The sequence below is a fragment of the Neoarius graeffei genome, chromosome 18 (assembly GCF_027579695.1).
Source record: "Neoarius graeffei isolate fNeoGra1 chromosome 18, fNeoGra1.pri, whole genome shotgun sequence".
Lineage (NCBI taxonomy): Eukaryota > Metazoa > Chordata > Actinopteri > Siluriformes > Ariidae > Neoarius > Neoarius graeffei.
The window spans coordinates 63,065,366-63,209,544 of record NC_083586.1 but is presented as its reverse complement, the minus strand read 5'-3'; the positions used below and the strand labels follow the sequence as shown (position 1 = coordinate 63,209,544).

General features: G+C 42.7%; 1 protein-coding gene across 1 annotated transcript; it reads left to right on the top strand.

The window, feature by feature from the left end:
* Positions 1-23,353: 23,353 nt before the first annotated feature.
* LOC132866439 (complement C3-like) lies at positions 23,354-143,773 on the top strand. Its single transcript, XM_060899199.1, has 41 exons — positions 23,354-23,486; positions 24,477-24,672; positions 26,700-26,868; positions 30,137-30,213; positions 30,486-30,574; positions 30,751-30,833; positions 30,919-31,006; positions 31,997-32,099; positions 33,727-33,847; positions 35,468-35,583; positions 36,041-36,187; positions 38,123-38,320; positions 38,519-38,710; positions 65,866-66,027; positions 66,231-66,360; positions 77,377-77,448; positions 77,635-77,826; positions 79,370-79,487; positions 79,575-79,666; positions 79,810-79,949; positions 80,848-81,054; positions 86,360-86,423; positions 86,578-86,664; positions 89,157-89,360; positions 92,520-92,595; positions 92,683-92,842; positions 92,954-93,049; positions 93,159-93,309; positions 93,401-93,564; positions 96,650-96,808; positions 102,136-102,195; positions 118,297-118,387; positions 118,490-118,538; positions 118,656-118,746; positions 118,875-118,970; positions 119,056-119,161; positions 134,090-134,185; positions 139,636-139,716; positions 139,889-139,972; positions 143,184-143,322; positions 143,455-143,773. The coding sequence occupies exons 1-41, from the start codon at positions 23,416-23,418 to the stop codon at positions 143,594-143,596; spliced, it is 4,959 nt and encodes a 1,652-aa protein (XP_060755182.1). The 5' UTR covers positions 23,354-23,415; the 3' UTR covers positions 143,597-143,773.
* The last annotated feature ends 406 nt before the right edge of the window (positions 143,774-144,179 follow it).

Sequence of the window (144,179 nt, the reverse complement as noted above, 5' to 3'; positions counted from 1 at the left end):
ACACCATGAATCATTTCAAAAACGAAAACAATAAACGGCAAGTAGAATCAGCTGAACAACCTTAGTCGGCATTATTTAAATCCCCAAAGATTATCTTTGATGTGTGATTTTGTGTCCGACAGCAAAATCAGTCTGAGTGTCGTACAGTATACAGCTGGCTGAGGAAGTTCTCGAGTATCTTCTGCATTATAGCAGGTAACAGCATAAACCTGTTTATGCAGTCATACAATCATCAGAGCGTCACATTAAACACAGAAAAACAACTGTCACCTTTCATAACCATTATCAAAATCAATGTGTTGTAATAACTGTAAACTAATCATCATCAGTGCAATTGTTATATCAATGTTCATTATTCAAAAATAATCATTAATTATTATCTATAATCCATGAATAATTGTTTGTATTACTACTAATAATAATAATTAATTTTTTAATAATAATTAAATTAACTCAATTTTATAACATTTTAATAATCACTACTTATTAGCTATATTAATAGAGTTGCAATTATTATAATTCAGTATTATTAATTACTACTTAATTAATAAGCAGTGATTACCAAAATGTAATTTAATAAGTAGTTATTATTATCAACTACTAAATTATACTAATAAATTATAAGTAGTGATTATTAAAATGCTATAAAATTGAGTTATAAGATTAGTTAAAATTACTATTAAAAAAGTAGTAATTATTATTATTAGTAGTAGTAGTGATGCAAACAATTATTCATGGATTATAGATAATAATTTGTTTTTAATAGTGAACATTGATATAACAATTGAACTGATAATAATAATAATAATAATAATAATAATAATAACAACAAGTATTACTAGTAGTATTATTGTTTTAGTAGTAGTAGTAGTACAGTTATTTTATATCAATGTTCACTAAAAAAATTATTTTATCCATGAGTATTTGTTTGTATTCTACCAATTACTACTTTTTAATAATTATTTGTAATAATTTTTAATAAAAAATTTTTAACATTTAATAATCCCTAGTACTTATTAATCATTAATTCATAAGTAGTAATGATTAATAATCAATAATAATTACTATTACTACTAATTATCATTAGTGGTTGTTAATATTATTCTTATTATTATATTAAAAACACTGTAGTAGACAATAAGTAATAAAACTAAACATTTTGTATAAATTATTTATATTGTACTATATTTAGAATTATTGTATTTTCTGGAGTTCTTTTTAACTGAGTTTTGAAATAAAGGTTGTTTATATATTTATATTAAACTTAGTACAATAAACAATGTTAATTATGTAAAAAAATTATGCTACTCATTATTAGTAGTAGTATTATGTCCTATAAGTCCCATTTTCCACCTGACTCTTGTGCGCATGCGCAAACCCCCCTGCGTTTCACTCTGGAGTGCTTGACGTCTAACACACGCGCGCCTCGTGTCCGTGAAAAACCAGTTTCCCAGTCCGCCGTGTCCCCAGCGCTGCGGTACCGTCTTTACACACATTTGTGCGATCCAGCGCTTTTTATTGCAAACGATTCTTCTCCTTATTTTGGGGGTATCTGTCATCCCCCAACCACTTGTCGTTAAACAGACATCTTCCCATAATTATCAACACTTTCTAGCGCCCATGTAAGCTACCTGCGTATCTCTCACTCTTCACAACCACCGCACCACACCACACTGCCTCCAGTAGCCTCCTAACGTTAGTTCTTGATCTACGGATTGCACAGAACGCACAGAACCAATGCTGCCCCCAAAAGGTACGCTGGTCACTTTGAAAATTACGGTTAAAAAAATACCCCAAACCGGATGGAGACATTTCACTCGTTCGGTCCAATATTAAATTTAATGCCTCCCTTTCGAAAATTGTAGTCATTCCAAACTATTTAAGACGTTTTTAGGCCTTGAAAACTGAAAGTTGTATTTAAGACTTTTTAAGGACCCGCGAGAACCCTATAGAAATATTTAATTTTTTTTTTTTTAAATAGTATAGTAGGTGGTACAGCGTGTGCACTTGCTTCTTATTTTTACCTGCAGCAGCCGCTGCCAATTTTTTTCTTTTTTTGGTCCGGAAAGTGCCCCCTTACATAATTATATTACAGGCATTTAGCAGACGCTGTTATCCAGAGTGATGTACAACAAGCACACAGCACCTGGGGAGTGGTTGGGGGGTTAGGTGCCTTGCTCAAGGGAACTTCAGCCATGGATTTTTATTCTGCCGGTCCAAGGAGTCGAGCCAGCAATGCTTTGGGCCCCAGGCTGCTTCTCGAACCTTTAACCCATGGCTGCCCATAATACAGCACTTTCTTCACTGACATGCGTTTAATATTGTGCTGGAAAACTAATGTTTAGACTCAATGTAGGTCATAATTTAAAAAATAAATAAATAAAAGGGGTGCTAATACTTTTGCATTCAGGAGTATTGTACATCAGAACAGATTTTGAAATCATTTATAAAAATCGGTGAATAAAAAGGTGTTACACTGGACAGGGTACAAGTCATCCTGATAACTGACTTGTGATCAAAAATGATTTTTGCATGACATTATATATATGATCATAACTAATGAAGTCACATGACCTAAAGCAGCTAAAAATCAGTGTGTAAATGAATAACTGGGTGACTAATATTCTACAGGATCATGGAACACATTTTAACGTGCTGCTGAATTCCAGAGGCAATTCTAGTCTGTTGTGGCCCCAAGCAAAAATTTCCAGGGGGCCCTTCTGACCAGTGTTCATCAACAACATGTTATAAATAATCTGACGCGAACGAAAAATGTATGAAACCAAAGGTTTTTTAATTCCAAATGTGAAAATACAATGATAAAGAACAATAAAAACAATAAAAAACAAAATAAATAAGCCCTCGGGCCCCGACTCTCGGGAGGCCCCTGGGCCAGGGGCCCCAAGCAGTTGCCTGCCTTGCCTGTTCACAAGCTGCGCGTCTGCTGAATTCATAAATATAAAATTAATAGGCTAATTTATTTAATTTATTACCAGACTGTTTGCTTTACCTAGAAAGTGAATAGTCGGTAATAGAGAGTTGAAAACCTCCCAATCTGGCAACACGTGATTATGGTTTAGAACTATGCTGAATGTCCTGTTTGGTGGCGAGTTGCGTCACTTTTAAAGCAAATAAAAACAGCTGTTTTTTTCCATTACAACAAGAGACACAATCTATTAGAGCAAAAAGACAATTAAAAAAAAAAAGAAAAACCCTATACAGGAGTTATTCCAGTTATTCAGCCTCCTGTCTCCCAAACACACCTCAGTCGCAGTGAGGAGAAAAACCCTCTTATTACTGAGTGAAATAAACCGGTTCGATTCGGTCTCACCTGGACAGTCGCTCCGCTCTTCCTCCTCTCCTGAGGTCCTGACAGAAAATAAATCCCAGAATTATTTCTCTTTAAATAAACCATCCGACCCGACTTGCCACGAAACATTCAGCTTAAAAAGTCGTTTTTCTTTCCTTCACTAAAGCCACCAGTGAACTTCCCTTTCAGTCACTTCTTACCTGTTCCTCATGCAAATGAGCTGCAGCATCCACCTGTCTCACAGTCACGTGCTTCAAAGAGCGCGTGCACAAGACACACCCCATCTTACCTTTTTCTTTACTTAATCACTCCATCCTGCAGATTGAACTGACTCTACGGTGGCCCTGAAGGCCAAATCACAACCACAAATCGCAAAGCAGAAAACACAATGGGCTTTAGCCATGGCCTCATGGTTAGAGAAGCAGCTTTGGGACTAAAAGGTTGCTGGTTTGATTCCCTGAACCAGTCAGAATGTCTGAAGTGCCCTTGAGCAAGGCACATAACCCCCAACTGGATAAGAGTGTCTGCTAAATACCTGTAATGTAAATATGTAAATGAACTTCTACCAGAAACAGTAGGAATGTTCTATCAACAAATATTGTTGCTGATTGGACAAAAGTCCTGTCTGTCTTTTTCACTGGAAGGAAATACGCCATACGTGCCATTTGGTCCCAGGCCTCATAAAGCAACCAGGATGCAGGAAGAAGGAATCCTGACGATGTTAACTTCTTGAAGCCCCTTAACACAACCACTTCGGCAGTTTGTGTTCTGCAACCTTCTTCCCACGACACATCTCTATATCGAAGACAGGCCTATGACTTCCATGCATCCATCCATTATCTGTAGCTGCTTATCCTGTCCTACAGGGTCGCAGGCAAGCTGGAGCCTATCCCAGCTGACTATGAGCGAGAGGCGGGGTACACCCTGGACAAGTCACCAGGTTATGGCAGGGCTGACACAGAGACAAACAACCATTCACACTGGCCTATGACTTCTTTGTGAGTATTCCTTCTTCTTGCGTCCTGGTTCCATTACTGTTTGCGAGGCCTGGGACCAAATGGCACATTTCCTTCTGGTGAAAAAGATGGACAGTGCATTCGTACAATCAGATCCTTGTCGATAACACAGTCCTACTGCTGTATTTCCGGTAGACATTAGTGTCATTGCGTTTTCAGTTTTGCTGTGTTGTTTTGTAATTAGGGCCTGAGCACTGGAGATGCACAGCCTGTGGTGTCTACCAGAGGGTGTTGCACCAAGGTGCAAGGCCCTACTGTTTTCCTCCATCCATCCATTTTGGCATATCACTACAGTGATGTGGCCACTCTGACAGCTTCAGCCATCAAAGTCTCCAGGGAACATTACAGTACTGGTTTCCTATTGCCTTCTACTGAATGATTATAGAGGTTTTCTCCTCTCAAGGATTCACACTCACAAAAACAGACAATTTGGAGAAACCAATTATCCTAACCTGCGTGTCTTTGGACTGTGGAGGAAACCCATGCAGACACAGGGAGAGCATGCAAACTCCACACAGAAAGGCCCTCGCCGGCTGCTGGGCTCAAACCCAGAACCTCCTTGCTGTGAGGGAACAGTGCTAACCACTACACCACCATGTCGACATTGTTGTCCTAAGGATACTTATTATTCCTATTATCTCTAGCTGCTTTATCCTGTTCTACAGGGTCGCAGGTAAGCTGGAGCCTATCCCAGCTGACTACAGGCAAAAGGTAGGGTACATCCTGGACAAGTCGCCAGGTCATCACAGAGCTGACACATAGACACAGACAACCATTCACACTCACATTCACACCTACGGTCAATTTAGAGTCACCAGTTAACCTAACCTGCATGTCTTTGGACTGTGGGGGAAACCGGAGCACCCGGAGGAAACCCACGTGGACATGGGGAGAACATGCAAACTCCGCACAGAAAGGCCCTCACCGACTGCTGGGCTCAAACCCAGAACCTTCTTGCTGTGAGGCAACAGTGCTAACCACTACACCACCATGCCGACATTGTTGTCCTAAGGATACTTATTATTCGTATTCTTACAGTTTTTTTCTTCAAAACTTGGCCATTTTTGAGGTGGTTCCCATGGGCGAAACCTCATGAAATTTGGTACACACATCAGTCCTGGCCACTGCGACTGAAAGATACCGGCTTGGCCCCAGGTGTGTCCGGGGGACTCCATAGCACCTCCACATGCATTCAGACTTTTGCCCGGTATATAGTTTCACCTATCTGTGTCAAATTGGTGGCTCTAAATTGACCGTAGGTGTGAATGGTTGTTTGTCTCTGTGTGTCAGCCATGTGATGACCTGGCGCCTTGTCCAGGGTGTACCCTGCCTCTTACCCATAGTCAGCTGTGATAGACTCCAGCTTGCCTGCAACCCTGCAGAGGATAAGCGGCTATAGATAATGGATGGACCTCAGGCTTGTCTAACTTATGTCTTATTCAGCACTCTGTATTATAATAAAGTCAGGATTACTGTAATCGGTAAAGATGGCATGACTGTTTCCTGTCTGTATAGTATCTATGATTTATGAACTTTTTCCACATTTTTATGACTTTCTTTACATTAAACTTGCTTTTGAAGGTTTTCTACATGGTGTCCAAAAAGTTTCCACGCATTGGGGAAATTAACACTTTTGATCAAAATGTAACTTTAATTACAAAACCTCCTTTACATGATTGCCATTTCCTGGTAAACGTGTACTCTTCCACTTACGATGAACTTGTGTTAACACAGCTGGAGTTATGTGTAATTCAAATCTTCTTCTTTATTTGGCTGCTCCCACTGGGGGTCACCACAGCAGATCATCTGTTTGCATCTTCCTCTATCACACCAACCACCTGCATGTCCTCCTTCACCACATCCATAAACCTCCTCTTTGGTCTTCCTCTTGCCTGGCAGCTCCATCTTCAGAATCCTTTTCCCAATATACTCAGCATCTCTCCTCTGCACGTGTCCAAACCATCTCAATTTCATCTCTTTTGCTTTGTCTCCAAACCGTCCAACCTGGGCTGTCCCTCTAATATACTTGATCCTAATCCTGTCCATCTTCAACAGTCTCAATGCAAATCTTCGTATCTTTAACTCTCCTGCGTCCAGCTTTACCTACTATCTTTTCATCAGTGCCACAGTCGCCAACCTGTATATGTCTGGTCTCACTATCATCTTGTCCATCTTGTACACCTTCCCTTTCACTCTTGCTGGTATCCTTCTGTTACAAATTACTCCTGACTCTCTTCTCCACCCACTCTTCCACCATGCCTGCACTCTTTTCTTCACTTCTCTTCTGCACTCCCTGTTACTTTGAACGGTTGCTCCCAAGTATTTAAACTCATCCACATTTGCCACCTTGACTCCTTGTCCCTTCACCATTCCACCATCATCCCTCTCCTTCACACACATGTATTCCGTCTTGGTGCTACTCCTACTGACTTTCATTCCTCTTCTCGACAGTGAGTACTTCCACCTCTCCAGGCTCTCCTCAGCCAAGTCACTTGTGAACATCATAGTCCTGACTCCTGATCTTGTCCGTCGACCAGTCCATCACCATTGCAAACAAGAAAGGGCTCAGATCCGATCCTTAATGTGATCCCACCTCCACCTTAAACCTGTCCATCACTGCTACCGCACACCTCACCACTGTCACACTGCCTTCATACCTATCCTATACTACTCTTACATACATCTCTGCCACTCCTGACTTCCTCACACAATACCACATGTCCAGTCTCAGCACCCTGTCTTACACTTTCTCTAAGTCCAGAAATACACAATGCAACTCTCACTGACCTTCTCCATCAACATTCTCAAAGCAAACAGTGCATCTGTAGTGCTTTTTCCTGGCATGAAGCCATACTGCTGTTCTCTTGGGCTGAGGTGCACTTGAGCAAGGCGCCTAACCCCCAACTGTTCCCCGGTTGCTGTAGCATGGCTGCCCACTACTCTGGGTATGTGTATGTGCTCATTGCTCACGTGTGTGTGTGTGTGTGTGTGTGTGTGTGTGTGTGTGTGTGTGTGTGCACTACTTCAGATGGGTTAAATGCAGAGATTAATTTAATTGTGCTCAAGTGTACGTGTGATATATAAAGTTATTCTTCTTCTTCTTCTTTAGGTCAAAACTTGAACATGAATTCACTCAGGTTCCTCATCTAGATTTTAAGCATAAGAACCATACTCTCATATGGAATGACTTTTTTTTAAAAAAAACTTCTGATGTTTACTTTTATTAATTTGGCAGCTTGTGTGTCTAAAGCTGAAAACAGCACGAATTGAAATCTGAGCAGTTCAGGGTTAAAGTCTGACTCAGTCATAGCTTCTGTGGTAGTGCTGGGAACTGAACTGAACTTTCTGAGTCTCTGAAACATACACACACACACACACACACACAAATGCTTCTACTAAGAAAAGACTGCAGAAGCATGTGAGTGAATGTGACCGGTCTGACTCTGCGTTGTGTCTTTGTGAAATATTCATTGATGACTCAGACAACGACAGCCGATTGACTGCGGTTTATTCTGTCATGAATAACAAAAAAATCCATTATGGCAGCTCTGGCTGGTCTCATGTGCTTCTCTCCAGAGAGCTTCAGGCAGACTCACTACTGTACAAACTGCATTCATATAATAATGCATTCTTACAGTATATTACATTTCAGTAGAAAACGGTCACATCTTGTGCGACATTCAGTACATGAATTACCACCAGCTTAACACTTCAGGAATGATTAGTGACATGAAATGGTAACATGAAATGGAAAAAATGCATGAAAACCAAATAGTATTACAGTAGAATAAACAGCAAGGCAACATACCTGTCATGAATAACAAAAAAATCCATTATGGCAGCTCTGGCTGGTCTCATGTGCCTAATTTTAAAAATTAAATGAGTAACAGCATAACCATGCCATGTTGGCTACATGTACATTCAACTCACACCACATACATATTGCAATGTAGCTAGCCACTATAGTAAAAGCAAAAACTTAATTTTCACAACCAACATGCTTTAATGATGGAACACGTTTCTGGATATTGATGCAAATTAACCGTCAATACAAAGTTCACAAGTGAGTCATTGAAATATTAGAATGCTCTGCCAATATTGGTAGCAGTTCCTGCTAATAAGCTTCGAACTGAGAAATTTATTTCCGTTCGGATCGGATCAATTTAAGTTAGCCATGGCATACCCCCAAAGATTTTGAATATAACGTGCATAATGGGAAAAATCCCCTGCAAACTGCTGTAGGTATCATGCCGCCATCTTGTGTCAGAACTACAATTCCCAGTCCACTTCCGTGTGACCTACGTCACGCGTGGGCGGGCTCATCTACGTCATCATACAAGGAAACATAAAACAATGGGACAACGCTTCCATTTTTGTCTCTCACGTCTGGCTTCCGATGAATCTGGACGTATAAAGAGGCGCTCTCCACCCGAAAGACGTCTTCTTTCTTGCAAGATCCATCACTCAGCGCGATTTTCTTTCTTACCCTTGGCGAAGGTAAACTCTAGAGTCGCGCGATCTTTAAACTCAACCTGAGTTACAACCGGTTTACTTGCATTAGAAGTGACGTCACGACTGCAGCCCAGGCAGTCAGAAGTTAAGAAGCGACTGAATCCTTTTTAACTCAAAAGCGCTGTGCATCTTATTCTGATCAGAGACTTTTCCTCACGAACGCTGAGGTTCGGACCAAGAATCCTCTGCTTTCCACGGGAACCACCCAAGTGCTCCGCTGGACCCGAAAGTTTTCTGCGCCTCCATCACGAGCGGCTCACGTGCTCCCACGGCGAGTCCCGAGACTACACCGGCGAATAGTTCTTCATATCTTGCTAAAGGCAGGATTAAGTAAGATTTTGGCATTTGGGCATAATTAGGATAGTCTTAGGAATTTGCTTTTATTTGAAATAGTGTGAATTTAAACCCAGGTTTATCTGTTACACTGTTAGACACGCAGCGTGTTGATTTATTTTGGTTCTATGTTCTCTCAATTGTTTAATAGATAGGCTGCGCATGCTTCTCTCTCTTTTATTCTTACTAACATTATAATTTCATTATTATACATCTTGATCTCAAGATTTCAGTGGATTCAGTATGGTTATGAGCTAGTGGGTTAGCTACAGCTTCCCTTTAGCAAACTCACACTAGCAACACAAGGCTAAACACAGAGCTAATCCTTTGTTCTGTTTAGATAACATTCTTTTGTTTAGCTACCAACAAGCTAGGCCTCCACCACGTGTAGTTAGCTACATGAGGCTAAACACATGGTTAAGTCCTACACACACACCTCACTGCTTGTATATATTGATTTATTATTTTTATCTTTTTATCTTTGTATAATAAATTCATTTATTAAACAAACTGTGTTTATTTGTGAACAACAATATCTGAAGTCCCCAATCTTCTCAAAGAATTCAAAAAGGGTGCAAATGTTATATAATATGGTAAGTGATCTTAATAATTTGGAAATGTACCATAATTTAGCTGTTTGGTAATTTATTATTAAGCACCAGGATTAATGGTATGATTCACTAAATGATTCACTAAATGATTCACTGAACGATTCACTAAATGATTCACTGAACGATTCACTAAATGATTCACTGAACGATTCACTAAATGATTCACTGAATGAGACTGATTCTATGGTATGATTCACTTCAAGTGAGTCAAAGTAAATGATTCAATGGGATTGATTCATTTTAATTATTAACCTTCAAAATTTAATGAGACTGATTTAACGAGATTGATCACTTAATTTCAATAATTAACTGATTGCACCCACACTGCTAAGCAGACATATGATACCGAAATAAAGTTAAACGCTATCAAACAAATGTCTTTAGCCCCGTGAGTAACTATGCAGGCTAACTATATTGTATTGAGGTAACTACGAACTAACATTCGCTAGCAACATTCCGGCTAACATTAGTTTGCTGTATTTTACAAAGTGCATGAAAATAAAAACAAGAGCGAGCACAATGGCACTTCGCCAGCTACACAATACCGCTACCTTGCAAATTTTAGTGTTATAAATGCTTATATGAATTTTTTGTAACTATTAATTACAAGAACCCTGGCAGCTACTTACTTCTCTCCAGAGAGCTTCAGGCAGACTGAAGAGAATCCCGCGCGACGTGCTTGGATGACCTCATCCAAGTGTGCGAGGAGTGTTTTTTTTCCTTTCTTTTTTTTAAATGAATGAACAAACTCCAAAAATAGTTCACATTTGATTATAAAATATGCAAAAATAAATAAAATAGAGGTAGGCAGGGAATAATAAAGGATTTCTGGTGAAATTCACAGTGTTAATTATACACCTGTTACATTCACCCCTTCTGAATTTCACCAAAATCATTCTGCACTAAAGTTTCACTTCATCACCAAAGGTGTTCAAAGACACTTCACTTCAGCCCATCTGGACCACCTTACCCAAACTTATGAGTTCAGTTAAAAAACTATCCGTTAAACAGATTAAAAGGTATTAGGAAGGTTGATCAGGTCCTCTAACCCTTCTAGAACATAGAGGTGAAGCCTACACCCCATTACACTCGGTCCCTGGCACTTATGCATGACAGTGTCTCAAAATTGCAAAACAAAAATCAAAAACATACAGTGACCTTAAAGCATTCTATGCTACAGATTGAGCCTTGTACAGCGGTAATGAACCCCATTTAATTTGTCTCTGTACCATGTTTTCAATGAGTCTGATTACTGACTTGATCACTCTTCCTGCTCTTGTGACTACGCTACCTTGAACCTTATGGTCCCGTCGGGTCAAGTCTGACTGTGGTTGGTCAGGTTGGTGTCCAGAGGTGTGAGGTATGTCATGGTCAATGAAAGGAGCAGTCTGTGTTCCGTCAGAATCAACAGTAGGACTGACTGGAATATAATTGTCACCTTGTAAACCTGGTAAGTCAGGGGCAATGTGCACATTGTCCATCCTGTCTACAACATCATAGTTAGTGTTTGTGTCATCTGTTAACTGTGAAGCAAGCTCCTGCACCAAAGCATCTTCATCAACAGAGGGGACTGAGTCAGATAGTATCCATAAAGATGTCCTGGCTTGAGAAGACTCCTTTTCCAGGCTACTAAGACCATCCATCTCATCACAGACAGTAAGTTCACTAGCATCAGATGAGCTGTACAAGGACTGATTCTACAGTGAATCACGGACAGGGAGGAAACTCACATCCAACAGTAGATTCCTGTGTATGACTTTACACTGGCCCGAGGCATCACTGATCTTGTAGATATGAGTTTTAGGGTTCCTCTCAACAACAGTATGAACCATTGGGTCCCACTTGTCAGCCAATTTTTTTGCCCCGTTCTCCCTTGTTGGCAAGCAACACTCGATCCCCAATGTGTAGAGAGACACCTTTGAGTCTCATTATATTGATGGGCTTGGCGTTCTTGCTCTTTTGTGGAACGCTGCTGAGCGATTCTAGCAGCTTCAGACAGGTATGACAGAAGAGTCTTGGAGTAACTGCTGAAGTCAGCTACGACAGGGTCATGCAGGACAGACTTGAACACAATGTCTACTGGAAGCCTAGGGACCCGGCCAAACATCAGATGGAATGGCGCGTAACCAGTGGTCTCGTGAACAGTTGCATTGTAGGCAAAAGTCAACATCTGGATCTGCTGTGGCCATTCCTGCTTGGCTCTAAGAGGGAGAGCTCATAGCATATTGCCAAGGGTGTGGTTGAACCGTTCCGTGCCACCATTGCCCATGGGGTGGTAGGCGGTGGTATGGGACTTGGTAATACCAGACAACTGCAGCAGCTCAGACACTAATTCACTCTCAAAGCTGGCACCCTGGTCTAAGTGAATTCGCTCAGGAAAACCATAGACACAGAAAACACAGTCCCACAGCTTCCTGGCAACCTGCTTGGCAGTTTGGTTTCGACACCGGAAGGCATAAGCCATTTTTGTGAAGTGGTCAGTTGCTACAAGCACATCAACAGAGCTCTTGTTCTTGTCTTCTGCTGACCAGAAGTCAATGCAAATGAGTTCCATAGGAGCAGAGGTCTTTATGCTTTCCAGAGGGGCTTGTGCTGCAGGTGCAGGGGTCTTGGCAAGTACACACCTCTCACAACACCTTACGTACTCCCTCACATCTCTCTCCATTTTAGGCCAGAAGAAGTGCTGTCTCGCGAGGTGGAGAGTTCTGACTTGATCTTGGTGCCCTGCCAGATCATGGACTCCTTCCAATGCCTTTTCCCTCAAACTTGCTGGCAGCACTAACTGAAGCCTCTTCATTCTGCTCACAGGGTCCCTAGTCTCTCGATACAGGATACCATCCTGGACCTTGAGTCTATCCCAGTACTTAAGCATGAGCAACGTTCTGGCATCCATTCCACATTTCTCTCGCCTGGAAGGGTGTCTTTTGCGAGCAAGGAAAGGCAAGACACTGGAGACGACAGGGTCCCGTAGTTGGTGATCTTCCAACTCATGTAATGTAAGTGAAGGTAAGGTATCTTGACCAGCAGATTCCAGCTGCTGAACATGGTGTACAAGGTGAGTGGCTCTAATCCCAGCAGCAGTCTCCCAGTCGCTGTGATGCAGAAGAGAAGCCCTGACTTCTGATGAGCTGCAAGAACCTGCTGTGGCTACGGCAGACTCAGGATGCTGGACCACCTGCAGATGTTGAAGTCCTAGTTTAAAGGCATCTTGCACTCTGTTAGCTTCTGTACCATCTGCTTCAAGCATTAAACCACTGTAGGGTTCCTGAATTATACGCCTGCTAACAGAAGAGGTAAAGGGGTCACGGCTGAGCGCCTCTGCCACAACGTTCCTTGGACCTGGAATGTATTTCAAATCAAAATTATAGGATGATAGCTTGGCCACCCATCTTTGTTCATAGGCATCAAGCTTGGGCTTGGTGAGTATATGGATGAGTGGATTGTTATCCGTCCACACTGTGAAGTCATGTCCTTTTAGCCAGTGACTGAATTTCTCTGTGACACTCCTTTTCAAGGCCATGAACTCAAGACAGTGGGTGGGATATCTCTGCTGTGACTTGCTGAGTGTTTTACTTGCAAAAGCAATGGGCCATGCTTTATCTTCCCCAGCAGGAAGCTGTGATAACACCACCCCTAATCCATCTAGGGATGCATCCACAGACAGAATGAATGGTCTTGAAAAGTCAGGGTGAGCCAGCACAGGTGAGAAGTTCATGCTTGAGCCTATGGAAGGCTTCCTCACATGCAGGGCTCCAATCTGCAGCAGTCAGCTTCCGGAACATGCCAGCCCCTCTCTTAGCCTGCTCCTTCCTCTTCATGCCTGCCATCAAAGCGAAGAGAGGTTTAGCAATTGCTAAGCATCCAGGGATGAAGCTCTGATAGAAGAAGACCATTCCCAAGAAGGACTTGAGCTTCTGAACAGAGGGGGTGTAACCGTTCATTTCCATCAGGGCTTCTCTTGGCATGTTAGAAATTACATCCACCTTAGTTGGATCCACAGAAACACCACTCTGGTCAATGACATGACCAAGGAACTTGACTGACTTCCGCAGAAGATGACATTTTCTTGGGCTCAGCTTGAGATGACTGTCTCTCACCCTCTGGAAGACCACACGGAGCCTGCCAAGTGCTTCCTCTTCAGTAGAAGCGAAGACAAGGAGGTCGTCCAAATAACAAAGCAGACTGTTGAAGTTGAGGTCACCGAAGATGCTTAACATCATCCTCATTAAGGAGACTGGACTGTTGCAGAGCCCTTGGGGCATCCTATTATACTCATATAAGCCAGCAGGTGTTGTGAAGGCAGTGTACTTTTTGTCTTCTTCGCACATGGGGATGTTATAAAACCCAGAGATTAGGTCCATTGTGCTGAAGAAGGCATTGCCTCTGAGGGCTGCAAGACGGTCTGCTTGATGAGGGAGTGGATGAGCATCCTTCAGAGTCCAAGCATTCAGCCATCTGAAGTCTGTACAAATCCTCAGTCCGCCATCCTTCTTCCAGACCATAACTAGAGGAGATGCATACTCACTGACAGACTTGCGAATTATCCCTTTTTCCTCCATCTCTGTGAGTACCCACTGGGGCTGTTGGTAGTGGGCCGGGGGCACTCTCCTGTATGGCATGTGGAACGGGCGGTCATCTGTCAGGCGAATACGGTGTACAACCCCTTCCGCTTTGCCACAATCAAGGGAGTCTATGGAGAAAATGTCCTCATACTCTTCAGCAAGCTTGGCAAGCTGTCTCTTAGAGCAAGGGCTGGCATTGCATGAGTCAATGTCAAGGTCACTCAAACCCAAGCTGGATAGCCTGACTTTGAGGTCAGCATCCTCAACCATTGGTCTGACTGCTTCCTGTTCTGCTGATTTCCTGTCCTCCATCATACAGAAGCCTTGTTGGATGTTAAGATCTTCCACTGCAAGACAGGGTGATACATCGGCAACCTTGGTGTTGCGCCTGAGGGTAATTGGATGTGATGAGAGATTAGTCATCTTCATGGGCACCCACCAATCTCCCCACATGGGTGTGATGACTCATCTAATGAGGATGTCTCTTGGTCTGGATTTAGAGGTACACAGTTCTACAATAACTGTGCTGCCTGGAGACACTGGTACATTGCTGGGTAGCCGACCCCACACTAAGTGTTCCTGCCATGGAAGTAATGTAATGGCACTGGGCAGCTTCACAGTCCCGACCCTTTCTGGAACTTTGTCTCCCCTCCACCTGGTGGTGCATGACATCATATCCAAGAAATGCTCATGATCAAGAAGTGGCTGCCTGCACCCAACTGACACAAGCTTACAGTAATCATCATTACATTTCATTTCTCACATTAGGTGTTTGAGTACATTTGAGCCTATGATGAGCTCATCACGTTGGCCAGGTACTACTAGAACAGAAACAAGGCATTTCATTCCATAGATAGTCAGTGTCAAGTCATATATACATTTGGGAACAGTCTGCTTCCCTCCATAGCCCACTAACATGATTTGTTCCGCAGGTTGAAGTACTCCCACTAGAGCTCCAGATTCTGTTAGTATATGTGGCAGATCACAGAATCCAGGGACACATGTCGGCCCGGGGGCATTTTGAGTTATTGACAGATTCAGAAAGTACAGTTTCTAAGCTTTCCAATGATGCCTTCCATGTGGAGATCTGACAATATTTGAAGAATGTGTGGCCTTTTGAAAGTGTATACTTCTTAAAACAGAAAAGGGAGAAAATTGCCCTCAAAGTTTTCCATCTCAGCTACTCTGGGTGTAGGGCGGGCACATAATGGTGCTCATCTGCATGACATTAAGGAAAGCCCTACCCCCTATGAGCTAGCACGATACTACTTTCATGTAAACAAAGATCACCACGTCAATTTTCCTTCCATGCAAAGTATGCCCAACACAATTATGAAGTACAAAAATAAGTCCTAAAGTATACTTTAACGTTTTGTGGTTGAAAAATTACTCACACCGTAAGAAAGAAAGATAGCACGATAATGACACAACTAACACAACACTAGTTTCATGTAAAGCCTCGTTCACAACCGGCCATACAGTACGCGCTCCTACGGCCGGTCTACATGCAAAAAACGCAAGAAACACACGGAGAGCGCATGAAATGCACGAGAGCGTGCGTGTGAAAAGCACGAGGGCGCGCGTGTGATGTGCTGATTTTCGAGCCACAGACCGGCCGCAGAGGTTCTTTGTCATGTCAAACAAACTCTACAGGCGCTTACGTATTTTTCAGGTTGCAAGACAAACTTACGGCCAACGCGCGTCTTTCTCCGTGAAAAAAAAAAACCGCAGCGATTTGGGAAACGCCAAAAATCACATGGCCAAAAAATCGTACGTCCGGTTGTGACTTAGGCTTAACCAAACCACAACACTCTCCGTTACATGCAAAAATAACCACACAGCCTTAGATTAATAAACTTACCCCATCAGAAAGAGAAACGGCGCCTTGCACACACCAATGCCTCCGATGGAATGTAATCCTAGAACGGTCCGTGTATCATCCGATCATTCAAGTATTCCATTCAATCTGGAAAACGAGGTTGCGTTTTTTTTTGCTAGAAATGGTAATCTCCGATGTAAATACCGTGTGTCTGTTTGCTTTGCGGTGTTTGCTCCTCTGCGCTCTGTTTAGTAACTTATTCCATAGTGAAATCACACGCCTGTATGCAGGTTAAGTAGCCATGCGCTCAGCTCGGATCATACAGCTGATTCGCGGAAAAAAAAAAGACTTAAATCTTCATGTGAATGGCCCATATGGTAATTTACCCACACCCCCCAGCAGGCTACAGTCCTGACAAAAACGAGACAATTTGCAACAAAAAATGTATGCTTTTCAAACAAAACAATCTATTATCTGAAATACTGATTGCATTCTTCAAGATCTCAACTTGCATATGATGGAAAAAAACAAAAATCACAAATTTAAAAAAAATGCTTCTTTTGCGATTATCTCGGATTCGTTTCGGCCGACATGTGTCCCTGGATTCGGTGAGGGGTCACATATGCTCCGCCTCTTCATTCAAAGTGCAAGTCATGGATCCTGAATCTATCATGCCCTTCAGTTCAACCCTGTCATTTATCGTAACCTGGGTGTAGAACAACTCACTGAAAGCTGGCACCTCTACTGATCCTTGAACCACAACTTGGTATTCTTCTGGCATGGCTAAACAGGTGTTAACGTATAGAAGCTCAAGATTTGACTCATCTACATTGAGGGTTCCTTGTCCACCACCTACACTGTCCCTCTCTGAGAGTGGGTGTCCTAGTTTACCAAGGGCTGAGCACGACTAGCGTCAGTCTGTCCCGTTTGTCTCAGTCCTTGTCTATTACAGTCCCTCTTCCAATGGCCAGGAGCGAAACATAAGAAACACAGATACTCCCTCCTACAGTGTACGAGTGTGGAATGGTTGGAATCACCACAGACCTTGCAGTTTCCCTTCTGGAAATGCCCTGGATCAGGCTGTCATGGTGGCACTGGTACAGGAGCTGCAACCTGTACATTATGATGTGTCATCACGCGATCCAGGAGACTGATCAGAGCATGCATTCCATTCACATCAATGGTAGGAGTGGAGCCCAGAACCGGTTGGCAAGGAACTGGCTCAACGCTAGCCTGAGTAGCTGAAAGAGATGTTAGTGATTGTGTGAGCTGAGTGTTGGGCACATGTGCTGAACAAGGAGACATTGGCACCGACACTGGCTTTGATGCGTCTGTTGTACCTGACATGACTGACTGGTTGTGGCTGACTGCCTGTCTTTGTAGGGCTTGAGGACCTGCCTGGGTGCATGCCCTGAGTTCACGCTGGAAGCTGTCAATGCGCTCTTGAACCTCACTCGGTGTCCATTCATCAGGTGCCTTAAAACTGAGCCTGTTGGAGAGGGTAGGCTCTGGACAATACTTGATGAACATCATCGACACTTCACACCCAGGATCCTCCACACTGCGTCCCTGCCTCTTCAGACACTCATCCGCTATGTCAATGGCATTGTTCAGCCTAATCCAGTACTCCATTGCTCCCTCACACTGTATTGGCTTGGTGTTATAAAAGTCAGCCATCGGCATAGAGGAGTAAGTCAATTCACCGAAATGCTGCTTCAGAATATCAAAGATCAATTCTGGAGTCTGGATGTGGTCAATCGAGGGGTTGTTACATAGCATGACCTTTACTACATCCTTCGCCTTTCCTGTTAGCCTAGCTAATATCTCCTGTGACTGCTGGCTCTTCTCTATATCTCTTTTCATGAGATACCTCCCCACTATTTCCACCCACTCACGAACTGAGCATTTATCACTGTTGTCACCCCTGAAAACTGGAGGCTCTTTAACATCTGACTGCATGATAAGTTTCATCCCAGACAAGTTCAATTCAGATCTCTGTTCAGACTCACTGGCCTTTGTTGACCCAGATAAACTGCCAGCTGTGTTACCCTGTAGCTGAGCTGCAATAGACTGACCAATCTGATCAGCTAACTCTGAGATGAGAGAGCGCAATTCAACATTAGATGTTGTCTGTGGGACTTGCAATTCTGCACGAGGTATTGTGTGTGGGGTTTGCAATTCACAAGGAGGGACCTCAATACGAGTGGAACAACACCTGGGAGTTCTCAATTCACCCACTTGAGGTGTCTGACCCTCGTCATTGAAAAGCCATCCCCTTCCAAAACCCACCCTGAGAGAACTATCCCTGAGAGAAACTCCAGTTTCCCCTGAATTAGCTGCTGGTTCCATTACCAGATATACACCAAAGAATATATACAACAATGGGAAATCACAAATATATACAATTACACACTGTGGTATTTTCAATAGATTCAAAATTGATTAGCTTGGTGAATTGTTCATGTATCAGATGTCCCACAGTGTCAAAAGTGACCAACTTGGAATGAAGGTTGGTATGATGAGTTCCCCGCGGTGATCGAGCTGGCCTCAATGCTTGTGGAACTCCGAAGGTCACGGCACCAATGTGACCGGTCTGACTCTGCAGTGCGTCTTTGTGAAATATTCATTGATGACTCAGACAACTACGGCCAATTGACTGCGGTTTATTCTGTCATGAATAACAAAAAAATCCGTTATGGCAGGTCTGGCTGGTCTCATGTGCTTCTCTCCAGAGAGCTTCAGGCAGACTCACTACTGTACAAACTGCATTCATATAATAATGCATTCTTACAGTATATTACATTTCAGTAGAAAACGGTCACATCTTGTGCGACATTCAGTACATGAATTACCACCAGCTTAACATTTCAGGAATGATTGGTGACATGAAATGGTAATATGAAATGGAAAAAATGCACAAAAACCAAATAGTATTACAGTAGAATAAACAGCAAGGCAACATACCTGTCATGAATAACAAAAAAATCCATTATGGCAGCTCTGGCTGGTCTCATGTGCCTAATTTTAAAAATTAAATGAGTAACAGCATAACCATGCCATGTTGGCTACATGTACATTCAACTCACACCACATACATATTGCAATGTAGCTAGCCACTATAGTAAAAGCAAAAACTTAATTTTCACAACCAACATGCTTTAATGACGGAACACGTTTCTGGATATTGACCCAAATTAACCGTCAATACAAAGTTCACAAGTGAGTCGTTGAAATATTAGAATGCTCTGCCGATATTGGTAGCAGTTCCTGCTAATAAGCTTCAAACCGAGAAATTTCTTTCCGTTCGGATCGGATCAATTTAAGTTAGCCATGGCATACCCCCAAAGATTTTGAACATAACGTGCATAATGGGAAAAATCCCCTGCAAATTGCTAAGCGGACATATGATACCGAAATAAAGTTAAACGCTATCAAACAAATGTCTTTAGCCCCGTGAGTAACTATGCAGGCTAACTATATTGTATTGAGGTAACTACGAACTAACATTCGCTAGCAACATTCCGGCTAACATTAGTTTGCTGTATTTTACAAAGTACATGAAAATAAAAACAAGAGCGAGCACAATGGCACTTCGCCAGCTACACAATACCGCTACCTTGCAAATTTTAGGGTTATAAATGCTTATATGAATTTTTTGTAACTATTAATTACAAGAACCCTGGCAGCTACTTACTTCTCTCCAGAGAGCTTCAGGCAGACTGAAGAGAATCCCACGCGACGTGCTTGGAGTGTTTTTTTTTTCCTTTCTTTTTTTAAATGAATGAACAAACTCCAAAAATAGTTCACATTTCCTTATAAAACATGCAAAAATAAATAAAATAGAGGCAGGCAGGGAATAATAAAGGATTTCTGGTGAAATTCACAGTGTTAATTATACACCTGTTACACGAACTTGAAATTGAGCAGCATGCTAAAATCAGTGTGGAAATCTTCATCTTCAACACAGTTTCAAATAAATTTGAAAAAAATGGGAGTTTTCACATGTTGACCCCAACACAATCAAGAACACACCTGTAGTGGGGAGTTCCAAATGATCAAAGGTTCAATTGACACAACAGACTGCCTGAAATTTGGCTGATTTACAGTAACTTTGCTTGAAGAACCCTTCACACGCCTCAGGGTTGAGTAGCCAGAACAGGAAGTTCCATCAGGCCCAGGAACAGGTTGGTATTCTTCCCTAATAGAACATCCAGCAAGAGTTATTATACTGAGCAAAGAGCATATGAGGTTCCTGTAAATGTGTTGGTTGAGGAGAGTGGGCTGGTCTGTATCACAGTCTGATCAAACAGATGTCAAAAACATACAATAAATAAATAAACAAACAAACAAACAAACAAACACTGTTAGTCAAAATGACGTTAACACTTAAATGGTAGAAACCATTTATTAACAGAACATACATCATAAGTGCAAGATGATTTACAGGACAGTCTCTCTCTCTCTCTCTCTCTCTCTCTCTCTCATAGTGGGGCAAAAAAGTATTTAGTCAGTCACCAATTGTGCAAGTTCTCCCACTTAAAAAGATGAGAGAGGCCTGTAATTTTCATCATAGGTATACCTCAACTATGAGAGACTGAGAAAAAAAATCCAGAAAATCACATTGTCTGATTTTTAAAGAATTTATTTGCAAATTATGGTGGAAAATAAGTATTTGGTCAATAACAAAAGTTCATCTCAATACTTTGTTATATACCCTTTGTTGGCAATGACAGAGGTCAAACGTTTTCTGTAAGTCTTCACAAGGTTTTCACACACTGTTGCTGGTATTTTGGCCCATTCCTCCATGCAGATCTCCTCTAGAGCAGTGATGTTTTGGGGCTGTCGCTGGGCAACATGGACTTTCAACTCCCTCCAAAGATTTTCTATGGGGTTGAGATCTGAAGACTGGCTAGGTCACTCCAGGACCTTGAAATGCTTCTTACGAAGCCACTCCTTCGTTGCCCGGGCAGTGTGTTTGGGATCATTGTCATGCTGAAAGACCCAGCCACGTTTCATCTTCAATGCCCTTGCTGATGGAAGGAGGTTTTCACTCAAAATCTCATGATACATGGCCCCATTCATTCTTTCCTTTACACGGATCAGTCGTCCTGGTCCCTTTGCAGAAAAACAGCCCCAAAGCATGATGTTTCCACCCCCATGCTTCACAGTAGGTATGGTGTTCTTTGGATGCAACTCAGCATTCTTTCTCCTCCAAACACGACAAGTTGAGTTTTACCAAAAAGTTCTATTTTGGTTTCATCTGACCATATGACATTCTCCCAATCCTCTTCTGGATCATCCAAATGCTCTCTAGCAAACTTCAGACGGGCCTGGACATGTACTGACTTAAGCAGGGGGACACATCTGGCACTGCAGGATTTGAGTCCCTGGCGGCGTAGTGTGTTACTGATGGTAGCCTTTGTTACTTTGGTCCCAGCTCTCTGCAGGTCATTCACTAGGTCCCCCCGTGTGGTTCTGGGATTTTTGCTCACTGTTCTTGTGATCATTTTGACCCCACGGGGTGAGATCTTGCGTGGGGCCCCAGATCGAGGGAGATTATTAGTGGTCTTGTATGTCTTCCATTTTCTAATAATTGCTCCCACAGTTGATTTCTTCACACCAAGCTGCTTACCTATTGCAGATTCAGTCTTCCCAGCCTGGTGCAGGTCTACAATTTTGTTTCTGGTGTCCTTTGACAGCTCTTTGGTCTTGGCCATAGTGGAGTTTGGAGAGTGACTGTTTGAGGTTGTGGACAGGTGTCTTTTATACTGATGAGTTCAAACAGGTGCCATTAATACAGGTAATGAGTGGAGGACAGAGGAGCCTCTTAAAGAAGAAGTTTCAGGTCTGTGAGAGCCAGAAATCTTGCTTGTTTGTAGGTGACCAAAGACTTATTTTACCGAGGAATTTACCAATTAATTCATTAAAAATCCTACAATGTGATTTCCTGGATTCTTTCCCCCCATTCTGTCTCTCATAGTTGAAGTGTACCTATGATGAAAATTGCAGGCCTCTCTCATCTTTTTAAGTTGGAGAACTTGCACAATTGGTGGCTGACTAAATACTTTTTTGCCCCACTGTGTATATATATACACAGTGCGGAGTTTGCATGTTCTCCCCGTGTCCGCGTGGGTTTCCTCTGGGTGCTCCGGTTTCCCCCACAGTCCAAAGACATGCAGGTTAGGTTAACTGGTGACTCTAAATTGACCGTAGGTGTGAATGTGAGTGTGAATGGTTGTCTGTGTCTATGTGTCAGCCCTGTGATGACCTGGCAACTTGTCCAGGGTGTACCCTGCCTTTCGCCCGTAGTCAGCTGGGATAGGCTCCAGCTTGCCTGCGACCCTGTAGAACAGGATAAAGCGGCTATAAATAATGAGATGATATATATATATATATATATATATATATATATATATATATGCACACAAATACTTATAGAAAAGACAACTTTTATATCCAGTGCTGTGAAAAAGTATCCCCCCCCCCTCCCCAATTTTTTCCATTTTTGTTTATTTGTCTCAGTTAAATGCTTTCGGTCATCCAACTAAGTCTAATATAAGATAAAAATGCAAGTAAACACAAAATGCAGCTTTTAAATAGCTTAGAGACAAATATTTATAGAAAAGACAATTTTTATATTTTAATAAATGTTTTACACACAGAAAAATATATTTATTATTAAAAAATCTTTGGTATATATTTTATAGATGGAAAAAAATTCTATAAATTTAATGCTTTTTGATTGAGTAAAATTACAACAAGAAATATAGATTTTTCATTTTATTGAAATGTATCAAATAAACATGAAGGAAATAAATCCTGTGAGCTGTCAGTTAAAGAAATAAGAAACAGAATTAGATTTGGGGGAAATGTTTAGATTTTTGTAACACTTTTCTTAAAATGTATAAATGTTATCTGTGTGTGTGTGTGTGTGTGTGTGTGTGTGTGTGTGTGTTGAAACTGCATATTGCTGCACAAAATAATATAGAGCACAAGCAGTGAGGAGAACATCAGGATTGGACTCAACTCTGAAGGGTTTTTTGTGTGTTTGTGTGTTTTTTTCCCCAGTTCTGCTGAAGCACCGTTGCACCCCACTCCACCCCCCCCGTGTCAGTGTTTCATCATCACAGTGAATAAGTGGAGTGGGAGAGGTTGTTTTGGAGTTGGTGTGTGTGAGGTTGGTGTCTATAAAAGCTGTGGTCCTGCTCGCAAAGATATTTTTCCTCAGACTGAACCAGGACCTGCAGGCAGGATGCATGTGGACCTGGTGTGGCTGACGGCTGCACTTCTGTCTTTTCCTCTGCTCACACTATGTAGCCCACTGTGAGTACACACACGTTATCTATCTATCTATCTATCTATCTATCTATCTATCTATCTATCTATCTATCTATCTATCTATCTATCTATCTATCTATCTATCTATCACAAAACTTAATTAATGTTCTTATTAATGGAAGCTTTTTTTCACATAGTGCATGTAATTTTATTTTTTCACACATGATCACAATGTTACCATGATGTCATGTGTCTTGACTTGAGCTCAGGCCATAACATGAGGAAATGTACTTTTCACACACATTTAAACAAATCTGATTTGATTTTAATGGCTATAAGTTCAGTGTAAAACGTGAGTTATATGAGTTATAGTTATAACAGGGCAAAAAGCTTGTTTTCTAAGTGCTGTAGATTTGGTAGGCAATTTTCCCCCATATTCTCTCCACAGGTTATTCACCTGCCAATTCCAACCCCCTCCCCCACCCTTGCTAACTTTCCACCCTGGTAGGCAACAGCGACGAAACGGGGAGGGTTGAACTGCTGCTTATGCTGCGTCATACACTTGGTGGAAATCGCTATCCGCCCTTTTCTGTGTACACGAGCTGATAGTGCTGCTGTGATTGACATGCGAGAGAATAGGCCCCTCCCACTCATGCACTCATGCAGAGCTCATGGGCAATTTTGCTCTTTTGACTTGTAGGGTTGTGTCATCATCAGAATTCAAACTCACAGCCACCTGATGAAATGGTGAACATTTTTCTGTTGCCCCACTCAGGAATCAGATTTTGTTGGTTTTAAGAAAGTTGAAAGTGAATTAACTGAAAGGTTGATGTGAAAGAAATGTAGCTGTGTATAAAATGTCTTTTATCTTTATTTGACATTCCTTTTCCTAAAGGAAAATCTCTGTGTCTCGAACATGGAATCACACTAAATGCGACATTTTATTATATGTATACAGTACAGTTAGTAAAAGTTAAATACTGTAGATTACAAAGAAAAAAAAACATGGAAAGCATTTTCCTCTTGTCTTAACAGCAACATCTTGGTGGCCCCGAACCTGCTGCGGGTGGGCACACCTGAGAGGGTGTTAGTGGAGGCACAGGATTACACTGGAAATAACATCCCAGTGAAGATCAGCGTGAAGAACTTCCCACAAAAAAATACAGAACTGACAACTGAATCTGTCGTCCTCACCGCTGACAACAGCTACCAAGCTACTGTAAACATAAAGGTGGGTTGTCCGAGATTGCAAGACAAAACGAAAAGGATCCATAAAAGTTGGGATATTTTTCAAAATGCAATAAAACAAAAAAATATGTGATTTGTTAATTCAAATGAACTTTTATTTAACTGACAAAAGTATAAAGAAAATATTTGCAATAGTTTTACTGACGGCGGCACGGTGGTGTAGTGGTTAGCGCTGTCGCCTCACAGCAAGAAGGTCCTGGGTTCGAGCCCCGGGGCCGGCGAGGGCCTTTCTGTGCGGAGTTTGCATGTTCTCCCCGTGTCTGCGTGGGTTTCCTCCGGGTGCTCCGGTTTCCCCCACAGTCCAAAGACATGCAGGTTAGGTTAACTGGTGACTCTAAATTGACCGTAGGTGTGGATGTGAGTGTGAATGGTTGTCTGTGTCTATGTGTCAGCCCTGTGATGACCTGGCGACTTGTCCAGGGTGTACCCCGCCTTTCGCCCGTAGTCAGCTGGGATAGGCTCCAGCTTGCCTGCGACCCTGTAGAAGGATAAAGTGGCTAGAGATAATGAGATGAGATGAGTTTTACTGACCAACTTAATTGTATTTTGAAAATATAAACAGTTAGAATTTGATTCCTGCAACACACTCAAAAAAAGTTGGGACAGAGGTATTATGACCGTTGTATTACATCACCTTTGCTTTTAATCATATGGGATCTGAGGAGACTAATTGTTGTAGTTTTGCTATTGGAATTTTTGTCCATTCTTTGCTTGATACAAGACTTGAGCAGCTCAACAGTCCATGGCCTCCGTTGTCTGATTCTCCTCTTCATGATGTGCCATACATTCTCAATAGGACACAGATCTGGACTGGCAGCAGGCCAATCAAGCACATGCACTCTATGTCTATGAAGCCATGCTGTAGTATTCTGTGCAGAATGAGGTGTGGCATTGTCCTGCTGAAATAAGCATGGGCTTCTTGGGAAGAGATGTCGCCTTGATGAATATGTCTCCGCATCAATGGTACCTTCACACACATGCACCTCCCCCTTGCCGTGGGCACTGATCCCCCCCCCAATACCATCACAGATGCTGCTTTTATACCTTTCTCTGATAACAAACTGGATGGTTGTGTTCACCTTTGGCACTGAGAACTCGATGTCTGGTTTTCCCAAAAACAAGCTGAAATGTGACTCATCTGACCACAGCACACATTTCCACTGTCTTTCAGTCCATCTGAGATGAGTTTTGGCCCAGAGAAATCAGTGGAGTTTCTTATAGAATTGATGAATGGCTTCCTCCTTGTGTAATACAGTTTCAGGTTGTGTTTCTGGATGCAGCAGTGGACTGTGTTAGTAACAACAGTTTTCTGAAGTCCTCCCGAGCCCATGTGGCTATATTTGTCACATTAGCATGATGGTTTCTCAGGCAGTGCCGCCTAAGGGCTCAAAGGTCACGCCCATTCAACAGTGGTTTCTGACCTCACCCTTTATACACTGTGATGTCTCAGAAATCCCTGAATCTTTTCACAATATTATGCACTATAAATTTTGAAAGATCTAAGATCTTCCAGTGAGAAATGTTCTTTTTGAATTGACAACCAATTCTCTCATGAATTTTGGCACAAAGCAGTGAGCCACGCCGATCCTTACTTACAGAGACTGAGCCTTTGGTGCTGCTCCTTTGAAACTCAATCGTGTGACCAATTAACCTGCTGATTGTGGAATCTTCCAGAATGGTGTTACCTGAATATCTTGTAAACTTTTCAATCTTATTTTGTCTCTGTCCCAACTTTGAGTGTGTTGCAGGAATCAAATTCTAACTTCATTTATATTTACAAAATACAATTAAAGTTGGTCAGTAAAACGATTGAAAATCTTTTCTTTGTACTTTTGTCAGTTAAATAAAGCTTCACATGAATGAACAAATCACAGATTTTCGTTTTTATTGCATTTTGGAAAATATCCCAACTTTTCTAGAAATGGGGTTAGTGTATACATATATACTGTCTATCTTTTCACTCTAATAATGAGATTTGTGATTTCTGTCATGAATTTTGCTGTGGTCTAGATTCCTGACAATAAGAACTTCTTTAATGACGACCCACTGGAGAAGCAGTATGTGTACCTGCAGGCTCAGTTTCCTTCGAGCCTGCTCGAGAAAGTGGTCCTCCTCTCCTTCCAGTCTGGCTACATATTCGTTCAGACAGACAAGAGCATCTACACACCTGCAACACCAGGTAAAGCAGTCTGGACTCAGCTCACTGATGTACGACCAAATGGAGTGTCATGTGGCCAAATGCTGGAGTTTTGATGCAAAAGGGCACCAACATTAAACACAAGTTCCACTGAGATAGATAGATAGATAGATAGATAGATAGATAGATAGATAGATAGATAGATAGATAGATAGATAGATAGATAGACTTACTCTATCCACATTCACTCGATATGAGTGATTGCATGCTCTGATTGGCAACTCTACTACTGTAGGATATAAGCTCGTATACCATGAGTAGAGAAAAACAAAATGGCGTCGGGTGTGTTGCTGAACCAACCAAGGACGAAATAAAAACTCTCCTTGAAAACAAAACCCCAAAAAATACAAAAAAAGCAACAAAATATGGAATGAAAGTACAACCCCGATTCCAAAAAAGTTGGGACAAAATACAAATTGTAAATAAAAACGGAATGCAATGATGTGGAAGTTTCAAAAGTCCATATTTTATTCAGAATAGAACATAGATGACATATCAAATGTTTAAACTGAGAAAATGTATCATTTAAAGAGAAAAATTAGGTGATTTTAAATTTCATGACAACAACACATCTCAAAAAAGTTGGGACAAGGCCATGTTTACCACTGTGAGACATCCCCTTTTCTCTTTACAACAGTCTGTAAACGTCTGGGGACTGAGGAGACAAGTTGCTCAAGTTTAGGGATAGGAATGTTAACCCATTCTTGTCTAATGTAGGATTCTAGCTGCTCAACTGTCTTAGGTCATTTTTGTCGTATCTTCCGTTTGATGATGCGCCAAATGTTTTCTATGGGTGAAAGATCTGGACTGCAGGCTGGCCAGTTCAGTACCCGGACCCTTCTTCTACACAGCCATGGTGCTGTAATTGATGCAGTATGTGGTTTGGCATTGTCATGTTGGAAAATGCAAGGTCTTCCCTGAAAGAGACATCGTCTGGATGGGAGCATATGTTGCTCTAGAACCTGGACATACCTTTCAGCATTGATGGTGTCTTTCCAGATGTGTAAGCTGCCCATGCCACACGCACTAATGCAACCCCATACCATCAGAGATGCAGGCTTCTGAACTGAGCGCTGATAACAACTTGGGTCATCCTTCTTCTCTTTAGTCCGAATGACACGGCGTCCCTGATTTCCATAAAGAACTTCAAATTTTGATTTGTCTGACCACAGAACAGTTTTCCACTTTGCCACAGTCCATTTAAAATGAGCCTTGGCCCAGAGAAGACGTCTGCGCTTCTGGATCGTGTTTAGATACGGCTTCTTCTTTGAACTATAGAGTTTTAGCTGGCAACGGCGGATGGCACAGTGAATTGTGTTCACAGATAATGTTCTCTGGAAATATTCCTGAGCCCATTTTGTGATTTCCAATACAGAAGCATGCCTGTATGTGATGCAGTGCCGTCTCAGGCCCCGAAGATCACAGGTACCCAGTATGGTTTTCCGGCCTTGACCCTTACGCACAAAGATTCTTCCAGATTCTCTGAATCTTTTGATGATATTATTTGATGATATGTTCAAACTCTTTGCAATTTTACACTGTCGAACTCCTTTCTGATATTGCTCCACTATCCGGAGCAGAATTAGGGGGATTGGTGATCCTCTTCCCATCTTTACTTCTGAGAGCCGCTGCCACTCCAAGATGCTCTTTTTATACCCAGTCATGTTAATGACCTATTGCCAATTGACCTAATGAGTTGCAATTTGGTCCTCCAGCTGTTCCTTTTTTGTACCTTTAACGTTTCCAGCCTCTTATTGCCCCTGTCCCAACTTTTGTGAGATGTGTTGCTGTCATGAAATTTCAAATGAGCCAATATTTGGCATTAAATTTCAAAATGTCTCACTTTCGACATTTGATATGTTGTCTATGTTCTATGGTGAATACAATATCAGTTTTTGAGATTTGTAAATTATTGCATTCCGTTTTTATTTACAATTTGTACTTTGTCCCAACTTTTTTGGAATCAGGGTTGTATTTGATGGTAAGAATTTACCTTTTAAAAAAAAATTCCAAGAATTATTATCGCATTTTTCACAAATTGCTCCTGTCATTTCGCCGGTTTGTTTACATTCTAAGCGGAAATTATCTCATCTCATCTCATTATCTCTAGCCGCTTTATCCTTCTACAGGGTCGCAGGCAAGCTGGAGCCTATCCCAGCTGACTACGGGCGAAAGGCGGGGTTCACCCTGGACAAGTCGCCAGGTCATCACAGGGCTGACACATAGACACAGACAACCATTCACACTCACATTCACACCTACGGTCAATTTAGAGTCACCAGTTAACCTAACCTGCATGTCTTTGGACTGTGGGGGAAACCGGAGCACCCGGAGGAAACCCACGCGGACACGGGGAGAACATGCAAACTCCACACAGAAAGGCCCTCGCCAGCCCCGGGGCTCGAACCCAGGACCTTCTTGCTGTGAGGCGACAGCGCTAACCACTACACCACCGTGCCGCCCTATGCGGAAATTATTTTGTATAAAATTTTTCTCATCTCATCTCATTATCTCTAGCCGCTTTATCCTGTTCTACAGGGTCGCAGGCAAGCTGGAGCCTATCCCAGCTGACTACGGGCGAAAGGCGGGGTACACCCTGGACAAGTCGCCAGGTCATCACAGGACTCACAGACACAGACAACCATTCACACTCACATTCACACCTACAGTCAATTTAGAGTCACCAGTTAACCTAACCTGCATGTCTTTGGACTGTGGGGGAAACCGGAGCACCCGGAGGAAACCCACGCGGACACGGGGTGAACATGCAAACTCCACACAGAGAGGCCCTCGCCGGCCACGGGGCTCGAACCCGGACCTTCTTGCTGTGAGGCGACAGCGCTAACCACTACACCACCGTGCCGCCCCTATAAAATTTTTATTTATCGAATTTGCAAAAAATAAAAATGCTCTGTTTCTCAAAATCCAGAGAATGTGGAGAGAATAAAACAGTTATTCCACTCAATCTCTATGCTACGCACCTTATCGGCTATCAGCTCATGTACGGTACGACTCAATTTTGTGGAATAACAGTTAAATATTTAAAAATACATTATTTATTTATTTATTTATTAGTTTGAAAGAAATAGATTAATTCTTTCTTTCATTTTCTTCTTTATTCATTCATTTATCATTCTCAAAATGATTTTTTTTCATGGTAGAAATCATGTTCAGTGTGCATGCCCTAATTGATATAAATTCATTAAAAGTGTACCGTAGTTAAAGCAAATGGATTGTCTTTTTGTCGCAGTTCGTTACAGAATCTTCTCGCTGACTCCGAATCTGCAGCCCGTTGAACAGACCGGAGGAATCTATGTCGAAATCATAGTAAGTGATCAAACAACACCTCGGTTTGGATTCCTTCCACTCGACAGTTTGGAACTGTGATTTATTTTTTATTTATTTAATCGTGAGCTAGAATACTCTAACTTGTGATTTTCTGGTCCATCCATCTTATCCATCCATTCTGTCTTTCCTGAAAGATATCTGAATGATAAAGAGAGATTCTGTTTCAGATCCTGTTGGCATGTTGTGACTGATTTTAAATGTCCACTTCTCCTGAACCACAAATAATGGTTTCTTCTTTTTTTTCTCCCAAGAATCCTCAAGGAATCACAATTAACAGGGACACGGTCTTCCCCAAGCTGGGGACCATAACCGGGTCATACAACATCCCTGAAGTGGCCAAGTGAGTCACTGCTTTAATGTTTCTGATACGAAGAGTTTGGAAACAGTCATTACACACCGAAACATCTGGGCACTAATTACACTTCATTATACTCACAGAGAGGATTAATGTGATGCCTTAGATTTAATATGAAACTCTCTCTCTCTCTCTCTCTCTCTCTCTCTCTCTTTTTAAAGATCTGGGATATGGTCTTTAGTAACGTGGTTTAAAAACACCCCACAGAAGAACTTCACTGCTCAATTTGAAGTTAAAAAATATGGTACAGTTTATATAATTAATACTGAAAACCCCACCCTCCTTCTGTTATTTCTACGTCTGTTAAAATGTTGTTTTTCACTTTGCAGTGCTGCCGAGCTTTGAGGTCACATTAAAACCCTCCAAAGCCTTTTTCTATGTGGATGATGAGAACCTAAAAGTGGATATAACTGCCAAGTGAGTCGAACATGTCAGTGACAGTGAGTGAAAATAGCGTTACAAGTACAGTTGTAGTGAGGGGCAAAAATAAATAATGAATGTTGCAAATGTTATTTAACAATTATTCTCTGAAAGTGAAGTGAATACTGGTGAAGAATAACCAAGATGGAGTTTGTTTTAGTATCATTAAAAAAAAATAATTGAAAACCAAATAATTTATTTCAAACCTCAAAATTTTCACGTAAATGTAATAACTTTGTGGCTCAGACTTGTGTCACTTCTCTACTCCGAGTCACATAAAATCCTTTGTTTTGAAATCGATAAAATAAATCCCAACTCCACCTTACCTTTGAATAGTTTTAGACCAAACTTCGGGGCATCTTTAGTGCTTTTAGGAACAGCATTTTCTTTCGTCATCTGTAATTCTTCACTGATGGTGACGAAGCGATCGGCCGCCATTTTGCCGAGTCGCTCGAGGTGATTATCGAGAAATAGTCCGAATTTCTTGACCAATTAGACCACACGATTTTCTATACTAAACTAATATACTGAGAATCGGAATGGTGTGATGAAACAGGGTTAAAGTTACAGAAGTTGATTATTTTCCGATAACAAAGAGACTCCTCTGTCCTGAAGACTTTTTGTATCAGAAAACTCTTACAAAGCTCTGACACTGGAGACTCTTTCAATTAATTGGAAATGAATACAGTATTTAGACATCTAGACCACCTAAGTCCCTATGACTCATCTGTTACCATAGAAACAATTAGAATAAGCACAATAATATGAACCCGCCACACGACTCTCAGAGCTGCCGTCCGAGAAAACTAATCAATATTTGTTTTTAATTCCAGTTATACAGTTTCTATTTGTGCTTGTGTCTGTCCTGTGGCATGAGCAAATGCCAGAACAACTTCACGTACATTTTATTGTAAATAAATAATCATGGTGCATGTTTTTCATGTGGCCTGTTGTGTGTATGATCTAACGTTTGTGAATTGTATGAAGGTACCTGTTTGGGAACGATGTGGTTGGAGTTGCGTTTGTCGTGTTCGGTGTTAAAAGCGATGACTCGAAGACCGTGCTGCCTGCCTCTTTACAAAGACAACAGGTCAGATCTACGGCTTTCTGACGTTTCACATTATCACACTGCTGCGGGAAAAAAATCTCATTCATTCACTTGGTTCTGTATTGTAAAATTGATTTCTTGGATTCAGATTTAAATACAAATTTGGGACTAGGACCATTTATTTATTTATTTATTATTCAAGAATTTTTGGTTCCAAAACACGATATATCCAATTCCATTGTTTTGAGAAAAATCACTTTTTCTGATTATGGGAAGTGATAAAAGGAAAACTACTGTATCCTGTTTTAAAAATTACTGACCAACTCCTTAATGATAATAAACTTCAAAAATGAAATCCAGAACTAATTAACAGCTTTTAACTGAATCAAGTAATTATTTTTTCATCAAGTCGCTACATATCCACGCCACAGCACTTTTCCCCAAAATGCTACATATCCCTTTCTATTTAAAGTGCATTTAACCATGTTCTTTCATGACAGATAATTTTATTTGATAGATTTTTATTTCTTTTAGATTATTTTAACAAAATTATTCATAATTCAGCGTGAAATTGTCCAATAAATGCAAGAAGTGACGAAGCGATTTCCTACTTCATGGGCGTACACACACACACGCACTTTTTTTTTTTACAACTCATAATCAAATGTGAAGGTGACCATTATGCCCTCCAGAAACAGTAATGGACAGTGGGATCGAAACCCCTGATGTCAGCATGGTGTCTGAATTATGGCTCTGACAGTTCCTCTGCTTCAGTTACATCACTAAAGTTCATAATTAATTGGACTTAACTTGAGTTGTCCATGGGACTTTGTTTAATCTCAATTCAGCATTGTTGTTGTTTTGTTTTGTGTCCTACCCACAAAATGTTCTCATGAATTTACTTCGTTCCATTTTCCAAAATATCAACAAAATAACAGCCTCATTTACACCATTGTGACTTGGTCTGATCTGATCCTATACGCTTCATATCACCAACATTTATTCTATCCTCATTCACTGGATATGAGCAATTGCGCACTCTGATTGGCTACTCTACTACTAGGATATCAGCTCATATACTGTGAGTAGAGAAAAACAAAATGGCGGCGCGTGTTGCTGAACCAACCGAGGACGAAATAAAAACTCTACTTGAAAACAAAACCCAAAAAAATACAAAAAAAGCAACAAAATCTGGAATAAAATGTATTTGATGGTAAGAATGTATTTTTTTAAATTATTTTTCAAGAATTATCACTTTTTTATAAATTGCTCCCATCATTTCACCAGTTTGTTTACATTCGAAACGGAAATTATTTTGTCAGACGTTTTGTATAACAGTTTTTATTTATCGAATTTACAAAAAATAAAAATGTTCCGTTTCTCAAAAGCCAGTGAATGTGGGGAGAATAAAACAGTTATTCCACTCACTCAGTGCTACGCACCTCGTCACCTATTAGCTCGTGTACAACTCGATTTCATGGAATAACTGTTAAATATACACACCTGGATTTGTGTCTGTTTAGAAAACACTATCTGTTCAGAATAATTTATTCATATTCGGTTCCAAGTATCAATTGTTATTTGTCTTGCACAAAATAGTGATGATTGTGCATTACTACTACTACTACTGCTGCTGCTACTAATGTGTAGCATTTTATCTTGCATGTAGATCATTAATGGAGAGGGACAGGCGGAGCTCACAAGAGCGATGATCCAGAACACTTTCCCAAACATTAATGAACTGATTGGACGCTCTTTATATGTTGCAGTCAGTGTTTTAACTGAGACTGGTAAGAGTCCAGCAGTTTTGTATATACAGTATACGTATAGACCTGTGTAAAAGTGTTAGGCACATGTAAAGAAATGCTGTCGAGCAAAAATGGCTTAAAAATAATGAAATTAAATGTTTCAACATTAGAAAATACCATAAACAGTAAGCAGTAAGCCATAATAAATGAACCAAAGACAATATTTGGTGTGACCCTTATCAAAAAGAAGTATACTTCAGGTTCATTTTATTAAGTATACGTGAAAGTATATTTTCTTAAGTATACTTTTGTGTACTAAGTATACTGATATTAATGTACTTACAGTATACTTGTAAGTAAACTAATCTAATACTTCTTGGGACTAAATTGGCCCACTTTTAGTTTATAAAAAGTATACATTAAGTCTAAGAGAAGTAAACTCTGAGTATACAACTAGTATTTTTATTTTGTACTGCAAGTATACCACAAGTAAACTTATATACTAATAGTTTGCTAGTTCTATACTTTATAGTTACAATGAAGTTATAAAGGTATGAATTCAAAGAACAACAACAGATACTCAGGATTAAGAACATATTCATTTTCTTTAAAAATCAAAATTTAAAGCAACAGTGTATTAAATGCCAAAGTATAAAAACACGGCAATGACAACTGAAATTGACATCCAAGCTCTAAAGAAAAAGAAATAAATAAAAAAATAATAATTATCCCACTCAGGAGAAATTAAAAAAAAAAAAAACTTATGTGGAACCACAAACCTAAGAGTCAACAATGCTGAAGCACAACTACAGGGCAAGTACACTTAAACATCTCTCATCTCATCCCTAGCCGCTTTATCCTGTTCTACAGGGTCGCAGGCGAGCTGGATCCTATCCCAGCTGACTACGGGCGAAAGGCGGGGTACACCCTGGACAAGTCGCCAGGTCATCACAGGGCTGACACATAGACACAGACAACCATTCACACTCACATTCACACCTACGGTCAATTTAGAGTCACCGGTTAACCTAACCTGCATGTCTTTGGACTGTGGGGGAAACCGGAGCACCCGGAGGAAACCCACGCGGACACGGGGAGAACATGCAAACTCCGCACAGAAAGGCCCTCGCCAGCCATGGGGCTCGAACCCAGGACCTTCTTGCTGTGAGGCAACAGCGCTAACCACTACACCACCGTGCAGCCCACACTTAAACATAAGGCAAAAATAGTTTAATACTTTATTAAACTTTTGTTAAGTATACCTTGATCAAAACTTTAAGTATAAGCTTAATATACTTAGACTTTTCTATATACTTTTCAGTAGAAGCCAAGTATACTTATGTATAACTTTATTAAGTATATCTCTGATAAGTAAATAAAAAGTAAACTACAGCTCAGATATATTACAAACCTTTTTTCTGTAACGTGTAATTTTGGGCTGGGAAAAAAAAAACAAGAACGTTTGGAACTCTAAAATGTTTTGTAATGTTGTGACTCGATAATGTCGAAGTCATAAAACAGAAATCGATAAAGTTTGGATGGAAAAAAACAGGGGGGCTAAGACTTTTGCACAGTACTGTATGTGTATGTTTGTGTGGTTGTTGATCTATATCAAACCATCTGCCTCCTTTCAGCTGTCGTTTATCTTGAACAATGTTTCAGGGAGTGAGATGGTTGAAGCAGAGAGGGGGGGCATTCAAATTGTGAAATCACCCTACACTATCCAGTTCAAGAAAACCCCGAAATTCTTCCACCCTGTTATGCCTTTCGAGGTCACGGTATGAAATGTAATATGTCTGTCCTCACAACATACACATGATAATTAAAATTTTGTCCAAAGCCATTTAACCATGCTCTGTTCGACATAACATCCTTACAATCTTACACCTAAGAAATTATTCACTGGAGCACTGGATAATTCATGTAAATAATTATTTATAGAGATAAATAAATTATCATTTATCTATTATTAAATTATTACTTATTTATTTGAAGTAATAAAGTAAATAAATTGTTAATTAAATACATTTAACTAAAATTATTAAATATATTTAATTATTCTAATTATTTATTTATGTTATTTATTGCATTGGTGTGTTGCTCATATTAAATGTGATAAAAGTCCATGACCAATATAAAAATTCAGTACTTTTGAGTCATGTGCAGCATTTTAAGCTCAATAAAATAAAATAAAAATTGGATTACACAATGCATGTCTGATCTGGATTTGAAAAGGTTTATGTGACCAATCCGGACCAGTCACCTGCTGAAAATGTGGATGTGGTGGTCAAGCCCGGTGACGTGAAGGGTCGAACCAGCAGTAACGGTTTGGCCAAGGTCACAGTAAACATCCTAGGAGGAGGCAACACTCTAAAAATCACTGTAAGTCATGTCACGTCAAAGAGGGTTTAAAAGCATATTTGTTTTTTGACAAATTAACATTTCGTGGCTGCTTATCAACTTGTGTTTATGCTATAAATACAACTGCAATTCCAAAAAACTTGGGACGCTCTGTAAAACATCAATAAAAACAGAATGCAAAGATTTGCAAGTCATGGAAACCTGATATTTCATTGAAAATAGTACAAAGACAACATATCAGATGTTGAATCTGAGAAATATTTTTTAATTATATGCTCATTTTGAATTTGATGTCAGCAACACATTTCAGAAAAGTTGGGACAGGGGCAACAAAAGACTGAAAAAGTTGGGTACTGCTGAAAAAAAAATCCTAATTTGGTTAGTTGTCAACAGGTCAGTAAGATGATTGGGTATAAAAAGAGCATCCCAGAGAGGCGGAGTCTCTCGAACATAAAGATGGGGAGGGGTTCAGCGCTGTGTGAAAGAATCTGTGGGCAAACAGTGCAACAATTTAAGAATAACTCAACATTCTCAATGTAAAATTGCAAAGAATTTGTGGATCACATCATCTATGGTCCATAATATCATTAAAAGATTCAGAGAATCTGGAGAAATCTCTGTATGCAAGAGACCAGGCTGAAAACTGACATTGGATGCCTGTGATCTTCAGGCCCTCAGGAGACACTGCATTAAAAGCAGACACGTGTCTGTAGTGGAAATCACTGTATGGGCTCAGGAACACTTCAGAAAACCATCGTCTGTGAAAACACTTCATTACTGCATCCACAAATGCAAGTTAAAACCAGATATAAACAATATCCAGAAACACCGCCCCTTTCTCTGGGCCCGAGCTCTTTTATGATGGACTGAGGTGAAGTGGAAAACTGTCCCAAGGTCTGACGAATCAAAAGTAGAAATTCTTTTTAGAAATCATGGACACCACATCCTCCAGGCTAAAGAGGAGAGGAACCATCCAGCTTGTTATCAGTGCACAGTTCAAACACCAGCATCTGTGATGGTATGAGGGAGCATTAGTGCACATAACATGGGCAGCTTGTACATCTGGGAAGGCAACATTAATGCTCAATGATATACACATGTTTCAGAGCAACATGCTGCCATCCAGACAAAATCTTTTTCAAGAAAAGCCTTCCTTATTTCAGCAAGACAACGCCAAACCACTTTCTGCACATATTAAACCTGTATGGCTCTATAGTAAAAGAGTCCAGGTGCTAAACTGGCCTGCTGCAGTCCAGACCTTTCTCCCATTTAAAACATTTGGCACATTATGAAACATAAAAGCAGACTCTGAACTATTGAGCAACTGAATTTTATATCAGGCAAGAATGGGACAACATTTCTCTTTCAGAACTACAGCAATTGGTCTCCTCAGTTCCCAAACGTTTACAGTGTGGTGTTAAAAATAGAGGTGATGCAACACAGTAGTAAACATGCCCCTGTTCCAACTTTTCTGAAACGTGTTGACATCAAATTCAAAATGAGCATATATTTTTAAAAAAACAATAAAATTTCTCAGTTTCAACATTTGATATGTTGCCTTTGTACTATTTTCAATGCAATATAGGGTTTCCACGATTTGCAAATTATCACATTCTGTTATTATTTATGTTGTAAACAGTGTCCCAATGTTTTTGGAATTGGGGCTGTAAAATTAATTACACAGGAATATGAATTATAAGGAAACGTACTACTTATATCATGTCCCGACTTTTTAAAAAAAAAATCACAGACCAAGCTGGTTGAGTTGGTAAACTGTTTATTTTCCAGCTTTCACGTGAATTTACAAAACTGATTGATACATGTTTGCCTGACTGTAGTGTTATTTGTTGTGAGTTTTTGGAATTTGGTAACTGGATCAAGATGAATTTTCAAAAGCAGTGAAGCACACTGGAAATTTAAAAGCTTTTAACTAAAATGGTTTTGCTGTATAACCAGGCAAGAACCGAAGCCCCAGGCATATTACCTGAAAGACAAGCGGAGAACACGATGACTGCCCAAGCTTACACCTCCAAAGGAGGCTCCGGCAATTATATAAATATTGGCATAGCAAATGCAGAATTGGCAATCAGTGATCCATTGAAGATCAACCTACATTTCAAAACTACTGTCGAAAATCAAGACATCACTCTTGTGGTTGGTATCTCACACATACACACTGGGTTTAAATATCTTGTTGATATTGTGACATAGTTCTACTGACTTGTGTGTTACAGTAAAAATAATGCTAACCCAAAAACCTAACTTGAATTTTAATAGCTAAAGAAACACACTGGGGTTTTTTGAATTTTTTTTTTTTTTAAATAAATGCTCTGGGGCTTGTTTTTGTGTCAGACCCTTAGTAAAGGACAGATTGTAGAAGTGGAGAGGTTTAAGAGACAAGGCCAGTCGCTGATGACTCTGTCTAAAATCGTCAAAAAAGAGCTGGTTCCCTCATTTCGAGTGGTGGCATATTTCAATGTAGGATCCACGGAGCTTGTGTCAGACTCAATCTGGGTTGACGTGAAGGACACATGCATGGGAAAGGTAGGCAATCTGCTTCCTTTTCACAGTAAGTTAAAATGTTGTACTCAAGAGTATTATCTTTTTGAAGGTTCAGAAATAAACCAGTATTTTAAAGAGTCAACAGATGGCACGCACACACGCATAAAATATGCACTGTAAGGCCAAAGATTTTCCCTTCATTGGACCCAACCGATCCAAACCTGTTCCAGCATGAAACAAGCATTGCCAGGCAAAACAAACCTCGCCTGGCGGCACTTATTTTATACCTATATGTTGATAATGGTAATATTCCTCAATCATTAGTTGTCAGGTTATAATCCTATGAAAATCCATGACCTTGAGTTTGACATTTTAAAGTCATTCAAGGTCAAAGATCATGGTGCCAAATGAAAGCCCATATGGCACTTCCTATAAGTTGATAATGGTAAATATCTGTCGACTGTACCATCAACCATTTCAAGTTACAGCCCTCTGAAAATGTGTGACCTTGAATTTGACCTTTCAAGGTCAAAGATCATGGTGCTAAATGAAAGCCCATATGGGAGTTCCTATATGCTCATAATAGTAAACATCTGTCTATCGGAAACCATTTTTGAGTTATAATGGAAAACGTTATTTTGACCGAAAGGTCGACCTTTCCAGTGACCTTCACCTTGACCCGATTACCCCCAAAATTTAATCAGGTAATCTATGAACTATTGCCCACCTACCCTGAAAATGTGAGGTCAATTGGTGCAACTGTCTAGAGCTAGATTGTTAAGAGACAGACACACAAACAAACAGACAAAAAAACCTTTACTGATTACAATACCTCGCCCTGCTTACATTTTTATTTAAAATGTCCTGGTGTTTCAAAGAGTTCATGATGCCATGCACCCTAACAAGGTTCCCGGGGCCTTTGGAAGAGAAACAGGCCCACAGCATCACTGATCCTCCCCCATACTTCACAGTGGGCATGAGGTGCTTTTCCGCATACTCATCTTTTGAAGAAGAAAGAAGAAACCTTTATTTTTCACATGCACACTTCAAGCACAGTGAAATTCATCCTCTGCATTTAACCCAGATGAAGCAGTGAACACACACACACACACACACACACACCCAAAGCAGTGGGCAGCCACACTAGAGCGCCCGGGGAGCAGTCAGGGGTTAGGTACCTTGCTCAAGGGCACCTCAGCCCAAGGCCGCCCCACGTTAACCTAACTGCATGTCTTTGGACTGTGGGGGAAACCGGAGCACCCAGAGGAAACCCACACAGACACAGGGAGAACATGCAAACTCCACACAGAAAGGCCCTCGCCGGCTGCTGGGTTCGAACCCGGAACTCCAGACGTTTACATTTATGCTTGTAAGTGAGAAAAGGCTTTTTCTGCGTATGCCTCCCAAACAGCTTGTTGGCATGTACAGTAGATAGCACCTGATGGTTGTTATGGAGACTGTGTGACCCCAAGATGCTACTCTTTGATGCAATTCTCTAACAGTGAGCTTTGGAGAACTTTTTACTTCTCTTACCATCCTCCTCACTGTGTGTGGTGGTAAGATAAACTTGCATCCTCATCCAGGCTTGTTTGCCACTGTTCCAGTTATTTTAAACTTCTTGATTCCTCTGACTGTAGATATGGGCAGGTGTAGGTGAGTGGCTATTTTCTTGTAACCATTGCCTGACTTACCATATGAAGGTCGACACATATCTGCCTTACTTGAATGGTGTGTTCTCTTGTCTTTCCCATGTTGAAGAGTGGATAAGAGCAAAGGTGGAAAGAGTACTAAAATATTATACTCAAGTACAAGTACTGTTACTCTGATGAAATTTTACTTAAGTACAAGTAAAGTTACCAGACAAAAAATCTACTCAAGTAAAAGTAAAAAGTAGATCATTTAAAATGTACTTTGAGTAAAAGTAAAACGTTACTTTTAACAATGGGTGTTTTCTGCCTCCATTGTGTTGTGCAAAAATGAAAAAGAAGAGGAAACAAGGATATATGTACATCTCAACCCAGATGTTTTATTTAAAGGAAGTGTATCAAATTGAATGCTTAGGATAATGCTGCATTAAAACTGAGACAAACAAAAAAGGTCAATACACACAGTCATGTCGTTTACAGTACATCGCCCTGACCACACACAAAGCATTGTACACGAAATATGAAAGTGAAATGTTGCACCGAAATCTCGTAGCTTGCCTGTGTGCACTGTGTGTTATTGAACAATTCAATTCAAACATTATTTGTTTTGCTTAGTATTCCTTTCTGGCCTGTTGGATGTAGAATGGTAGGAGGACTGATCACGTCAGGTTGGCGAGCTAACTTGCTTGCATGATTAGCCAACTGAATAACAGACTAGTTACCATTATGCTACAGTACCAACAGGTTGCTACTTCAACATTAGCAATGCCATCCACTATTTTTGGAATATAACCAGCCTATTGTCGGTTTTACTATGGAAAGGAAACATTATGATCAGGGTCGCAGATACGTTTTTTGAACTGGGGGGGACAAAAAACTGGGGGGGACAAAGCTGCCAGCAAACCAACCCCAACCCCGATATGCCTGTCAAACTTGTTGTGGGTAATCATAGCAACCAAGCTCGAGCTCGCAACCTGTGCAGTCTGCGCAGCTCAACCAACCGAATATCAGTCTTTGTTTTGTTTTATGTGAGTTGTTGCAACTATGTATACACTGCTGTGCACCTCAATAAACCAAATGGTAATTAATCTTTTGATTTTTCCGTGAGGTTTGCCTTATGCAAAGAAAGACAGCATAGCCATTTTTTCCTCCCTATAAGTGGGGGGGGGACCGAATGAGGTGAATTTAAATCTGGGTGGGACGAATCCCACCCGTCCCACCCTCTATCTGAGCCCGTGATTATGATGCCAATGACAATACTTACCTCAACATGCTCGCGCAGATTAGACGTCGAATTTTTGTATGCCGCAATGGTTGTCTTCTTGGGCACACACAATCTGCATTGCATAATGAAACTGTCACCCCTTTTCTCTACGAAGCTGAAGTGATCACGTATGTAGGGCCAGGGGTGCACTTCATTACTGAAAGAAATTGCGTTTTCTGCAGGGTCGTCCACCACAGGTTCCTCGGTCTCCTCCATGTCCGCAGGGGCACTTTATCAACACCCGTGGCCCAGGGGCTAGGCCCCTCATAGGCTACCTGTCAACCCTACCCTTACCATTGGCCAGGAAAACACTCTTATTTTATTTGCAATACGTGTCAAGCATTTACAGTGTAAGCGCGTAATTAGCCTAGAAGCCTACGATAGGTTACGTTTGGCTCAGCGTAGCTGCGCAAGGCCCACGCTCACATCGCTCAACACATCCGACCACAGAGGGAGAGAAGAACGCGCGCATTATCATTACAGAGCCGGTTCTGATTATTACCACGGACAGGACAGTGATACTGCGTAACTTTCACGCAGGGGCGTGGCCAGAGATAACCCCACAAGCGCGCGTGCGCTAATGTAGACCTATATGTTGTAAACATAAAACACACACACCTACAGACAAGTCCTTTTAAAAAATAAAATACATAAAAATAGCTCGGCGGCATGAAAACAAACATTCACTGCAAGACAAGGTGCCCTAGAATCGCCATTAGTTTTTAATATCTATATGGACTTTGTTGTCAGGATTGCACAGCATGAGATATCAAAACTGTACCCAGATACAGGCTTCAAGTTCAGATATTGCACTCCAAATGAGGTATCCACAAGAGAAATGCATACGAAAGCATGAGCATCAGGAGAGGGTTGCATAACAGAGATTCTATACGCAGATGATCAGGCCATACTCACTGGATCCATCGAGGAGCTTCAGAATATTCTTCAGTTGTATGATAAGACCTACACCCGCTTTGGTTTACAAATATCATATCATATGTTAAAACAGAAACAATGGCTTTTAACGTCAATGAGGATATCAAATGTAAACCAAGTATCATTTCCCTTGGCGGCACTAATATTAAAAACGTCCGCACCTTTAAATATCTTGGTTATAATGTCAGCAACTGTGATGAATCCTCACACTTCCTGCATGCTAGGATAAGTGCTGCATTCATGAAATGGAATGAACTGAAACACGTTCTAACCGACCACCGAATACTACTAAAAACCCGTATAAAGTTCCTAGTGGTATGCGTTCGATCTCGTCTCCTGTACAGCACACAGGCATGGCAAATATCATCCAGTGAAATTCACAAAATTGAGGTAGTGTGGCACGGCTTCCTAAGGAAAATGATTAAAGGTGGATATAAACAAAAGAATGCCCCTGACCAAAAGAACACTACAAATGAAGATATAGACTGGAGCTACAAGATGTCCAATGCTGACCTCCGGAAACTGACAGGAACCCAGGATATAAAACTATCCTGCTACGTACAACAACTAAAATATATTGCTCACGTTTGCCGGATGGCCAATAACCAAGTGCAAAAGCAGCTCCTGTTTGACAAAAATGGTTACAAATGGACGAAATGGGAAAATCTGCTGGGCATAGAGACCCAACAGATAAGACGTATGATGATGGACAAATCAAACTTTGAGCAACTGCTGCAACTGCTGCAGCAGAAGCACCCCTAGAGAGTTTAACTTTTGACAGGGGAACATGATGATGATGATGAAGGTACTTGGCTCGGCGGCCACATGAAACGTAAACACCATGGACAGCGGCCAAACTCATAACTCTACAGACCGAAATACATGAAACCAAGTCCTACTAGGGTCTATTTTACTGATCTATGTTCAAGCATCATGCAAGTCTTCCTTCTCCTTGAATAAGACCGTGCATTCAACTGCCTTTTTGACATGACTGCATCGAAATACCACTTGCAACAATATTTCACGCACTCCATCAAGAAAAAAGTTAAACATGATGAACACGGGCATACTGTTTTGAGCATATGATTTTTTAAAAAGAAACTAGCTACATCAAAGTCCTTCAATAAACCCATCCTTTAGCGCAAATGAGCTTAACCTAGTTCAACGCATGATGCTAGCAGTAGCTGCATAAGGCAAAATCATGTGGGCCTTTCGTCAACAACAAGCCACGGTGGGCAAACATTAATACTCAAGTGTCCTTACCTTAAAACGCTGTCTTGACCACAGAACTTCAAGTATTTCACTTAAATCCACACGGGTTAACAACACACCCAACACAGCTAGCGAGAAATGTGGATCTGCGCTAGCTTTGTATTGCTATTCCCCTCAGTATGCTTACTCTGTCTGCTGCCCGAACTGTGAAAATTATAGCCTACAATCTTTTCATCAATTTCTTCAGTAGATGCCGTTTTAGACATTTTATTATCCCCATCGAAATATGCTATTATACTAACAGGATTATAACTCAAATCACACGACACGTATTCAAATCACAACTGATTTATTTTACTGTTGGACAGATCATAGCATATCTAGCCTAGCTGCACATAGCCTAGCTGCTGGTAGCATACCTGTCAACCCTCCCGTTTTTCCCGGGGAAATCCCTTATTTTGACTTATTTCCCGCTGTCTTCCCATTTTTTTATTTTCCCGAAAATATCCCGTATTTTCACATTATATAAAAGTCCCGTATTTTCACAATATAAAAAAGTCGGTAGGTCCAGAATTCATGACGCGCCTCTGACAGGAGTTTACAGCAGGAAGTCGGGCCATGAATTCATGTCCCCGCCCTCTCAGGCATCAGTAATTACATAACTACGTCCGGAGGCGAGGCTGAACAAGTGATTAGGTCCAGTGTTGCCAGATTGGGCGGTTTCCCACCCAAGTTGGGCGGTTTCAAGTGCATTTTGGCGGGTTTTGAACATATTTTGGGCTGGAAAACATCAGCAGTATCTGGCAACACTGATTAGGTCTGAGGTGAAGATGGCGATGCTAATAGCTAAAAAAACATTAGCCTCTCTTTCTTTGATGATTTCAACAAGTGCGTGGCTGGAATGTTCCCAGACTCTTCCATCACAAAGAAATTTTCCACGGGGAAAACGAAAGCCTCCCAAATAATCAAAGGTAAGCTACACATGTTTACATTAAGTATGTCCTGGCTAAGACCTCATAAATAGCCTAGTGTAAACTAATTGGTGTATTAACTGTTTTATCCACTCATTGTCTATTTTATTTTCTATCTGAAACTTACCCATTTTAAATCACTCATGGTTTAATATCTTATATTACTCTTTATCTCTTTATTACTCTATCTATCTATCTATCTATCTATCTATCTATCTATCTATCTATCTATCTATCTATCTATCTATCTATCTAGTGTTCCGAAGCCATGACTATGGTAAAACCATAATAAATTGCAATGGAATTGAATTTATTGACTGGTTATATAATGACCTTTTTTATTTTAACATAAGATACGTATTTTAGCCCTTAATTTGGGAAATAACTGGTACCACTGAAAGCAAATAAAAATAAATGTATAGTTTATTCACAAATGCACTCTATAAACCATAAGCATATTGAGTTTGGGTCTTGGCTATCACCAACATGCACCAGAGTACAGGAAATCACAAATACTAGATAGAAAATTGCCCTCCATTCAACTACACACCCACTTTTGGTGAAGGGTATGACTTTCCGAAATTTTCCCTTATTTTCAGTTAAAAATCTGGGAAATATCCCTTTTTTTCAAACCTCAAAGTTGACAGGTATGGCTGGTAGGCTGATAACTGATAAGTAGCTGATATTCTGAACAGATTGGTGATCCTTACCTTAAAAAAGTCTGTGACTTTAGGCAACGATTCTATCATTACCTGCATCTCTCTCTTTTTTCCTTTTATGCGCCCCGCTAACATGTGAACGCTTCATCTTTCAAAGCCTCTAAGCCCATGTTTACATTAGACCGTATCAGTGGATCATCAGATTAACGTTTTTAAAACGATTAGTGTGCTCACAGCAACACCAATACACGGATACGCTTGGCTCCGCAGGCATCCTACGCTCCAAATCACTCCGCCGTGAACAGCGAGTGCCCTCTGGAGGGTGCGCACTCCGGCCCTGCGCAGCTCACAGAGCACGCGAGTGAAGTGCACAAGCTGTGATTCGGGACTGAGCCGCTGTGTGTGTGATCCCAGCGCATATCACTTACCACTTGCAAGTGGAAGGATGGCAAGCCGAAAGACAATCATAACTACACAATGGGCAGTATTTGCATCAGTATTTGCAGTATTTTCATACTTTTATACTCTTTAATGAAAGGTGATACAAGGCGGAAGTCCGCGCCGTTTTTCAGCAGTCGTGTCACATGACCAACGCCAGCGAATCAGGAAGGTGGATGTCACAGTGACGTTGTCCAATGACGACGCCAGCTAGAGCTCAGCACAGCGTATCCGCGTATCTCAATGTTTACACAGCACCGGAGCTGACACGATCTAGATTGAATACGTGGACCCCGGCGGATTCCCGTTTCCCGGCGTTTCCAGGCGGTTTAATGTAAACGGACAGTGCATCCGCGAAGAAAACGAGACAGATACGGTCTAATGTAAACTTGGCCTAAATGTGTGTCTCTGTAGTCTGCAGTCTTTGGCATGCTTTCGTGCATGACGTTACATTTTGTTACATTTTATTCTGGTACAGTTGTGGGTGTTCGTTTCGCGAACCACATCCACCATGTCTCTTACAGCAGGCTACTGTGCGCTCATTTATTTCTAACCTTATTTCTATCCGTACATTAATGTAGGCCCACGATTCCGACAGTTTATTATTTTATTAATATTACAAGGCCCCTGATTGGCTGTGGCCCAGGGGCGTGAGCCCCCCCCCAAAGCGCCGGTGCATGTCCGCCATCGTCTGTGTGAGACTCGCGCGCGCGACAACTGTCCTTCTCATGATTCATTTCCAGAACGCATTTCCCCTTCTCCGTTTTAGCCTTTTTTATTTTTTATTAAATTTTTTTTTTACTCAGTAACGGTTGTGATGTAAAATGTACCGAAGTACACTACTTAAAAGAAAACATACTTAAGTAAAAGTAAAAGTACACTCTTTAAAAATTACTTGAAAAAGTATAAGTACACAAAAAAGCTACTCAAGTACAGTAAGAGAAATAGGCCTCTGTGTCACATCATAGTTATACCCCAGGGAAACAGGATGTGATGAATTACTAATTAAAGGTTCCTAGATACTCTGATCAACTTTATAAACTACAGTAGAAATGATAGAAATGCTTCAGTTATATTTATTTTCTAGGAATTGTTATGGGTGCCAATAATTCTGGAACATGTGTGTAGGTGCATTTGGTAATTATGAAGTGATCTCATTAAATCAGTCTCATTAAATTTGAAGGTTAATAATCAAATTGAATCAATCCCATTGAATCGTTTAATTTGACTCATTTGAATTGAATCATACCATAGAATCAGTCTCATTGAATCGTTTGAAGTGAATCATTCAGGTGAATCATTTAGTGAATCGTTCAATGAATCATTTAGTGAATCCTTTAGTGAATCATTTAGTGAATCATACCATTAATCCTGGTGCTTAATAATAAATTACCAAACAGCTAAATTATGGTATATTTCCAAATTATTACGATCACTTACCATATTGCATAACTTACATGCACCTTTTTGAATTCTTTGATTGGGGACTTCAGATATTTATTGGAACACAAATAAAACACAGTTTGTTCAATAAATGAAATTATTATAACAAAGATAAAAAAAAATGAATAATAGCAGATTAAATATATACAGGGAGGTATATATATATGTATGTGTGTGTGTGTGTGTGTGAGAGAGAGAGAGAGAGAGAGAGAGAGAGACCTTGTGTGAGTGTGCCTTACAAGAGGGTTAGCTTTGTGTTGCTAAGTAGACAAAGGAATGCTATCATGTGCTTTGTGTGTGCCACGTGTCTGGGTAGGCCTGGGTTAGCCTCGTGTAGCTAACTACACGTGGTGAAGGCCTTGAGAGAATACAATTAGCCCTAGAGGCTAATGGAACAAAAGAATTAGCTTTGGACACTAATGAGCCAAAAGAAATTAACCATAGGCTAATTTCACTCACTTATAACAGTACTGAATCCACTGAAACCTTGATAAGGTCAAAATGTGTGTTAAGGAAATTAAAGTGTTAGTCAGAGAGGAGCATGCACAGTCTATCTATTAAACAATTGAGAGAACATAGAACCAAAATAAATCAATTCAACACGCTAAGTGTTTATAGTGTGCACAATTAAACAGTTTGAGTTTAAATTCACACTTTCAATAAAGCAAATTCCTAAGACTATCTTAATTATGCCCAAAATATATTTTACTCAATATCTTGCCTCTAGCAAGGTTCTGAGAAGATGTTCGCTGTTGTAGAGCTTCGCTGTTCATGAAGCATGTGAGTCGATTCCGTGAGTCGATTCTGTAGACAGAGAACTTCTCTTGATCCGACGCATCATGGCTCGTGATGAGAAGAAAAGTCTCTGATTAAAATTAATGTGCACAGCGCTTCAATCAGGAGGAATTCTGGTCGCTCCTAATTACAAATTAAAACTGCGTTTGGATGGCAGTCGTGACGTCACTTCTAATACGAATGAACCGGCTGTAACTCAGGTTGAGTTTAAAGATTGCGCGACTCTGGAGTTTACCTTGGCCAAGGGTAAGAAAGAAATCGCACTAAATCGTGGATCTTGCAAGAAAGGAAGAAAAAAGAAAAGACGTCTTTATCTGGTTTGCCCGAAAAGAGCAATCTCTCTGTGTCCAGACTCCTTGGAGTCCAGGCGGAAAGAGAAAGAGCTAGGAGTGTCCTTGTGGTTCATGCCCTCCTGGGGGATGCCGTAGATGATCCCGCCCCGGTGTGATGCAGGTCAACGCGGAAGTGGGCAGATGGGAAATGTAGTTTCTAAGTGGAATGTACCTACAGTCCCCCTTTTGGTCTCAGGGGTATGATGGAGTCATAGCACTGAGAGCACAGTACCATACAGTCCACGTGTCCTTAGTCTTTGAGGTAGCCTTGCTCTGCACAGTCCATGGTGTCCTGTGAAAACTGTGTAAACTCATGAGTTCCAGTAAGACAGTTGGAGGCAGAGGCATTTTGGGCATGTACTCACTATGGGCATTTTGGGCATATAATCACTCTAGCTAACTAGATCAAAATCACATCTCAAAAAAAAATTAAACAGTAAACATGAAACATGTAGTTTTTAATTTCTTATGCATAAAAAAACAAGAAAAGAGAAGAAATGAAGGAAGGAAAGAAGTATTAGTGTTTGGGTTGGCAAACCTAATCTTCTAGAATGGTGTAATAGCAGTGGGTGGTCTGGCCAGAAAGCATGCGCTACTGCTGCTAAAGCTGTCATGGACGCAGACCATCTATCCAGCTTGGCATGTAGTGTTATGTATGGGTTGCCTGGGCAGACCCAGTGGATGTCTTTAGTGGAGGTGCACATCTCTAAGTCTTGTGGATTCACAAAAATGAATGCACTGCCAAGACTATATGCCAGGTGTATTTGCGATGAATACACACTAGTAATAATAGCGGATTTTAGTATTTTATCTACCATGTTATACCGAAGGGTTATTACTTTATTGGGTTGGTAAGCCTGACTGGGAATGTTAGTGTACGCTTATGGGTGAGTGATGCATACAAGCTAGGTGGACAGGATGGGCCTAGCTATCGTCCACCCCCTTTTGGAGTGAGGACTGTTCAAAAGGTTTGATTCGATTATTATGGACCCATAGATATGAGAGCGTTTGATTAGGCCTGGATGTCCTAATGCGATACGCGACGGGGAACGGTTTTTCCACGATCGAAAGGTCTCGACCAGGGTGGTAGGAACTTCTCTGAGATTCGGGCGTAGTAGGCTTTGTGTCCTTCTACTCTCGAATCGAGATTCTTTTGGGCACCTGTAAAGGTTGACTGTAGGTGGTGTCGTAGGTCGGCGACATGCTGATGTGCGGTGTATGCAATTGCGATGCTCATGGCCTCTGGTTTGTATAGAAGATGCGGGGGAAGAACCATCTCTCGCCCAGTCATCATCCCAGAGGGTGTGACTTCAGTGGCGCAATGAGGGGTGGACCGAATGGCCCTTAGCACCAAGGGAAGTTTCACATCCCAAATTTTACCATGGTTTGTGACATACTCTCGCAGCATGCTCACAATGGTTTGAATGGCTCGTTCAGCCTGACCAGAGAATTGAGGGTGGTACGCGATATGGAATTTCGCCTCGACGCCTAACATGTTCCACAGCACAGCCATTACACCAGCAGTGAAATGGGTGCCTGTGTCTGAGTCAATGGATAGAGGGAGGTTTTTCAAAGAATTGTGGCCACTAAGGGGAATCGGGATGTCGGGTGTTTCAACAACGGACTCGGTATGCAAAGACATGAACTGAAGTTCATCGGAAATTTGATCTCGCGTGGCGCTTGGTTGATTGGTGTTCACACTAATCTCGTCGCAACGGGTTTGTGCATGTTTTGTGGGATCCAATGACTGTGGGATTTTGATTTGTGTGAAGCTGACTAAGTTTAGGTTGCAGGGCTTGGTTGGGATTGGGTCGCCTTGTGAGAGCCGTGTCTGAGAGATGGTGGTGAAGACTTTAGTGCATGTGAGAGGCGCGTTTTGTGGGTTTGCCTTCACCACCAGGGGGGCCCTACATCCTGACCCTCGCCTGCTGTTTCAGAGGGATCTCCTTCCCCCTTTTACGAGATATACCCGTGATTCCTGGCCTAGTCATGCCAGCGAATAGCTTGTCATTTTTCTTGGGCTCTTTTATCTTATCTGTTGAGGGGTCTGACCTCTTTTGTAACAGTTCTTCAGTCTCAGCCAACTGGGCTTTCAAAGAGTCCAGCTCTGAGTGGATCTTACCAGGTTGGTCTGAGTCACTGTGTTGGTCGTCTCTACCCTTACGTTTAGAGCTACGGTCGGAACGCTCCTGCCGTTTCTGGCCAGAGCGGGGATGACGGTCTTGCTGCCAACTGCCTTGTTCCCTACGACCCTTTTCATGTGATGGATGGTTGCCATAGTCACTGTGGACTTGCCTTCGGTCCCTCCTGGCCTTACCTTGCCGATTTCTCCACTCACCCTTGTGATGGCTCGGCAAAGGGTGGTTCGGACCGGGATTTCTCCAGGGGGGTCCCCCTTTTGGAGCTTGGCCTCCTTCTAAGGCTAGCGGGGGCTCGTCTGCATCCTGGAGCCTAAGGACTAAGGACTCTGGGTTCATCATTGTTTCCGTTTGCGGTTTTGACAATGGTCTCCCAGGTCATTTGGGCTAGTCGCCTAATTTCCCTCATCAAATTGTGACCTCGTCAACACGTCAGTGTGACTTGAGTCCACACACTTGGGTGAAGGTTATGTAAGAAGAGAGATTTGAAGCCTCTATCTTCTTCCAAGCCTGGTGTGCTACTACCCTGGAAATAGGCAGTACGTAGCCATCTATAATATTCATGAGGCGCCTCAGACTGTTTTTGTTTGATTTGTATAGTACACAATGTCGCGGAGGTTTCATCCATGTATGGCGCATATTCTTCCCTCATGTAATTGCGAAGTTTCGAGTAACTATTGCGAACGTTTGGTGGTAGTGTCTCTAAAAAGGCACAGACGCTGCTACTGGAGGTCTTCCAGATCAGTTTGAGTTTTTCTCGCGTTGTGGCTTTCGGTAGGTCTATCAGGCATCGGTCAATTTCTCGTAAATAATCATTTACATTAGTTCTTTTATTATTGGGATCGAATTGCTCGATATCTTGGGCAAGTAGGTCAATTTGCCGTATACGGAGGGCTTGGTGCACGTCCTTGTGCGACCTTCTTGACTCTTCTGAGCACTCACTATCTAAGCTACTCTGGTGTTGTTCCCGTTTCGCACTAGATTCATAGCCTGATTCATCCGAAGATTGATCAGGGATACTGTAGCACACTGACCTGGGTGTGCTATGGTCCTGGGCTCGGGATGAGCACAGTACGGCTCCACCCTGGCTAAACGACGAAGTTGTATAGCAAGTTGGAGTTTGTCGGGGTGTCTGGTTCTCGACCAGATCATCTACGGTGTCCGGTTCGGACGCCTCTTCCCGCTCTGAACTTTGGCACATTATTGGGGGTCTTTCACGCCCCTCGCGCTCTTCCTGGGGGGTCTGCTCCTCGGCAGCCCTCTTGGAAGCCATTTCGGCTTTCTCTAGCCGTTCGGCGCAATCATCAATGGAGGTCTTCAAGAGCTCACGCTCCCTATGTAAATTATTATTATCGGCTGCCAGCATGGCGTTGCTGGTGGTCAGCCTTTCAACCTCTCCGCGGAGGCGTCTGATTTCTGAATCAGTATCTCGGAAATATGACAGGAATAGCTTACCGAGTGCCGCTTGGACACTAAAAGTTGTTCTTTTTGGATCTCTCATATGTTCATTCGAGTTATCTATGTTGTTTTGGCATTCACTCTTACTCGTGTTCCTAATGTTTGCCTTTTCGGAGGCAGAGCAGTGAATGAGGTCTGCGATGAACTCAAAGAGAGACACGTCTTGAGCATTGTCTTCAAATTTTGAGACACGAGGGGATGCCATTTTACTTAGGCTGGATACTAGATAAGTAATTAATCAATGAGTTAATTATTAATTAATTGTTATTAACATTAACTATGTAATAATTAATTAAGATTTGTTTGTAAATGCTCTCTTATCCTAAGTTGAATAGGTTATGAGTATTGGTGATTTGGTTATCACTCTACTGTTAACCGTTTAACACACCTGGGGATATACCTCAGCAGTTGCTGAATCAACTGGTAGTTTATTTGTTGTTGCAACAATATTCAAGAAGTCAACAAACCAATCGCCTCACACGGGGCACCAATTTTCACTGTAGGTGCATTTGGTAATTATGAAGTGATCTCATTAAATCAGTCTCATTAAATTTGAAGGTTAATAATCAAATTGAATCAATCCCATTGAATCGTTTAATTTGACTCATTTGAATTGAATCATACCATAGAATCAGTCTCATTGAATTGTTTGAAGTGAATCATTCAGGTGAATCATTTAGTGAATCATTTAATGAATCATTTAGTGAATTGTTCAATGAATCATTTAGTGAATCATACCATTAATCCTGGTGCTTAATAATAAATTACCAAACAGCTAAATTATGGTATATTTCCAAATTATTACAATCACTTACCATATTACATAACTTATATGCACCTTTTTGAATTCTTTGAGAGATTGGGGACTTCAGATATTTATTGGAACACAAATAAAACAGAGTTTGTTCAATAAATGAATTTATTATAACAAAGATAAAAAAAATGAATAATAGCAGATTAAATATATACAGGGAGGTGTGTGTGTATATATATATATATATATATATATATATATATATATATATATATATATATATGTATATGTATGTATGTGTGTGTGTGTGTGTGAGAGAGAGAGAGAGACCTTGTGTGGGTGTGCCTTACAAGAGGGTTAGCTTTGTGTTGCTAATGCCGCTTTTCCACTACAAATGCGGCTGAGTCGGGCTGAGCCGTGCCGTGCTGAGTCGGGCTGAGCGGGGCTGTTGGAGTTGCATTTCGACTACAACCGCGCTGAACCGTGCTGGCTGGAAGTGGGTGGACACATTGGGTGGAGTTAGCGAAAGTGGGTGGACGTCAGGTGATGTCATTAAGCGGCGCAAACAGTGACATCAGTGATCTTTTAAGTGGTAGTCTCACGACCCGGATAGTAAACAATAAACATGGAGGACATGGAGTTGTTAGTGTTGCTGGTCTTGGTGCTGTGGCTTGTTGTCACCGACAACGCGGACAGATACTGGCAAGAGCGTATAGATGAGGCGAGGCGCATAAGGCTTCAGAAATTCTCGAAATTCGTAATTCTTCTCTTTCCGGGTTTGCGGTGTTTACAGATCCCAGCGCGCTCGCGGGGCGTGTGTGGGCATGTGAGGACACTCCTCCTCACCAATCAGTGCACAGGGGAGTGTCTGCTCATGCCCCCAGCCTCACTCGGCTCGCTTTGGCTCGCTTCAGCCCCACTCCAAAACGGTGTGAGTTTTAGGGGCTAAGCAGGGCTGAAACGAGCTGAGTCGTGCTGGTTTTTGGTAGTCGAAACGCGAGCCGTGTCGGGCTGAAGTGAGCTGAAGCGAGCTGAAGTGAGCTGAAAAAGGGTAGTGGAAAAGGGCCATAAGTAGACAAAGGAATGCTATCATGTGCTTTGTGTGTGCCACGTGTCTGGGTAGGCCTGGGTTAGCCTCGTGTAGCTAACTACACATGATGAAGGCCTTGAGACAATACAATTAGCCCTAGAGGCTAATGGAACAAAAGAATTAGCTTTGGACACTAATGAGCCAAAAGAAATTAACCATAGGCTAATTTCACTCACTTATAACAGTATTGAATCCACTGAAACCTTGATAAGGTCAAAATGTGTGTTAAGGAAATTAAAGTGTTAGTCAGAGAGGAGCATGCACAGCCTATCTATTAAACAATTGAGAGAACATAGAACCAAAATAAATCAATTCAACACGCTAAGTGTTTATAGTGTGCACAATTAAACAGTTTGAGTTTAAATTCACACTTTCAATAAAGCAAATTCCTAAGACTATCTTAATTATGCCCAAAATATATTTTACTCAATATCTTGCCTCTAGCAAGGTTCTGAGAAGATGTTCGCCGTTGTAGAGCTTCACTGTTCATGAAGCATGTGAGTCGATTCCGTGAGTCGATTCCATGGACAGAGAACTTCTCTTGATCCGACACGTCGTGGCTCATGATGAGAAGAAAAGTCTCTGATTAAAATTAATGTGCACAGCACTTCAATCAGGAGGAATTCTGGTCGCTCCTAATTACAAATTAAAACTGCGTTTGGGCGGCAGTCATGACATCACTTCTAATACGAATGAACCGGATGTAACTCAGGTTGAGTTTAAAGATCGCACGACTCTGGAGTTTACCTTGGCCAAGGGTAAGAAAGAAATTGCGCTAAATCGTGGATCTTGCAAGAAAGGAAGAAAAAAGAAAAGACGTCTTTATCTGGTTTGCCCGAAAAGAGCAATCTCTCTGTGTCCAGACTCCTTGGAGTCCAGGCAGAAAGAGAAAGAGCTAGGAGTGTCCTTGTGGTTCATGCCCTCCTGGGGGATGACGTAGATGATCCCGCCCCGGCGTGACGCAGGTCAACGCGAAAGTGGGCTGATGGGAAATGTAGTTTCCTAGTGGAATGTACCTACAGGTGATTTTATGAAAAATAATTATTCCTTAGTCAGGGATTTTTAATTTTTTTTAATTCACTTGATTTAAGGGTTACATTTTTCTACAATTTTCAGTGTGAGATTATGCTTCTGCAATAAAAATTGAATTTATTTTAAGGCTTTTACCACATCTTAACCGGGGTGCCAATAATTGTGGAGGGCACTGTGTATATATATATCGTCTTGTCTTCTTCCGCTTATCCGGGGCCGAGTCGTGGAGGCAGCAGTCTGAGCATGGAAGCCCAAACTTCCCTTTCCCCAGACTCCTTGGCCAGCTCCTCAGGAAGAACACCGAGGCGTTCCCAGGCCAGCCGAGAGACATAGTCCCTCCAGCATGTCCTGGGTCTTCCCCGGGGCCTCCTCCTGGGGGGACATGCCTGGAACACCTCCCCAGGGAGGCGTCTAGGAGGCATCCGAAAGAGATGCCCGAACCACCTCAGCTGATTCCTCTCAATGTGAAGGAGCAGCGGCTCTACTCCAAGCTCCTACAAAGTGACTGTGCTTCTCACCCTAAGGGAGCGCCCATCCACCCTGCAAAGGAAACTCATTTCAGCCGCTTGTATCCACGATCTTGTACTTTCAGTCATTACCCAAAGTTCATGACCATAGGTGAGAGTCGGAACGTAGATCAACCGGTAAATCGAGAGCTTCGCCTTTTGGCTCAGCTCCTTCTTCACCATGACAGACCCGTAAAGCGACTGCATCACCCCAGAGGCCGCACCGATCCGCCTGTTGATCTCACACTCTATCCTTCCCTTACTCATGAAGAAGATCTCGAGATATTTAAACTCCTCCACTTGAGGCAGGACTTCTCCACCAACCTGGAGAGGGCAAGCCACCCTTTTCCGGTCGAGAACCATGGCCTCGGACTTGGAGGTGCTGATTCTCATCCCAGCCGCTTCACACTCGACTGCAAACCGCCCCAGTGCATGCTGAAAGGCCTGGTTTGAAGAAGCCAACAGGACAACATCATCTGCAAAAAGCAGAGATGAAATCCTGTGGTTCCCAAACAGGATTCCTTCCGGCCCCTGGCTGCACCTAGAAATTCTGTCCATAAAGATTATGAACAGAACCGGTGACAAAGGGCAGCCCTGCTGGAGTCCAATATGCACTGGGAACAGGTCTGACTTACTGCCAGCAATGTGAACCAGACTCCTGCTCCGTTCGTACAGGGACCGGACAGCCCTTAGCAAAGAGCCCCGAACCCCATACTCCCGAAGCACCCCCCACAGAATACCACGAGGGACATGGTCAAATGCCTTCTCCAAATCCACAAAGCACATGTGGACTGGTTGGGCAAACTCCCATGAACCCTCGAGCACCCTATGAAGGGTATAGAGCTGGTCCAGTGTTCCGCGACCAGGACGAAAACCGCATTGTTCTTCCTGGATCCAAGGTTCGACTATTGGCCGAATTCTCCTGTCCAGTACCCTAGAGTAAACCTTCCCTGGGAGGCTGAGAAGTGTGATTCCCCTATAATTGGAGCACACTCTCCCGGTCCCCTTTCTTAAAAAGAGGGACCACCACCCCAGTCTGCCACTCCAGAGGCACTGTCCCCGACCGCCACGCGATGTTGCAGAGGCATGTCAGCCAAGACAGCCCCACAACATCCAAAGACTTGAGATACTCGGGGCGGATCTCATCCACCCCCGGTGCCTTGCCACCGAGGAGCTTGCTAACCACCTCAGTGACTTCGGCTTGGGTAATGGATGAGTCCACCTCTGAGTCATCAGCCTCCGCTTCCTCAGTGGAAGACGTAACAGTGGGATTGAGGAGATCCTCGAAGTATTCCTTCCACCACCTGACAATTTCCCCAGTCAAGGTCAACAGCTCCCCACACGTACTGTAAACAGTGTTGGCAGAGCATTGCTTCCCCCTCCTGAGGCACTGGACGGTTTGCCAGAATTTCTTCGAGGCCGACTAATAGTCCTCCTCCATGGCCTCACCAAACTCCTCCCAGTTCCGAGTTTTTGCTTCCGCAACTGCCCGAGCTGTGGCACGCCTGGCCTGCCGATACCCATCAGCTGCCTCAGGAGTCCCGGAGGCCAACATGGCTCAATAGGACTCCTTCTTCAGCTTGACGGCATCCCTTACTTCCGGTGTCCACCACCGGGTTTGGGGATTGCCGCCATGACAGGCACCGGAGATCTTGCAGCCACAGCTCCGAACAGCCGCGTCAACAATGGAGGCAAAGAACATGGTCCACTCAGACTCAATGTCCCCCACTTCCCTTGGAAGCTGGGAGAAGCTCTCCCGGAGGTGGGAGTTAAAGACCTCCCCGACAGAGTGCTCGGCCAGACGTTCCCAGCAGACCCTCACCATACATTTGGGCCTACCAAGTCTGTCCGGCTTCCTCCTCTGCCAGTGGATCCAACTCACCACCAGGTCGTGATCAGTTGACAGCTCAGCCCCTCTCTTCACCTGAGTGTCCAAGACATAGGGCCAGAAATCCAATGAAACGACAACAAAGTCGATCATCGACCTCTGACCTAAAGTGTCCTGTTGCCACATGCACTTATGGACACCCCTATGCTCGAACATGGTGTTCGTTATGGACAAACCATGACTAGCACAGAAGTCCAATAACAAAACACCACTCGGGTTCATATCGGGGAGGCCGTTCCTCCCAATCACGCCCCTCCAGGTGTCACTGTCATCGCCCACGTGAGTGTTGAAGTCCCCCAGTAGAACAAAGGAGTCCCCAATCTTAGCACCTCTCAGTACCTCTCCCAGGGACTCCAAGAAGGCCAGATACTCTATACTGCTATTCGGCCCGTAGGCACAAACAACAGCAAGAGCCCTCTCCCCGATCCTAAGGCGCAGAGAGGCGACCCTCTCGTTCACTGGGGTAAACTCCAACACATGGCAGCTGAGCTGGGGAGCTATAAGCAATCCCACACCAGCCCACCGCCATTCACCATGGGCGACTCCAGAGAAGTGGAGAGTCCAGCCCTTCTCGAGGGGCTGGGTTCCGGAGCCCAAGATGTGTGTGGAGGTGAGCCCGACTATCTCTAGCCGGTACCTCTCAACCTCCCGTACAAGCTCAGGCTCTTTCCCCCCCAGCGAAGTGACATTCCATGTCCCAACAGCTAGCCACTGTGTTCAGGGATCAGGTCGTCGAGGCCCCTTCCTTCGACTGCCGCCCAATCCACACTGCACCAGTCCCCTACAGCTATGGTACCTCTGTGGGTGGTGAACCCACAGGAGGTCGGGCCCACACCACCGCTTCGGGCTGAGCCTGGCCGGGCCCCCGTGGGCAAAGGCCTGGCCACCAAGTGCTCGCATACAAGCCACAACCCCGGGCCTGGCTCCAGGGTGGGGCCCCGGCTGCGCCATACCGGGCGACGTCACGTTCCTTGAGAAATTGTTATCCATAAGGGGTTTTGGTGAACTGCTCTTAGTCTGGCCTGTCACCTAGGACCTGTCTGCCTTGGGAGACCCTAACAGGGGTTTAATGCCCCAGACAACATAGCTCCTAGGATCATTCAAGCACACAAACCCCTCCACCACAATAAGGTGGCAGTTCTAAGTTCTAGGAGGGGATATATATATATATATATATATATATATATATATATATATATATATAAAAAATCTCCTTCTCACCCCCGGCGGGGGGGGGGGGGGGGGGGGGGGGGGGTGGTATCCATGTCATCCTCAAGCTCGGGTCCTCTACCAGAGGCCTGGGAGTTTGAGGGTTCTGCGCAGTATCTTCGATGTTCCTAGGACTGCGCTCTTCTGGACTGAGGCTTCAGATGTTGTTCCTGGGATTTGCTGGAGCCACTCTCCCAGTTTGGGGGTTACTGCCCCAAGTGCCCCCACTACCACGGGGACCACGCAACCCTTGACCTTCCACATCCGTTCCAGCTGCTCTTTCAACCCTTGATACTTCTCAAGTTTCTCATGTTCCTTCTTCCTGATGTTGGCGTCAGCTGGGATCGCCACATCTATCACCACCACCCTCTTCTGCTCTTTGTCCACCACCACTATGTCCGGTTGGTTAGCCAGGATCTGTTTGTCAGTCTGGAAGCTGAAGTCCCACAGAATCTTGGCCCTGTTGTTCTCAGCCACCTTCTGTGGTATGGCCCATTGGGACTTGGGTATTTCTATTCCATACTGGTTGCAGATGTTCCTGTATACTATCCCAGCCACTTGGTTGTGCCTCTCCATGTACACTGATCCAGCTAGCATCTTACACCCTGCTACTATGTGCTGGACTGTTTCAGGGGCTTCTTTGCACAGTCTGCATCTTGGGTCTGATCTACTCTGGTAGATCCTGGCCTCTATGGCTCTTGTGCTTATGGCCTGTTCTTGTGCTGCCATGATTAGTGCCTCTGTGCTGTCTGTCAGTCCTGCATTATCCAGCCACTGGTAGGATTTCTTGATATCAGCCACTTCCTCTATCTGATGGTGGTACATGCCATGTAGGGGTTTGTCTCTCCAGGTTGTCTGTTCCTCCTCCTCCTCTGCACTCTCATCAGGGTTCTGCTGCCTGAGACATTCACTTAGCAGTTCATCCTTTGGGGCCATCTTTCTGATGTATTCTCGGATTTTCGATGTTTCATCCTGGACCGTGGTCTTGACGCTCACTAGCCCTCGGCCTCCCTCTTTCCGCTTAGTGTATAGTCTCAGGGTGCTGGACTTGGGGTGGAACCCTCCATGCATGGTGAGGAGCTTTCTAGTCTTGATATCTGTGGCTTCTATCTCCTCCTTTGGCCAGTTTATGATACCAGCGGGGTATCTGATGACTGGTAGCACGTACAAGTTGATGGCTCGGACCTTGTTCTTACCATTCAGCTGACTTTTCAGGACCTGCCTTACTCTCTGGAGGTATTTGGCTGTGGTTGACTTCCTTGTGGCCTCTTCATGGTTTCCATTAGCCTGTGGGATGCCAAGGTACTTGTAGCTGTCTTGGATATCACCTATGTTGCCCTCTGGTAGGTCAATCCCTTCAGTCTGGATCATCTTGCCTCTCTTTGAAACCATCCGGCCACACTTGTCCAATCCGAATGACATCCCTATGTCATCGCTGTAGATCCGGGTGGTGTGGATCAGCGAGTCTATTTCTCACTCGTTCCTGGCATACAGCTTGATGTCATCCATGTAGAGCAGGTGGCTGATTGTTGCCCCACTATGGAATCGGTACCCATAGCCGCTCTTCGTGATGATCTGACTGAGGGGGTTGAGGCCTATGCAGAACAGCAGTGGTGATAGCGCATCTCCTTGGTATATGCCGCACTTGATGTTGACTTGGGCAATGAGTTTTGAGTTGGCCTCTAGGGTTGTCTTCCACATTTCCATTGAGTTCTGTATGAAGGTCCTTAGGTTCCTGTTGATCTTATACAGTTCCAGACATTCCAGTATCCATGTGTGTGGCATTGAGTCGTAGGCTTTCTTGTAGTCAATCCAGGCAGTGCACAGGTTGGTCTGTCTCTTCTTACATTCGCAGGCGACTGTTCTATCGACCAGTAGCTGGTGCTTGGCTCCTCTGGTGTTACTGCCAATTCCTTTCTGTGCCTCGCTCATGTATTGAGCCACATGCTTACTCATTTTTGCCGCAATGATGCCTGACAGGGCCTTCCATGTTGTGCAGAGACAGGTAATTGGCCGGTAGTTGGATGGGAATGGTCCCTTCTGGGGGTCCTTCATGATTAGGACTGTCCTGCCTTGGGTTAGCCATTCTGGGTGGGTTCCATCCCTCAGCAGCTGGTTCATCTGTGCTGCTAGGCGTTCATGGAGTGCAGTTAGCTTCTTCAGCCAGTACGTATGGATCATATCAGGGCCTGGTGCTGTCCAGCTCTTCATCTTTGACACTCTTTCTTGGATGTCTGCCATTGAGATGGTTACTGGTTCTTGTTCTGGGAGGTTGCTGTGGTCAGCTCTTAGGTCCACTAACCATTGGGCATCGGTGTTGTATGATGCCTTTCTTTCCCATATGTCTTTCCAGTATTTTTCCACCTCAGCTCTTGGTGGGTCTGACCGGTTGTTGTTCCCCTGCCATTGAGAGTACGCCTTGGCTGGTTCAGTGGAGAACAGCTTGTTTATTCTCCTGGCCTCTCCTTCCTTGGTGTATCTCTTCAACCGGGTGGCCAGAGCTGTTAGTCGCTGTTTGGCAGTTTCGAGTGCCTCTGGTATGGAGAGTGAGTTGTACTTCCTGGGCGCCCCTTTATTCACCATGTTCCCTTTCTGTAGTTCAGCTAGCTGGCTAACTTCTCTCCTTGCTGCCTTTATCTTGGCCTCTAATCGTCTCTTCCATGGTGGATACTGTTTGTTATGTCCCGAGCCCACCTTGTGTCCAAGCATCTCCATGATTACATGATTGCTGTACTGTGTATCAGCTTGTTGGTCTCAGTGATGGTTCTTGTGGAGATTGTCTTCAGAGCAGCATTCACATCTACTAGTAGTTCTGAAGGTACTTGGCAACTCAGCTTCGGTATTCGTCGGGGGCTCCAGGTTTCCAGTTGGGTCACGATCTTCCTTCTCAGGTCAGCAGCTCTTGTGTTGAGGCTGTTAGCTGTTGGGGCTTGGTACCCAATCTCTGGTTGTGGGGATGATGACATCTCCCCGCTGACCTGTCTTCCTGGCTCCCCTTTGCCGTAGCATCGTTGTTGTATTTCATTAATCTCTAGTTGTGATAGATGTTATGGATGTTGGAACACTGGGCTAATAGCTGTTTCTTTGTTAGCCTTGATTGTGGGTTTTGAAGTATCCAATGGTCCCACATTCACTGCATGTATCCCCTCTCTCTGGGATTGCTTGTATAGTAGCATTCCAGCAAATCCGTATTTTCTGTCCTCGTCCATTGATGTCTTGTTCCAGTAACCCATTTCTCATCAGTTTGCCCTGGTTCCCTAGCAACTGACGCAGACCTTGTTGACCCGGGAGACGTCTGAGCCGGTATGACTCTATCAGTTATGTTTTCACTCATTCCTGAGGTAGGCTGATATATCATGAGGGGTTTTGCCTAAGGAACCTTACTGGATGATGTTTTGCCCCGACCGGGATTCGAACCCCGATCTCCTGCGTCGTAGTCAGTGAGCGTTACCACTGTACTATCCAGCTGAGAGATATATATATATATCTCCACGGTATATATATATATATATATACAAAACCCCGATTCCAAAAAAGTTGGGACAAAGTACAAATTGTAAATAAAAATGGAATGCAATGATGTGGACGTTTCAAAATTCCATATTTTATTGAGAATAGAACAGAGATGACATATCAAATGTTTAAATTGAGAAAATGTATCATTTAAAGAGAAAAATTAGGTGATTTTAAATTTCATGACAACACCACATCTCAAAAAAGTTGGGACAAGGCCATGTTTACCACTGTGAGACATCCCCTTTTCTCTTTACAACAGTCTGTAAACGTCTGGGGACTGAGGAGACAAGTTGCTCAAGTTTAGGGATAGGAATGTTAACCCATTCTTGTCTAATGTAGGATTCTAGTTGCTCAACTGTCTTAGGTCTTTTTTGTCGTATCTTCCATTTTATGATGCACCAAATGTTTTCTATGGGTGAAAGATCTGGACTGCAGGCTGGCCAGTTCAGTACCCGGACCCTTCTCCTACGCAGCCATGATACTGTAATTGATGCAGTATGTGGTTTGGCATTGTCAAGTTGGAAAATGCAAGGTCTTCCCTGAAAGAGACGTTGTCTGGATGGGAGCATATGTTGCTCTAGAACCTGGATATACCTTTCAGCATTGATGGTGTCTTTCCAGATGTGTAAGCTGCCCATGCCACACGCACTAATGCAACCCCATACCATCAGAGATGCAGGCTTCTGAACTGAGCGCTGATAACAACTTGGGTCGTCCTTCTCCTCTTTAGTCCGAATGACACGGCGTCCCTGATTTCCATAAAGAACTTCAAATTTTGATTCATCTGACCAAAGAACAGTTTTCCACTTTGCCACAGTCCATTTTAAATGAGCCTTGGCCCAGAGAAGACATCTGCGCTTCTGAATCATGTTTAGATACAGCTTCTTCTTTGAACTATAGAGTTTTAGCTGGCAACGGTGGATGGCACGGTGAATTGTGTTCACAGATAATGTTCTCTGGAAATATTCCTGAGCCTATTTTGTGATTTCCAATACAGAAGCATGCCTGTATGTGATGCAGTGCCATCTAAGGGCCCGAAGATCACGGGCACCCAGTATGGTTTTCCGGCCTTGACCCTTACGCACAGAGATTCTTCCAGATTCTCTGAATCTTTTGATGATATTATGCACTGTAGATGATGATATGTTCAAACTCTTTGCAATTTTACACTGTCAAACTCCTTTCTGATATTGCTCCACTATTTGTTGGCACAGAATTAGGGGGATTGGTGATCCTCTTCCCATCTTTACTTCTGAGAGCCGCTGCCACTCCAAGATGCTCTTTTTTACCCAGTCATGTTAATGACCTATTGCCAATTGACCTAATGAGTTGCAATTTGGTCCTCCAGCTGTTCCTTTTTTGTACCTTTAACTTTTCCAGCCTCTTATTGCCCTGTCCCAACTTTTTTGAGATGTGTTGCTGTCATGAAATTTCAAACGAGCCAATATTTGGCATGAAATTTCAAAATGTCTCACTTTCGACATTTGATATGTTGTCTATGTTCTATTATGAATACAATATCAGTTTTTGAGATTTGTAAATTATTGCAGTCTGTTTTTATTTACAATTTGTACTTTGTCCCAACTTTTTTGGAATCGGGGTTGTGTGTGTATATATATATATATACACACACAACCCCGATTCCAAAAAAGTTGGGACAAAGTACAAATTGTCAATAAAATATATTTATTTTATAAAAGCAAAATGCTTATATATATATATATATATATATATATATATATATATATATATATATATATATATATATATATATATAAGCATTTTGCTTTTGTTCCAGTAGCCCCTTTCTCATCAGTCTGGTTGCCCTGGTTCCTCAACACCTGACACAGACCTTGTTAGACCAGTATGCCTCTTGTTTTTCTGTCTCTCGTTGATGAGGTAGGCAGGTAGTATTAAGTGCTTTGCCTATAAGCCTTTACTGGAATTGTCTCAACCAGGGCATGAACCCCTGACCCCTGTTGAGAGCACTAAGTTAGCGATGTTATTGACTGAGCTATCGAAGAAGACTGGAAGATGGCACAGAGGCACAAATCATAGCTGCACAGGAACAGGCCCTAAACACAAGATCGATAGAGGCTGGGGTCTACCACATGAGGCAGGACTCCAGGTGCAGACTGTGCAAAGATGCCTCTGAGACAATCCAGGAAGAGCATACATGGAAAGCCATAACCAAGAATCTGGCATAGTGTACAGAAACATCTGTGCCGAGTATGGACTTGAAGTCTCATCTCATCATCTCTAGCCGCTTTATCCTGTTCTACAGGGTCGCAGGCAAGCTGGAGCCTATCCCAGCTGACTACGGGTGAAAGGCGGGGTACACCCTGGACAAGTCGCCAGGTCATCACAGGGCTGACACATAAACACAGACAACCATTCACACTCACATTCACACCTACGGTCAATTTAGAGTCACCAGTTAACCTAACCTGCATGTCTTTGGACTGTGGGGGAAACTGGAGCACCCGGAGGAAACCCACACGGACACGGGGAGAACATGCAAACTCCGCACAGAAAGGCCCTCGTCGGCCACGGGGCTTGAACCCAGACCTTCTTGCTGTGAGGCGACAGCGCTAACCACTACACCACCATGCCGCCCCGGACTTGAAGTCTCAAGGTCAAAGTGGGACACACCTTTGAAAGTGGTTGAGAATGACCAAGCTAAAATCCTGTGGGACTTCCAGATACAGACCGACAAACTGGTAATGGCTAATCATTACCATGGACATGGTAGTGGTGGACAAATGGAAGAACAAGGCTGTGGTGATAGATATGGCAATACCAAGTGACAACATCAGGAAAAAGGAACTTGAAAAGCTCGGGAAGTATTGAGGGCTGAAAGAAGAGCTAGAAAAGATGTGGAAGATGAAGACAACAGTGGTCTCTGTGGTGATAAGAGCCCTAGGTGCAGTGACCCCCAAACTAGGAGAGTGGCTCCAACAGATCCCAGGAACAACATCCGACAACTCTGTCCAGAAAAGTGCAGTCCTAGGAACAGCTAAGATACTGCGCAGGGCCCTCAAACTCCCAGGCCTCTGATAGAGGACCCAAGCTCGAAGGAAAAAAGACCACCTGAAGGAGGGGTGAGTGGGGATTTTTTTTAAAAAAATATAGAGAGAGTGAGTAGTTATTAAGAAAATACTATAAAGTGGCAGGTTTCCCAAAATCCTTTTAACGCTAAGAGAGTCTCCACCAGGGGAGAGAGTGTTCATTGTGCTGCTCGCTCTACCATTACCAATGATCTTTGTGCTACAATGCTTTTGGGAACTTGGCAAAGATCAGTAAACAGTAGTAACCTAAACAAGGTCAATATTTAGTCATGAAAGTATTGGGACAGCAAGGCCAATTCTTTTGTATTTGCTATACACTGAAAACAACTGGATTTGACATCAAAAGATGAATGTGAGATGATAGATTACCTGATATTTACATCTAGATCTGATAAACAGCCAAGACCATGGTTCCTTTGGTGGCAGACCACCCAATTTTTCACTCCAACAAGACACTGACCCCAAGTGTACTGGTTCGAATCCATACCGGTAAATCTGAACGTGTTAGAATTGTGTTACCAGTCACCCCATGGTAGATGTGACATGTTCACCAAGTTCGGCTAAGTTTCTGTCCCAAACACACTGTGCTACACTAAATCCTTTTGGACATCACCTTCCCAGAAATTCATATACTCATTTGTTTCCCTTCGACTGGATATAACCAGCTGATTAGTTTGCCATAAACTATTATATTGTTAGCTACCAGTTTTTATCCATCAATTTCCAGGCAAACAAAGCACTGGGTTGAGTAGCCCATTGGCGCTTCCATTTGCCTAGCGGGCCAGCTAACAAATTTGTCCACCCTTGATATATTTTTTCTCTCTTTTCTTTATGTAATGTAGCTAAAACTGGATGTAAAGGAGAGTTTAAATGTCAAGAAGGTATTTAGCCCTCGTGATAAGTTCCATCTCATAGTAACTGGAGATCCAAGTGCCAAGGTTGGCCTGGTAGCTGTGGATAAGGGTGTCTTTGTCCTCCACAAGAACAGACTCACACAGAACCAGGTGAGTAATACCTGGCAGTGTTTTTAATTTTCATTATCTCATGGTTTTATGTTTGGTTTACTCAGGAATCAGGTAAAGGCAAAAAAAAATGTGCCAGAGTCCAGTGTCCTCCAGATTGATCTTGGGACAAAGTTAATCTAACTTTTTGCAAGAAAATTTAGTGCACACATTTACAGTAATATTCTTTTCTTTTTCCCCAACAGATCTGGGACATTATTGAGAAACATGACACTGGCTGTACAGCCGGTGGGGGTAAAGACAGTCTGGGGGTTTTCTATGATGCAGGTCTGCTGTTTCAGTCTGATAAAGCAGGAGGCACCACTGAAAGAACAGGTAACACTTAAAAAATGAATAAAACTCTGTGTGGTGCTGTAATAGATCAATAAATCAACTGCAAGTTGTGTGATGAAGCAGTTACTGCTACCACCCCAAAACAGATTATTTCCACTTTAATAGCACATCCCTAACAGTTTAATTCTACTCATACCACAGCAATTTCCTAACAAATATTTAATCTATTAATCACACATCATACTTTTTAATCCATGTTCATTAATTTGCTCTCGCAGCACTGGGGCAAATTGCTACTCTCACTCAGGATCTTTCTAGTTGTTTATTATTATTATTATTATTATTATTATGGGCGGCACAGTGGTGTAGTGGTTAGCACTGTCGCCTCACAGCAAGAAGGTCCGGGTTCGAGCCCCATGGCCGGCGAGGGCCTTTCTGTGCGCAGTTTGCATGTTCTCCCCGTGTCCGCGTGGGTTTCCTCCGGGTGCTCCAGTTTCCCCCACAGTCCAAAGACATGCAGGTTAGGTTAACTGGTGACTCTAAATTGACCGTAGGTGTGAGTGTGAATGGTTGTCTGTGTCTATGTGTCAGCCCTGTGATGACCTGGCGACTTGTCCAAGGTGTACCCCGCCTTTCGCCCGTAGTCAGCTGGGATAGGCTCCAGCTTGCCTGCGACCCTGTAGAAGGATAAAGTGGCTAGAGATAATGAGATAAGATTATTATTATTATTATTATTATCCTAACATTTTAGGACGCTATTTCTCCCTCAGTTTTCAACCAATCATCACCAAATTTCACATGAATACTTCTGGGCTGAATTAAGTTGATATGACCTTTGATGCTGATCTAGATCACTGAACTGAATGATCCATGAAAAACAGGATTCTTTTCCTCCCTAAGCATCATTTTCTATCTCTTACCATTCCAGATCTATAGGATACAGTGACCAGATGTCCCAGTTTGTAATAGCTAGCGCAAATTACTGTGACTTTAGTCACAGTCTCTATCTAGTTACTATTATTCTTCTACCGTTTTTTAGGACGCTATTTTTTCCTTGGTTTTCAACCAATCATCACCAAATTTCATATGAATACATCTGGGCTGAATTATATTGCTATAACTTTTGGTGCTGATCTGGATCACTGATACGAAATGATCCATCAAAAATGGGATTTTTTTAATCACTTAACTGTCAATTTTCATGATTTTTTTCAATCCTTTTTTTTGTTTATTTTTGGGGGGTTTTGTGTGTTTTCTTCAGGGGGGCAGGGCATAACTTTTCCTCACTAAGCATCATTCTCTAACTCTTACCATTCCAGATCTATAGGGTATGTTCCAGTTTGTAGCAGCTAGCACAAATTACTGTGACTTTATCTAGTTTAAACTTATTGTTGCGGAACATCTCCGCAACAAGTTAGTTTCTGTTATCAATTATATTATAGCAGCTATAAACATTTGCTCTTCCACCAACCTCTCTTTTTTTAACAATAAAATCACGGCTTGTCATGTCACAAGTTTTCTGTCCTGAAAACCTTCCTTCATTGAAAATCTTAGTTCCAGCTTTACCTCTGATTGGTGCAAAATGTTGACACCAGTGTCTCCTTCCATAAATGTGAAACATCTCCTCACTTCAATGACCACTCTATAGCCAAAAGATCATGGACACTTAACCAGCATATCCATATGTGGTTCTTCACCAAACTGTTGACAAAATGGAAGAACACAATTGTGTAGAATGTCTTTGTTTGAATGCAGTAGCATTACAATTTCCCTTCAGTGGAATGAAGGGGTCCAAACCTCTCCCACACTGAACATCTTTGAGATGATCGGGAAAGCTGAATGCACTTGATCTGAATGTTGAATGAATCACTTGATATCAGTGCCTGGCCTCATTAATGCTCTTATGGCTGAATAATAATAATAATAATAATAATAATAATAATAATAATAATAATAATAATTTATTTCTATGTGCATTCCATAACAATCTCAATGTCCTTACAATAATATATGTGAAATAATAATAATAATAATAATAATAATAATAATAATAATAATAATAAATATCTAATATCCATGAAAACTCATTTACATAAAAATATTATCAAAGAAAATAAGAAAATAAGAGAGGTGAAAGAAGGAGTCCAAACGCTCCAACAAAACTCCGATGAAACGCTGAGATTCCCTCCCCCGTCCCCCTCATAACTGATCACAAATCAAATATTCATGAAAAAAATACTCAAATATAGAAAACCACGAAATTCAAAAGTCTAAGACTGGAAAATAAGACATATTAGTCCATAATATACAGTACTCATAAAAAAAATAAAATTAAATAAAATTAAGAAATAAGAAAGATGAGAGAAAGAATCCAAACGCCCCAGCAAACAAAATGTTGAGATTCCCTCTCCCATCTCTCTCATAAAGATAACAATCAAGAAACATAAAAGTTCAAAAATCAAAACTAGGATGAGATATGTAAATCAAAAAGATAAGTCTTAAGTCCTTTTTGAAAATCATTAATGTCAGTTGATTCTTTTAAGGCCTTTGGAAGTTGATTCCACAGTCTCGGTGCACATGAAGCGAACGCACGCTTTCCATAAGTATCGGTTCTGTAACATGGCGTAGAAAGAACGATGATGTTAGTACTGTTAGAGCGTAGTGTCCATAGTGGCTTCTTCACCACCAGTAGATCGCTGAGGTATGATGGCACTAATCCATTGAGTACTTTGAAGGTCATCAACAAGATCTTAAATATTATTCTCTTCTTCACTGTCAGCCAATGAAGTGAGCGTAAGACAGGTGTGATGTGGTCATATTTCTTCTTCAAAGTAACCATCTTTGCAGCTGCATTTTGGATGCGCTGCAATTTCGACAAGTCCTTATCGGGGAGACCATACAACAAACTGTTGCAATAGTCCAGCTTGGATGTTATGAATGCATGTACAAGCTTTTCCGTGGCGGCAGTGTAAAGATATTTTCTAATCTGACCAATACGTCTGAGAGAATGTGAAGCGGATTTACATATGTTACTGACCTGGGAAGACATCTTAAGATGGTGATCAAAGATGACCCCAAGATCACGTGCTTCAGATATTGGCTCCTTCACAGATTCACCAATGGTGACACACTGGATGGCATCATTGCCTTCAGATCAGGTGATGCGGCTCTGTACAGTGCAGCACGCTCCAGACTTAAGAGTGGCATCCGTAAGGCCAAGTCTGATTATAGGAGGAAGACTGAATACCACCTGGATAGCAACAACAGCAGGCAGGTGTGGCAGGGAATCCAGCAGATTACCAACTACAAGACCAAAGCTGGGGGTGCTGAAGGGGATGTTTCGCTGGCAGAAGATCTGAACCACTTCTTCACTCGTTTTGAGGTAAAACCATCAGAGGAAGTAATGCAACACCCCACAGCTGACAATAACAATGTCTTTGTGGTGGAGGAGTATGAGGTGAGGAACATGCTACGGGCTATTAACCCACGAAAGGCACCCGGACCCGATGGCATCTGCGGGCGAGTGCTAAAGGACTGTGCAGACCAGCTGGCGGGGATCTTTACCAAGATTTTCAACCAGTCACTCTCCCAGTTCACCGTACCATCATGTCTAAAGTCCTCCACCACAGTCCCTCTGCCCAAAAAGTCAAATATCACCTCCTTCAATGATTATCGGCCAGTAGCACTCACTCCTGTGATTATGAAATGCTTTGAAAAACTGGTCCGGAAGCACATCTTGTCATTCATCCCCCCCACTTTTAACCCACACCAGTTTGCTTATAGGGGGAACAGGGCCACTGAGGATGTGGTAGCCACAGCTCTCCATGCTGCGTTGTCACATCTGGAGCAGCAGGGGAGTTATGCTCGGCTGCTCTTCATAGACTTTAGCTCTGCCTTTAATACCATCCTCCCCAACAGACTGGTGGACAAACTAACAGGCATTGGCATACCATACTCCACCTGTCTTTGGATTAAGAACTTTTTAACAGAGCGCACACAGCGAGTGCGTGTAGGTCATCACACCACCAGGGCCCTCAGCCTCAGCATTGGCTCGCCGCAGGGCTGTGTTAAGTCCTCTGCTGTACACACTCTACACCCATGACTGCTCCCCTGCCTATCTCAGTAACATCATAGTGAAATTTGCTGATGACATCACAGTAGTTGGACTTATCTCAAGGGGGGATGAGTCCACCTACAGAGATGAAGTGGAGCGTTTGGTGGGGTGGTGTGGAGCCAATAACCTGCTCCTGAACATAGCCAAGACCAAGGAGCTGGTCGTGGATTTTAGGAGGAGGAGGACTGCCATCCAGCCACTGGTGATTGAGGGGGTCTGTGTGGAGAGGGTGTCTGATTTCCGCTTTCTGGGAGTCAACATCAAGGAGGACCTGACCTGGGGCGTCAACACCACTGGGCTAGTAAAGAAGGCACAGCAGAGACTTTACTTCCTCAGAGTACTCAGGAAAAACAACATCTGTCAGAGGCTGCTTGTGTCCTTCTACCGCTGCTCAGTGGAGAGTATACTAACATACTGCCTCTGTGTGTGGTTCCCAGGCTGCACTGTAGCACAGAGGAAAGAGCTCCAGGGGGTCATAAAGGCAGCACAGAACATCGTCGGCTGCCCTCTTCCCTCTCTGGAAGACCTGTACAGCACCCGCTGCCTAAAAAAGCCAATTCCATTTTGAGAGACATATCACATCCAGGCCACAACCTGTTTGAACTGCTGCCATCTGGCAGGAGATACAGGTCCATGAAAACCAGGACAAACAGACTGAAAAATAGCTTTTATCCAGCCTCTATTACTGCACTAAATTATGCTATTAAAGTATAGTTTTATATCTACAGCATGAATGTGGAAGTGTATGGCTGTGATATGTGTGGGTGGGTGGGTGAGGTTTGAGTAGTATGTACTTGTGTGTGAGAGGTTTTTGAGTATTCTTCTAATATCTTTTAAATTTCTCTTGTTTTTATTTTAATTATTTATTACTTCACCGAACAAGGACTGCTTAATTTCATTGTACTTGTTACAATGACAAATAAAAGGTATTCTATTCTATCAACTGCAAGATATCGTGACTGAAAATGCAGAACCTCTGTTTTCGTTGTGTTGCACAACAGCTTATTGCACTTCATCCATTGAACAATGTCACTAGCACAGTATTCAAGAGCTTCGATGATGGTAGATCTTTCAAGGCAAGGCAAGGCAAGTTTATTTATATAGCACATTTCATACACAATGGCAGTTCAATGTGCTTTACAGAAGTAAAAACAAAACAGTAAACAATAGAGAATAAAATTACATAAAATAATTTTATTTTTATTCTAATATATAATATTATAATTAAACAATTAATTAAAATCTCATCTCATCTCATTATCTCTAGCCGCTTTATCCTTCTACAGGGTCGCAGGCAAGCTGGAGCCTATCCCAGCTGACTACGGGCGAAAGGCGGGGTACACCCTGGACAAGTCGCCAGGTCATCACAGGGCTGACACAAACACAGACAACCATTCACACCCTCATTCACACCTACGGTCAATTTAGAGTCACCAGTTAACCTAACCTGCATGTCTTTGGACTGTGGGGGAAACCGGAGCACCCGGAGGAAACCCACGCGGACACGGGGAGAACATGCAAACTCCACACAGAAAGGCCCTCGCCGGCCCCGGGGCTCGAACCCAGGACCTTCTTGCTGTGGGGCGACAGCGCTAACCACTACACCACCGTGCCGCCCATTAATTAAAATAATTAAAAGAATTAAAAGAAAATAATAAGAATTAAACAATAGTAGAAATAAAATAATAAAATGAAGTAGTAGTTCAAATAGGAGGAGAAAAAGAAAAAAAGAAACCAGCAGAATAAAATAGAATAAAGTTAAAGTTAAAGTAAATTTGAAACATGCAGAGAAAGTAAAGATTATAAAAAATGTAAAGACGACAATATTAATTATTTAACAGAAAGCATCTGAAAACAGCTTGGTCTTTAACCTAGATTTGAAGCTGCCAACAGCAGGAGCATTTTTAATGTCCTCTGGCAGTTCGTTCCATAGCTGTACTGCATAGTATCTAAAAGCTGCTTCACCATACTTTGTTTTAACAACTGGTTTTAATAGTAAATTTTTCTGTTTCGATATGGTAGATCTGATTGGGTTGCAACATATCAGAGAGGTAATTGGGCCCTGTACCATTTAGAGATTTGTACACCAGCAGCAATGCTTTAAAGTCAATTCTGTAGCTTACAGGAAGCCAGTGAAGGGACCTTAGAATTGGAGTAATGTGCTCTGTTCTTTTTGTTCATGTGAGAACCCTAGCCGCTGCATTTTGAACCAGCTGAAGTCGTTTGATGGTCTTTTTTGGCAGACCTGTGAAAAGGCCATTGCAGTAATCAACCCTACTAGAGATGAAGGCATGTATTAGTTTTTCCAGATCATTTTTTGACATAAGTCCTCTTAGTTTGGAAATGTTTTTTAGGTGATAAAATGCCGTTTTAGTGATTGCTTTCATGTGACTGTCAAAGTTTAGCTCGCTGTCAATGAAAACACCAAGATTTTTAACCATTTTTTTAGTTTTAATCCCTTTTGTGTCAAGAATAGTGGTAATCCTGAGTCTTTCATCTTTTTTTCCAAATAGAATTACTTCTGTTTTATCTGTGTTCAGCTGAAGAAAATTTTGTGACATCCAGCTGTTGATTTGATCGATACACTGGTAGAGACATTCAAGGGGGGCATAATCATTAGGTGATAGAGCAAAATAAATGTGGGTGTCATCTGCATAGCAGTGATACAAAATTGAATTGTTATTGATAATTTGCCCAAGTGGGAGCATATAAAGGTTGAAAAGTAATGGTCCAAGAATCGACCCCTGGGGTACACCACAGGTCAAGGACATTGACGTTGAGGAACAATTTCCCATGGTAACAAAGAAGCTTCTATGTTTTAAGTATGAATTTAACCAATTGATAACTTTACCAGTCAATCCAACCCAGTGTTCAAGTCGATATAGCAGTATGTTGTGATCAACAGTATCAGAAGCTGCACTGAGGTCCAGTAATACCAGGACCGATGTTTTGCCTGCATCAGTATTAAGACGTATGTCATTTATAACTTTAATCAGCGCCATTTCAGTGCTATGATTGGCACGAAATCCTGACTGAAAATTATCAAAACGGCTGTTTGATATCAAGAAGGCAGTTAATTGATTGAAGACAATTTTTTCAAGGATTTTCCCAATGAATGGTAAATTTGATATTGGCCTGTAGTTATTTAATACTGAAGGATCCAGATTATTTTTTTTAAGTAGGGGCTTTACAACGGCTTTTTTTAGGGACACAGGAACAACGCCAGTCTCCAGGGATGTATTTATAATTTGAAGCACATCTGTAATTATAAGATGAAGAACAGACTTAAAAAAGTTGGTGGGCAAAATGTCCAATTCAGATGTTGAGGAACTGAGATTTTGTACAGTTTTTTCAAGAGTCTCATAATCAATTAAACAAAATTCTGACATTGTGTTGAAGTTATCTGTGTCATTGGTGATTGCAGTTTTTCAATTTTTTGCAACTGAGATATATTATGAGGAATATTCTGCCGTATTTTATCAATTTTACCTTTGAAAAAGGATGCAAACTCATTGCATTTATTAACTGAGAGAAGTTCAGGTGCTAATTGTGGTGGGGGATTAGTTAGCTTCTCTATTGTTGAAAATAGCACACGGGCATTGTTCATATTCCTGCTGATGATGTTGGAGAAGAAAAACTGTCTTGCTTTACGAATTTCATAATTATAATTACAAAGCATCTCTTTATGGATTTGATAATGGATGTGAAGTTTAGATTTGCGCCATTTTCTTTCAGTCTTTCTACATTCTCTCTTTAGCAGTTTAACAGCCGGGTACTGCTTCCATGGTGCTTTCTGCTTATCATTGACTCTTTTGATTTTGAATGGAGCAATATCATCCATAATTTGGGTCATATTTAAATTAAAAATTTCCAGTAAATCATCTACAGAGTCTGACATTTTGGTTGAGTTCTGAGAGAGAGCTTGCTCAAAGAGAGCACATGTGTTGTCTTTTATGACTCTCCTACCTATAGTCGTTGAGCTGTTCTGAATGTGAGGAGACATAGAAACATCAAAGAAAACACAGAAATGATCGGATATGGCCAGGTCAACAACAGTAGTAGAAACAGTAAGACCCTTTGTGATGACGAGGTCAAGAGTATGACCACGAGAGTGGGTCGGCCCCTGTACATGTTGTACTAGGTTGAAGTTGTCAATAATTGCAAGTAGTTCTTTGGCATAAGTGTTATCAGTATTATCTACATGCAAGTTAAAATCCCCAGATATAATAAGACAAACTCTAAGCAAATGACTGACAACAGTTCACCAAACTCTTCAAGAAAGACTTTGGCTGAATGTCTCGGAGGCCTATAAATAGTTAATAATAATATGTTAGGAGAGCATGTAACAAGTGCACATAAGTATTCAAAGGACGTAAAATCACCAAGTGAGGATTGTTTACATTGAAAAGAGACTTTGAATATATTTGCGATCCCTCCACCTTTCCCTTGTCGGGTAACATTCAAAAAATTAAAATTTGGGGGTGCTGCTTCAATAAGGGTGGTAGCACTATTTGCTTGATCCAGCCAAGTTTCAGTTAGAAGCAAGAAATCAAGATTGTGTTTGCAAATAAGATCATTAATTAAAAATGACTTGTTTAAAAGTGATCTAACGTTCAGAAGAGCTAGCTTTACAGAAAGTCTAGAAGTAATATCTGCTTGTGCACTCTGATGTTGTTTTAAAACAGGAAGGAGATTAGATTGGTTCACCCCCAGGGTTAAATGTGCTCTATGTTTTCTATTTCTTATCAACACAGGAATAGAGAATGGCATAGGCACATTGGGTCCCAGCTGGTTTTCAAAACTACACCCATTTGCAGGGACCCAGAGTACATCAAACAAGACTTTCTAAATGTTCCATTTGGTTTGAGGGTGAAAGGATTGGAGATTACATGTATCTTTTGGATGGTGAAAAAGATTTGTAGCCAGCTGAAAGTCCTGGGTGAACACAATTTTGATGAACTGGGTACACTGGTTGTCGCGACAGATTTGGGCTGGACAAAGAGAGTGTAGCCATTGGGAGCAATTTTTTCATGCTATTTGGGAAATCCATCCGAGGGGAAGATAGAGATGGCGAAATGGAGTCCTCTGATTTTTGGCAGTCTGTCTTTGAATCTTGGCAGTCTTGCAGGTCAGATGTCTGTGTGTCCTTGATGACGACTTGCAAAGATGATTGTTTAGGCTTTGTAACTATGTCAGTCTGCGACATCTTATCAACTGTTTTCCTCAATGCTGGCTGAGAAAAGATTGCAAGTCTGTAATGGTCTACTAAGACTTGGGCTCCAATCCAGCTGAGTTCAGTGCTATTTGGCTTGTAAAATTCTCTGCGATTCCAGAAAAGGTTAAAATTGTCTATGAAGTTCATACCAAATGAAAAACAAGTTTTTCCAAGCCAGGTGTTAAGACTGAAGAGTCGAGAAAAAGCAAAACTTCCTCTCGCTGGAAGTGGGCCACTGATAAAAGATTGAATTCCAGTCTTATAGAGCTCAGAAAAAAGTTTTCTGAAGACATCTTGGACAAACAGCTGTTCTCTGAAAACATCATTTACTCCCACATGCACAACAATACGTTTAATAGTTTTATGCTCGGACATGAGTTTCAAAATGCTGTCTTTGGTGTCAGAGATGGATGCATTTGGAAGGCAACAAATAATCATCCCATAACCTTTTAATTGTCTTACAGTGGAATCACCAAGAACAAGGGTTGTGGGATCAGGTGGTGTTACGAGCTGCTTTTTGCCTCTTCCCACAGCTCTTCGATCTTGGTGCGATCTCTTTTTACTATGTGTTTGTCCGCTTGAAAAATCCTCTTCCACATCCCTGAGGCATTCAAATTTGTTCTGAAGCCTTATGGGCTGTGGATTTTCCATAGGATTGTAGATCCTATTGTAATTTGTAGAACGAGCTGGTGTTGAAGTAATTACTCTTCTGTTTTTATTTTTGGGCTTGCCACCCATCATTTGCCAGTTTTCTGTACTCACATTTTGCCCAGCTTGATTGATGAATTCATCCACTTGATCTGCAATGCCATCGGTCTGTCGGAGTGCAATCTCTGCATTCTCAGTCACTGTTTCTGTACTCTTTTCCTGAGATATCGCTTTTAATTTGTCCGTCTTTGGCAGAGCATCAATCTTTGATTCCAGAATAGAAATCCTCTGTTCTAGTTCCATGCATTTTCTGCAGGATTTTTTGCTCCCTGGCATTTTGTTTTAAAAACTAACTTATCTTATAAAGATGAAAAAAAATAAAATAAAAAATAAAAAGTGGAAATTAAATTAAAATTAAATTAAAAGCTTATAAAGATGAAAAATAAAATAAAAAAATAGTGGAAATTAAATGAGATAGTAAAGTATAGAAATAAAGATCAAGAAAGCAGGAGCAAAGCAAAGAAGCGTCCTACTCGCTTGAGTAGGAGGAGCAAAGAGCTCTGTGTGACCAAGTACAGCTGTGTGTTATCAGCTGGATAAATCCCTGTAGCCATGCCCCAAAATCAAGTGGAAAGCCTTTCTAGAAGAGTGGACATTATTCTAACAGCAAAGTGGAACTAAATCTAGAATGGGATCTTCACCAAGGACATATGTTTTGATGATCAGGTGTCCACATCAGGTGTTTGGTCATATACCATCTCATCTCATTATCTCTAGCCACTTTATCCTGTTCTACAGGGTCGCAGGCAAGCTGGAGCCTATCCCAGCTGACTACGGGCGAAAGGCAGGGTACACCCTGGACAAGTCGCCAGGTCATCACAGGGCTGACACATAGACACAGACAACCATTCACACCATTCACCTTCTCACCAGTTCGAGGATCCAGAATTCAACAGGACATTGATATAAATTGATAATATATTCGAGGTACAGCAAATTTTGGGGGGGAAATGATGCATGTTTAGACTTCAGTAACAATCTGGCTCTTCCTTTACTACAAGCTGTAATTTCCTTTTCATAGATCCTGTGTGTCCCATCCCACTGAAGAGAAAACGGAGAGCTGAGACTCGATTACAGATCACCCAAACACTGAGTAAGAAGCTGGAATTTTTATTCAACAGTTTGATTCAGATAGATAGATAGATAGATAGATAGATAGATAGATAGATAGATAGATAGATAGATAGATAGATAGATAGATAGATAGATAAGGGGGAATATATAGATCTTGACTACCAGTTTCTCAGTGCTGAACTTCATTTGTACCCTTTTTCGTAAGTTGGTAAATACTCTGGTGAACAGAAGAAATGCTGTACAGACGGACTAAAGCTGAAAAGGCTTGGCTACACATGTGAACGGAGAGCTTCTTTCATTTTGGATGGTGCAGAGTGTGTCCAGGCCTTCCTTCACTGTTGTAAGGAGATCCAAAAACACAAGGATGAGCAGAGAGACCTGCTGCATCTGGCTCGGAGTAAGGACCAACTTTGTTCTTTATTTTTGTTTGAGTTGTTAAAGGTTCCTAAAAACATTTAAAAATTAACTAAATGTAAGATTTAAAGCAAAAAAATATCCAAGAGCATTACAATGTTGCCTTTTGAAGTCAACCAATTCATTAACTAACTTCTTTGCCCAGTCCTATGTCTTGGTTGCACAAAAACCAAACCAATTAGGCTAAAATGACATCACTAACATCATTAGTCAGTCCATTACAGAGTAAAAGAAGCCATAGATCTTATCACACCTGTGCCTGCAAGAAGATCATCTGAAGAAGAAAAAGCCTTTATTTGTCACATGTACACTCAAGCACCTCCTCTGCATTTAACCCATCTGGGGCAGTGAACACACACAAAAGATCAATGAGCACACACGCACATACATACCCAGTGCAGTGGGCAGCTATGCTACAGCACCCAGGAGCAGTTGGGGGTTAGGTGCCTTGCTCAAGGGCACTTCAGCCATGATATAGAGGGAACCATGATCACTCACTCAACTCCTCTCACATTTTTTCCTGCTGGTCCTGGGAATTGAACTGGCAACCTATGGGCCCAAGGCTGCTTCTCTAACCTTCCAACCATGGCTGTACCCTTATTTGGTCAACTGCATGGAAAATAAGAATGATAAATGGTTAAGCCTGTTGACATATCCTTTAAGGCCATAACTTGAGGGCCAAAACTGCAATATGTAGCTAAAATATGAATATAGCTGCAAGGAGCAATTTGTGGGGTCCAAGTATATTTCATAAATAGTGCCCCCAGTGCGGTGCATGGACCCCTGACTACCCAAAGTTGCAATCTTCCATCCATCCATCCATCCATCCATTTTCTTCCACTTATCTGAAGTTGGGTTGCGGTGGCAGCAGGCTAAGCAGGGTATTCCAGGCATCCTTCTCCCCAGCAATGCTTTCCAGTTCCTCTTGGGGGATCCCAAGGTGCTCCCAGGCCAGATGAGATGCATAAACTCTCCAGCATGTTCTGGGTCTACCCCAAAGTCTCCTCCCAGTTGGATGTGCCCAGAAAACCTCCAAAGGAAGGCACCCAGGAGTCATCCTTGTCAGATGCCCAAACCACCACAGCTGACTCCTTTCGACATGAAGGAGCAGTGGCTCTATTCCAAGATCCCTTTGGATGTCTGAGCTCCACACCCTATCTCTAAGGGTGAGCCCAGCCACCCTACAGAGAAAGCTTATCTCAGCCGCTTGTATCTGCAATCTCATACTTTCGGTCACTACCCAAAGCTCATGATGAAGTTGCAGCCTGCCATTAAATACTGCACAAAAAACTTGCAAAAACACACATTATCAATTTAACTTATTTTAATTTGTTTAACCCTTAGAGCCTGACTGACGCAAATTTACATCGCTTCTTTTCAGTTGAACAGTCCCCTGCTTGCTTCACTGCTCCACACTTGCAAATATATCAATATCTTAAGTCTGTCAAACTGACTTGCCTTATTTTTTGATAAGTGAAAGTTTGTCACTTGTCCAAGGCACAATTTACAAATACAAATCTGTTCAGGTGACGATGATGACGATGACTTCATCAACTCTGATGAAATTGTCACCCGAACACAGTTCCCTGAGAGCTGGCTGTGGGAAGACATTGACCTGCCACCCTGTCAAGGAAATATACCATGGTAATTGGAATAATCCAAGATTTATACGAGTGTAGCATTTTGGTGGTAAATGGTAGTTCTGATTTGATGTTTCCCTTTTTATTTTAGTACTACAACAAGCCACACCTTGGACACAAACTATCTCAAAGACTCTATTACTACCTGGGAAATCCTCGCCATCAGTCTGTCAAAGACCCATGGTCAGTACCATGCCTTCTTCGCACGTCTGAAATATCTTGATGTAAACAATGATATGTCTAAAAAACTGAAATACACACCTGTAATGGCTGATATATGATGGCAAATGTTAAAAGAATATTAAAACATTTCACTTTCCCTGTAGGTATTTGTGTAGCTGATCCCTATGAACTAACAGTGGCAAAAGACTTCTTTGTGGATCTCAAGTTACCTTACTCAGCAGTACGCAATGAACAACTGGAAATCAAAGCTGTTCTGTATAACTTCTCCAACAGGAAACAGAGGGTACTTTTTACTCTTACCTGCACTTTATATATATATATATATATATATATATATATATATATATATATATATATCTTTTATAAAATACAGTTCAGCGCATAGCAACAGGTTGGTGCAGCATGTAGTGTTGCTGTCTCACAGCTCTAGGGTTCTCAGTTTCATCCTGAGCTCAGATTAAGGTCTGTTTGGAGTTTCTGCACATGTTCTACCACATGGGCTTTATGTAGGTTCTCTGGTTACCTCCCAAGAACATTCCCAGTTGGTTGATTGGCTATGCTAAATCCCCTCCCCCATGTGTACCCATGTGCTGCTATGGACTGATATCAAACCCAGAGTCTATTTCTGCCTCATACCCAGTATTCCCAGGACAGGATCTGGATCCACCACCACCCTGACTGGCATAAAATATTTACAGAAGCTGCATGAATGAAATTGTTTGAAGTTCAGCCACATAATCCATCCATCCATTATCTCTAACCACTTATCCTGTGCAGGGTCATGGGCAAGCTGGAGCCTATCCCAGCTGACTATGGGTGAGAGGCGGGGTACACCCTGGACAAGTCGCCAAATCATCACAGGGCTGACACATAGAGACAAAAAACCATTCGCACCTACGGTCAATTTAGAGCCTCCAGTTAGCCTAACCTGCATGTCTTTGGGGGAAACCGGAGCACCCGGAGGAAACCCACACAAACACAGGGAGAACATGCAAACTCCACACAGAAAGGCTTAAACCCAGAACTTTCTTGCTGTGAGGCAACAGTGCTAACCACTACACCACCATACCACCCAAGTTCAGCCACATGATTCACTTCATATCTCACATTAATGCCTGCTTCTTAACAAGTTAACATAAGTTTTGTCCTGATCTTGATGTCTGACTTCCTGTCCTTTCCAGGTGCGTGTGGAATTCCTTGAGACAGAGAATGTTTGCAGTGCAGCCAGCAAAAAGAAAAAATACAATACAATAGTTAACATTGACACCAAATCTACCAGATCTGTCCCATATGTAATTATTCCCATGAAAGCAGGGGACCACCAGATAGAGGTGCTGGCTGCAGGAGTATTATTTGATGATGGTGTAAGGAAAACCCTGAAAGTAGTGGTGAGTGTCAGCAGATTTGTAAAAACCTGTAATATTGGTTATATGTAGTGATAAAAATGAACTTGAATGAGCTTTCTGATAAATGTTGTGAGTACGCAGGCACAGATGTATGTGCAGCAAAAGACAGCTTAAGAATAGCAAACCAAGCCAAATCGAGAGACAGGAATCAAGGTCAGTAAACACGCTAGGGTCAGACGATCAGCAAACAGAATATCAGAGGTAAACAAAGATTGAGGAAACAAGAAACACTAGCAAGTGTCAGAATGGTAGAAAGGCAGTCAGAGAGATAACAAGGCTTGGTATGCTCAGTGAACCAGAATGATACTTTGCATTGAGTGCTTGTGTGACTGGTGTTTATATGCAGGAGCAGGTGATGAGGAAATGGATGTCAGCTGTGTGTTAGAAGGCAGGAGACAGAGGGTGCTGTGTGTTCTGGGAGTTGTAGTTTGAGCTGTCCATGTTTGTAGTCAGCTCTTCACCAGTGGGTTTACGGACAGAGCCCCCCCGAGACGGGATGTCCGGGAGCTAAAGTCTTTCAGGGGCATCCTTGACCTCTAGGTGCTGGTTTGCTGGGATGCTGAGTGTGGAAATCCTGCTTGAGCAGCGGGTCGAGGATGGATTTGGACTTTACCCAACTCTCTTCCTCTGGCCCGTATACTTCCCATTCTACCAGGTATTCAATCTGGCCACCTCTTCGCCTGGAGTTGAGGATCTTGTTGACCTGGTAGATGGGTTCTCCGTTGAGGTTCAGAGAGGAATAGTCTAGAGTGGGTGTGTTCTCGGAGAGTGGACCTGGAATGACGGGTTTAAGATTGGATACGTGAAAAGTGGGAGAGATTCTGCTGTGCAGTGGAAGTTCTAGTCAGTAAGAGACATCATTGATGCACCGTAGTACCTTGAAGGATCCAATGTAATGTGGCTGGAGCTTCTTACAGGTTTGTGTCTCTCATAGGTTCTTTGTTACCACCCATCCTCGATCTCCCGGAAGGTACGTGGGGGTCTCTCTTCTATGACAATCGGCATAGGCTTTGTATTTCGTGCAGACAATTTCTAGTTGCTGGTGAGCCTCCTCCCAAACAGTTTGGCTGTGTTTGAACCATTCACTGACTGCCTGGACTTGACTGGGTGTGTCGTCTCAGGGGAACAAGGGTGGTTAGTAGCAGAGTATGCACTGGAATGGTGTTAGCTGAGTCGCAGAATGCTTCAGTGAGTTCTGCGCATATTTGGCCCATGGCAGGAAACATGCCCAGTCCCCCTGGTTGCACATGCAGTACATGCATAGGAAGCAGCCAATCTCCTGTTTGGCCCACTCTACCTGCCCATTGGACTGGGGGTGGTAACCTGACATGAAGCTAACAGACACTCCCAGTCTCTCCATGAAGCATAACCAGAACTTGTATATGAACTGAGGACCTCGGTCACTTACAATGTCCTCAGGGATGCCGTAGTAGTGGAAGACTTGCTGATACAGGAGTTCCACTGTTTGGGCAGCAGTGGGAATGCCCAGAAGAGGGATGAGCCTCAAGGCCTTTGAGAGCCGGTCTATGGTGACCATGATTGTGGTGTTGTTTTGGGATGCAGGAAGGTGTGATGAAGTCGATCACCAAGTGTGACCATGGTCACTGTGGGACAGGTAGAGGCATAAGTTTGCCAGCCGGAGGAGCTCGGGGAACCTTGGCTTATGCGCAGTTGGAACAAGAAGCGACAAAACAGTTGATCTCGGTCAACATGTTGTCCTACCAGTACCTATTCTTCAGCATTTGGTCGGTGTGATTGCTGTTGGGGTGACCAGTGGCAGGAGAGGAGTGTGCCCAGGTGATGAGTTTGCTGCATAGATGTGTGGGCACAAAGAGAAGGCCAGGTGGGATGTTGCTGGGAGTAGTCTGAGGTTGAGACTTGTGAATTTTGCTGTCCAAATCCCATGTGATGGATTGGATGAAATGTTGGGGTGGAATGATGGGTTGGGGTTCTGTGTCTTTGGGTGACAGATCTACAGCCCGAGACAGAACATCTGCTTTAGTGTTCTTGGACCCTGGTCAGAAGGAGATAGAGAAGTTAAACCAGGTAAAGAATAGTGCCCACCTGGCCTGACATGGATTCAGCCTCTTGGCCTTCTTGAGATACTCTAGGTTCTTGTGGTCAGTTAAGATGGTGAACAGGTGAGTTGCTCCCTCCAGCCAGTGCCACCACTCTTCAAGGGCTAGCTTGATGGCCAGCAACTCACGATTGCCCACGTTGGGGGCGTCATGGCTCAGGTGGATAAGGTGCCACACCATAAATCCGGCGATCTGGGTTCAATTCCGACCCAAGGTCAGTTCCTGAGCCCTCTCCTGCTCATTTCCTGTCTCTCCACTGTCCTATCCAATAAAGGTGAAAAAAGCCCAAAAAATATCTTAAAAAAAAAAAAAACACATGATTGCCCACGTCATAGTTCCTCTTGGCAGGGGTAAGCTTTTTGGAGAAAAAGGTCACTGGGTGTAGTTTTGGCCTTTCTCCAAATTGTTGGGAAAGGATGGCTCCGACTCCCGTGTCAGAGGCATCCACCTCTACAACAAATGGCTTTGTGGGGTCTGGATGTTGGAGAATGGGAACCGACATGAATGCGGTCTTGAGCTGGTTGAAGGCTTCTTCTGCCTGAGGATTCCACCTAAGGCACTTGGGCCCCTTTTTCAGGAGAGTGGTCAAAGGTGAGGCCAAGGTGTTGAAGTTCTTGACGAATTAGCGGTAGAAGTTGGCAAAATCTAGAACCTTCTGGAGGTCTTTGACTGACTTGGGTTGCAGCCATGAGGTGACAGCCAAGACTTTGGCTGAATCCATACTGACTCCTGAGCTGATGATGTAGCCCAAGAAGGGGATCTTGTCTAGGTGGAATTCGCACTTCTTGGCTTTGATGTAGAAGTGGTTTTCAAGCAGCCGTTTTAATACGGCTCTGATGTGGCTTTTGATGAGTGTGGAAATCTGGGGAGTAAATCAAGATGTCATCTATGTATGTGATGATATACTTTCTCAGCATGTCCCACAGTATGTCGCTGATGAAACTTTGGAACATGCTGGGAGCTGAAGATAGCCCATACGGTATGACTCAGTATTTGAAGTGACCAGTGGTTGTACTGAACGCTGTCTTCCACTCGTCACCTTTTTTAATCAGGATCAAATTGTAGGCACTTCTGAGATCCAGCTTGGAAAAGATCTTGGCTGATCTGAGTTGCTCCAGAGCTGCTGGTACCAGTGAGAGAGGATATGGGTACTTGATGGTGACCTCATTTAGCCCTCAATAGTCAGTGCAGGGTCGTAGTCCACCTCCTCGTTTCTCTACAAAGAAGAAGCCGGCCAAGGCAGGAGATTTCGACGGCCGGATGTAACCTTGTTTGAGAGCTTCTTGGATGTATTCCTCCATGGCAGCGTGTTCTTTCTGGGAAAGGGGGTAGATGCCCCCTTGTGGTGGTGCTGTGCCCAGTACCAGTTTGATGGTACAGTCATACGGTCTATGCGGTGGTAGTCCACAGGCCTTCCCCAAGACCTCAGTAAGATCCTGGTAGCATTCAGGAACATTGTCCATGGAGGCTGGAAGTGGGCTCTCCTGAGGTAGAGGAGACGATGAGTTGAAGATGAGAGAGGCAGCTCTGGAAGCACGTAGGTGACCACTGGAGTATCTCCTTGTTCTGCCAAGAGATGAGGGGGTCATGTAGTTGTAACCAGGGGTAGCCAAGGATGATATCCTGGTGATTAGTGGTCGTGATGTACAAGGATATCAATTCATGATGGAGGGTTCCTACTTACATTTGAAGTGGCTGTGTCCGGGAAATAACCAGGCCATCGCCTATGGGTCTGCTGTCAATGGTCCAGATGCTAAGCGAGCTCTGCAGAGAGGTGACTGGCAGGTGGAACTCCTGTAAGAGAGCTTTGCTGATGAAGTTCCCCTCTGCTCCTGAATCCATGAAGGCGGATAGCATATGAGTGGAGGATGCCAACTTCAGTAATACAGGGATTTTGAAGGACTTAGAGTGGAGCTTTCTCACCGGACTTGGGGAGGAAGTGGACCTCTCAGTGGAGGTTCCCCAGACAGGTCGAACTGGACAGCACTGGAGGTGGTGATCGGCGCTCCCACAGTTGTAACACAAACCCTCTTTACACCGTCTGGCACTCAGTGTAGGACAACCGTGAGCGAGAGAGTTCCATGGGTTTGTGGTCCTCTGGAGGTGGGTTTGGTTTATTATCTGTGAGGAGCGAAGGCCAATGTTTCAACAGCTGATCCAGATGTATAGCCAGTTCGATCAAGGTGTCCAACGATAGGTTCTCATCCCTGCATGCCAGCTCACTGAGGATCTCAGGGTGCAACCCCTGGCGAAAGACAGCTTTGAGTGCTGGGTTGGTCAAAAACCTTCCTGAAGAAGGAGAGAAATAGTTCATATGAACCCATTGGCTTTCCACCTTTGTTCCAGACAACCGTAGCCCAGCGGAGTGCTTTGCTGGAGAGGAGAGACAGAAACTTAGCGATTATATGATCTTCCAGGATATCCGGCACAGTGGCAAAATACAAAGAGCATTGTAGCAAGAAGCCCTTACATGTGGCGGGGTTGCAAGTGAACTTTTCCGGTGCAGAGAGTTGCAACGCTGGGCGAGGAGGAGATTTGGTGCGCGCTAGCAGGGCTTGCAACACAACCGTCATTAACTGCACCATCCTGGTGTTGAGATGGGTGAGCATCGGTTGATGTTCTCAGAGCAGTCGCCCCTGGGCGTTGAGAGCCATCTGCTTTTGATCCTCCACTACATCCATGATGGTGAAGTACCCTTTGAGTACGCAGGCACTTACGGATGTACTGTATGTGCAGCGGAAGACAGCTTAAGAATAGCGTACCAAGCCAAATCGAGAGACAGGAATCAAGGTCAGTAAACACGTTAGGGTCAGGCAATCAGCATATCAGAGGTAAACAGAGATCGAGGAAACGAGAAACACTTTCAAAGGTCAGAATAGTAGAAAGGCAGTCAGAGAGATAACAAGGCTTGGTATGATCGGTGAACCGGAACAATACTTTGCGTTGAGTGCTTGTGTGACTGGTGTTGATATGCAGGGGCAGGTGATGAGGAAATGGATGTCAGCTGTGTGTTAGAAGGCAGGAGACTGAGGTCGCTGTGTGTTCTGGGAATTGTCGTTTGAGCTGTCCATGTTTGTAGTCAGCTCTTCACCAACTGGTTTACTGACAGATGTGATGAAACATTATATAAAAATAAAAGTTATAAGTCCAATGTAATACTTAAATGTTCATCAACATGAGATCTGAAACATTCTTTTTATCTCACTCAGTCTGAAGGTGTGCTAACTGAAGTCCCAGAACAACATTTGGAACTAAATCCCTCTAAAGTAGCTGGTGAGGTTTTATCTATTCTATACTTAATCAACAGCAAGCACTTTGTGTTATTTCTCCTTTTTTGTCAGCATTTTTTCTGCACATACTGGTTTTCCATTTTCAGTTTCCACTTCACTCCATTTTCTTGTTCTTTTTGTGTTTTTTGGAATAAAAGGTGGTGTTCAAGTTGTGCAATTGAGGACCAATATACCAAACGGGCAGGTTCCAAACACTCCTGCACACACTTACATCTCTGTGTCTGGTAAGAAAACACTCAAACACATCAATATCGGCAGGTTTTGTTAACTAAGGTCCATTTTTATTTTCATCCCAGTCATAAACTCATACTGTATATAGGGGAATAGATGCAAAAAAAATTGCTATGAAGCTTGGCAGTCATAGACAAACTCTTGCAGTACCGTTTTTTTTTTCCAGGAATCAGAAAGTTATAGATCTAAGAAGGTGTTACAGGGATGTCTGAGCTATTTGTATTTGTAGTTGGCTGGCAGAAGGTTTAACACCCAGGAAAAAAAACCTTTTTTTTTTTTGTCGAGTCCCACTACATAGTCCATGGTGCAATCTCACTGACAGTTGAATGAATTTTATCAGCCAAATAAATTTTTTTAAACAGATTCTACTGCTTACTGTCAGGGAATGGAGATGGATGGAGGCAGATGCAAGTGCAGATAATTACCTTTGCCAACTTTGTTGGAGGAGGTTATGGTTTCACCTCTGTTTGTTTGTTTGTTTGTTCCCTATGTAAATCAAAAAGTAGTGAATGGATTTTGATGAAATTTGATCCATGGGTCAAGGAACAATTGCTTAGATTTTGATGCAAATCCAAATATGTGGCCTGGAGGAGGTATCCACTCTACTGAGTGCCCTTCTAGATTATTGTCCATCCATCCATTACCTGTAAACGTTTATCCTGTACATGGTCATGGGCAAGTTGGAGCCTATCCCAGCTGACTATGGGCGAGAGGCAGGGTACACCCTGGACAAGTCGCCAGATCATTGTAAGGCTCCTTCTAGATTATTATGTAAAGTACAAACAGAACAACCAAAACTGTGAAAACAAGAACCATAAGCATGATCTGTAGATATGGGGGGGGGGGGGAGAATAGTGGTACTCACAAGGTATAACAAGACAAGTGAGAGTGAGATATTAGTGAGACATGTGATGTTCTGGGGCTAGTGGGTAGTGTAGTTCTGCACCCTTTGGTGTTACCGTGACACTTACCACTTGGATGATTTAGATTGTTGCGTAGATTTAAAAGGCAATCACTGAACTGGACCGACACAATAATCATAAACTAATAGCATATCTAAAATGAAACATATCACATCACATGATAGCAGATACAGGGGCATTGACAAACACTGAATTGTTGCCTTAAGAATCATAGTTGTACTGTATCATGGTACGTATATCAGCAGATACTGGTGATCTTGTCTCCACAGTGGCGCTCTGAGTGTACAGTGACACCTTCTGACTTTAAGAATCCAACAGTGTAAAAAGCAACCAGCTGAGCACACAGTCCTGTGAAGAATAAGTGCTCAGGATAGTAGTACTGGAAGTTCAGCTGACAATTCTGACTACTTGAAGAAACGTTAGTCAGATGGTCTTTAAAATCGAGCTCAAGCCCATGATCAGCATTCTCATGTCAAGGTCTTTCTTGTGCAGACGTGTCAGGGCCAGGTGAAGAGCAGAGGATATTTTAGTCCTGTACCCACATTAGACCAGTTGGGGCAATGTGCATGCTAGAAATATTATGTGTGTGGTTAATTGATTAGCCTTGTAAAGCACTACAGCAGGGGACAATGGGGTCAATGGGCAATTTGCCTAAGAACCTGACCATGAGGCTGGGCAATTATGATGGGGTTTGACCAGGGATTCTTGGTAATGGTACAGTCTCACCATAGCTAACACAATTAAGTCACCAGCATGCTGATATTTTTTGCGAGTCTTATGCTTTACATTTTTTTAAGATAATACTAACTTAAGATGCATACTGGCGCTTAGTATGCGAGTAGACATTAATTGTACATTTTCCATAACACCATTCTCTTCTCCTTTCTGCTACCTTTTCTATGCAGCTGTTTAGCTAGTTTATGATGAACCCAGGGTTAGAAATGCTCATAGTCCACCTCCAACGATGATTTTGTAATTGGATACTTTTTTATTTTCCCTCTTTCCTTGTAAGACCTTAGGTAGATAGTATAAGGGTGAACTCACACCAGGTGATCCATATTATAGTGCATTTGACCCCTAAAGTCTGGTTCATTTGATTAGTGTGATCGCTGTATACTGTGCTCAGGTGTGGTTTACTTAGCCTGTTTGGAAGAGGTGCACTCAGGCGTGCTTCATTTGGGCTTGTACACGGTGTGCTCACTAACTGCACGAAACCTGAATGTTATAGTGTGCACTATTCAATTCATGGGAGAATATTAGGGTTAATAACGGGTCTGGTTCTCACCTTATTGAGGAATGCGAAGTGTAGTCATCGAGTAAAGCTGCACTGTGATGACATAAGTGCATTTGGGACCGGAACATGAATGTGCAATATGAGTGCAGCCCTGTAGGGGAGTGGGGAAGGGGACAATCACTGTCATAAGTGTTACAAAGCAATAATTCCTAGTGTGAGTATGTCCTAATACATAGTAATGTTGTCTGCACCATGAATAACAATAGTGGTAGCTGCACCAGCTTATCCATCTGAACAACCATCTAACTCTTCGTATATTTCCCTTCAGGTCAGGAGGTGAGCAAGACAATCGAGCAGGCTATCAGTGGAAACTTCATGGGACGTCTGATCGTACAGCCCCGTGGCTCTGGAGAGCAAAACATGATCTATATGACACTACCCCTTATTGCCACACACTACCTAGATACCACCAACCAGTGGGAGGGAGTTGGTGTGCACCGACGTGATGAGGCTATCAAGCACATTTTGACAGGTGAAAATATTCTTCCCAAACAGATCAAATTTAGAAGGTTTTGTAAGGACACAAATGTGCCAGTTGTAAAGTATAACACTAAGTAAAGAGCCAGTTTGCTTATCAAGCTTTTCTCATCATCAGCCATGTTTCATGAGATATCATGTGGTGTAAATTTTAACCAGAGCTGCAACCAACCAGAGCAGCAAGCTGGAAAAAAATCTTGAGATGAAAACTGTTTGAACAAAGTACCATCAAAAATCTCATGGAGAAACTGGAGGTATCTCGTGTGCCATTTGCTTCCATGAATGTCTTTTTGCTCCAGTCCTGCTCTGCAAAATTCATCCCAGGAATATATCTTCTTCTAGCTGCTCCCATTAAAGGCCACCACAGCAGATCTGTTGCACATAGGTTTTTCACCAGATGTCCTTTCTAACATGACCCTCCTCAATCTGTCCGGGCTTGGGATCGGCGCTAAGTATGCACTAGCTTGTACAACCCCACCAGCTGGGTATTTTACCTACTCTGCATGTCTTTGAACTGTGGGGGAAACTGGAGCACCTGGAGGAAACCCACACAGACACAGGGAGAATTCTCCATGTAGAAAGGCCCCCGTCAGCCATGAGCCGTGAACCCGGAACCTTCTTGCTGTGAGGCAACAGTGCTAACCACTACATCACCATGCCACCCAGCCCAGGAATATATCTCAGTTGTAAAATTCACTTTGGCATCTGAATGTGCATCTGTAAGGACAATGAGGTGACTATAAGCTTTTAGAAAATTACATTCAGTACTTTATCCTTGTCAGTGTCATGGTCAATCCTGAAGCTGAGGCATTAATGCTACCTGCTGTGCTTAGCGGGATGGCACAGTGGTGCAGTAGTTAGCACTGTTCCCTCATAGCAAGAAGGTTCCAGGTTTGAACCTCATAGTCAGCATGACCTTTCTGTATAGAGTTTGCATGTTCTTCCCGTGTCTGTGTGGGTTTTGTCCAGGTTTCCCAAAGACAACCCATAGGTTGTTCTTTATATACCGTATGTTACCTCTGGGTGATATTTTTAAACATTCTATTAGTTTCCACTGTTATGTTGATGACACAGTTGTATGTTTCTGCAAAACCTGATGAGAGACACCATCTTAATAGAATTGAGAAATGTGTAAAGGACATTAGACACTGGATGCTTAGTAATTTCCTTCTGCTTAACTCTGACAAGACTGAAGTACTTGTAATTGGACCACATGCAGCTAGAAGCAAGTTTTCTGATGACACAGTAACTCTGGATGGCCTTTCTGTTTCTTCACGTGCAGCATTAAAAGACCTTGGAGTGATTATTGACCCCAGTCTTTCATTTGAAACTCACATTGATAACATTACCCAGATAGCTTTCTTTCATCTCAGAAATATTGCTAAGACAAGAAATTTAATGTCACTACATGATGTGGAAAAACTAGTTCATGCTTTCATTCCCTCCAGGTTGGATTATTGTAATGCCTTACTGTCTGGATGTTCCAATAAGTGCATAAACAAGCTCCAGTTAGTTCAAAATGCAGCAGCAAGAGTCCTTACAAGAACTAGAAAATATGACCCCATCACCCCTGTCTTATCCACACTGCATTGGCTCCCAATCAAATTTCATATTGATTATAAAATACTACTATTGACCTTTAAAGCACTGAATGGTCTTGCACCACAGTACCTCAGTGAACTTCTGGTCCTCTATGACCCGCCACGCCTACTTAGATCAAAAGGTGCAGGCTATCTGCTGGTACCTCGTATAGTGAAGGCTACATTAGGGGGCAGAGCCTTTTCTTACAAAGCCCCACAGTTATGGAACAGCCTTCCAAGTAACGTTCGGGAATCAGACACAGTCTCAGTGTTTAAGTCTAGACTGAAAACATATCTGTTTAGTCAAGCCTTTTGTTAATGGTGTTTATGAAGTAAAGGAGTAGATCTGGAGGGTCCTCAAACATAGAGTGTTTTGGTAAACTGGGATGTATGGATGCTGTCAGTCCCCCACTTGCTTGCTCACTCGAGTTTGTTGACGGTGTAGTGGCTGGCTGCTTTATGTCCCCGGGCTCCCTCATGCCTGTGTTACCTTCTGGCTCTCCCCTTTTAGTTATGCTGTCATAGTTAAATGCCGGAGTCCCTGCTTGTACTCAGTGCAATATGTATACTGTTCCTACTTATTCAGGTGACATTGGGCATAACTAACAACCTGTGATTTCTCTCTCTCTCTCTCTCTCTCTCTCTCTCTCTATCTCTATCTCCCCCCAAAAAATCTATCCCTCTGAGTTACATGTCAGTCCCAGGATCGAGATGCTGATCTCTTCTGCTCCTCAGACCTGCCTGATCCATCCTGGTGCCCTGTGTCTGGTTGGAGTCTCATCGCATCGCTCCTGTGGAGGACAGCCCCATGTGGACAGTTGGGGGTCACACTTGGAGGATGCTCTGGACTCTTGCAGTGGTGCTTTTGTGACTTGAGGACTGCAGTTGACTTGCTGACTTGAGGACTGCAGTTGACATGCTGACTTGAGGAGTTGACTTGCTGACTTTGGGACTGTGGTTGTCGTGAACAGTTTTGCGCTCAGGTTTCCATCAGTGGGGGGTTTATAGCATCAACGAAGCTGACTTTATGTTAGGACTGTTAATGTTATAGTCATGTTGTCTGTTGTTGCCCAAATGAGGATGGGTTCCCTTTTGAGTCTGGTTCCTCTCGAGGTTTCTTCCTCATATCATCTGAGGGAGTTTCTCCTTGCCACCGTCGCCACAGGCTTGCTCATTGGGGATAGATTAGGGATAAAAATTAGCTCATATTTGAAGTCATTCAAATTCTGTAAAGCTGCTTTGCAACAATGTTTATTGTTAAAAGCACTATACAAATAAACTTGACTTGACTTGACATGAGGTTAGGTTAACTGGCTACTGTAAATTTGGGGGTCAGTATTTTCTCGATCCACAGCTTAGATCATCTAAAGTAGAGACCCCATTAATTTAAGAGTGTTTTGTGCATCTGATAATAAAATGGGAGAAAGTTTTTTTGTTTGTTTGTTTGTTTGTTTGTTTGTTTGTTTGTTTTTAAATAAGAAATTAATTAGTTAGAGTATGGCTTGGTGCTTGTAGATGCAAAAGACTCCCCTATGTGAAATGGTAAGACGAAGAAAATTCTCTCCCTCTCTTAGGACATGACCGTCAACTTACATTCCGTAAACCTGATGGTTCCTATGCTGCATGGATAAACAGACCAAGCAGCACATGGTAAAAGTTTTAAGTAATTGACCAATTCTTACAAAAAATTCTATCATCGGTCACTAATTTTGATGGCTTGTCTTCTGTGTTGTAAAGGCTGACAGCATATGTAGCCAAAGTGTTTGCCATAGCCAGTGACCTCATTACCATCCATGAAGATGCTCCCTGTGACTCCATCAAGTGGTTGATTCTGAATTCACAGCTGCCAGATGGCAAATTTAAAGAAAGTGCCCCAGTGGTTCATGCAGAGATGGTTGTAAGTTGAGCTTAGATTTCTGTTGAAATTGTTAACATTGACAAGAAACCTCAGATCTAGTATTTCTGTGAAATCTGGTGTCCATGTAAAGAGTTTTCTGTGCGGTTTCAGGGTGGCGTACGAGGAAAAGATGCTGATGCCTCTCTGACAGCATTTGTCTTGATTGCTCTGCAAGAAGGACGCCATCTCTGTGCCAACTTAGTTGGAGTATGTCAATTTAAATGTCACATGATATATCTGCATATGCAATAGGCCAAAATGATCAAATGTGCAGACCAGTTTTTGCATAATTCTGTGCATCCTTTCTGTTATTTAGAGTCTTCCAGAGGCTTCTAAGAAGGCCACTGAATATTTGGAACGTAGACTCCCATCTTTGACCAATCCATATGCGGTTGCCATGACTTCCTATGCCTTGGCCAATGCTGACAAGCTTAACAAAGACCGCCTGCTGCAGTTTTCCTCTGGAGGTGAGGAACTTTTAATTCCATATTAATTAAATTAGGAATTAAAATTCCTTTAGGAATCATGTTTAAATTTCATTCTATATCTTGTGTGCAGATGGTGCTTTCTGGCAAGTTGCTGGAGGATATCACTTCTCCCTGGAGGCAACAGCATATGCATTGCTGGCTCTGGTAAAAGTAAAGGATTTTAATGCAGCAGGGAAAGCTGTTAATTGGCTCAATAGGCAGAGTAGTCCATATGGTGGTCATGGCACCACTCAGGTAGGTCGAATAGATTTTTCTTTCATACTTTTTGTAAATTTACTGAATATGCTGAAGCTGCTTTAATGCTAGACTGCCTTTCAGATTTTTCAAGTGTAGGTCATAAAAAGAATTTTCCCTGACACCCAATTATTTTTGTTTAATGGACCAAAAGCTACTGAATTCGAATCACAGACTTCCAATTTTATTAGTTTTTTTTTTAATAGAACAATTAATGAATTTAGGGTCATGTGGCCCTAAATTCTCTGCTATTTTTTCCTGCTTCACCATGACCCAATTCAAGGTACTATGTCATGCATCACGTGGTGGGCTTTCTCCGTTCACGCAAGGCATTGTGGGATACAAATTTGAAACAGGAGAGAAAAATGGAGGACGTGAGTGTGCGAATGAAATGTGAAATAGAGGTCTGCACTGGTCGGATTTTTCAGTCCCGCTCCCGCCCGCGCCCACATTGTGCAGTCCCACTCCCGCCCGCAAAGAATTATGATTTTCAGTCCCGCTCCCGCCCACGCCCACAAAGAATTATGATTTTCAGTCCCACTCCCGCCCACGCCTCCATATTTTGTCCCGCTCCCGCCCGCAAATCCCGCATGATGCAGACGTTCGCGTTATTTCTCAGGAAAGTTCTTGTCTTGACACAGCATGATGGTGCCCCGCCCCCTACTTTGAGTGGATTTGAGCATAAATATCTACAGCTCATGTTCATTATTATTTACCTTGTTTCTGAATTCAGCATGTAGTGTCTCTAACAATAATAATAATTAGTGCTGTCAAGCGATTAAAATATTTAATCGTGAATCGCACATTTTTGTCACATGAGAAACCATTGTAATTCTCTGATCAGCATAAAAAAGTGAATGGGTTTGCTTTGTACCAATGTTTTTTTTTTTTTTATTGCAAAGCAGAGCTAGCAGGAGAACCATGAGTGAAGTGATTTACTGCTTGAGTTAGTCTACAACTCTAATCAGAGAGACAGGTTACACAGTGACGGTAGGCTTGACATGCTTGATTATAATATAAAGTATACTATTATATTAACTTTAAGTTGTTCATTGATAAATATTACATTGAATCTGATCTTTACTGTTTCAGCTCACTTAACACATTTTGTACTTTTACACTTTCTGCCTGTTGATGCGTCACACTGTCCAATCAGAGGCGGCCAAATTTGCATATTACAGGAAGGATTTCTGGGATAGCATTGAGTTTACAGACACTGTCTTCTTAAAACTGAATAAATATTTAAAAAGAGCCAAATGAGCCAGTCTTTTGAACGGCTCTTTTCAAAGAATGGATCACAAAGATGCGGATCCCATCAAAGAGCCATAAATCCCATTTCTACTAGTTTCAAAAGCTTATGAAAAACCTACATCATGTCACAGAGAGTTAATCTCGCGATAAAAAAAATTATTGCCGTTAAAATTGAGTCAAGTTAGCGCGATAATAACGCAACATTTTTTACAGCACTAATAATAATAATAATAATAATAATAATAATAATAATAAAAGACAGGCGAGCACGTAATTCCAAGTGGAAATTTGGTATATTTATTGTTCAGCCATACAAAACATTAGGCTAACCCAGTTTACATTTGTTAAGCATTTCTAACTAGAATATCCTATAAGTTAGAATACCCTATAAGCATAGCATATATAAATGTTCATTTGCATTGATCATCCTAAGATTTCAGGACTCTTGACTTTTTAACGGTAAATGTACCTCTTTTTAAAGCAGCACTTACTTTTGAAGCACTGTGAGATTCAGTAAAGGAGCTCTGCTCTTCTGCCATGATCGGAGATCTCAAACACGGAAGAGGAAAGGAATCGAGAAATGAATGAGAGTTATTTATCCTCTCCTGGATCAGAATCAGAATTCTGATGACCAGCTCATTTAAGGTGTCATTGAGGCATCATGTTAGTGTGGGTCACTGGAGGCTGGGTGTGAACGGCAAGTCATTAGAGTGATCAAAGGATTTCCCGTTAGGGTGATCAATGGCAAATTTAAGATGCCATTCCTCACTCAATCTGGCAATCTGACTCTCTCTGCAAATTTAGGCATCTTAAAATGTTTTTATTAATGCCAAATAAAATATCCAGCACAAATTATATATGATAGACATAAATTAATAATTTATAAATTTTATTTCAAACACGTTTTTAGTTAGCGGGACTGCAGCCTATCACCGCTCCCGCCCGCGCCGCATATGTGCGCTCCCGCTCCCGCCCGCGCCTGCATATGTGCACTCCCGGTGCCGCCCGCGCCCGCAATGAGCTTTCAAAATTTGTCCCGCGCCGCACTGCTTTGCGGCGGGTCCCGCGAGTCCCGCGGGACTCCCGCGGGAGTGCAGGGCTCTAATGTGAAATACCGACTACAGTAACAGAAAGAAAGCGAGAAGAAAAGATGTTATGTTCTATACAAAGGAAAGGAAACGCAGGACCAAACTAATAAATATTGGTGGTCAGTGAGCACCTCTGTGTGATCAGCTGTTTATTTAGTGACAGAATGATGGAACTGTCAGTGCACGCTCAAAGGTAAGCCTGTAGATGGCAGTAATGCAACACTGTGGATGCCAGCTGCCGTAAAACCCAAAAGAAGAAGAAGGTAAACCTGCGCATGTGCACACGGACTTCCTCTGTCTGTTTGACTGTGGGAAGCGAGCGATTTCATGCACATTATTTGCTTTAATCCCCTCAAATTAAATAACTTCCCAGCCACAGAATGCCCTGATATGTTGTGAGATATTACAGAAATAAATATACATCACAATGAGCACATTTCAGAGGGAACTGAATTTCTCCAATTTTATGAAATCAAAAGGCCTTCTAGCTTTAAAGCAGCGCTCTATATTTCCTGTCAGGATCTGTCACATGGCTGTAGAAAGTGCAATTAACAATTGACATCTTCAGAATATTGCAAAGTAAAAATATATATATTTAAATACATTTAATATACCAACATCCATTTTGTTTTCTTTCTAAATCTAAATAAATTTGGTTTGGTTGATTGAATCACTTTGGTCAAAAGAGATGACAAAAAGTTCTCTCAGTCTGAGATTGTACAGCTCTGCTTTTATGTGTCAACTAGGCAACCATCATTGTGTTCCAAGCAGTGGCTGAGTACTATAAACAAGTAAGGGATCGTCAAAATACAGACTTGGATGTGGAATTAAGTGTGAGTGGACGAAGTCGCCCAATCAGATGGGCTTTCAACAAGAACAATGCACATCTCACACGCTCAGACAAGGTTCATTTCAGACTTTCTGTTTATTATGCTATTGTTTTACTGAGCAGATCAAAGAGAAGTCTATCTTGGAAAACACGGATTTAAAGCTAGAATTTTTTTAGCTTAGCATTTTTTTTAATTATTATTATTCCTTGCTGATGCTAATGTTAGCTAGCATTCACTGTCTAATGTTAGCATGCTAATTAAAAGATTAGCTCTTGCTAAGGATACTCTGTGATATGACTGTGATATTCATGTTGATCAGATCAGTCAGAGAAACCTCGGTAATATTGCAGAAACCTTGAAAATATACATGTAGAAGTCAGAGCGGGTGGGTAGAGCACAGAAGTACAGCAGACCAGAACTGAGTTCCAAAAACTCTTTTATTTTAGCTTTTCAGCTCTGACTTTTCACACTTTCCCAGTCACATGCACACACACAAGTCATCTGGTGTGGGAGAGAGCTCCCTTCCTCTGCCCTCTCTCTCCTTATATAGGGCGTGGTTGCTGGGAAGACACACAAACACAGGTTAATTCACATCAGGTGTAGTGATTCTGCCACTTACCTTCCCTGAATCCGCCCTCCGCTCACAGGCCGACGCTTGACCACGCCCCCACTGCCACATACCCCCACCACCCAACTCAAGCCGGGCAGCCGTCTGGCCCGCAGCCGACCCCCCCCCCCCCCCTTGACCGTAAAGGAAGTCCGCCACGACCATCTGTGCCCCCGGCCTGTGGACCACCTTGAAGTTAAAGGGTTGGAGTGCCAGATACCAACGGGTGATCCGCGCGTTGGCATCCTTCATGCGGTGGAGCCACTGGAGGGGCGCGTGGTCTGAACAGAGGGTGAAAGGGCGTCCCAGCAGGTAGTAATGGAGGGCTCCGTCCACTGGACCAGATCTGGTGCCCCCTTTTTAGTGAGATCAGTCGGCGGGCTGGTGACATCCGAATAATTAGGTATAAACCTATGATAATAGCCAGCCAGCCCCAGGAACTGTCTCACCTCTTTTTTGGTCTTAGGCCTCAGGCAGGCCGCAATCGCTGCAGTCTTGTTAATTTGGGGATGCACCTGCCCATTGCCCAAGTGGAAGCCCAGATACCATACTTCCACCCACCCAATCGCATACTTCTTCGGGTTGGCTGTGAGACCCGCCCGCCTCAGCGATCTAACGATCGCCCTCAGGTGTTGTAGGTGCTGCGGCCAGTCATTACTATAAATAATGATGTTGTCAAGGTACGCGGCAGCATAGGTGGTGTGGGGGCGGAGGACCCTATCCATCAGCCGCTGAAACGTAGTGGGCGCCCCAAACAGCCCAAAAGGAAGTGTGACAAACTGGTGTAAGCCGAACGATGTGGAAAAGGCCGTTTTTTTCTTGGGATAATGGAGTCAAGGGGATCTGCCAATAACCCTTTGTCAAATCCAGTGTCGAGTAAAAGCGAGCTGTGCCTAGTCGATTGAGCAACTCATCAATACAAGGCATTGGGTACGCGTCGAATTTAGACACCACATTGACTTTTCTATAGTCTACACAGAACTGGACCGACCCATCTGCCTTGGGTACCAAGACCACCGGGCTGCTCCAGTCGCTGTGGGACTCCTCGACAATGCTCATTTCGAGCATGGCCTCGAGTTCTTCCTGAACCACTTTTTTCTTGTGTTCGGGTAGCCTGTAAGGGCGGCTACGCACTACCACCCACGGGGGCATCTCTATGAGGTCGGTGCGGCCGGGCAGGGGCAAGAACATGTCTGAAAATTCGGTCTGCAACTGTGCAACCTCCGCGAGTTGTGTCGGGGAGAGGTGGTCTCCACAGGCGACCGGAGAGGTACGCAATGCCAATACTCCCTTTTGAACCTCCGGCCCCAGCTCTGCCTTCTCTGGAACCACCAACACCACGGGGACCTCCTCGTTCCAGAGTTTGAGTAGATTGAGGTGGTAAATCTGTTGCGCCTCACCCCTGTCCATTCGCCTCACCTCGAAGTCGAGGTCCCTGACTCGCCGTGTGACCTCAAAGGGTCCTTGCCACTTGGCGATTAATTTGGAGCTCGATGTGGGCAACAGTATGAGTACTTTATCTCCCGGTGCAAACTCTCGAAGGCGCGTACCCTTGTCGTACAGGCGGGTTTGCCGTTCTTGGGCCTGCCACAAATTCTCCTGGGTTAGGTGCGTGAGTGTGTGGAGTTTTGCGCACAGATCAATAACGTATTGAATTTCATTTTTACTTGGTGAAGGTCCCTCCTCCCAATTTTCTCGCAGCATGTCTAAAATGCAGCGCGGCTTATGCCCATATAACAATTCGAATGGGGAGAACCCTGTGGAGGCTTGTGGGACCTCTCGCACTGCAAACAACAAGGGTTCGAGTCATTATCCCAATTACGTGCATCCTCGCTTACGAATTTCTTAATTATATTTTTGAGGGTGCGATTGAATCATTTGACTAAACCGTCCGTTTGTGGGTGATAAACGCTGGTGCAGTTTGGCTTAATACCTAATAACCCATAAAGTTCTTTCAGTGTTCGTGACATAAACGAGGTGCCTTGATCAGTCAGAATCTCTTTCGGGATTCCAACTCGGGAGATAATGCGGAAGAGCACTTCTGCAATACTGCGTGCTGAGATATTGCAAAGAGGCACTGCTTCCGGGTATCGTGTTGCATAGTCCACTAGAACTAATATAAAGTGGTACCCTCGTGTTGACCGATCTAATGGCCCGACGAGATCCATCCCAATTCTTTCGAACGGGGTCTCGATTAATAGGAGAGGGCGCAAAGGCGCTTTTGGAATGGCTGCTGGATTTACTAACTGGCATTCGCGGCACGCCGTACACCACCTACGGACATCGCCATGAATTCCTGGCCAATAGAACTGGGCCATTATTCGGGCTAGTGTTTTATCCTGCCCTAAGTGTCCAGCCATGGGATTAAAGTGAGCCACCTGGAATACCAATTCCCGGCGGCTCTTCAGAATCAAGAGCTGCATGATTTGTTCTTTAGTCTGAGTGTCCTGCGTCACTCGGTATAATCTATCCTTCATAATAGAAAAATAAGGGAAGGACGGGGTGGCGTTTGGCTGGAGCATTTGACCATCGATTACCTTCACTTGGTCAAATGCATGCTGCAGAGTCTCGTCTCGCAACTGCTCTAACAGGAAATCCACAAGGGATTCCTCAAGAGAGGGAGGAGGAGCCAGCGGCTCCTCACTCTGATGCGGAGATGACATAGACGGCTCTGTGACAGCTGCTCCCGCCAAAGCGACACTGGGACCTCCCCTTGCTGAAATACGGCAGGACCCACTCTTTACTAAATGACTCATTAATGCCCCGAATCCCGGCCAATCAGTCCCCAAAATTATCGAGTGGGTGAGGCGAGGATTAACCACCGCCTTTAATCTAAATTTTTCCCCTCTGAAAAAAATGTGGACTGACACTAAAGGGTAGCTGTGAACATCCCCGTGCACACACAACACCTTCACCCCCTGTGCTCCCCCCAATGCCTCATCTTGCACCAGGCTTTGGTGAATTGAGGTCTGATTACAGCCAGAGTCCACCAAAGCCTGATATGTATCCCCTTGGATACTCACCGGTATGTGACATGCTCCGGCCTGATCGAGGGCGGCTCCTGGCGCGTCGGGGATCCAAACCACTGCGCCCACTTCCATCACCGAGCACTGCTGTTGGAGGTGGCCCAGCTCCCCACAGCGCCAGCAAACCGGCCCGGGCTTTCTCTCTGCACCAGTACTCTGGGGCTCACTCACCTGGGGGGGGGGGGGGGGGGGGGGGGGGAGACAGACACGGAAGTGGGAAATGGGAGGACACCGCGGGTGTGGCGGACCGGCTGTGAGGGAGCTGGCCCCGCCTCCATGGTGGGGGAACAGGGCGAGGACGAGACACAGAAGGGGAGGGGGGGAGAGAGAGAGAGAAAGGAGAGAAGCGAAGAGGGGATCTGTGATCCTACCATGGGAACAGCCGCCAAATGATCCTCCGCCAACTCGATGGCCTGATCCAGCAACGCCGGGCGATGGCACTGGACCCACTCCGCCGTTCCTTTGGGAAGTTGCGTGATGAACTGTTCCAGTGCCACCAAGTCGACGACTCCCTCGGAGTTGAGTTTGTCAGCCCTCAGCCACCGCCTGCAGGTGCCCTGGAGTTGCTGGCCAAACGCGAACGGGCGACCGACCTCCTCTAGGCGCAGAGCACGCAAGCGCTGACGATGTTGTTCGGGGGTGCACCCCACAAGCTGGAGGATGGCCCGGCACAGGTCCGCGTAGACCAGCCGGCTGTTGGCGGGGAGCTGTAGCATGGCCAGCTGCGCCTCGCCCGTTAGCTGGGGGAGGAGGCGTGCCGCGCGCTGTTCCACCGGCCACCCCAAGGCTTCTGCTGTTTGTTCAAATAGTGTGAGGAAGGCCTCGGGGTCGTCATGCGGGCCCATCTTCGTTGGGGTGAGGTGGAGTGGGCCCGCAGCGGTGGAGATGGCCCCCGCCGATGCGAGGAGGTGCCGGAACGCCTGATGATCTTCCTGTTGCACCAGCACCAGGGCCTCAAACCGTTGTTCTTGCTCCTTTCAGAGGGCGAGCAGCACCTGGTGCTGGCTCCGTTGGGCCGTGGTGAGGGCGTGGATCAGGTCTGCAAAGGGGGAGGACTCCATGGGGCTGTTCTCTTCTGTGCTCGGTCCCGGGTTTCGGCACCACTGTTGAAGTCAGAGCGGGTGGGTGGAGCACAGAAGTATGGCAGGCCAGAACTGAGTTCCAAAAACTCTTTTATTTTAGCTTTTCAGCTTTGACTTTTCACACTCTCCCAGTCACGCGCGCGCGCGCGCACACACACACACACACACACACACACACAAGTCATCTGGTGTGGGAGAGAGCTCCCTTCCTCTGCCCTCTCTCTCCTTATATAGGGCATGGTTGCTGGGAAGACACACAAACTCAGGTTAATTCACATCAGGTGTAGTGATTCTGCCACTTACCTTCCCTGACTCTGCCCTCCGGTCACAGACTGACGCTTGACCACGCCCCCACTGCCACAATATACCTCTCAGTGAAATCCCTATCTCAAACCACATGCTTCCATATTAAGGATTGTCAGTACCAATAATGTCGATACCACTGAGGCATCTTATTATTTAGTGTACACAATGTGCTGAATCCTCCTTGAATGTGTATTAGAATGTGTATTAGAATGTGTATTAGCTTACGTTACAAAATATTCTTCCACCTGCCACTCATGATCGCTTTTTTCTCCCAGAGAGGGCAAAATTCCAACATCTTACATTCAGCAGCTTTAAGATTCTGTCCTTTATCGTGGAAAGATCAAGACTGAATAAAAGATTTCTGTGCTTGGACTTTTACAGGTTCAACTCAGGCAAGAGTTTAATGTTACTGCTAAGGGACCCGGTGCTGGAGTTCTTAAAGTGAGTATTCATGGATACTGCAGTAGAAGGTCCTTTGTTTTGTATGTGTCGGTAGTGATTGTAAAATGTGCAACACTACTGATTGATCTTCTTTAGTTTTGTGCTTATTATTATTATTATTATATCCCCACTCCGAAGGAGGGGGTATACCTCTGTCCATTCATCCGTATCTCCGTCCATCTGAAACACCTTTTTTCTCAGCAACCACAAATCATAGCCACTTGGTACGTGGTGCCAAATTTCAGCTTGGGATTCTACACCGTGTATACCATTTTCAGGTCTGTCGCACATCGACTTCCTGTTTACTGACTGAATGTATTTACGAAACATATAGCGTGGATTTACAAAATTTTCATAACAGTTTTCTCAACAACAACAAATCACAACTGCTTGATACTTGGCACCGAGCTTCAGCTTGGGGTTCTATACCATGCATGGGCGTCACCACCATTGAATGTGAAGGGGGCGTGTCCCCCTCACATTTCATAATTCTTCGTTTGGACCCCCCCACATTTAACATAAAATATTAGTTCACCCAGCGCCGTTTCTACTGCTTCGTGAAAGAATCCATTCCACTTGATCGATAAGAGAATACACATCCCACTGAAAATCCACTCCGGGTTTTCCGGGCGTTCCCTTCAACAACTCACCACACGTGAGTGAGTCTTAGTGCGAGCAGAGACATTTTGGTGCAGCTGCTCGAGAGTGGAGGAGGTGACATCAGCCCTGTTGTCACCTCACAATGTCTAGCTTTTGCCAAAAGCCTTATTCTTTTGTTATCTGCCCTCAAAATTAACCCCAGGCCATGTTAAATTAATGTTCAACTAAACAATGAAATAAGCTTAGCCTAATGGGGTATTCTTGGTTGATGATGAATTGTTTGCAGTATTTGCTCCTCCCCAGACACAAGGGACATAAGGACATTCTTTTCAAAGAAGCAGAAAGTCAGTCAAAATTTCCACACAGGACAGGTTTTTTTGTCCCAATGGAAATGTTAGTGCAGTTAGCTGGCTAGTCAATGTTAGGAGATGTATCAGCTAGCTTAATCTTAGCTATCATTTAATTCAAACCCAGTAGGCCTGCCTTACTGTAATGCCAAGAATGAGGTCAAGTCTGCTCTGATGATATTTATTGATTCCCTGTTGTGATGTGAAGAACTTGTTTTGTCTGGTCTTTGCCAGTTTTCTGGAAAGTAACATGGGAAATCAGTGTATGGGGAAGGAATAGTAGAAAGGAAAGCAATGGAGAGAGATGGATGTTATTCCAGGTGGATTGTGAAGGAAAGGGGGATAAAAGTTATGAAGTGGTAGAAATTGTGGTTGCACCAATGTAAGAAGGAGTTCTATCTATAAATCTATTTGTTATACTGATCTGTAAATGTTACTGTTGTACCACAGTAACAACCTACCATGTAGGTTGACAAAACTGCACTTGTTCATTGTGTGAAGTTATTTTTTATGTCACCGTTGCTTGACACAGTGTGATTTTGTGTTATGAAGTTTGCATGATGCCATGTCATGCCTGTTCATTGTGTGAACTTATGAATATTCTTATTTTTAAACATACAGTTGAGTGTCACTATTGCTTGGCCCAGCGGCATGTCATGTTACATCTAAAACTAAATAAAAAAGAAAACACAAAATAAAAAGTAAAATGCACCCATAAAGTCATTGTTGGTGATAAATTGTGTCACATTCATCTCATTATCTTAGGCAGAACAGTGGGTTGTAGGTGTAATTAATGATTATGTGTATTTAGGTTGGTATAAGTGATCAATCTTTAATAATTAAATGGATTCAATCACATTGAATCGTTTAATTTGACTCATTTGAATTGAATCCTACCATGAAATCAGTCTCATTGAATCATTCAAATGAATCATTCAAATGAATCGTTCAAGTGAATCGAATCAGTGAATCATTTAGTGAATCATTTAGTGAATCATACCATTTATCCTGGTGCTTAATAATAAATTACCAAACAGCTAAATTATGGTATATTGCAAATTATTATTGATCACTTACCATATTATATAAATCATCTGCACCTTTTTGAATTCTTTGGGAGATTGGGTGACTTCAAAGTATCGAAACAGCAGACAGACACCACACAAAATTCCAATCATAATGTTTATTATGGGCGGCATGGTGGTGTAGTGGTTAGCGCTGTCGCCTCACAGCAAGAAGGTCCTGGGTTCGAGCCCCGGGGCCGGCGAGGGCCTTTCTGTGTGGAGTTTGCATGTTCTCCCCATGTCCGCGTGGGTTTTCTCCGGGTGCTCCGGTTTCCCCCACAGTCCAAAGACATGCAGGTTAGGTTAACTGGTGACTCTAAATTGACCATAGGTGTGAATGTGAGTGTGAATGGTTGTCTGTGTCTATGTGTCAGCCCTGTGATGACCTGGCGACTTGTCCAGGGTGTACCCCGCCTTTCGCCCGTAGTCAGCTGGGATAGGCTCCAGCTTGCCTGCGACCCTGTAGAAGGATAAAGCGGCTAGAGATAATGAGATGAGATGAGATGAATGTTTATTATAACAAAGATAAAAAGTAAAAATAAAAGGAGAGAAAAAAAACAAAAAAAAAGAAATTTGAATAATTGAATGGCAACAGAATGAAATCTTCTATGAACAGAATGTTTGTGTGTGTGTGTGTATATAAGCAGATTTAGCTTTGTAAGCTAACTGGACAAAAGGAATTTTATCTATGAGAGGGAGAGCAAGGGTGTGTTTGTGAGTGGGGGAGGGACTGCCACATGTGGAAACAAAAAGCTAGCTCTGTGTTAACCAAGGTGTGTTTGAGCACGTGGTAGGCCTAGATTAGCTTTGTAAGCTAACTGAACAAAGGAATTGCTAACTAACCATGTGCTTCCAGCCTAGTGTGTGTGATAAAATTAAAGTTAACAATTAAAATACATTCAAACGGTCATCCGTGGTGTGTGTATATATATATATCTATATATATATATATATATATATATATATATATATATATGGCTTTAAATGTAGGCACAGGAGAATTTGCTATAAAGGTTGAATTGAAATCAGGACTTATGATTTTTATCTAAAAATCTTGTTAAGGAACAAAGAAGGGGGGAAGGGCTTGCCACGTGTTTCCTTGCAGAACAAAGGGAATGAGCTCTCTTGCTATCTAAAGCATGTGTGAGGCCCAGTGGAGATAAAAGGTGGGGTTTACATTAGACCGTATCAGCGGATCATCAGATTAACGTTTTTAAAACGATTAACATGCACACAGCAACACCAATACACGATTCGCCTGCACACAGCAACGCCAATACACGGCTCCGCTCGGCTCCGCAGGCATCCTGCACTCCAAATCACTCCGCCCTGAACAGCGAGTGCCCTCTGGAGGGTGCGCACTCCGGCCCTGCGCAGAGCGCGTGAGTGAAGTGCACGAGCAGTAATTCGGGACTGAGTCGCTGTGTGTGTGCTCTCAATGCATATCGGATATGCGCGTCACTTACCACTTGCAAGTGGAAGGATGGCAAGCCTAAAGACAATCATAACTACACAATGGGCAGTATTTGCATCAGTATTTGCAGTATTTTCATACTTTTATACTCTTTAATGAAAGGTGATACAAGGCGGAAGTCCGCGCCGTTTTTCAGCAGTCGCGTCACATGACCAACGCCAGTGAATCAGGAAGGTGGATGTCACAGTGACGTTGTCCAATGACGACGCCAGCTAGAGCTCAGCACAGCGTATCCGCGTATTCTCAATGTTTACACAGCACCGGACCAGAAACGATCTAGATTGAATACGTGGACGCTGGTGGATTCCCGTTTCCCGGCGTTTCCAGGCGTTTTAATGTAAACGGACAGTGCATCCGCGAAGAAAACGAGACAGATACGGTCTCATGTAAATTTGGCCTCAGGCTTTTCCAGGCCGCTCACCCCCTAGTTCTACAGTATTATTCGACTTACTGAAATCTTAATGAGGTCAGGATATGTGTGAGTAATGAAATTAGAACGTTAAAAAGGAAAAGAGAGAGAGAGAACATGCAAAAACTTATGGATTAACCAATTTAAATCAACAAACAAATGATAGAGAACCAAAATTCAGTGTATACACTTCATTTAACTTCATATAACTTCACATTAAGTGAATAACTAATTCCTAAGACTTAAACCTTTGCCCAATGCCTGTTCTTACTGCAAAAAGTCTCGTCTTCTGTAGAAAGGAGAGTCTCTCTGTAGAAGTGGTAGGCTCGAGGGGGTGAAGCGCTTCGGTGGGGAGAGAGAGATTTTCTGAAGAAGCTTCGTAGCTGATGAGAAGAAAGTTCTTTTCAGCACCATGCACAGGTCCAGGAGGGTCCAGCCGCTTCCCAAACAGATGAAAAACAAAGAAAAACTGCCTTTTGCTTACAGTTTTTGTACATACTTAAAAGAATAATTGAAAACCGGTTTATAACTCGCTTGAGTTAAAAATCGCGTGTTTCCGGAATCTACCTTGATCAGGGGTAGACAAGAGAGAGGAAATGCGCTGAAACGTGGTTTCGGACGGTCCAATAGTGAGCGCCCCTTTATAGTCTGTTCTTCGCCTAGTTCAGACCCAGAGACAAAGAAAATGGAGTCTTCCGAGTCTCTTATGGAATTCTGAAGAATGTGATGTACGTGATCCCGCCCAGGCGTGATGTAGGTCAACGCGGAAGTTGGCTGGGAGTTGTAGTTCTTAGACACAAGATGGCGCATGGTACCTACATCCCCCCTTTTGGTCTCAGGGGTATGACGGAGTCGTAGCACTGAGAGCACCGTATCGTACCATCGCCGTGTCCATAGTCCTTGAGGTAGACTTGTTCTGTACAGTTCATGGTGTCCTGTGAAGACTGTGTAAACTTGTGAATTCCAGTGAGACAGTTGGAGGTAGAGACATTTGGGCATATAATCACTGTAGGCACTTGGGCATATAATCACTATCTAACTCGATTAGGGTTACCTCAAAATTTAAACAGTGAACGCTACGTATATTTCATTTCAGTGAACACTACATATATACTTCATTTCAGTGAACGCTACATATATACTTCATTTCCTACTCAAAGAAAATAATAAACAAGAAAAGAGAGGAAGTGGAGTAGAGAAAAGAAGTGTTAGTGTTTAGGGTGTTAAACCTAATCTTCTGGCAAGGTAACGGCAGCAGGTGGTTTGGTCAGAAAGCGTGCGCTACTATGGCCAAAGCTGTCAGGGATGCAGACCCCCTTACCCAGCCTGGCGTGTAGTGCCGCTATTCGTTTGTGTAGCATGCAGGCGATGCCAGCGGAAAAGACCCAGCCACAGAGAAGAAGTCCCAAAACAATCAGACTTATGATAGACCCTAGGTCAGGTAACTCTCTGACCCAGTTTTGGGAGATTATGGTCGAAACTCCATTCTGACCTAAACTAAATTTCACCGTTTTGGTCCCTTCACCCAGCAGTTGCTGTTGGAGCGTGTCACCGATCTCAAGATCATAACCTTCGAATGTGTCTATCATCTCAATCTCCGAATCGTACCTGTCAGGACTAAGATGGTGTAGGGTGATGCCCCCTATGTGAATAGTGGCTCCCTGTGGTACACTAAGGAACACCGTTTGGTTTGGGATTCTCATTCTTGTGGCTGTGTGGTGCTGGTTGTATGACATCAAGATTTCAGTTTTTGGAGTGTTAACAACCCACCGACTACCAGCTCTCTCTACTCTAGTTTCCATATTCTCGTCCTTTGTGGATATTTGACCTACACACTTTTGTTCGGGCGCTTTCGCCCTCAGACCACACAGGCGATCTGTAGTGTCTCTAATGAATGGGTTGCTTGGGCAGACCCAGTGGATGTCTTTAGTAGAGGTGCACATCTCTAGGTTGGGAATAAAGTAGACAGAGGGGTTGTCGTCATGGTATGCTACCATGGGTGGTGTCTGTATGTGTATACGGACATTGTTTTTCCAGAAACCCACGTTGAGGACAGACTTGAGTCTATATATGTTGTTTTTCTCAATGATGGGTAGATTTAGTATGAAGCCTATCTCTAAATCTTGTGGACTCACAAAAATGGGGATAGCACTGCCAAGACTATAGGCCAGGTGTATTTGCGAGGAATGTACGTTAGTAGTAGTGGTGGATTGTAGTATATTCTCCACCAAGCTAAGGGGTGTGAGATACGATGGGACCTTGCTACTACTCAGGGAACTTCTCTATGCAGGTCTTGCATTAAATCCCTTACTACTCTGACGTATTTGATCTCGTTCTTGATTATTTCGGCCAATTTGTCTATGGTCTGCATAGTGCTATAGATTAGATCAGTATGCATGTTAATGGTTAGTATAGTTCCCTGCAGGGATTTGCCTAAGCCCTGCAGCTCGTCTTGTTGGATAAGCAGTTTCTCTCGGATCTCTGGCATTTCCTTTTGCAGAATGCTAACTTCTCTTTTCAGCATACTCAAACTGACTGAGTTGGCTGCAGAGAGACCAATAGAGAACAAGGACCCAATGGCAGATGCACCGATAATTAAACCCCCGAGGAACCTTTTCTGACGTGTTTTACCGCTCAGCTCTTCCTCGGTGACTATGAATTTTTGTAACTGTTCTAGCATATGGGTAGTGGTGCGTTTAGCGTGTTCAACTACGTTAGTTATCTCGCCCTTTGGTCCATATTCATCGGTCGAATGTAGCAGTGACTTGCGGTGTTTGCGGTATATGGCCCATGGGTCTAGTCGGGCGTATACTCATTGAGTGTGGATGCTACAGTTTGTAAGAAGGAGCCCAGGAGCCTCCTGCAGGATGATGCCAGCTGGGGGGCCAGGCTCCACCACCTCACTTGACTGACTCAGTTATAGGGTGAGGAGGATGCACAGGATTCCGAGGGAGTCCATTCTGTAACATACAGAAGGGTTTTTTATTTTATTGGGTTGGCAAGTCTGACCGGGAGTGTTAGTGTATGCTTATGGGTGAGTGAGGCGTACAAGCTAGGTGGACAGGATGGGCCTAGCTATCGTCCACCCCCTTTTGGAGTGAGGACTGTTCAAAGGTTTGATTCGATTATTACGGACCCATCGATATGAGAGCGTTTGATTAGGTCTGGATGTCCTAATGTGATACGCGACGGGGAATGGTTTTCCCACGATCGAAAGGTCTCAACCAGGGTGGTAGGAACTTCTCTGAGATTCGGGCGTAGTAGGCTTTGTGTCCTTCTACTCTCGAATCGAGATTCTTTTGGGCACCTGTAAAGGTTGACTGTAGGTGGCGTCGTAGGTCGGCGACATATTGATGTGCGGTGTATGCAGTGGCGACGCTCATGGCTTCTGGTTTGTATAGGAGATGCGGGGGAAGAACCGTCTCTCGCCCAGTCATCATCCCAAAGGGTGTGACTTCAGTGGTGCAATGAGGGGTGGACCGAATGGCCCTTGGCACCAAGGGAAGTTTCACATCCCAAATTTGACCATGGTGGGTGACATACTTCTGCAGCATGCTCACAATGGTTTGAATGGCTCGTTCAGCCTGACCAGAGGATTGAGGGTGGTACGCGATATGGAATTTCGCCTCAACGCCTAAGATGTTCCACAGCGCAGCCATTACACCAGCAGTGAAATGGGTGCCTGTGTCTGAGTCGATGGATAGAGGAAGGTTTTTCAAAGAATTGTGGCCACTAGGGGGAATCGCAATGTCGGGTGTTTCGACACCGGACTCGGTGTGCCAAGACATGAACTGAAGTTCATCGGAAATTTGATCTCGCGTGGCGCTTGGTTGATCGGTGTTCGCACTAATCTCATCACAACGGGTTTGTGCATGTTTTGCGGGATCCAATGACTGTGGGATTTTGATTTGTGTGAAGCTGACTAAGTTTATGTTGCAGGGCTTGGTTGGGATTGGGTCGCCTTGTGAGAGCCGTGTGTCAGAGATGGTGGTGAAGACTTTAGCGCACGTGAGAGGCGCTGTCTTGTGGGTTTGCCTTCGCCACCAGGGGGGGCCCTACATCCTGACCCTCGCCTGCTGTTTCAGAGGGATCCCCTTTCACAAGATATACTCGTGGTTCCTGGCCTAGTCATGCCAGTGGGTAGCTTTTGTCATCTTTCTTGGGCTCTTTTGTTTTATCGGTTGAGGAATTTGACTGTTCCTGTAACAGTCTTCTAAATTCAGCCAAGCAGGCCTTTAAAGAGTCCAGCTCTGAGTGGGACTCATCAGGTTGGTCTGAGTCACTGTGTCGGCTACCTTTGCCCCTACGTTTAGAGCTACGGTCGGAACGCTCCTGCCATTTCTGGTCAGAGCGGGGATGATGGTTTTGCTGCTTACCGCCTTGTTCCTTATGACCATTCTCATCTGATGAGTGGTTGCCATGGTCACTGTGGCCTTTCCATCGGTCTCTCCTGGCCTTACCTTGCCGATTCTCCCACTCACCTTTGTGATGGCTCGGCAAGGGTCGGTTTGGACCGTAGTTTCTCCAGGTGGGTCCCCCTTTTGGAGCTTCACCTTCTTCTAAGGTTAGCGGGGGCTTGTCCTCACCCTGGAGACTAAGGTCTCTGGGGTCATCATCGTTACCGTTTGTGGGTTTGACGATGGTCTCCCAGGTCATTTGGGCTAGCTGCCTAGTTTCCTTCATCGAGTAGCAATTTTGCCGACACATCAGTGTGACTTGATTCCACACGCATGGGTGGAGGTTATGTAAGAAAAGGGATTTGAAGCCCCTGTCATCTTCTAAACCTGGTGCATTGCTACCCTGGAAGTAGGTGCTACGTAGCCGTCTATAATACTCACGAGGTGCCTCAGACCGTTTCTGTTTGATTTGTATAGCACACAATGTCGCGGAGGTTTCATCCGTGTATGGCGCATATTCTTCCCTCATGTAATTGCGAAGTTTTGAATAACTATCGTGAACGTTTGGTGGTAGTGTCTCTATAAAGGCATGGACGCTGCTACTGGAGGTCTTCCAGACCAGTTTAAGCTTCTCTCGCATTGTGGCTCTCGGTAGGTCCATCAGGCATCGGTCAATTTCTCGTAAATAATCATTTACATTGGTTCTTTTATTATCAGGATCGAATCGCTCGATATCTTGGGCAAGTAGGTCAATTTGCCGTATGCGGAGGGCTTGGTGCGCGTCTTTACGCGACCCCCTTCGCTTTCCTGAGTGCTCACTATCTGAGCTACTCTGGAATTGCTCCCGTTCCGCACAAGAGTCGTAGTCTGATTCACCCGAAGGCAGATCAGGGAAGCTGTAGCGCACTGACCTAGGTGTGCTACGGGCCTGGGCTCGGGATGAGCGCAGGGCGACTCCACCCTGGCTAGATGACGACGGAGTCGTGTAGCGAGTTGATGGAGTTTGGCGGGATGCCTGGTGCTCGACCAGGTAATCCTCGGTGTCCAGTTCGGATGGCTCTTCCCGCTCTAAACTTTGACGCATGGTTGGGGGTCTCTCACGCCCCTTGTGCCCTTCTTTGGGGTTCTGCTCCTTGGCAGCCCTTCCGGCGCCTTTCTCGGCTTTCTCTAGCCTTTTGGCGCACTCATCAAGGGAGTCCTTCAAGAGGCTACATTCCCTACATAGATCATTGACCTCAGCTGTCAGCTCGGCGTTGCTGGAGGTCAGTCTATCAACTTCTCCGCGGAGGGATCTGATCTGTTGATCAGCATCTTGGAAGTGTAACAGGAATAGTTTACCTAGTGCATCTTGGACACTGATTGTTGTTCTCTTTGGATCTCTCATTTGTGCTATTGAGTTGATTATGTTAGCTTGGGGGCGGCACGGTGGTGTAGTGGTTAGCGCTGTCGCCTCACAGCAAGAAGGTCCTGGGTTCGAGCCCCGGGGCCGGCGAGGGCCTTTCTGTGTGGAGTTTGCATGTTCTCCCCGTGTCCGCGTGGGTTTCCTCCGGGTGCTCCGGTTTCCCCCACAGTCCAAAGACATGCAGGTTAGGTTAACTGGTGACTCTAAATTGACCGTAGGTGTGAATGTGAGTGTGAATGGTTGTCTATGTGTCAGCCCTGTGATGACCTGGCGACTTGTCCAGGGTGTACCCCGCCTTTCGCCCGTAGTCAGCTGGGATAGGCTCCAGCTTGCCTGCAACCCTGTAGAAGGATAAAGCGGCTAGAGATAATGTGATGTGATGTGATGTGATGTGATGTGATGTTAGCTTGGCAATCATGCCTACTCATGCCCCTAATGGTTGCCCTTTCGGAGTCAGAGCAGTGAATGAGGTCTGCGATGACCTCAAAAAGAGACACGTCTTGCTCGTTGTCTTCAGTCTCAGAGGCATGAGGGGATGCCATTTTACTTAGATTGGGTATTGGGTAATTAACCAATCAATGAGTCAATTATTAATTAATTATTATTTATTAATATTAACCATGTAATTAATTAATTAACAAGGTTCGTTTTGTTTAGAAATGTTCTCTTATCCTAAGTTATCAATAGATTGTTAGAATTTGTGATATGATTATCACACTCCTGTTGACCGTTTTAACACACCTGGGGATATACCTTAGCAGTTGCTCAACTGGTAGTTTATCTGCTGCAACAATACTCAAGAAGTTGGCAAACCAATCGCCTCACACAGGGCACCAATTATGTAGGTGTAATTAATGATTGTGTATTTAGGTTGGTATAAATGATCAATCTTTAATAATTGAATGGATTCAATCACATTGAATCGTTTAATTTGACTCATTTGAATTGAATCCTACCATGAAATCAGTCTCATTGAATCGTTTGAAGTGAATCATTCAAATGAATCATTCAAATGAATTGTTCAAGTGAATCGAATCAGTGAATCATTTAGTGAATCATTTAGTGAATCATACCATTTATCCTGGTGCTTAATAATAAATTACCAAACAGCTAAATTATGGTATATTCCAAATTATTTTTGATCACTTACCATATTACATAAATCATCTGCACCTTTTTGAATTCTTTGGGAGATTGGGTGACTTCAAAGTATCAAAAAAGCAGACAGACACCACACAAAATTCCAATAATAATGTTTATTATAACAAAGATAAAAAGTAAAAATAAAAGGAGAGAAAAAAACAAAAAAAAGAAATTTGAATAATTGAATGGCAACAGAATGAAATCTTCTATGAACAGAATGTTTGTGTGTGTGTGTGTATATAAGCAGATTTAGCTTTGTAAGCTAACTGGACAAAAGGAATTTTATCTATGAGAGGGAGAGCAAGGGTGTGTATTGTGAGTGGGGGAGGGACTGCCACGTGTGGAAACAAAAAGCTAGCTCTGTGTAGCTAACCAAGGTGTGTTTGAGCACGTGGTAGGCCTAGATTAGCTTTGTAAGCTAACTGAACAAAGGAATTGCTAACTAACCATGTGCTTCCAGCCTAGTGTGTGTGATAAAATTAAAGTTAACAATTAAAATACATTCAAACGGTCATCCGTGGTGTGTGTGTATATATATATATATATATATATATATATATATATATATATATATATATATATATATATATATATATGGCTTTAAATGTAGGCACAGGAGAATTTGCTGTAAAGGTTGAATTGAAATCAGGACTTATGATTTTTATCTAAAAATGAGATGAGGACCTCTTGTTAAGGAACAAAGAAGGGGGGAAGGGCTTGCCACGTGTTTCCTTGCAGAACAAAGGGAATGAGCTCTCTTGCTATCTAAAGCACGTGTGAGGCCCAGTGGAGATAAAAGGCTTTTCCAGACCGCTCACCCGGTAGTTCTACAGTATTATTCGACTTACTGAAATCTTAATGAGGTCAGGATATGTGTGAGTAATGAAATTAGAACGTTAAAAAGGAAAAGAGAGAGAGAGAGAACATGCAAAAACTTATGGATTAACCATAGACGTCGCCAGACCCATTTTAGGGTAGCTCCAGCCACCCTATCTTATGGCAAAGCCACCCTATATTTTTTGCCCTTTTTTAAATTATTTATATATATTTTTTTTTTCCCCCCCCAAAAAAAACAAAGGCAGTAAAGCACTGAACATGCGCCATCAAGAACGCAAGTTAATCCGAACAACAGTTTCTGCTTGCTTATTTATTGTTTAATGCAATATTATTAATATCGTTATGATTCCTCCTCATTCGCTCTGTGTCAAGCGTCACGTCGAGTGGTAGGCTAGTAGGACTTAAAAAACTACGCGGGCATTCTGCAGCAGGCGCGGTGCGGGCTTCCATTGAGTTGGGTTTGCAGAGAGTCAGAATTCTATGCTTTCATTTGCAGACACACACGGTGAGATTGTAATTTGATGTCAGTGGTTTGCATTTGCTTAACTTTACCTAGGCTATACTGAGTCTTCTGTAGAATGTTTACATGATGATTTGTGAAGCACTTGCCCTCTTCAGTTTGCGCAGGAATGCATGACACCTACCATTGTTTTTTTCACATTTTTGTAGTTTAGCTGGTGAAGTTGCTTCAGCAAGCAATTAAATGATGAAAGCAATTTTAAAATAGAATAGAAATGGTGGGAAGTGTGTCCCCAAGGTGTGATGCTCTTAAAATAATGAATTGATTGACAGCCTTAGTAGGTGCTCTGAAAAATGTTCGGCGCGCGCTGCGCGCGCACAATACCTTTAATCCTCTGGGTGCTAAGCTACCCCTGTCTCTCAAACCTAGTGACGTCCCTGGGATTAACCAATTTAAATCAACAAACAAATGATAAAGAACCAAAATTCAGTGTATACACTTCATTTAACTTCATATAACTTCACATTAAGTGAATAACTAATTCCTAAGACTTAAACCTTTGCCCAATGCCTGTTCTTACTGCAAAAAGTCTCATCTTCTGTAGAAAGGAGAGTCTCTCTGTAGAAGTGGTAGGCTCGAGGGGGATTGGAAGTGCTTCGGTGGGGAGAGAGAGATTTTCTGAACAAGCTTCGTAGCTGATGAGAAGAAAGTTCTTTTCAGCACCGTGCACGGGTCCAGGAGGGTCCAGCCGCTTCCCAAACAGATGAAAAACAAAGAAAAACTGCCTTTTGCTTGCAGTTTTCGTACGTACTTAAAAGAATAATTGAAAACCAGTTTATAACTCACTTGAGTTAAAAATCACGTGTTTCTGGAATCTACCTTGATCAGGGGTAAACAAGAGAGAAGAAACGTGCTGAAACGTGGTTTCAGACGGTCCAATAGTGAGCGCCCCTTTATAGTCTGTTCTTCGCCAAGTTCAGACCCAGAGACAAAGAAAACGGAGTCTTCCGAGTCTCTTATGGAATCCTGAAGAATGTGATGTACGTGATCCCGCCCAGGCGTGACGTAGGTCAACGCGGAAGTTGGCTGGGAGTTGTAGTTCTTAGACACAAGATGACGCATGGTACCTACAGGGTTTAAAAACAGGCTGATGAATATATGGACTAGTTGAATGAGGACAAATTGTTGAGTCTCTAAAATAGTCATTGAATTAAGTGACTTTTGTAGATAAAATTAGGTGTTGAACAACCTGTTAAAAGTACACCAAAATGCAGGAAATGGCATCTAATTAATTAAAAATTTTCTGGGGGAGAACCCCCAGACCCCCCGCCAGTGTGTCCCCCCCACATTAAAAATACTTCTGACACCCCCGATATCATGTATACCACTTTCAGATCTGTCCCACATTGACTTCCTGTTTACCGACTGAATGTATTTACGAAACATATAGGGTGGATTTTGATGCCATTTCAAGAAGCAAAATGCAATTTCAAAATGACAGTTTACCAGGATGCTATTTGAAATCCCTGGGGAGAGACACTGCTCTTTACTTACTTGTTTCAGGCTTAATTATTTGTTGAAGTCAACATTCAGAATAAGTGTCCTATTCCTTCGATTGCTTACTTTCTGATATAAGCGAGAGTGGGGGGGATACGTAAGTGAGCAGTAGCTCACCATTGATCTTGTTGTTATTATTATTTTGTCACATTTTTGGACTATATCTCCTCCCATGGTTTTCGAGATAGAGACCAAAAAACAACTTCAAACTGTGTGGTATGATCGGGAATGGTGTGCTTATATACAGTGGGGCAAAAAAGTATTTAGTCAGCCACCAATTGTGCAAGTTCTCCCACTTAAAAAGATGGGAGAGGCCTGTAATTTTCATCATAGGTACACTTCAACTATGAGAGACAGAATGGGGGGAAAGAATCCAGGAAATCACATTGTAGGATTTTTAATGAATTAATTGGCAAATTCCTCTGTAAAACAAGTATTTGGTCACCTACAAACAAGCAATATTTCTGGCTCTCACAGACCTGTAACAACTTCTTTAAGAGGCTCCTCTGTCCTCCACTCATGACCTGAATTAATGGCACCTGTTTGAACTCGTTATCAGTATAAAAGACACCTGTCCACAACCTCAAACAGTCACACTCCAAACTCCACTGTGGCCAAGACCAAAGAGCTGTCAAAGGACACCAGAAACAAAATTGTAGACCTGCACCAGGCTGGGAAGACTGAATCTGCAATAGGTAAGCAGCTTGGTGTGAAGAAATCAACTGTGGGAGCAATTATTAGAAAATGGAAGACATACAAGACCACTGATAATCTCCCTCGATCTGGGGCTCCATGCAAGATCTCACCCCGTGGGGTCAAAATGATCACAAGAACGGTGAGCAAAAATCCCAGAACCACACAGGGGGACCTGGTGAATGACCTGCAGAGAGCTGGGACCAAAGTAACAAAGGCTACCATCAGTAACACACTACACTGCCAGGGACTCAAATCCTGCAGTGCCAGACGTGTCCCCCTGCTTAAGCCAGTACATGTCCAGGCCCATCTGAAGTTTGCTAGAGAGCATTTGGATGATCCAGAAGAGGATTGGGAGAATGTCATATGGTCAGATGAAACCAAAATAGAACTTTTTGGTAAAAACTCAACTTGTCGTGTTTGGAGGAGAAAGAATGCTGAGTTGCATCCAAAGAACACCATACCTACTGTGAAGCATGGGGGTGGAAACATCATGCTTTGGGGCTGTTTTTCTGCAAAGGGACCAGGACGACTGATCCGTGTAAAGGAAAGAATGAATGGGGCCATGTATCGTGAGATTTTGAGTGAAAACCTCCTTCCATCAGCAAGGGCATTGAAGATGAAACGTGGCTGAGTCTTTCAGCATGACAATGATCCCAAACACACCGCCTGGGCAATGAAGGAGTGGCTTCGTAAGAAGCATTTCAAGGTCCTGGAGTGGCCTAGCCAGTCTCCTGATCTCAACCCCATAGAAAATCTTTGGAGGGAGTTGAAAGTCCGTGTTGCCCAGTGATAGCCCCAAAACATCACTGCTCTAGAGGAGATCTGCATGGAGGAATGGGCCAAAATACCAGCAGCAGTGTGTGAAAACCTTGTGAAGACTTACAGAAAATGTTTGACCTCTGTCATTGCCAACAAAGGGTACATAAAGTATTGAGATGAACTTTTGTTATTGACCAAATACTTATTTTCCACCATAATTTGCAAATAAATTATTTAAAAATCAGACAATGTGATTTTCTGGATTTTTTTTTTCTCATTTTGTCTCTCATAGTTGCGGTATACATATGATGAAAATTACAGGCCTCTCTCATCTTTTTAAGTGGGGAACTTGCACAATTGGTGACTGACTAAATACTTTTTTTGTCCCACTGTACAGCTTTTAGATAGTTGCACACGTTCTCTCATTCTTGTTATTTTTCTGTTGTTGTTTTTTTCCCGTAGAAAATGAATGGGGCTCACAAATCAATTCGTCCTATTCAGACACACTTCATCAGAGACCCACCAAACTTCATGTGATACCTCAGGCCAACTCCCCCAACACATACATGAAATCAGTTATCACCTGCACTCATCACATGATGCCTCAGGCCAAGTCCTCACACATATCCATCCCCTCATCTGAGACCTACACTCATCTTTTCCTTTGTTTTCACATATCCCTTTTCTCTCCATACACTTCCATTAATTTTTTGCCCCATTCAAATGAATGGAGTTTTTCTCAGTAACACTTCACCACACATCCACCAAACTTCATATTCTCATCCCATCACATACATGATATCACGTCTGATCCGCACTCATCTTTGTCTTGCTGTTCATCATTCTGTCATTCAATAGTTGAGTTAACGGTCTGCTGCATCAACACAATGCAATCCTTGGCATTATCTTCAGAGAATGCACTTTCTATTTTATTTAATAATTCCTCTTTTTTATAGGTAGTGACATATTATTATGCTAAACCCATAGAAAAGGAGAGCGACTGCACAAAGTATGATCTTACTGTCGAGTTGAGAAGAGAACAACAGGGTAAGATTCGCCATGCCTCATTTTTTTACTTCCTGCATTCAACTCTATTTCCATTTGTGGTGCCAAAAACAAACTATTTTTGTTTCTATATTTATTTCTCAGTGTCTTATGACAATGCTGAAGAAAGTTACGAGCTCATCATTGACGTTCTGTAAGTATATTGCAAAATAAAGGGCATGTAGAGTTACACATTCATTAGTTTATTTTGAATGTTGATTCTTAATTACATTTTGTTATTAAAGCATTACATTTTAATCCATCAATCCAGATTTAAGGATCCAGAAAGAGATGCCACCATGACTATTTTGGATATCAGCTTGCTGACAGGATTTGTGGTGGATGAAAGTGATCTTACAGATGTAAGCAGAATCCTGGCAGATGCTTGCAGATAGTTCTGGCATTGTGACAATTTCTGTACAATAAGCAATAGAAATGGTTTCACAAAAGGCAATGTCTGACACTTTTTTTTTAACACTCATAATCTCAGCTAACCAGTGGAAAGGACAAATACATACAGAAGTTTGAGATACCGGTAGATAAGCAGCTTTCAGAACGAGGCTCCCTCATCATTTATTTAGATAAGGTACATTTCAAGTTTTTTCCCCATATTCGAAGTATTAAAATGTGGTTAAAGCTGCTCTGTTGAAGCTGATTTGCTCTCTTGTCAGGTATCACACACTGTGCCAGACAGAATTGTTTTCAGAGTGCACAAGATCACCAAAGTAGCTTTGCTTCAGCCTGCTGCTGTCAGTGTATACGAGTACTACTCTCCAGGTAAACAGTGTATACACACACACACACACACACACACACAATTACTTCCGGTTCTGGTGCCCCGCAAGACAGCTGCACTGGTACGAGCTCTGGGCAAACTCAACAGCATTTTGTGTTTTCTTATTTTATTTCTAAATCTTTTTATCAAAGTCTTTCCCTCAGTCATAAAATATGATCACCAAATACTAACAGACATCAGATCATCACTTGAAAATGGACTTTGAGAGCGATTCAAACATAAGTTCAAGTGGCACCCTTTGCCAAGCATCTGCCTCTTTGTTAACACTCACATTTGTGTAGTAGGAAGAAGGGGCAAAAGACGGAGACATGCTGGGCTTCTTCAGTTCTGTCTGACTAGTGGGGAGTTCCAGGTATTTATCTTCTAGTGGACCCTAAGGAAAGTTGTTGAGATTACATGGGTCATTGACCCTCTCAGTCATCCTGTAGGTTGTTAGGGTCACTGGAAGCCAGGTGTGAATGGTGTTAGCAGCCTAGAGGGTTGTTAGGGTGATCTGTGGGTTGTTGGCTCTCTCTGCCATCAACGTCTTCAAGGATTTCAAGCAAGTCCAGTCGCCTTCTTTAGCACCTACATTTTACGATGACCTGGATGACTGAGAACCTTCACAGACATGCTGGGCTTCTGTACAGAACTCAGAAAAGGTGCTTCCATCCGCCTCTTCCTAGTATTCTATATGCAGATTTCCAGGTGCTGGTTAAAAAAAAATAGACAAACTTAACGCTTGGATTATATTCCAATTGGATTAAATCCCAGATTTTCTAGAATGTAGCACACAAACACAAACACAAAAATAATGAGAACACAAACTCTGCCACCAATTACATCAGAATCTCCACTGACAACATTGTTCCAAAATGTGCCTCAAATCCTTCCTGGACCAAAAACCCTGGGTTAATGTTGATGTCAGGGCCAAACTTAGAGCTCAAACTCCAGAGACCTGATGGCATACAGGAACAGGAACCATCTCCAGAGGGCCATCAAGACTGCAAAGAGAGGCAACAGAGTCGAACCATCAAGGATCTGATCTCAAAACACATATGGAATGGTTTATGTCTGAATGACTACCACCCTGTGGCTCTGACCTCTACAGTCATGAAGTGCTTTGAGTGGCCCCTCCTGTACTCTTTGTTCACTCACAACTGTGTTGCCAAGTATTACATTACATTACAGGCATTTAGCAGATGCTCTTATCCAGAGTGACATACAACCTACCCAGAGCAGCCTGGGGAGCAGTTGGGTGGTAGGTGCCTTGCTCAAGGGCACTTCAGCCATTCCTGCTGGTCCAGGGAATTGGTGACATTTTGTTCCCAAAGCTGCTTCTCTAACCATTAGGCCATGGCTTCCCTGTAGCTCAGCTCCAATATAATTTTCAGGTTTGCTGATGACACGACCATCCATCTTTTTTTTTTTTTCCGTTTCCGGTTGAGAGTACGTCATGCGCATTCTGGATGCCGCTTCTCACCAGAGGTTTTTTTTTTTATTTTCTCTCCTTTTTTATTTTTATTTTTTCTTTTTTGTGTGTGTTTGTGTAATTTGATGTTTGAGTGCTTTGTCCGCCAATTGTGGTGTAGCTCCGGACCCAGTTTTGGGTGCCGGTTCCCTCCAGGCCTTGGTTCGCCGTGGGTGATGCCTATGCTCCTAGCTATGGACTGCAGTGAGCTCATTTCTCATTTTAACATCGTGGTTGTCCAGCGCTCTGTGCTTTAGTGCTTGGCATGATGTTCCGAGCGATGTTGCTCAGTGGCGTTGCGGCGGCTGTGCAGGCGGTTTGGGACATACCAGCACTCTGCTTGGCGGTGCTTCTGTGCTCGCTTTGTGGATCCATGGCGTGGTGTTCCAAGCGATGTTGCTGGCGGCATCAAGGTGGCTGTGTTGGAGGTGTGGGACTTGTTTTTGTGCGCCTTTTGGTGGGACTGTGGCTGCTACGCCACTGGAATGGCATCCTGACCTCTATTTGGTGGACCTTTTTTTGCCTATAATTGTAAAGTGACCTTGGGTTTTGAGAAAGGCGCGATATAAATTGAACCTATTATTATTATTATTATTATCCTAAGCCTCATCATTGATGGAGAGGAGAGAGCCTACAGGAATGAGGTCAGAGCAACAACAGTAACTTCTGCCTCAATATCAGGAAAACGAAGGGGCAAGGGCTAGTAGGCTGCAAGGGGATGCTTATCCCCCCTTATATATCAGTGAGTCTGTTGTGGAAAAAGTGAATAGTGTCAAGTTCCTCAGTGTGCACTTGACTGACAATGTGGCCTGGTCCCTTCACACAAAGACACCAGCAACCCTATTTCCTACAGAGGAGCAAGAAGTCCCCCCCACAACCTGACCAACTTCGGCTTGGGTGAATGGGTGCATTACATTACAGGCATTTAGCAGACACTCTTATCTGACATACCTGGGGAGCAGTAGGGGGATAGATGCCTTGCTCAAGGGTACTTCAGCCGTTCCTGCTGGTCCAGGGAATTAAACCAGTGACCTTTTGGTCCCAAAGCTGCTTCTCCTGTTTGTTTTGGCAGCTGCTCCCTGCTCAACTGCAAGACCCTCAAGAAAGTCATGAGAGCAGCTGAGCTCATCACTGGCAACAAACTCCTAGCTTTATAGTACAACCACCCAGCATATGTACTGTTTTCTAGAATGGAACAGCACTATTTAATCCAGAACCAGCAAGCTGAAGAACAGTTTCTACCTACGGGCCATTAGGATCCTGAATAAACTGTAATCCAGTCATTACACCTCTTTCACTCATGTCTCCACGATCACCCACACTCTTAAGGCTGATTTAAACTGCTGAAAAAGTTAATGCTGGATAAAACAGAAAGGTGTCAGTATTAACATTTTGAGTAGTTTGTACTACAGTAGCTGTTCTGTGAGATTGGACCATATGAGCTAGCCTTCAGGCCCCATGCAAATCAATGAGCCTTTGACAACCATGACCCGTTCACTGGTTGTCTTTCCTTGACAACTTTTGGTAGGTACTAACCACTGCATACGGGGAACACCCCACAAGATCTCATCTCATTATCTCTTGCCGCTTTATCCTGTTCTACAGGGTCGCAGGCAAGCTGGAGCCTATCCCAGCTGACTACGGGCGAAAGGCGGGGTACACCCTGGACAAGTCGCCAGGTCATTACAGGGCAAAAATAATAATAATTATTATTATTATTATTATTATCTCATCATTTCTAGCTGCTTATTATTCATTCATCTCATCTCATTATCTCTAGCCGCTTTATCCTTCTACAGGGTCGCAGGCAAGCTGGAGCCTATCCCAGCTGACTACGGGCGAAAGGCGGGGTACACCCTGGACAAGTCGCCAGGTCATTACAGGGCAAAAATAATAATAATAATTATTATTATTATTATCTCATCATTTCTAGCTGCTTATTATTATTATTTATTATTATTATATAGGGCGGCACGGTGGTGTAGTGGTTAGCGCTGTCGCCTCACAGCAAGAAGGTCCTGGGTTCGAGCCCCGGGGCCGGCGAGGGCCTTTCTGTGTGGAGTTTGCATGTTCTCCCCGTGTCCGCGTGGGTTTCCTCCAGGTGCTCCAGTTTCCCCCACAGTCCAAAGACATGCAGGTTAGGTTAACTGGTGACTCTAAATTGACCGTACGGTAGGTGTGAGTGTGAATGGTTGTCTGTGTCTATGTGTCAGCCCTGTGATGACCTGGCGACTTGTCCAAGGTGTACCCCGCCTTTCGCCCGTAGTCAGCTGGGATAGGCTCCAGCTTGCCTGCGACCCTGTAGAAGGATAAAGCGGCTAGAGATGATGAGAGATGAGATGAGATTATTATATAGCACCTTTCTCACACCCAAGGTTGTTTTACAATTAAACAAAAAAAAAGTCCACCAAAATAGGGTCAGGATGTAATTCCAGTGGGATAGTGGCACACAATCCCACCAAAAGGTGTGAAGGTGTGTCTCACATCACCTGCACAGCCACCACAACACCACCAGGCAACATCACTTGGAATACCGTGCCACAGATCCACAAAGCAAGCACAGAAGCACTGCTGTACAGAGTGCCTGCACGTCCCGAACCACCTGCACAGACACCACCACGCCACCAAGCAGCATCGCTCGGAACACCACACCAAGCACAGAAGCATTGCTGCACGGATCGCTGGATAACCCTGATGTTGAAAAGAGGAACGAGCTCACTGAAGTCCATAGCGAGGAGCACAGGCATCACTCATGGCTTACCAAGGCCTGAAGGAAACCGATGCCCAAAACTGGGTCTGGAGCTACACCACAACCGGCAGACAAAACATTCAAACAAAGAACAAATATCAAACTATACAAACACAAAAAGATAAACAAAGAGGAAAAAAGAAAAATAAAAAGATCTGGTGAGAAGTAGCAACCAAAATGCGCACAGTGTACTCTTAACCGGAAACAGAAAAAAAAATTTTGGAGATGCTCAGACCCAGTTATCTCGCCATCGCAATTCGTCAAACTCACTCAGATCCTTACGCTTGCCCATTTTTCCTGCTTCCAACACATCAAGTTCAAGAAATGACTTAATATATCCACCCCTTGACCGGTGCCATTGTAATGAGATAATCAGTGTTATTCATTTCTTCACCTGTCAGTGGGTTTAACGTTATGGCTGATCGGTGTATAGTGTAATATATCTACTTTATTGTGAAGTCTGTTTATGCTTCTTTGTAGCGGAGCTCCTGCGCAGGCCAAAGGCCCACGTGAGCGGAGCCCCATAGGCATAGAGTGTGGATACATAAAGAAACCCATCGAATTGTTTGCTGATGGTTTCGGTCCTGTGCGTGCCTGCCACCATACCAGTGTTATAATAATTACCAATCATAGACACTAGGGGCGGCACGGTGGTGTAGTGGTTAGCGCTGTCGCCTCACAGCAAGAAGGTCCTGGGTTCGAGCCCCATGGCCGACGAGGGCCTTTCTGTGCGGAGTTTGCATGTTCTCCCCATGTCGGCGTGGGTTTCCTCTGGGTGCTCCGGTTTCCCCCACAGTCCAAAGACATGCAGGTTAGGTTAACTGGTGACTCTAAATTGACCGTAGGTGTGAATGTGAGTGTGAATGGTTGTCTGTGTCTATGTGTCAGCCCTGTGATGACCTGGTGACTTGTCCAGGGTGTATCCCGCCTTTCGCCCGTAGTCAGCTGGGATAGGCTCCAGCTTGCCTGCAACCCTGTAGAAGGACAAAGCGGCTAGAGATAATGAGCTGACACACTGCCTAGTGGCCAGTGTTAGTAATTACCAGTCCTAAACACCACCTAGTGGCCAGTGTTAGTAATTACCAGTCATGCACACTGCCTAGTGGCTAGTGTTATAGCCGATAAAGAAATAAAACAAAAGAGGCTGGCTATGATATAAGAAAATTCTACAACCCAGAAACAGATGGGATCTCCACTTTTAAGCAGTGCCTAAATCTATACAGTGGGGCAAAAAAGTATTTAGTCAGTCACCAATTGTGCAAGTTCTCCCACTTAAAAAGATGAGAGAGGCCTGTAATTTTCATCATAGTTATACCGCAACTATGAGAGACAAAATGAGAAAAAAAATCCAGAAAATCACATTGTCTGATTTTTAAATAATTTATTTGCAAATTATGGTGGAAAATAAGTATTTGGTCAATAACAAAAATTCATCTCAATACTTTGTTATACCCTTTGTTGGCAATGACAGAGGTCGAACGTTTTCTGTAAGTCTTCACAAGGTTTTCACACACTGTTGCTGGTATTTTGGCCCATTCCTCCATGCAGATCTCCTCTAGAGCAGTGATGTTTTGGGGCTGTCGCTGGGCAACACGGACTTTCAACTCCCTCCAAAGATTTTCTATGGGGTTGAGATCTGGAGACTGGCTAGGCCACTCCAGGACCTTGAAATGCTTCTTACGAAGCCACTCCTTCGTTGCCCGGGCAGTGTGTTTGGGATCATTGTCATGCTGAAAGACCCAACCACGTTTCATCTTCAATGCCCTTGCTGATGGAAGGAGATTTTCACTCAAAATCTCACGATACATGGCCCCATTCATTCTTTCCTTTACACAGATCAGTCGTCCTGGTCCCTTTGCAGAAAAACAGCCCCAAAGCATGATGTTTCCACCCCCATGCTTCACAGTAGGTATGGTGTTCTTTGGATGCAACTCAGCATTCTATCTCCTCCAAACATGACAAGTTGAGTTTTTACCAAAAAGTTCTATTTTGGTTTCATCTGACCATATGACATTCTCCCAATCCTCTTCTGGATCATCCAAATGCTCTCTAGCAAACTTCAGACGGGCCTGGACATGTACTGGCTTAAGCAGGGGGACACGTCTGGCACTGCAGGATTTGAGTCCCTGGCGGCGTAGTGTGTTACTGATGGTAGCCTTTGTTACTTTGATCCCAGCTCTCTGCAGGTCATTCACCAGGTCCCCCCGTGTGGTTCTGGGATTTTTGCTCACCGTTCTTGTGATCATTTTGACCCCACGCGGTGAGATCTTGCGTGGAGCCCCAGATCAAGGGAGATTATCAGTGGTCTTGTATGTCTTCCATTTTCTAATAATTGCTCCCACAGTTGATTTCTTCACACCAAGCTGCTTACCTATTGCAGATTCAGTCTTCCCAGCCTGGTGCAGGTCTACAATTTTGTTTCTGGTGTCCTTTGACAGCTCTTTGTTCTTGGCCATAGTGGAGTTTGGAGTGTGACTATTTGAGGTTGTGGACAGGTGTCTTTTATACTGATAACGAGTTCAAACAGGTGCCTTTAATACAGGTAACAAGTGGAGGACAGAGGAGCCTCTTAAAGAAGTTACAGGCCTGTGAGAGCCAGAAATCTTGCTTGTTTGTAGGTGACCAAATACTTGTTTTACAGAGGAATTTAGCAGTTAAGACATTAAAAATCCTCCAATGTGATTTCCTGGATTCTTTCCCTCCATTCTGTCTCTCATAGTTGAAGTGTACCTATGATGAAAATTACAGGCCTCTCTCATCTTTTTAAGTGGGAGAACTTGCACAATTGGTGGCTGACTAAATACTTTTTTGCCCCACTGTAAGTTACTGCTGCTTCATTTGCTCATCTACACCTACAGATGATGGACCAGACACTACACATTGCACACAGCTATGATTTATCTCATCTCATCTCATTATCTCTAGCCGTTTTATCCTTCTACAGGGTCGCAGGCAAGCTGGAGCCTATCCCAGCTGACTACAGGCGAAAGGCGGGGTACACACTGGACAAGTCGCCAGGTCATCACAGGGCTGCTACGATTTATATTACTACCATTGACACTCTTGTTCATATACTGTGACTGCACATATTCCACCATCTACAGTTATGATCTGCACTTTAGCTACTTTGCTCCTGCTTTGCTCCTGCTTGATCTTTATTTTACTTTACTTTCTCATTTAATTTCCACTATTTTTTCATTTTATTTTTCATCTTTATAAGTTAGCTTTTAAAACAAAATGCCAGGGGGCAAAAAATCCAGGAGATCTTGCAAAAAATGCACAGAACTAGAACAGAGGATTTCTATCCTGGAATCAAAGATTGATGCCCTGCCAAAGACGGATGAATTAAGAGTGATATCTCATGAAAGGAGTACAGAAACAGTGGCTGAGAATGCAGAGATTGCACCCCGACAGGCCGATGGCATTGCAGATCGAGTGGATGAATTCATCAATCTAACAGGGCAAAATGTGAGTACAGAAAACTGGCACATGTTGGGTGGCAGGCCCAAAAATAAAAACAGAAGAGTAATTACCTCAACACCAGTTCGTTCTGATACTATGCAACCCATGCTCCACAGCCATGCTCTTAGAAATAGAGCCAGGTCTACAAGCTACAATAGGATTTACAATCCTATGGAAAATCCACAGCCCATAAGGCTTCAGAACAAATTTGAATGCCTCAGGGATGTGGAAGTGGAATTTTCAGGCAGAGAAACACATCATAGAAAGAGATTGCACCACAACCGAAGAGCTGTGGGAAGAGGCAAAAATCAGCTCGTAACACCACCTGATCCCACAACCCTTGTTCTTGGTGATTCCACTGTAAGACATTTAAAAGGACATGGGATGATTATTTGCTGCCTTCCAAATGCATCCATCTCTGACACCAAAGACAGCATTTTGAAACTCATGTCCGAGCATAAAACTATCAAATGTATTGTTGTGCATGTGGGAGCAAATGATATTTTCAGAGAACAGCTGTTTGTCCAAGATGATTTCAGAAAACTTTTTTCTGATCTCTATAAGACTGGAATACAATCTTTTATCAGTGGCCCACTCCCTGCAAGGGGAAGCTTTGCATTTACTCGACTCTTCAGTCTTAACACCTGGCTTGGAAAAACTTGTTTTTTATTTGGTATGAACTTCATAGACAATTTTAACCTTTTCTGGAATCGCAGAGAATTCTTCAAGCCAAATAGCACTGAACTCAGCCGAATTGGGACCAAAGTTTTAGCGGATCACTATAGCCTCGCTCTACAACATGCAATTTTCTCTCAGCCAACATTGAGGAAAACAGTTGATAAGATATCGCAGACTGACCCAGTTACAAATATCAACAATACCTCTGCAAAGCCAAAACAATCATCCATGCAAGTCTTCACCAAGGACACACAGTCATCTGGGGCAGACTGCCAAGAACCATCTGGGGCAGACTGCCAAGGACATCAACAATCACATGAAGAATGTGAGCATGCGATTCCATCCAGATTGAGGACCTGACCAAAGACAATCATGCCAAGGCTGTATCATCCACATCTCAACCCCATGCAAGTCTCACAGAGACTGTCAGGGAGACAGTCACCACAGAGACAGTCATGAAGACACTCACAAAGACCTCACCAAAGTCCCAATCTCAGTCTCGCTCTTCTGACTTTATTGTACCATCTCCGTCTCCCCCCTGCATGGATTTCCCTAAAAGTATGCAGAGACTGCTGCCAATGGCTGCACTCTCTTTTTCCAGCCCAAATCATTCGTGACAAGCAGTGTACCCAGTTCATCAAAAATCAACCAACAGACTGAATTGTGTTCCCCCAGGACTTTCAGCTGGCTACCAATCTTTTTCACCATCTAAAAAAATACATGACATCTCCAATCCTTCCCCCTTCCAACCTCATGGAACATACAGAGAGTCTTGTATGATGTGCTGTGGGTCCCTGCATTGGGTGTAGTTTTGAAAACAAGCTGGGACCCAGTATGCCTATGCCATTCTCTATTCCTATGTTGATAAGAAATAGAAAACATAGAGCATATTTAACCCAGGGCGGCACGGTGGTGTAGTGGTTAGCGCTGTCGCCTCACAGCAAGAAGGTCCTGGGTTCGAGCCCCAGGGTCGGCGAGGGCCTTTCTGTGTGGAGTTTGCATGTTCTCCCCGTGTCCGCGTGGGTTTCCTCCGGGTGCTCCGGTTTCCCCCACAGTCCAAAGACATGCAGGTTAGGTTAACTGGTGACTCTAAATTGACCGTAGGTGTGAATGTGAGTGTGAATGGTTGTCTGTGTCTATGTGTCAGCCCTGTGATGACCTGGCGACTTGTCCAGGGTGTACCCCGCCTTTCGCCCGTAGTCAGCTGGGATAGGCTCCAGCTTGCCTGCGACCCTGTAGAAGGATAAAGTGGCTAGAGATAATGAGATGAGATATTTAACCCAGGGGGTAAACCAGTCTAGTCTCCTTCCTGTTTCAAAACAACATCAGAGTGCCAAAGCGGATATTACTTCTAGACTTTCTGTAAAGCTAGCTCTTCTGAACGTTAGATCACTTTCAAACAAGTCATTTTTAATTAATGATCTTATCTGCAAACACAATCTTGATTTTTTGCTTCTAACTGAAACTTGGCTGGATCAAGCAAATAGTGCTACCCAGGGCCGCTGACAGCTTTGGCTGGGCCCGGGACAAAATGCTCTGAATGGGCCCCCCCTAACAATACCCCCCCCGGGCCAACCCACACACCCACCCACCTCTCTTATCCCAGTCTCTACTCACTCCAACCCTTAAATGACAGGTATTCAAAAACCATTCAACCAGTCAACAACCATTTCATTTTAGCATTTCAACATTTTTACAGTTTTAACATTTTAACATTTCCTTAGTCTGCAACTATTCAGGTGCGAAATGCAATGCGCCGGACTTTTGTTGTGCGTGCGTGCGTACTGTCCAGTGTGAAAAGCAGAGAAGAACACACCGCTCAAGAAACAGCGGGATATGATTGTGGGCTAATGTGAATATTTTTAGCTTCAATCAGATATATGAAACACAATGTTATTAAGCCGTTGTGGTTATGAAATGATTCAATGCCCTGTGCGTTTGATATGGTGTTCAGTGTGACTGGCTCTCCCCTCGTTTGTAACATGAATTGCGTGCCACGCGTGCCTTGGTTGGGGTTACTTTACGGGGCTGGAAAAAGTTGGCTGTGTCTTACCCAGTGATGGGAATAACGGCGTTAGAAATAAACGGCGTTACTAACGGTGTTACTTTTTTTTAGTAATGAGTAATCTAACTAATTACTTTTTACATCGTTATAACGCCGTTCCCGTTACTTACAATAAAATACTATGCGTTACGTTATTAAAGCTGTTCTCATCTGGCACGCTGCTCGTTCAGCCTTTCTTTACTCTGCTTTCGTGTGGGGCGGGGAGAAACGAGACAATGGCACAGTAAGCCAATCAGAGTAGATTTGGACAACATACGTAGGTAGGCCACGCCTACTGCACTACTGCGCGCTCTTTCAATCAGAAGACCCAGCGATGGCGAGCGGTCAGCCCAGCACTGCGTTTTCACATTGGAAATACAGCCATTACTTTTCATTACTTGAAATAAAAGGCAAGAGTGTTTATGTGCAATGCACATTATGTCGAGGAACAAAGCGTTTGTTCTCGTCAGTGGCCAGTAATTAGTAACATAATTTTAATAACTACAAAAATATATTACATTTGATAGATGTCTTCTCACATTGTCCCACAAAAATATTAATATAGTGTAGATAACATTACTAATTGGTTCTGTTAAGTGTCCATTTCAGTCATTAAACACATTTAACATTCACTTTTATTATGATTACACTAATTGAATTTGATTTTTTTTGAGGGGGAACAAAATGTAACGGAATAATTACTTTCCCTGGTAATTAGTTACTTTTATGACAAAGTAACTCCGTTACTAACTCAGTTACTTTTTGGGAAAAGTAACTAGTAACTATAACTAATTACTTTTTGAAAGTAACATGCCCAACACTGGTCTTACCTGGCTCAGCTGCCCCACTGCCTTTGCTAGTACCTGCTGCATCATCCGAATCTTTTTTAAAATATTTATGCAGTGAGCCCCTGAGTCTCTTGGTTTCTTCCTCTCTTTTCTTTTCTTTTCTTTTCTTTTCTTTTCTTTTCTGTGCTCCTGACTTGTGCATGTTGGCAAATGGCACGCACGCTGATTGTCGAAGCGCTATGATCGAACGATGTCTTTTTTTTTCCCCTTAATCAAAGAGTCAGACCAAACCATTTTTGCATTAGGGGTGGTAGGGGGTTCTTGACGCCTTTTTCAAAGACAACAAAGGCAAAAGATCTAGAAATAATTTATTGAATGCAAATATAGCACATTTCTCCCCCAAATCAACACATTTTGAAATGAAAAAAAATAATTTAATCGCAACTTCATGAGAGCCCAGTTCTGGGCCCTCCCCATTCCTGGGCCCGGGACAACATACCCGTTTGTCCCCCCCTGTCGGCGGGCCTGGTGCTACCACCCTTATTGAAGCAGCTCCCCCAAATTTTAATTTTATGAATGCTACCCAACAGGGGAAAGGTGGAGGGATCGCAAATATATTCAAAGCCTCTTTTCAATGTAAACAATCCTCACTTGGTGATTTTACATCCTTTGAACACTTATGTGCACTTGTTACATGCTCTCCTAACATATTGTTATTAACTATTTACATGCCTCCGAGACATTCAGCCAAAGTTTTTCTAGAAGAGTTTGGTGAACTGTTGTCAGTCATTTGCTTAGAGTTTGACTGTCTTATTATATCTGGGGATTTTAACTTGCATGTAGATAATCCTGAAAACACTTATGCCAGAGAACTACTTGCACTTATTGACAACTTCAACCTAGTACAACATGTACAGGGGCCGACCCACTCTTGTGGTCATACCCTTGACCTCGTCATCACAAAGAGTCTTACTGTTTCTACTACTGTTGTTGACCTGGCCTTATCTGATCATTTTTGTGTTTTCTCTGATGTTTCTATGTCTCCTCACATTCAGAACAGCTCAACGACTATGGGTAGGAGAGTCATAAATGACAACACATGTTCTCTTTGAGCAAGCTCTCTCTTGGATCTCAACCAAGATGTCAGACTCTGTAGATGATTTACTGGAAATTTTTAATTTAAAAATGACCCAAATTATGGATGGCATTGCTCCATTCAAAATCAAGAGTCAATGACAAGCAGAAAGCACCATGAAAGTAATACCCAGCTGTTAAATTGCTAAAGAGAGAATGTAGAAAGACTGAAAGAAAATGGCGTAAACCTAAACTTCACATCCATTATCAAATCCATAAAGAGATGCTTTGTAAATATAATTATGAAATTCGTAAAGCAAGACAATCTTTCTTCTCCAACATCATCAACAGGAATATGAACAATGCCCATGTGCTATTTTCAACAGTAGAGAAGCTAACTAATCCCCCACCACAATTAGTACCTGAACTTCTCTCAGTTAATAAATGCAATGAGTTTGCATCCTTCTTCAAAGGTAAAATTGATAAAATACGGCAGAATATTGCTCATAATATATCTCAGTTGCAAATAATTGAAAAGCTGCAATCACCAGTGACACAGACAGACAACTTCAACACAATGTCAGAATTTTGTTTAGTTGATTACGAGACTCTTGAAAAAACTGTACAAAATCTCAGTTCCTCAACATCTGAATTGGACATTCTGTCCACCAACTTTTTTAAGTCTGTTCTTCACCTTATAATTACAGATGTGCTTCAGATCATAAATACATCCCTAGAGACTGGCATTGTTCCTGTATCTCTGAAAAAAGCCATTGTAAAGCCCCTACTTAAAAAGAATAATCTGGATGCTTCAGTATTAAACAACTACAGGCCAATATCAAATCTACCATTCATCGGGAAAATCCTTGAAAAAATTGTCTTCAATCAATTAACTGCCTTCTTGATATCAAACAGCTGTTTTGATAACTTTCAGTCAGGATTTCGTGCCAATCATAGCACTGAAACAGCGCTGATTAAAGTTATAAATGACATACGTCTTAATACTGATGCAGGCAAAACATCGGTCCTGGTATTACTGGACCTCAGTGCAGCTTTTGATACTGTTGATCACAACATACTGCTATATCGACTTGAACACTGGGTTGGGTTGACTGGTAAAGTTATTGATTGGTTAAAATCATACTTAAAAGATAGAAGCTTCTTTGTTACCATGGGAAATTGTACCTCAACATCAGTGTCCTTGACCTGTGGTGTCCCCCAGGGGTCGATTCTTGGACCATTACTATTCAACCTTTATATGCTCCCACTTGGACAAATTATCAAGAACAACTCAATTTTGTATCACTGCTATGCAGATGACACCCAAATTTATTTTGCTCTATCACCTAATGATTATGCCCCCCTTGAATGTCTCTACCAGTGTATCGACCAAATCAACAACTGGATGTCACAAAATTTTCTTCAGCTGAACACAGATAAAACAGAAGTAATTCTATTTGGGAAAAAAGATGAAAGACTCAGGATTACCACTATTCTTGACACAAAGGGGATTAAAACAAAAGATATGGTTAAAAATCTTGGTGTTTTCATTGACAGCGAGCTAAACTTTGACAGTCACATGAAAGCAATCACTAAAACGGCATTTTATCACCTAAAAAACATTTCCAAACTAAGAGGACTTATGTCAAAATATGATCTGGAAAAACTTATACATGCCTTCATCTCTAGTAGGGTTGATTACTGCAATGGCCTTTTCACAGGCCTCCCAAAAAAGACCATCAAACGACTTCAGGTGATTCAAAATGCAGCGGCTAGGGTTCTCACACGAACAAAAAGAACAGAGCACATTACTCCAATTCTAAGGTCCCTTCACTGGCTTCCAGTAAGCTATAGAATTGACTTTAAAGTATTGCTGCTGGTGTATAAATCTCTAAATGGTACAGGGCCCAATTACCTCTCTGATATGTTGCAGCGGTCTAACCCAATCAGATCTACCAGATCAAAACAGAAAAATTTACTGGTAAAACCAGTTGTTAAAACAAAGTGTGGTGAAGAAGCTTTTAGCTACTATGCAGTACACCTATGGAACCAACTTCCAGAGGACATTAAAAATGCTCCTGCTGTTGGCAGCTTCAAATCTAGACTAAAGACCAAGCTGTTTTCAGATGCTTTCTGCTAACTGATTAATATTGTCATCTTTACATGTTTTAAACTTTATTAACTTTTACAGTCTCTGCATGTTTTAAACTTTACTTAACTTTTATTCTATTTTATTCTGCTGTTTTTTAACTGAATTTTTACTTCATTTTATTATTTTATTTCTACTATTGTTTAATTCTTATTATTTTTCTTCCCCATTTATTTTATGTAATTTTATTTTCTATTGTTTACTGTTTTGCTTTTACTTCTGTAAAGCACATTGAACTGCCACTGTGTATGAAATGTGCTATATAAATAAACTTGCCTTGCCTTACTTATATATGAAATATACCAACCAGTCTGCCTCATATATTCTGCATATTTTATATATTGTATTTGTACATACTGTAATCCACTCCGCTTTTCTTGATTCAATTAGTTTTCCTCCCCTCTCATCATCTCATGTACTGTATTTTGTTTTGCACATCTGTAGAGTGCCTCAGCTTTACAACAAGCATTTTGTGCACATACCAAACGTCAAACTTGATCTTGTGTTCTTTGTAGGGGAAAAATGTGTGAAATACTACCATCCTGTAAAGAAAGATGGAGCCTTGAACAGATTGTGCAAAGACCAGGAGGGTCTGTGCCAGTGTGCTGAAGGTACACACATTTACATCTGACAAATTCAATCAATAAAAACTAAGTGAATCAGGTTTAATATGTCTGGAATCCTCATGAAAGATTATAATGACAGTTTTAAAAAATGGATCAGATTTCAAAAGCTAATTGCATGTTTATATATATATATATATATATATATATATATATATATATGTGTGTATTACACAGTGGTGCTTGAAGGTTTGTAAACCCTTTAGAATTTTCTATATTTCTGCATAAATATGACCTAAAACATCATCAGATTTTCACACAAGTCCTAAAAGTAGATAAAGAGAACCCAATTAAACAAATGAGACAAAAATATTATACGGTACTTGGTCATTTATTTATTGAGGAAAATGATCCAATATTACATGTCAGTGGCAAAAGTATGTGAACCTTTGCTTTCAGTATCTGGTGTGACCCCCTTATGCAGCAATGACTGCAACTAAACGTTTCTGGTAACTGTTGATCAGTCCTGCACACCGGCTTGGAGGAATTTTAGTCCATTCCTCCGTACAGAACAGCTTCAACTCTGGGATGTTGGTGGGTTTCCTCACATGAACTGCTTGCTTCAGGTCCTTCCACAACATTTCCATTGGATTAAGGTCAGGACTTTGACTTGGCCATTCCAAAACATTCACTTTATTCTTCTTTAACCATTCTTTGGTCGAACGACTTGTGTGCTTAAGGTCGTTGTCTTGCTGCATGACCCACCTTTTCTTGAGATTCAGTTCATGGACAGATGTCCTGACATTTTCCTTTTGAATTCGCTGGTATAATTCAGAATTCATTGTTCTATTAATGATGGCAAGCCGTTCTGGCCCAGATGCAGCAAAACTTGCCCAAACCATGATACTACCACCACCACGTTTCACAGATGGGATAAGGTTCTTGTGCTGGAATGCAGTGTTTTCCTTTCTCCAAACATCGTTTCTCATTTAAACCAAAAAGTTCTATTTTGGACTCATCTGTCCACAAAACATTTTTCCAATAGCCTTCTGACTTGTCCACGTGATCATTAGCAAACTGCAGATGAGCAGCAATGTTCTTTTTAGAGAGCAGTGGCTTTCTCCTTGCAACCCTGCCATGCACACCATTGTTGTTCAGTGTTCTCCTGATGGTGGACTCATGAACATTAACATTAGCCAATGTGAGAGAGGCCTTCAGTTGCTTAGAAGTTACCCTGGGATCCTTTGTGACCTCGCTGACTATTAAACACCTTGCTCTTGGAGTGATCTTTGTTGGTCGACCACTCCTGGGGAGGGTAACAATGGCCTTGAATTTCCTCCATTTTTACACAATCTGTCTGACTGTGGATTGGTGGAGTCCAAACTCTTTAGAGATGGTTTTGTAACATTTTCCAGCCTGATGCACATCAACAACGCTTTTTCTGAGGTCCTCAGAAATCTCCTTTGTTCATGCCATGATACACTTCCACAAACATGTGTTGTGAAGCTCAGACTTTGATACTGTAGATCCCTGTTCTTTAAATAAAACAGGGTGCCCACTCACACCTGATTGTCATCCCACTGATTGAAAACACCTGACTCTAATTTCACCTTCAAATTAATTGCTAATCCTAGAGGTTCACATACTTTTGCCACTCACAGATATGTAATCTTGGATCATTTTCCTCAATAAATAAATGACCAAGTATCATATTTTTGTGTCATTTTTTTAACTGGGTTTTCTTTATCTACTTTTTGGATTTGTGTGAAAATCTGATGATGTTTTAGGTCATATGTGGGTGCAATCAGTTAATTATTGATATTAAGTGATCAATCTCATTAAATCAGTCTCATTAAATTTTGAAGGTCAATAATTAAAATGAATCAATCCCATTGAATCATTTACTTTGACTCGTTTGAATTGAATCATACCATAGAATCAGTCTCATTTGAAGTGAATTGTTCAATGAATCGTTTAGTGAATCATTTAGTGAATCATTCAATGAATCGTTTAATGAATCATTTAGTGAATCATACAATGAATCATTTAGTGAATCATTTAGTGAATCATACCATTAATCCTGGTGCTTAATAATAAATTATCAAACAGCTAAATTATGGCATATTTCCAAATTATTACAATCACTTACCACATCACATAACTTTTATATGCACCCTTTTGAATTCGAGGGAGATTGGGGACTTCATATATTGTTCACCAACAAGATGAATACACACAGCTTTGATAATAAATTGATTTATTATAACAAAGACAAAAATGGATAATCAATATATACAAATATGAGGTGTGTATACATGTGTGTGTTTATGTGTGGTGTGTGTATGTGTGTGTTAGGCCTAGCTTGTTGCTAGCTAAAACAAAGGAATGTTATCTAAGTAGAACAAAGGATTAGCTCTGTGTTTAGCCTCGTGTAGCTAACTACACGTGGTGGAGGCCTAGATTAGCCTTGTGTTGCTAGTATGTGTTTGTGAAAGGCCCTATGGCCTAGCTAAAGTGTGTTTGTTAGGCCTGGTGAGGCCTACTGAGCACGAGGTAGCTAAAGACAAAGGGAAGCTATCTAAAGTGTATCAGGCCTGGTCAGGCCTGTTGAGCACGTGTTTTCTCAGTAACAAAAAGATTCCACACTCATAACATTACCAAACTCACTGAAACCTTGATAAGGTCAAAATGTATGATAAGGAAATTAGTGTTAGTCAGAATAAGAGAGAAAGAGAAGCATGCACAGCCTATCTATTAAACAATTGAGAGAACATAGAACCAAGATAAATCAACACGCTGCGTGTCTAACAGTGTAACAGATAAACCTGGGTTTAAATTCACACTATTCCAATAAAAGCAAATTCCTAAGACTATCTTAATTATGCCCAAATGCCAAAATCTTACTTAATCCTGCCTTTAGCAAGATATGAAGAACTATTTGCCAGTGTAGTTTCGGGCCTCGCCGTGGGAGCACGTGAGCCGCTCGTGATGGAGGCGTAGAAAACTTTCGGGTCCAGCGGAGCACTTGGGTGGTTCCCGTGGAAAGCAGAGGATTCTTGGTCCGAACCTCAGCGTTCATGAGGAATAGTCTCTGATCAGAATAAGATGCACAGCGCTTTTGAGTTAAAAAGGATTCAATCGCTTCTTAACTTTTAACTGCCTGGGCAGCAGTTGTGACGTCACTTCTAATACAAGTAAACCGGTTGTAACTCAGGTTGAGTTTAAAGATCGCGCAACTCTAGAGTTTACCTTTGCCAAGGGTAAGAAAGAAAATCGCGCTGAGTGATGGATCTTGCAAGAAAGAAGACGTCTTTTTGGTGGAGAGCGCCTCTTTTGTGCGTCTAGACTTCTTGAAAGCCAGACGCGAGAGACAAAGATGGCGGAGCTTCCGCTTGGATTTATGCGTGCATGGCAGACTGACATAGGTGATCCCGCCCATGCATGACGTAGGTCACGCGGAAGTTGCCTGGGAATTGTAGTTCTGACACAAGATGGCGGCATGATACCTACACATATTTATGCAGAAATATAGAAAACTCTAAAGGGTTCACAAACTTTCAAGCACCACTGTGTGTATACACACACTAGTGCATCTCAAAAAATTAGAATATTGGGAAAAGTTCAATATTTTCCATCAGTTATTTAAGAAAGTGAAAATGTTATATATTATAGACTCATTACACATAAACTAAAATGTTTCAAGCATTTTTCTACTTTAATTTTAATCAGTATGGCATACAGTACAAAAACATTAAAAAAAAACATCTCAAAATATTAGAATATTTCATTTCGAGTTTGAGTAAAACAGTATGAACACAGTGTATCTCTCGGTCTAGTTCAGTACACACAACCACAATCATGGGGAAGACTGCTGACTTGACTGTTGTCCAGAAGATGATCACTGATGCCCTCCACAAGGAGGGTAAGCCACAAAAGGTCATTGCTGAAAAGGGTGGCTGGAAAAGGTGCACAAGCAACAGGGATGGCCGCAGTCATGAGAGGATTGTCAAGAAAAGTTGATTCAAGAACTTGGGAGAGCTTCACAAGGAGTGGACTGAGGCTGGTGTCAGTGTATCAAGACCCATCACGAACAGACATCTTCAAGAAAGAGGATACAACTTTCGCATTCCTAATATCAAGCTACTCCTGAGCCAGAGACAATGTCAGAAGTGTCTTATCTGGGCTAAGGAGAGAAAGAAATGGACTGTTGCTCAGTGGTCCAAAGTCCTCTTTTCAGATGAAAGTACATTTTGCATTTAATTTGGAAATCACAGTTCTAGAGTCTGGAGGAAGAGTGGAGAGGCACAGAATCCAAGGTGTTTGAAGCCCAGTGTGAAGTTTCCACAGTCTGTGATGATTTGGGGTGCCATGTCATCTGCTGGTGTTGGTCCACTGTATTTTATCAAGTCCAAAGTCAACACAGCCATCTACCAGGAGATTTTAGAGCACTTCATGCTTCCATCTGCTGACGAGCTTTTTGGAGATGCTGATTTCCTTTTCTAGCAGGACTTAGCACCTACCCACAGTGCCAAAACTACTACCAAATGGTTTGCTGACCATGATATTACTGTGTTTGATTGGCCAGCCAACTTGCCTGACCTGAACCCCATAGACAATCTATGGGGTATTGTCAAGAGGAAGATGAGAAACACCCGACCCAAAAATATAGATACGCTGAAGGCCACTATCAAAGCAACCTGGGCTTCAATAACACCTCAGCAGTGCCACAGACTGATCACCTCCATGCCACACTGCATTGATACAGTAATTCATGATAAAGGAGCCCCAACCAAGTATTGAGTGTATAAATGAATATACTTTTCAGAAGTTGGACATTTCTGTATTGTAAATCCTTTTTTTGAGTGATCTTATGGAATATTCAATAATTTGAGATACTGGATTTCTGATTTTCATGAGCTATAAGCCATAATCATCAAAATTAAAACAAAAAAGGCTTTAAATATTTCACTTTACATGTAATGAATATCGAATATATGAAATAAAGGAACTTTTTCATGGTATTCTATTTTTTTGAGATGCATATATATATATATAAAAGCTGCAAAGTTTGTTTGTTTGTTTGTTTGTCTTGAGCTAACGTCGCCAATTCTTGACAGATTTTCACCAAATTTGGCAAGTAGGTATAGGAGATTTGGCAGAACTCAGAAATTCCATATTTGGGCCCCAGGGGGTCCCTGGTGGTCCCCTGGGTGGTGGATGTTTGGATTTTTGTTTATCTTGGGTTAGCATCACTATTTCTTGATGGATCGTCACCAAATTTGACATGGAAGTCTGGGGGCAACCCAGAATTTTGCAAAACCCAGGCAACGCCACGTAACCTGCTAGTGTGTGTATGTATGTGTGTGTATGTGTATAAATGAAAAATAGCAGTAAAGTTGCTTAAACATTTAAGTACATTGTTTATTTGTTTGTTTGCTTGTTTGTTGCATATTTGTTCAAGTGTGTAAGAGAGAAATGTTCTATATCTCCTGCCGCAGAAAACTGCAGTATCCAGAAGAAAGAGCATATCAATGAGGAAGACCGGGCGAAAAGAGCTTGTGAAGCCGGCATGGATTATGGTAAACACTGACAACCAGATTCAGACACAGATGAGCATGCTATCTGCACACAGTTCTCGGTCACTATATTCATGGCGTGCTTTAATATGTAATAAATCAAATCTTTGCAATATAAATAATCATGAACAGAAAAAAATATTAAATATATTGTTTTAATACATGTATTTTGCAGTATATAAAGTCCAAGTAGTGAAAACAGACTACAGCCAGAACATAGATTTCTATGACGTGAAGATTGAAGAGGTCCTGAAAGAAGGTATGTCTTACTATTCATCTGTATGACAGTCGATCACAGTAATGTGCATCACTAACATCATTACATCCACATTAAATGCATGGAACAACGGGATATACTGAACTGGAGCTGCGATAAAGTATGAGATAACAGGACCTCATTGTATTGGAGACCTTCCACACTGTTGGGCCTCATTTATCAATCTTTCTGTGAAGTTGAGTCAAAAACCAAAGCTGTAAGTCAAACCAACCAAATTTAGCTAAATTTACTAAAAGATTTGGAAATGCTGAATTTATTTTTTTGCAGCACGGTGGTGTAGTGTTTAGCGCTGTCACCTCACAGCAAGAAGGTTCTGGGTTCAAGCCCAGTGGCCAACAGGGCCCTTTCTGTGTGGCATTTGCATGTTCTCCCCGTGTCTGCATGGGTTTCATCCAGGTGCTCCGTTTTCCCCACAGTCCAAAAGGTTAGGATAATTGGTGGCTCTAAATTGACTGTAGGTGTGAATGGTTGTGTCTCTCTGTGTGTCAGCCCTGTGATGATCTGGTGACTTGTCCAGGCTGTACCCTGCCTCTCACCCATAGTCAGGTGGGATAGGCTCCAGCTTGCCCACAACCCTGTACAGGATAAGCGGCTACAGATAATGGATGGATGAATTTATTTTATTTCTGTGTGTGTGTGTTAGGTACAGATAATGATAGGGGAGACTGGGGGGACTTGGGACAGTTTGGATTCCCATAAATTAATTTCAACCAATCAAGTTTTAGATCCCATCAGAAGTTAGATGTTGCCACTTAGAGTAACCCAGTGTTGTAGTTGAATCACTAAACCTCGAGTCCAAGTCCAGTCTAAAGTCACCAGTGTTCAAGTCCAAGCCATTAAAGAAAATTCTAAGGAGAGTCCAAGTCGGCTCTGAGAACAAGACTCCAACTGCATCATTTGACGGTGGCTGTTACTCAGACTGTCAAAAGCATTTGGCTTCGATTGCAAATTCGCTACCAACTTGGAGGCAGTAAAAGTCAAATACCCATTGAAGTGGTTGGCCACAGCCAGTGTTGTGGTCGAGTCACTGAACCTCGAGTCGGAGTCCAGTCTCGAGTCCCCAGTGTTCAAGTCTGAGTCAAGTCCAAGTCATTAAAAAATTTTCAATTCAAGTCTTAGTCGAGTCCACGATTGATCCAAGTTGAGTCTGAGAACAAGACTCAAACCACACCATTTGACGGTGGCTGTTGCTGCCTTTATTAAGGTGCATCAGTTGCCCCCTAAAAATGAAAAGTTCCTCTGATCATGATGCATTTTTGTTTTTATGTTCCTTTTGGTAAGAAAACACACTGGGTGAAATATTTTGACAAAATTCAAACGTTTAATGGTGGCACCAGGAGCTCAAAGTTATGGAAAAAGCTGCTATTTTATGACTTTTATGACAAAATTTTGATCACTTTTCATGGAACATTATGGCACCTTATAGAGTATACCAAATATCTTAGATACACATTTTTAGTACATATTCTAAATATGTTATCAAGCACAGTTTGAGTTTTAGCTGTTCATTGAATCATTGTTCAACTACTTTTAAACAATACAAATGTATTATGAATCACATTAATGCTTCTCAATCCCTTCAAAGGTTCTTAACATGATCTCTGGGTCACAAGAAATCAATAAATGGAGTCCAACATTGTGATTCAAACCTTACGCGAAAACATAAAATAAGTGTTTTTTGGCAAAAAATGAACCTCATGGTGCCACCATTAGACTTTTGAATATGGTCAAAAAATTTACAGGATGTCTTTATTGGTGAAAAGGAACACCCAAACAAAAATGCATCAGATTTTATGAAAGTGAGGGCAACTGATGCACCCTAGCCTTCATGTGAAGGCGTCTCTGCTACTGTGTTGGACTAACGTTACTGCTCGACTGCCCCATTTTAGTTAATAGGCTACAGACAGAAAGCTTGTTCATTGCTTAGCAAGTGCTGCCCACTATCAACAGGGCAAATAACATGAGAGAGGGTTAACACTCAGGGACGGATCCAACCAATGCATGTGCATCCATCAGAAATGTGTGCACCATTGGCATCGGTCACGGCTCGTTTATTTACCTTACCGCTAGCCGTCTACATGGGCTACAGCCACACTCAACCAACAGACCAATGGCTCAGGATCCAACCACCTGTGGTAAGTGGTGATGCTGACCTGACCTAATAACCTGTATTCTCACGATGCTTTGTATAATGTGACCTGAGACAAAGAATCTAGGTCAAACCAATAAAATGCTCCAGAAAGAGCTTGAGATTTGAAATTCGGTGCAAATAAAGGGCCGAGCCGTAGTCATAGCAGGCCGTGCCTGGGCTGTTTCGAAAGGTCTCGGGGAGGTGCTAGGACTTTCAGTCACTGAGTGAGTTATGAATTTAAATCACATGTGGCTGGAGCCAGGGCTCATTAAAGTTTTCGGCAAGCCGCGCTCGCAAAGGTCTTCAGAGGAGAATAACGGGTCAAGCCACGGTCATAGTGGACCGTGGCTGCCCTCTTTGGAAAAGGCTCAGAGCGCTCTACGTCCCTGTGAAAATCCGTCACGATCTGGTAAAATTAGTGAAAATATTTCTGCAGATGTGTATCTGTCAGATTCTTGGGCTGAATTCATTCCTAAACACTTGCTAGTTCAGCGCTCAACAAGCAAGCCCCACTATCAACAGGGCAATGAACATAGCGTGTCACTTCCTTCTCTGGGTGGAGTCTGACCAAATGACGATTGAAGTTCGAGGTTGTCCCCGCCGTCTCCTCGATAGTTCTTCTACATATGGAACACATAGCAGTGCATTTTTTCCCACTGCATGAGAAGTCTGTAGAAGCAAAGCGGACAATCCTAGCGGCATTCTCTCCAGGCATTTTAACGCCATTAACGTTAGTTTGTTCCTGAACATGGCATATGAACAGGTGAATGTGCATTCTCTTGCACAAAATTAGTATAAAAATTAATATAGATATAAATATCTTCTGCCAAATTATTATGGCATGTTACAAAAAATAAAGAAAAAAATCAGAGTCCTCGTCTCCAATTTCTGAGTCCGAATGCAGTTACGGTAATTCACGAGTCCGAGTCATCAGTGCTCAAGTCCAAGTCAAGTCACAAGTCCTTAAAATTAGGGCACGAGTCAGACTCGAGTACTACAAGCCTGGAGGAACCTACTTCCAGCATGTTTCTTAAGGTCAGGTGTTTGATGTGTTTGATCCAGGTTCCGACCAAAACGTACGTGAAAAACAGAGGCGCTTCATGGGTCATCCAAACTGCAGGGAGTCTTTTGGATTCGAAGTAGGCAAGTGCTACCTCATCATGGGCAACAGTATTGACCTACCAGCAGACCAAGATGGAAAGTATGTAAACTCATCAGCTAATCACCAAATCACAAAATTCTCTGTGCTCAGCTCTCTGGAGTTTTCAGCTATGCATGATCATGACATTATCTGTATGATTGGGCCCTGATTTGTATCATTTGTTGTTGTCAGGTTGCAGTACATCTTGGGTGAGCAGACTTGGATTGAATATTGGCCCACAAATGAAGAAGGTCAAACTGAGGAATACAGAAACAAATTCATCGATATCTCTGCACTGGCTCAAAGCCTTACCGAATTTGGATGCACTACATAAATACTGATTCATTTTATTTTATTTTTTCTGTACAACTTTCTAAATTTCTTTTCTCTTGCTGTGACAGCGAATTTACTCTTGGCACTCACCCTTGCAAAGTATCCATCCTCACATTTATTTGAAAATGTAAAAGCTGTCTGTGATCTCTAAAAGGAAAATATTGAATAAACTGTCTACCTGTGATCCTGTTGCGTGTTTTTAACGTTTGTTGAATTAGCGGTACAGCATATTATACAGCATAGCTGGGTGGTTTGTAACCTTTGTCACAATGTGCTTTCTGTAATTTGATCAAAGCCGATATTAAAATGACAGTCACGCTCATGCTCGACAAATATAACTGTTCATGGTCCTTTCATTATGATGTGATGCGTTTACTATGACGATACACAACCTGGATCAGGATGAATGGTATTAATAATATTAATATTAACACACACAAGAACACAAATTAAAACCAGACGTTTCAGAAGAAAACAGTAACATACAATGCTTGTTATAAAGTTATAAACTGTAAGCAGTGATATTTCTTTCCCAAAATATCTCTCGCCTAGAAATATTGAGAATATCCACTCACCGGCCACTT

Coding starts and splice junctions, on each gene's coding strand:
- LOC132866439 (XM_060899199.1), top strand. CDS start 23,416: ATGCATGTGGACCTGGTGTGGCTGACGGCTGCACTTCTGTCTTTTCCT. Junction 66,361..77,376: donor AGGCACCACTGAAAGAACAG/GTAACACTTAAA, acceptor TCCTTTTCATAG/ATCCTGTGTGTCCCATCCCA. Junction 93,050..93,158: donor TCTGTGCCAACTTAGTTGGA/GTATGTCAATTT, acceptor TCTGTTATTTAG/AGTCTTCCAGAGGCTTCTAA.